Source organism: Chiloscyllium punctatum, chromosome 3, assembly GCF_047496795.1.
Source record: "Chiloscyllium punctatum isolate Juve2018m chromosome 3, sChiPun1.3, whole genome shotgun sequence".
NCBI lineage: Eukaryota > Metazoa > Chordata > Chondrichthyes > Orectolobiformes > Hemiscylliidae > Chiloscyllium > Chiloscyllium punctatum.
Window position 1 is genome coordinate 135,137,501 of NC_092741.1, and position 144,179 is coordinate 135,281,679.

A 144,179-nucleotide genomic window follows, 5' to 3' on the forward strand; every position below is an offset into this window, starting at 1 on the left:
AGAAAACTTCTGACCATTATTATGATTTAAGCTGGTTGACTTTAACAATGCTTCCCTTTCTTGACGTCAATAGCAATAAGCAGTCTGACTCCGACTTTGGTTTGAATGATTTCTATGCACACTCACAACACCTCAACAATACTTTCTGAAAACCTTGAGTAACAGAGCATGAAGAATGTTTAAATCGGGAGCATATTCAGGCAAGACGAAAAGCTGGCTTGGAGAATATCAATCTTAAATTTGAGAGAGATCCACAGCTTCACTGAGAGTCAAGGAAATCGAAGTCTTAAAACTGGAACATTGGCTTGCAATCTGGTTCGTATTATTTTGGAACCGAAGTTGTATTCTGATAGGTTCTAATGCTTCAAATGTTTGACAATATTAATATATGAGCTTGATAGCTTTTATTTAACTTTTATGTGGATATTGTTTGCAGCTAAGTCCAACTACTCATAATTCAACATTCTTTAATTCTAGATATCTTATCTAATCCAACATTTTTGATGTTAAACTCCTGCTTTTGATATTTAATATTATTAGTTGTTTCAATATTTTCGAGCAATGAATAACTTCGAATTACCTGTTAAGACTGTAATGGAGCATATTGAACTGTGAAGGCAATCATTTCATCTATTTTCAAATGTAATTAAACACCATTAAGTGTAAACATCTGCCTTTTGTTAACGATTTCTTGAACTACTGATGTGGTGAAAAGAAAATCAGTCAATATGTCCTTGGTACACTAATTTATTGCTCTATGCTACCTTGTCCCATTACTCACTTGTGAGTGTAATGATTCATTTCTTAGGAGCTTTCGGCATAAGTGTTCTTTGCTTTTCACAAAAGTAATGGTGAATGGACATCAGCTGCTGCAGTGCTTATTTTAACTGATGGGTTTCAGTTGTACTGTGCAAAACGTGAGCAACAAGTATGCTGCAACAAAATAATAAAAGTCATATCAAAGCAGGTCATATTAATTAGACGCTTCTGTCAAACATTTGCTCAGAAATTCTTGACATTGTCAGCTGCTATACGCGCAAGCGAATAAACTTGCAACAGGGCATGTGGGAACTTGTTGAATAGTGGATCTATATATCACTAAGATTTCATGATTTAAAAAGAAAGAGATGAGCAATATGGAAGAAAATAGGATGAATTAGCGTCAATTTTTAAAAACATTTGTTCATGGGAAGAGGAGCATTTATTGCTCATACCTAATTGCCCAAGGGGAGTTAAGAGTCAACTATACTGTTGTGGACCTGGAATCTTTTGTAGGTCATGTCAGGTAAGCACAGCAGATTTATTTCCCCAAAAGTCCTCAGTGAACCAGATAAGCTTTAATGACAATCAACAGTGGTTGCATAATAAAAGCAAAATACTGAGGATGCTGGAAATCTGAAACAAAAATAGAAAATGCTGGAGAGTCTCGGCAGGCAGCATCTATGAAGAAAGAAATAGAGTTAATGTTTAGAGTCCAGCATGAGTCAAGAGTGTGGTGCTGGAAAAGCACAGCAGGTCAGGCAGCATCTAAAGGGCTTATGCCCGGATTGTTCATTCTCCTGCTCCTCGGATGCTGCCTGACCTGCTGTGCTTTTCCAGCACCACACTCTGGATTCTGATCTCCACTTTCCCCTAGTCCAGCATAACCATCTTTTAGGACAAATAGTATTTACATGGTGGCCATTGAACTAGCTTTCTTCTTGTTCCTGAATTTTCAGTTTTTACTAAATTTTCTCTATCTGTCATGGTGGGGTTTAAAACCAAGTCCCCAAAATGTCAACCTGATGCTTTGGATTACTTATCCACTGTTAGTACCACTATATCACCACCTTCCATTGTAATGAAGAACAATAAGATGAGAAAGGAAAGAGAAGAAGGATTTTTTTTAGTTCACTTACATGAGTTGGGTATCGCTGGCTGGCCAGTATTATGGTCCATCCCTAGTTACCCTTGAGAAAGTGGTAGCGAGCTGCCTTCTTGAATCGTTGCTGTTCATGTGCTGTAGGTTAATTCACAATACACTTAGAGAGAGAATTTCAGGGTTTTGACCCAGTGGATCAGCAACATTATATCTCCATGTCAGGGTGGTGAATGGCTTGAAGCTGAACTTGTAGATAGTGGTGTTCTCATGTAGCTGCTCCCCTTATTGTTCTGGATGGAAATAGTTGTGTGTTTGGAAGGTCCTAAGATCTTTGATAAATTTCTGCGGTGCATCTTGTAGATCGTAGTCTCTGTGGTTACTGACTATCGGTGGTAAAGGGAATAGATGTTTGTGGGTATTGGGACAGTTAATCGACTGCTTTGTTCTGGATGGCATCAAGCTTCTTGAGTGTTGTGGAGCTGCACCCAACCAGACAAGTGGGAAGTATTTCATCTCACTCCTGACCTGTGCTTTGTAGCTGGTGGATGGGTTTTGGTGAGTTATGAAGTGAGTTACTCACTGCAGTATTCCTAGACTTTGACCTGCTCTTGTAGTCATATGGCAAGTCAGTTGAGTTTCTGGTCAATGTTGATAGTGGGGGAACTCAGTAATGCCAGCACCATTGAATGTCAAGGAGCTGTGGTTAGGTTGTCTCTTATTCAGGTTATTTCCTGGCTCTGTGTGGTGCAAATGTTACTTGCCAAGTGTCAGCCCAAGCCTGGATATTGTCCAGGTTTTGTTATATTTGAACAGGGGTTGCTTCAGTATCTGAGAAGTTGCAAGTGTTGCTGAGCATTGTGCAATCATGGCTGATATCTGCACTTCAGATGTCAAGATGGATGCAAGATCATTGATGAGGCAGCTGACGATGGTTGGTCTTAGGGCACTACCCTGAAGAGTCCCTGTACAGATGTCCTGGAGCAGAGGTGACTAACCACCAACAAACACAACCATCTTCCTACGTGCCAGGCATGACTCCAACCAGAGGAGCATTTGCCTCCATATCCATTCTTTCTAGTTTTGCTAGTGCTCCTTGATACTGCACTCATACCAAATGTCAAAGGCCAAATTGTGAGAGCGTAAAAGAAAACAACTAGAATAGAAAATTATACAAAAAACTACGTTTTAGGAATCATTAACAGAGAAAAGAAAATAGAACATGGAGATGGACATTCAGCCTTTCAAGCCCACTCTATCATTATCAGCATCATTCCACCACAAACAACAATTTACTGCCTTTCAAAATGATATTCCCTGGTTATGATTGATCTCTTTCAAGGCAAAAATGGTTGAATTGTCAATTGAATCACAAATACAGTAATGTTATGAAAATTATGGGGAAAAGGGGAGAATTATTGTATGTGCAAATTTATAATTTACTGGTTACTTTTGGCAATTCACATGCCCACAAATTGTTTGATGCCTTGAATAGAAATAATGGCAAACTCAGCACTCTTCCACTCTTTTAACAATGAGTCATTAGCGCTACAAAGATTTTTTCGTCATTGTTAGAGTACGGATTGGGCAAGAAATGTTTGAAATAGAAATGTAGTGGGATTTTGTTTGAAAAAAATGTAAAAGTCAATAATTGAATTTAAATTGCAAAATATGGCAATATATCCGAGTAAAATTTTGTATCTAATACTTTAATTGGTCTTTACCTGTTAAAGGAATAGGAATAGAATACAAATAAATTTCAACAAAGTGCAGCACAGTGGCATTGTGGTTATCACAGCTGCCTCACAGCACCAGGGACTTGGGATCAACTCCAGCCTTGGGTGAGTGTGCATGCAGTTTGCACACTCTCTCCATGTATGCATGAGTTTCTGTTGCGTGCTCCGGTTTCCCCCAACAGTCCAAAAATGTGTAGGCTAGATGGATTAGCCATGGCAAATTTTGGATTACAGGGTACTGCTTGGGTCTTGGTGGGATGCTCTTCAGAGGATCAGTGAAATCTCAGTGGGCAGAATGGCCTTTTCCTGCACTGTAGGATATTTGAGTGAATAATAAATTTATGTACAGCCATCAAAAGACCTAAATTTTCATCTAATTTCATTTTTTTTTAATTTGCTCACAGGGTGTGGCAGCAATTATTGTCCATCCCTCACACCCTTGAGAAGGTGATAGTGAGCTGCTTTCTTGAATAGCTACAGTCCATGTGTTGTCATGCTCATGGGTTTGAAAGGTGCTGCCTAAGAATCTTTAGTGAATTTTATGCACCCTGGGTTTACCTACTTAACAGGAAAATAATGGATTATTTTATAACTGATTATGAACAAATTATCTTTAACCAATGACAAAAAGGAAAGAGGAATCACTCAGTTGTACGTAACTTATAACTTATTTATCTAACTTAAACTGAAGCCCTTTTAAACCCTAACTTCACAACCAGGGAGATACCAATGAAGGAAACAAGATAAAGATATTAAGTTAGAAAAAGAAAAATCAAATCAGAGAAACACAGTTTGAAAGCACCAATCTGACCAACAGGAGCTGATAAGGTGTTTTCTTTGGGTTTTTTCCGATTCCCTATTGGTCTATACTATTGACAAAGGGTGCCTATATTCCAAGGAGTAGGATCTCAAGCAGATTGCCTCTCCACCAGTTTTTTGTTTTACAAAAGGAAAGAGCTCCATATTTCTGAGAGGGGATTCCGATCACTTTCAGAAATGCAGAAATGTATAACTATTCAGATAGTTAGGTTTCATTGCAAAATGTTGAAGGAGGGCAAACCGTGCCCTCTTTCTCACAACAGTCGACTGCTGTATACTGATATTTCAAGATCCAGAATCACAGGCAGCCACTTTGGCAGCTACTGTCAAACAATAAGTACATATGGTAATTTGAGGTGATGGTGTCAGGATGGTACAGGTGTAAGGTGCCAGCTAAGTGGTTAAGAAGTATCCAGCTAGATAGTGGGTCAGGTTTTGGGAGTAAGGGGCCAAATGGCAGTGGGACAGGTGGGTAAGAAGCCAAGTGGTTCAGAGTTGGGTGCCAAGTGGGTAAAGTGTTTGGGAGAGTGGCAAAGCAACTAAGAACACAAAGCAATGTTTGGGTAGATTGGGGCGGTGGGGCGGTAGGGAGTGGGTGGAGTTGGGGGAATTAGACAGCTGGGGAGATGGAAGGAATCATGTCTGGCAGGATGAAGGGTAGAAACTGTTTCGAAACCGGCTGGTGCATGTGTTCAGGCTTCTGTACCTTCTCCCCCGGTAGAGATTGTAGAAAAACATTGCCAGGGTGGGATGGATCTTTGAGAATGCTGGCAGCCTTTCCTTGGCATAGGGGATTTGCCCAGAGGAAATTTTAGTTTCCTGGACAATTCCTTTGGAGAGTGATACCATGGAGATTCCACAGAATAAAATGTTTTATGACATCTTGTCTGGAGAATTCAAGGTTCCTGGCTCCAGTCGTAATCCCAGTCCAAATTGAATCCCCTGAGTAGAGCAAAGTCCTCAAAAGTAATACCATTAACACTGTGGGGTGACATGGCAGCTCAATGGTTCGCACTGCTGCCTCACAATGCCAGGGACCTGGGTTCGATTCCAGCATCGGGCCACTGTCTGTGTGGTGTTTGTACATTCTCCCCATCTCTGCATGAGTTTCCTCCCACAGTCCAAAGATGTTCAGGTTCGGTGAATTGGCCATATTAAATTGCCCATAGTGTTTGGGGAAGTATAGATTAGGCGCAGTAGTCAGGGGTAAATGTAGGATAATAAGGGAGGGGAATGGTTCTGACTAGGTTACTCTGCAGGGAGTCCATGTGGATTTGTTAGGCTGAAGGGCCTATTTCCACAGTGTAGAGATTCTATGATGAGATGCTGCATCATCATTTGTCGTCTTGTCAGTACTTTCCACTGAACAGAAAATCACCTCCAGGTGGCTCCCTGTGATGGCCAAGCAGGGCAATTCTCACAACAGTGTATTATTGTGTGGTCATTCCTCAGTCAAAGCAAGCTGCTTTTGCATTCATCCCATTTTCCATGCATTTTCCACTTTATTTAATTGCTCACTGTCATGTCCAAATAATCCTTAACAATTAATCCTTAATGATTTAGTTTGAAGATATCATTTTTAATCATACTACTATAGCCACCTTGACTGTCATCTTAACTCAGTTGGTTGGAAGACTGGTTTACACTATATATCAGCTTAAGTTTAATTTCTGTACCAGCTGAGGTTTCCACAAACATCCCTATCCCTTATTTGAGGCATGGTAACCTTCAGGTTATACATACCATCAGTCATTTCTCTGTAATGCGAGAACTATGATGACTTTCATTTTTCACACACTCAGAGAAATGATTCTTTCTGACATCAAAGACCATACTTACAGTTCGGAGTGCAATCTTTTATCTAGTTATAACTATGGAACAAATTTGTGAAATGGAAACTTCAGGTTTTGCTTCTATGTGCTCTTTTCTCATTGCAGTTGCTTAGTTGATATGACAGAAGCAATTTGTGTACATAATATAATGTTCATGATTGCTAATGGTTATAACATAATGTGCGTTCTTTGATAATGCATAACCTGCTGAAGAAATGCAAATCAATGCCAGATGATGACATTTTTGAAGCAGTGGAGGCAAGGTTATTGTAATTGTCCCTAGCACAGCCTCTCCAATCCAGTGGTTTTACTCTGCCTTCATAGAAAAAAAGAAATAAATTATCTCATCCATTTTTCATTTTGTGTAATTGTTGTGTAGTTCATCTTCAATCTGACATGACAAGGTTTCAATTTTGTTCTGATGTGAGTGACTTGCAGGTGCAACCATAAGTGGTTTGAAATTTCCCCATCCTTCATCCTGCCTTCTACATTACTGTCCCTTTGACCTCAATTAACTTGCACACCTCACCCTATATCCCTTTGTACAATCATTTATGTCCCCACTTTAGCCCAAGAGCCCTAGACGTGGTGAATTCCCATATCCTTGTTGGCCCTGTATCACCCCATGTGGAGCTCAGAAATACACTGGCCAAGAGAACAGTCACCTCACCATCTAGAGCCCCCACCAAACCTTTCTGCATCTCCCAATCCCTGTACTGTTACTGTCAACATTCTCTCAGTGAACAGCTATGGTGAAGCCAACTCCTTGGCTTGATTGACAACAACAAAAACAAAAATTGCTGTGAAAGCTCAGCAGCCCTAGCAGCATTTACAGAAAGCAGAATTAATGCTTTGGGTCCAGTGACCCTTCTTCAAATTTGGTTGACCTGTTTTCTTCAGGATTCCATAGATTGGTCCCAGGTGACCCACCTGGCCATTTCTGACCAAACTCCCATGACTGACCATGGTGCACATCCAGACTGACTTGACAGGACAGTGCACAAGCCAACCTTTGGATTGATGTCTCCTCAGTGAACCAACTAACTCCCCTTCATCCTTGGACAGGTTACACTTGACCTGCAAGACTGACCAATCTCCAGCTGTGAGGGAGGACAAGGTTGTTTGGATTCTGATAGAATACTGTCCCTAACTGACTCTAGCCAACCCCTGGACTAGAATTGAACATGTTCCTTGGCTTACTGAGGTGGCAATCCCTTGAGTGACTGTCAGTGCTTGTAAGCCCATGAAGGACTGTTTCCTTTGCCTTTCAACAATGGCCATTTGCTTGAAACAGATGCAATGTGCTTCTTGGGTAAACTGCAGGCACATACTGCTGGTGTGATGTTGACAGGTCGCATGGCATCATTTCAATGCCACTGACTGTATAGTGTTTCTCATTGTGAGGGGCAACCTGCCTCTTCCTCTATACTAAGAAGGAGTTAATCATTGAGCTGGCAGCCTGTAATGGCACACAAAAGAGCATATATGATCAGAAGGTAATGTGAGCCACACAGAGACTCACAGTCTGTAGGTCAGTACTGGAATCTGTGAGAGTATACTAAGCAAAAGATGTGTCCTAAAGTGACATCTTAAAATGCATAAATCCCCATACCTCATCAAGTATACCCTGGAACTCTATGGGAAACTAGGGAAGTGATTGCTGGGCCACTTGCTGAGGTATTTGGATCATCAATAGACACAGGCAATATGCTAGAAAACTGGAGGTTGGCAAACGTGGTGCCACTATTTAATGATTTTGATGTGAACATAAGGGGTATGGTTAGTCAGTTTGCAGATGACACCAAAATTGGTGGTGCAGTGGATAATGAAGAAGGTTACGTCAGAGTACAACTAGATCTTGATCACATGGGCCATGGGCTGAGGAAGGGCAGATGGAGTTTAATTCACATAAATGTGAGGTGCTGCATTTTAGAAAGGTGAATCAGGGCAGGACTTATTGATTGATTGATTGTCACGTGTACCAAAGTACAGTGAAAAGCTTCATTTATGAGCAGTACAGGCAGATCGGAGTAAGCAAGGATATACAGATCAGAGGTTGTGAAAAGACTTGAACAGAAGCATAAAGGTTACATTGCGTGGGACGTGGCCGAGGTGAGATCAGCATTATTTGGGGCTCTGGAGAGTTCATTCAGTCTAAAAACGACTGGGTAGAAGCTGTTCCTGAACCCACTAATGCGTGTGTTCAAACTTCTGTATTTTCTGCCTGATGGAGGTAGTTGTAGGAGAGCATTACCGGGTGCAATGAGTCTTTGATGATGTTGGCAGCCTTTCTGCACGATGAGCTGTGTAAATGGAGTCCATGGATGGAAGTTTGTCTCACCATTTGGCACACCACCTTCTGTAGTTTTTTTTATGGTCCTGGGCAGAGCAGTTGCCATACCAGTCCATTATATACCCAGACAGTATGCTTTCTGCAGATGTTGGTGAGGGTCATTATGGCCATGCCAAATTTCCTGACCTGTTTGAGGAAGAAGAGGCTTGTTGTGCCTTTTTGACCATCAGATCTACGAGGGAAGTCCAGGACAGATTGGCAGTTTTCATCATTCCTAGGAACTTGACACTCTCCACCCTCTCAATCTCAGTTCCATTGATGTAGATGGGAGCTTGCTCTCTCCTCTCTTCCTGAAGTCAATGATCAGTTCTTTAGTTTTTCTGACATTGAAGAGAGGTTTTTCTCATTGCACCATATCACCAAGCCCTCCATCTCTTTTCTGTATTTTGACTCATTATTGTTAGATATCTGTCCCCGTATGGTGGTGTCGTTAGCAAATTTATAGATGGCATCTGTTTGGAATTTGGCAACACATTGTGGGTGTACAGGGAGTACAGTAGGGGGCTGAGGATGCATCCATGGTCGGTGGGGGGGGGGGTCCAGTTATGAGTGTTATCATGGAGGAGGTGTAATCACCTATATTCACTGATTGCAGTCTGTGGGTCAGAAAGCGGAGGATCCTTTGGGCGGAGCTGAACCCAATGTCATGGAGTTTTTAGATCAGCCTGGAGGGGATAATGGTGTTGAAGGCAGAGCTGTAGTTGATGAGGAGCAGTCTAAGATAGGTATCCTTGTTGTCTAGGTGTTCCAGGGATGAGTACAGGGCTAGGGATATGGTATCTACTCTGTACCTGTTACATCAGGGGATTGTGGCAGGCTGGGAGACCAGAGTTGATGTGGGCCATGACCAGCCTCTCGAAGCACTTCATGATTATTGAGATCAGAGCCACTGGGTGGGAGTCATTAAGGCACATTGTATGTGGTTTCTCATGTAAAAGGATGATGGTGGTCTTCTTGAAGCAGGTGGGGACTTTGCCTTGCAGAAGGGAGAGGTTGAAAATGTCAATGAATACTTCTGCCAGTTGGTCTGCATGCTTGGTTGGGGACACCTTAATGGTAACACTTTATGCACTTAAAAGTGAGCTCCTGGGGAGAGTTGGTGAACAAAGAAACCTTGGAGTGCAGGTTCATAGCTCCCAAGTAGATAAGATAGAAAAGAAGGTATTTGGTATGCTTACCTTTATTGGTCAGTGCATTGAGTATAGGAGTTGGGAGGTCATGTTGCAGCTGTACAGGGCACTATAGGAATATTGCATGCAATTCTGGTCTTCCTACTGTCGGAAGGATGTTGGGGAATGAGAAAGGGTTTAGGAAAGATTTACAAGAATTTGCCAGGGGTAGAGGGTTTGAGCTATAAAGAGAGGCTGATTATCCTGGAGCTATTTTCCCTGGAACATCACAGGCTGAGGGTGACCTTACAGAGGTTTATAAAATCATGAGGGGCATGGATAGGGTAAATAGGCAAGGTATTTTCAACAGGGTGGGAAAGTACAAAACTAAAGAGCACAGGTTTAAGGTGAGAGGGTAAAGATTTAAAAGGGACCTAAGGGACAACCTCTTCACACAGAGGGTGGTGCGTGTATGGAATGAGCTGCCAGGTGAAGTGGTGGAGGCTGGTACAATTGCAACATTTAAAAGGCATTTGGATGGGTATATGAATAGGAAGGGTTTACAGGGATATTGGCCAAGTGCTGGCAAATGGGGCTAGATTTATTTAGGATATCTGGTCAGCATGGACTGAAAGGTTTGTTTCCCTGATGTATGTCTCTGTGACTCTATGACTGTAATGGCAAAGGATAGAGTGTTTAGAAAACAAGCTACGGTCCATAAAATGCATTTTAACAGATGCACGTGATCCATCTCTACAAAGTGATCTGGCAGTAGAGTGTACGACTAAGTGGTCCTGAGTTCCAAAGTGAAATGGTGAAAGGCTGACATAATGTGCAAAGTGGTCTGAGTGCAAATATGATGATGGGGTGAATCTGACGGTTTGCCAATTTGGTTTTGCGTAGATAAAGTGTGGAGAAAGCTGCTAGCCATGGAGAGTGCAGGTATGTTGTTATGAAGAAGCAATCAGATGATTGCAAGGACAAGCATGCAGTTAGGTGCAGCCATCAGGTGACCTGTTGGGAACTTATAATATAGTTTCTCGAGGAAGGAGAGGAAAATTGGAATTGGTATATAAATAAGATGAAATGGGACTTTAATGTGATGCAAATGCATCGAAATAAGACAATCAGTCAATAATGGCTCAGTGCTCACTTACAACTTGATTCAAAATCAGGTCATCTTTTCTTAATAGAGGACAGGACTTTGTTTAATTCTGGTATTTCCCACCTTCCTCATCATTGTTCACGCCAAACTAGGGAGGGGAAAATTCCAAGCACTGGGCTAAATTTCATGGGTCTCCATGGGTCCCACCTCCTGCACCTGCCGTGCCCCCACCATCACCGCTACCACATCACTAAAAGATCGAGAGTTCGTTGGCATGGAAAGCCCACCCAGGTTACAAACTGTTATTGTGCAGCAATAACTGCATTGAGATGAGTTTTCTGACCCTATCTCAGCACATATCCCACCTTCAAGAGCTGCTGGCTGAATACCAAATATCCTAATCAGATGGCAAGAAGATCAAAAATCTCAAAAGCACCACAATGTGGGAAAAACAAGGAAACTGTTCTCTGCATTCTGCTTTATTACCGCCCAAATCAATTTTAATAATTTTAATGGAAGTCTGTTCACCTTTCTATAGTAAAGTTTGGAAGTAATCATTTCAACTTGGAATATGGTATAATCCCCTTAGAGACTGATAACTTTAAAAAAAAAGATTTTTGAATTCCCAGTGACCAACTTAAAGGAATTAAATGACAAGATTTCCATATTTAAGACTTTTACTGTAACAACCAAGCTAACAGTAACATCAGCTTAACATTTTATATTTTAATTAACCATATACAACAAATAATGCATTGCTTATTGATTTTTAATCCATTAAACAACCCTCATTTTATGGTTGTATATGACACTGTAGCTTAAGAGACCAGGTCATTATTCAGGACACATTCCAGAATTATTCTCAGCTCACTATTGCTTGTTCTGATTTGTACAAACACTGGGAATTCCTCTCCAATTCAGCTAGGCAGATTTACCAGCCCCTTAAATCTGTGGATGAGATTCTATGTGTGTTCTTCAAGCTGACCAACAGAGAAAACAGTTTTCCTGTGCTTTCTTGCATGGCTTATTATATTTGTATTATCCACCCACACCCCTTACGTGTTGACTGCCTATGTTTTCCTTTGGGATTTTGTGATGTATTTGAAATGTCATAAAGACACCTCTGTGGCTTTTCTGCAGATATTTCCCCTTCTAAAGTCCAGCTCTATGTAAAATGGATCACATGAGCTTCACATCCAGGCAGAAATTGAAAAGAGTTATCGTCCAAACACCAAATTCCATTCTGTCTTGAAAATAAACAGTCAGTTTAAAGTATTCAAAAACAGAAGTTGCTGGAAAAACTCAGCAGGTATGTCATTATCTTTGAAGAGAAATCAGAATTGACATTTCAGATCCAGTCACCAGACCCAAAATGTTAACTCTGATTTTTCTTTACAAATGGTGCCAGACCTGCAGTATTTTTCCAGCAACTTCTGTTTTCGTTTCTGATGTACAGTATCGATAGTTCTTTCAGTTGAAAGTATATCGAATCTGACATTTCTAACAGATCTTAACTGAGGCTTGAGCCTTTTCTATTCTCAATTGTGACATGCCAATAACTTTATTAATCATCATAGGAGAACATCATTGGAGTTGCAATCCCAGACTTGCTCTACTTGCTCCTTGGATTGCTCTCAATCTGCTTATCTCATCACATTATGCATTTCAAATATTAGTAGGATGTGAAATTTTGTTTTTCTCTGCAGGACTAGCGTTCATCTTATGCTTCAAAATGAGAGTTAAGACTATTCTGTGTATTGCAGTCATGGTCGGTTGTGTAGGTTTGGTCCTCCACTTTAATAAAGAAGGTGAAGAGATTGTCACAGGTAAGTTTTCAAGTTCATTACTCTGTAAAAGTGCAATTTTCATATATATATAAAAAAAATAGGTTTCAATGTGATGGTGTCACTTTATGCACAGATTTAATTTGGCTGTAACCTTTGTTATATCCCCCAGCATTAGTCTCCCCATTCAATGAAAATGGTTCATTTATCTGCCATGTCAGCTTTGATTGATATCTTGAAAGTCTTTATCAAATCACATTTCGAATTTAATGCATTTTTGTTTCATACTTACTTCCAGGACAATTAGGTGACCTCTTGTTTTGTTTTAAAACTCAGTCATTTGATGCTAATGTCTGCCGAAGCTATCATTCATTCCTCATCTCTAGATGCCTTTGAAAAGATGGCCGTGAGCTGTCTTCTTGAACTGCTGTGGCTCATTTGGTCTAGATTGACCTAAAATGCCATTTAGAGAGGAGCTTCCAGGACATTGACCAAGTGACACTGAATAAACAATGATATCTTTCCAAGTAAATTTGATGAGTGGCTTGCAAGGGAACTTGCAGATCCTGGATCTCCCATGTGTATGTTGCCTTTGTCCATCTAGATGGTAATAGTCCTGGTTTGGAAGGTTCTGTCTCAGGAGCCTTGCTGAATTTCTGTAGGGCTCCATGTAGATGGTACCTATTGACACTACTATGCATCACTGGTGTAAGAAGTGAATGGTTATCAATACGGTGCCAATCAAGTGATATGTTTTGTCTGACTGGTGTTAAGCTTCTGGAGGGCTATTGAAAACTGCATTCTTCCAGCAAGTGGTGGCAACTACTCTCACCTCATCTCTGGAATACAACTCTTTTGTCCAGTTTTAAGCTAAGGTTGTAATGAGGTCAGGAGCTGAGTATCCCCAGTGGAAGCCCCACTGAACATTAGTGAGTAGGTTATTGCTCAACATGTCTACTTGATGTCACCTTGCATCATTTTACTCATAATTGATAGAAGATGAATGAATCAGTAAGTGGCAAGTTGGATTTCTCATGCTTTTTGTGTACGGGACATACCTGAGCAATTTCAACATTGTCGGCAGATACCAGAGTTGGAACTGCACTGGTACAGCTTGGTCAGGACAGTGGCAAGATCTGGAGCATATGGCTTGAATGCTATTGCCAGAAAATTGTCAGAGACCATAGCTTTTGCAGATTCCAGTCTCCAAGCATTTCATGAAATCATGTGGAATTAATTGGAGTGTCTGAAGACTGGCATTTGTGATGCTAGGGTCCTCTGAAAGAGGGTGCTGTAGATCATCCAGTCAGCACTCTGGCTGAATATTGCAAACAATGGTTGAGCCTTGACTCTTGCACTGGAGTACTGGGCTCCTTCAGTATTGAGGATGGGAAATTTGTGGAGCAACCTGCTCCAATAACTAACATCTATGACTGGATATGGCAGGACATGAGAATTTGGACCTAATCCGTTGTCTGTGGAATCACTTAGGTTTGTCTATAACTTGATGCCAACAATATTTGGCCTGCAAATAATTTTGTTTTGTATCATCACCGTGTTGGCACTTCATTTTTAGGTATGCCTGCAACCAATGTTGGCATATCCTGCTGCACTCTTCATTCAACCCTTGGCTTGATAATTGAATATGCCAGGCCATGAATTTGCATATTGTATTGGATCACAATTCTCCTGCTGCTGATGGTTCACAGTACCTCATGGAGGCCCAGTTTAATAAGGGCTATGCAGATGTGGCTTCTGAGTGACTGATTAGATTACCTACAGAGTGGAAACAGGCCCTTCGGCCCAACAAGTCCACACTAATCCTCCAAAGAGCAACCCACCAAGACCCATTTACCCCTAACTAACGTACCTAATACTAGGGGCAATTTAGCATTGCCAATTCACCTAACCTGCACATTTTTGGATTGTGGGAGGAAACCAGAGCACCTGGAGGAAACCCACGCGGACACGGGGAGAATGTGCAAACTCCACACAGACAGTCACTGAAGGTGGAAATCGAACCCCGGTCTCTGCCGCTGTGAAGCAGCAGTGCTAACCACTGAGCCACCGTGCCGACCCAGCATAGAGTGATCCAATATGACCGTGCCACTGACATCAGCACAAGGCTCCCTCTGTTCTTGTGACTGGCTGAAGTGTCTGCTCTGTTCTCAAAGAGGCTGCCATCTAAGCACCTTGAGTTCAATACCCACATCTATCAAGTAACTGCTCGTCAACCCTTTAAAAATAATCCTGATGAAGAGTCATACCAGACTTAAAATTCTTTTCCTCTCTGCGCAGGTGCTGCCAGCCCTACTGAATTTCTCCAGCATTCTCGGTGTTTGTTTCAGATCTTCAGCCTCTGTAGCATTTTGCTTTTATTGGTGGAAGTATGAGATTGACACAGCAGCAACATGTCCACTGCCTCGACTGATCACAGCCAATATGCAATTCTAACTGGACTAGCCAGGGTAAAGGCAGGAAGTTCCCAATGATTGGGGAGTGCAGAACCAGAGTGACAGTCTATGAATAAAGAGCAGGCCATTTAGGGGTGAGATGAATAGTTTCTTCACCGAGAGACTGGTGAGTCTCGCTGCCACAGAAAGCAGTTGAGGCTAAACTATTGAATATTTTCAAGAAGGTGTTAGTACAATTCTTTGGAAGGGGATCAAAGGGTATGGGAAGAAACTGGGAACAGGATAGTTAGTTAGATGATCAGCCATGATCATGTAGAATGGCAAAGCAGGGCTGAGGATATACTCCTGCTCTTCATTTCTGTGTTTTTATATTGACATAATGCACAACACATAGACTGAAGATATACCCTATTTGTCCATAAAAGAGGCCTCAGTCAACTGCTCACAATTTTCCTGAATATCTCTCCATATTCCACACCATTCAGAGCCTGGAACTGATAATCAGCATCTGGTGTGAAGTCATTTTGTGGCTTAATGCACTCAGTCGTTCTTGAGACGTTCCTGTGCATGGATCATCTGATTGCCTCACATCTCACACATCCTGTCTGGGATACGCAGAGCTACCTCTAGCCCACCATATAACTCACTCACCTTGCCAGGCCTTGTTAGTAAAGTTGCTTTCATACTTCCATGCTGACCCATATTTTCAGTTTCAGGATGCTTCCAATTAATCTTTGATGAATGATTTTATTGTCTTTCCTATCCTCATTGTGAAGTTAATTTGTCTATCGCTTCCTAAACATTTTCCATTTCATTTTTATATCTACGAATCACTTTGCTTTTGATCAATCCTCTGGCACTTTTCTATTTGATTTTAATAGATTAATAAATACTCTGTTATCTCTTCTATATTTTTTAAAGATACACAAATACAATGATATAATTTACCTCAGCCATAGATTTTGCCCACTTTGTGTTTGTTTTTGTTTTGTACTTTCTGTTTCTATTCATACATGATTTCATATCCTTTTTGATCATTTCTTCTGATGTGATGTCTGACATTCTTGCTATTTTGCTATTATTATCCATGAAGTTCATTGTTTAGGAATCATATACATCCCTTTACAGCTCTAACCCTGTTCCATTTTTTCGCTGGTTGTTTATATGTGTATAGTATTTTATTATTCCTGTTTATATTTCACAATGAATTCATTTTATGGATTATATTTTCCTTTTCCTAGTTTCTTTCTGAACCTAATGCAGACCTTTTTGATTTCCTCTCCTTTGTTGCCAATCATTTCCAGTGTATTTCTTTTTTTCCCTTTCGCTTCACCTTTATCTTAATTGCTTTATTCCTCAATTGTGCATCAATACTGGTTAGTTTGTCTTCGCAATTTAATAAGATATATTGATCATTCTGATAAGACTCTATTGATCACCATTTTAAAAGGTTTCTCCAATATTTCTCTTCCTTTATTTATATAGATGGTAACTTATTCCAGTATGTTTTCTCCAAGTTAATTCATATCACTTCCATTCCATTCCCAATTTATTATTTCAGTCTTTTTCTTACTTACATTCTTCTCAATGTTTCTTTTAAATGTTATTATGTGATTGCTTTTGTCTTGGTGCTCCCCAACATTATTTCTCTTCTCTGTGCTTAGTTCCAACAGAACACCATCTCTTGTTGAATTTTATATCTACTGGATAAGAAAGAATTGTAACAAAAGGCAGACTTGAAAAAAAAATCAATTACCTGTATCCCTTTGGATATCTCTTTGTGTCAATTTATTTGGTGTGAGTACAATCCTTATTTTATAAAATTAGAAGTCACACAACACCAGGTTAAAGCCCAACAGGTTTATTTAAAATCACAGGCTTTTGGAGCACTGCTCCTTCTTCAGCTGATGCACTTCACCTGACGATGAAAGGTGCAGTGCTCCGAAGCTTGTGATTTTAAATAAATCTGTTGGACTATAGACTTATGTCATGTGACTTCTGATTTTGTTCACCCCAGCCCAGCACCAGCACATCAACATCATGGCTACCATTTTATGCCATTTGCTAATTCACATATTTAGTTCCATTCGTACTCACTGCTAACTTACTTTAGCCAATTAAGTCAGTGCTGCCTTGAGTCACACACATATTGTACAATACATGCAGCCATTGTGACTGAATGCGTGTATCAAAAACAACAGTTGCATGAAATCATACTTTACAATATTATGAAAAGCTCTCAATAATTTTGTATACAAATTGCTTTGTCCATTCGTTTTTGTACAGACTCAAATTGGTAAAGTATGAAGAAATGAAAAGTAATGTGTAGGTGTCAGATTGTTTATCTTATATATTGTGATCTCAATCTCCTATTTAAACTTTTAACTTCTTTTTGCTGGTGGTTTCTTTGCAGGAACCTGATTGCATTATTGTCCACATTGACTGCTAAGCAGAAATAAGCAACACATTTCAGTACAAGCAAGTAAAGACGCACTAAACATTTTTATGGCTTTGCTCTCTAAGGATCCACATACACAATTATTTATTATACTTGCATTTAATACACTAACCTTTGCTTACTCCTGTCAATAAAAAGGAAGATTTGCATTTATATAGTTCCTTTCATTACTTCAGTACGTCCCAAAGCACTTTACAACCAATGAAGTGCTTTTGACCTGTGGTCATTGTTGTAACGTTGGAAACACAGAGCTAATTTCTGCAAAAACAATGTCCCATAAACAGCAATATGATAATGAATTTTAGCCATTAGAGTTGACATATCTGTCACCATTACAATACTGGAGTGGCATCATGTATTTTAAGCATCAGAACAAATATTAGCATAATAGCATCATAAAGTATTATGTAGCTTTTGTCCTGTTTCAATCCCAGCACAATGAATATCTTTCTCTAAACTTACATCTGGAATACCATTGATCCTTGTAAATTGATTATCAATTCCCATATTGATCTTTTGAAAATATACATTCAGTTATGAAAGAACTTGTTTTTTTCTGTAGTCATTCACAGGATAAGGGCATTTCTGGCTAGGCAGCATTTATTGCCCATCGCAGTTGTTAAGAGTCAACCCAATGTGGAATAAAAGAAGCTAGTTTCATTAAAAGGCAAGACCTTGAAACATTTGAAATGTCATAATAGTTAACATTCTGCAAATGTCTGAAGACAGAAAGTTTTCTGATGAGGGCTGATTATTTATAACCCACTGCAGAAGTCTATCAAACAGTTCAGTTGTATTAAATTGTTTTTGCAAGTTCAGAAAGGTCCACCATCATCTTCACAAGGCAACTAGGCATGAGCAATCACATTTTAAGAACATAATTTAAAAAACATGTTTTCTGTATTTAAACTGGTGTGCCAATGAAGTTCTGTTTTGATACTCAACTTCAGAAGTTCCAGAATTTGATTTGATTTATTATGCCCCTAAGTACAGTGAAAACTTTTGTTTTGCATGTAGTACAGGCAGATCATAACATTCACAGATCATAAGGTGATTGAACAGGGAGGGATATACAAAGTTATGGCTGCAAAAAAGGTGCACAAAAGCAAGATCAACATTAGATTTAAAAATTAAGATGGTAAAAACAATGACTGCAGATGCTGGAAACCAGATTCAGGTTTCGATTTCGAAGCTACTTGGATGCTGCCTGAACTGCTGTGCTCTTCCAGCACCACTAATCCAGAATATTAAAAATTAAGATGTCCATTCAGAAATCTAATTACAGTGGGGAAGAAGCTGTTTGTATACCTGTTACTACATGAATGAAATTACCTGAACTTAGACTGACCAGCTAGCTCATGTAAAACAGAAGCCTATTCTTTGGTTCCCGGGGAACATTTGCTAATAAACAGCAACATTAAAAAAAGAGGCATCATTACCTCAGTACCTCATTTTGACCAACAAAAGAAGACAAAGGCAGATATAAAAGAAAATAGCACTAAAAGTATCTAATTTCAGTTCTAAACTGGTCCTTGTTCAGAATAGCTACAGGATGGTCAGCAGGGAAAATATTTTTTTTAATTATTGGTGGAATTCCCAAGTTGAGATTGAAACTGATGCAAGAAATGTTGAGAAGAAAAGATAAGAATGAATGAGAACATTTAAATCATGAAATTATGAGCACCTCAGTTACAATCATTCTCATCCTTAAATAATTAGGAAACTGAACAGGTATTGCAGTGCGTAAAGCTTCAACAAGCAGAGTAATTGGTATAATAAATCAATAAATCATACATGTCATTACCATATCGCTTTGTGATATATTACATGATTTGACTGTGTAACTCACCATTTATTTTACATTATGAAGAATATTTAGAAAATCCTGGTGACTCCTTCTTACCTCATGCAATTCAAGAAGGAATAAATATGGTGGACGGTGCAATACATCATACAATGAAAAGGTACGTATATCAAATATCATTAAAAAACTGTTACATTTTAAACATTTAATAAAGAAGTTGGTCTTATTTTCTATCTATTACACCCATGTATTGGGAAATTAGTCTTGATCTCCTGCTGTAATTTTGGCAAAGGGTCAGCAAACCCTGATTCTTAAATTTATTTGACCTTGTGAATCTTGGAGTGGCATTACCAGGTCATAGAGTCATACAGTATAGAAACAGACCCTTCAGTCCAACCAGCCTAAGCTGACCATGTTCCCAAACCAAACTAGTGAACCAAACCTGCTTATGGTTGGCCCAGATTCCTCCAAACCTTTCCTATTCATATATTTATCCAAATGTCTTTTAGAAGTTGTTACTACACCTGCATCCATCACATTCTTTCCACACACAAATCATTCTCTCTGTAAACGAGTTGTCCCTCATGTCCTTTTATAACCTCTCCTTCTCATCTTAAAAGTTTGCCCCCTAGCTTTGAACTGCCCCACTCTAGGTAAAAGATCCTTATCAATCATCTTATTTATGTCCATTATGATTTTGGAAACCACAATAAGGTCACCCTTCAACTTCCTACTTTCCAGTGAAAAAAGATCCCAGCCTTTCTGGACTATTTTTATATCTCCAATCCTTCATTCCTGGCAATATCTTGGTCTTGAACAATTTGAACAATATCTTTCAAAAGGCACGGCTGAAAGGAAAAATGAAAACAGAAGCCCAAAATCTGGAAAATCTTTCAGGATTCTAACATCTGTGAGCTGGCACAATTTGTGCCTTCTCAATCACTCTGCTCACACAGATCTGAGAACTGAAGAGCAGGCCAAAATTTGAAAGCTCTCGACAGTTGAAATACATTGGAGCATCTGGCTGTCACTCCACTGTTCGTTTGGCTTATTCTAGGGAGTCAAAAGGATAAATTGACCTGAGTCTTCACACATCTCCATTTTGATGCATCTTTGCTACACACCGGCAGAATGGTATTAATTGTGATACTCGGACATTTATAAATAAGATCTTTGTGTCCTTAAATTTTATTTATCCATTGTAAATTGCCATATCCACATTTATAGTAGAAATACCTATATGTGTGTGTCATACTATAATTTCATTCACCGCCATTAGATACAAGATAAAGGTTTCCTTAGAACTGAGGATTCATTCACTCAGTTTGTCTTTAAACTTCCTTTAAATTCCAAACCTTTCACAAAAACACAATCAAAACAAGATAATGTTTACTATTTGAAACAATGTTTATATATTATAGGCTGACGTGGAATTCCTTTTCCTTTGTTATTATTTATCAGGGAAATAGATGTCAGTAAACTGCCTTCTTCTACTGAATTGCTGTCCTTTTCCAAGAGGCCAGAACCTGAGAGCAAAAAGATTTCAAGAGCTGCTGAGGTCATGGAAATGTCAGTGTATCTGATCCAAAAGGAAGTGCACCAGAAATATAAGAGATCAACCAATTCCACTGGTAAGTGAATCATATTTGTCCTCAGCATCAGAAAGAATATGTACAGGTACTGGGACTTGAGTCTCCAACCTGGATTCAGGAAAAATTGAGTCATAGAATAGAATTCCTATAATGTGGAAACACTGACCATCTGAAGAGCATCCCATTCCAATAACCCTGCATTTCCAATGGCTAATCTACTTAGCCTGCACATCCCTGGACACAATGGGCAATTTAGCGTGGCCAATCCACCTAACCTGAGATGAAACTGGAGTACCTGGAGGAAACCCACATAGACACAGGGAAAATGTGCAAACTCCACACAGATAATCACCCAAAGGTGAGATTGAACCCAGGTCCTTGATGTTATACATAGCAGTGCTAACCACTGGGCCACTGTGCCACCCCAAACCATTTTCTTATCCAGTGTCATTATCCAAGTGCTCTTCATTGTCATTTGGGATTCACTATGGGCATTCAGCCCCTCATTCCAGTTTTCGTTTGGCCAAGCATGAGCAAAAGAGCTGAATGGAAGGTGGGATTAAAGTATCTGCTCTTGACATCATAGCAGCACTTTGACTGAGTATGGCTTCAAAGAGCCGTAGCAAATTGAATCAATCAGAATCAAAGGAAACTGTCCACTAGTTGGAGACTTATATGAGAAGGTTGTTATAGTTTTGGGAGGCTATTCATCCCACTCTCAAGACATCTCTGTAGGAGTTACTCAGGATGGTGTCTTAGGTCTAACCATCTTCAACTGCTTCATCGATTGGTTCGCCTTTAACTCCTTAGATTAACTAGCTTCGGGCTAAATTAAAAAACAGTAACATAACGGCGATGATCTCCTGATTACAACCTGATCTATGAGCTTTTTTACACACGGTCAACAATGTTAGAGAGATAAATGCATGGTTTAAACACTGATTTGGGAGAAATGGGTTTAAAATCATGGGATATTGGCACCAGTACTAGGGAAGGAAGGAGCTCTTCCAATGGGATGGGCTCCATTTGAATCATACTTGGACCAGAGTCCTGATGAATCGCATACTATGGCTGTAGATAAGCGTTTAAACTAAATAATAGGGAGTGGGTTCACTTGCATGGAAAGTTATAAAATCAAAGGTAAAGGAGAAGGTAGGATTGCAGATTAGTGATGGGGTTGATTGTTACCAGAAAATAGAAAGAAGGGACAGAAAGTATGAATGTCAAATTGTACCAAGGAACTGTAAACATGTGGGAAACTCAAAAATTGAACAAACTTAAAAGCTTTGTACCTTAACGCACAAAGCATTCAGAATAAGGTAGATGAGCTGATAGTACAAATCAAGGTAAATGAATACAATCTCACAGCTATTATGGAAACTAGGTCAAAATTAGGAACTTAATATTCAGGGATATTTCATCTTTCGGAGGGATAGGAAGGATGGAAAAGATGGTGGGCTAGAACTGTTAGTAAGAGGTGAAATACAGAGAGTTGTGAGAGATGGTCTTGGTTCAGATAATGTAGAGTCCATTTTGGTGGAGTTAAAAACTGATAGCCCTGAAAGACTGGGATAAATTTAGATACCAGCAAAGGATGACTATAAGTGGAACTATATGTCTGCTCTTGACATCAAAACAGCATTTTGACTGAGTATGATTCAAAGAGCCATAGCAAAACTGAAATTAATCAGAGTCAGGGGAAACTCTCCACTAGTTGGAGAGTTATATGGAAATATGGTTATAGCTGTTGGAGGCAATTCATCCCACTCTCAAGACATCTCTGCAGGAGTGTCTCAGGATGGTGTCTTAGGTCCAACCATCTTCAACTATTTTATCCATCAGTTTGTCTTTAACCCCTTAGGTTCACTAGCCTCAGGGCTAAATTAAAAAACAGAAACATGAAGGTAATGTTCTCCTGGTTATTACCTGATCCATGAAGTTTTTCCCACAGGATCAACAAAATTAAAGAGACAAAAGTATGGCTCAAACAAAAGTAATAAAGACATAGAAAATTAACTATGATGGCAAACTAGTGAGGAATATAAAAGCTGGCAATACAAGCTCCTTTAGATATAAAAAATGGAAGAGAGAAGACAAAGTTGATACAGGCCCCTTAGAAAACTGCAGTGAAAAGTAACTAAAGACTACTAAAGAATATGTTGATTTGATTTTTGATTTTTTGGTTTTATTCCATCACTAAAGAGTAATATCAGACAAAATAATGGAGGTAAAGGCAAATACGATACTTGGCCCTGATGGCTTGCATCCTAGGATCCTAAAAGAGTAGCTACAGAGAGAGTAAATGCATTGGTTGTCATTTTCCAAACATCGTTTGATTCTGGAAAAATTCTAGAGGATTGGAAAACTGATACTGTCACACCCTTATTCAAAAAGGAAAGGAGGCAAAAAGTGAGTTTTGTCAGTGACACTCATAATCCATGAGATTATATAAAAAGGTGACTTGAAATTATGGAGCAAAGCTTGCTTTTTTCAAGGTTGTTTTTGGAATCCAGGCACCAGTAAGTATGACATTTGTTGCATGATTCTAATTGCTCCAAGATGACTATATTACAATAGAATTCAGGCCAAACTGCAGGACAATTGAGAGTTAACCATATCAATGCTGGAGTCACATGAAGACATGACTGGGTCAGAGCTTTATGGATCTGTTGGGTTTCTTAAAACAACCTGACCCATTGAAGGCCACTTCATCTTTGCATTTCCACATCTTTTAAATTTCATTCAAATTGCTTCGTGAGGTTCAAATGCACATTTCCTGAACTATGAGTCAAGCCTCTGGATCACTAACCAAGGAGCACAGCTGCAGCACTCTCATACCCCTTAATTTGATATTAACTAGGCTGGAAAACACTACAGCCAGAAGTAATTTTCACCCCATCTATACTATCCTGGCTATGTATATACTACACTATATATACTATACTTTCCTGGCTCACATTCGGTGAATATGATAACGTGATGCACCTACTCTATCATCTTGTTTAATAAATCATAGCAAAACATATAGAAATGCTATTAAAGAAACCATTGGAAGAAGTGCTGGCGTATATTAGTACACTACTTATTCTTAATATACCTTCCTCTCCCATAGGATTCTTCTGTGGGATAGTTATTTTCACTGAGGAATTATTTACAAATGTATTTCCCAACAGGTTGACTGCATTGCTGCAGTTGGTTACTTGAGAGTGACGAAATGATTTATCACTTATATTAGGCTGTTTCTGAATCTCATCTCATCTCCATTATCAGTAATAATAATTCTAATGCTGTAATCATGCTGTAGGTATTTTACTGATGGGAAACATCAAGAGGTTTTATCACACAGCATTACGCAAAACTCTGAATGGTCTGTTGCTAATCGTACACTTTATATGATCCTGCAGTTTCTTTGGTAGTATCTAAAACCAATTAGATAGATTATTGCTATCAATAAATCTGATTACCCAAGATTGCAGACATTAATGAATAATACAACCTCCATTCTTAGCAGACAATCAAGTTGACTCAGTGCTGCACAAACTCTTAAACAATACTACCTGGAGCATATTTTTGCTGTAATGAGCGCAGTTTGTAAGGCTTGAATAGAATCACACCAACTGTAATTAGTTATTTGTCCTCATTCTGGTAGGAAAGGCTGACAGATTTATTAGAAGGAGGACACAGCTGAAAGGTTGTTCATTGTTATGGTCGGTATTTCTCAGTATGTTGCTGCTGACCCAAGAAATAAACTAATCCATCATATGTGTTTCACTATCTTTTCATATTGAAAATTTGAAGGAATGGAACGTGAAAAGGTAAACAGAAAAAAATTACATTGTTGATTGTATTGATGGTAACTAATACACTTTTTATAATTTTTAAATGTTTCAGATGATAGATCAGTTTTAAAAACATCTATTATACCTGACTACAATTATAATTAATTTCTTACTTTTACACTCAGTAACATTCTTTAATTGTGTTTTGTGTTATATTGATTGTGTTGTGTCTAATGTGAGTCCATTAGTTAGTAAGAATAATTTGCAAAGAGACCAATGGGGTGCAAAGAGAACAGCCTATGTGCCTGAACAGTAAGGCCCAGTAAGTCCTAACTATTAGAACTTAGGCCTCATTAACACTGATGTAGAGATGTCAGAGTTAGAATGGGTTAAAAATCAAGTGACACCAGGTTATAGTGCAACAAGTTTATTTGAAATTGCAAGCTTTTGGAGCTCAGCTGTCCCTCAAGTGTGGTATGATAGAGAGGTATAAGACACAGTAAAAAACAGTATTACTCTGAAAGCTTGCAATTTTAAATGAATGTCACACTATAACTTGGTGTCGTTTGATTTTTTTGACCTCAATAGCATTGTATTGTGGACAATAAATACTCTGGTTGATAAGAGGCTTATGATGCTGTAATATTGTCCCTACCTCTGGACCAAGAAGATTCAAGTTAAAGTCACACCTGCCTCAGAGATGTGTTTAATATGTCTGAATGGATTGAGTTTAAAAAGTAGTATGAGTTGACAACAGATACTCAAGTATATTCTTAGGTGAGGAAATAATATGTCGAGGGCAGGTTAACAGAATGTGTGATATCAGTAGGGACAATAACAATGGCACTCATTAAGCCAATTGTTTTCAGCTCCATGTTCGGGTTAGTGATTCAGAGGACAACCTCCAGCATGAATGAAGGATATGTTTTTTTCTGATTACAGCCCTGTCTTGGATGTAGGTTTGCTTGCTGAGCTGAAAGGTTCATTTCCAGACGTTTCATTACCTTACTAGGTAACATCTTCAGTGGACCTCATGCAAAGCAATGCTGAGAATTCCTGCTTTCTATTTATATGTTTTGGTTTCTTTGAGTTGGTGATGTCATTTCCTGTGGTGATTTTATTTCCTGTGGTGAAGTCACTTCCTGTTTCTTTTTTTCAGGGCGTGGTAGACGGGGTCTAACTCCATGCGTTTGTTGGTAGTTTCGGTTGGACTGACATGCTTCTAGGAATTCTCATGCATGTCTTTGTTTGGCTTGTCCTAGGAAATGTCTGGAAATGAACCTTTTAGCTCAGTGAGCAAACCTACATCCAAAACCTCAACCTGAGCTACAAATCTCCTCAAAACTTGCTAACAACCCTGTCTGTCCCCTCACTGCCTAATATCACAGAGGGAGGTCTCAAGTAAGCACCCATTATTTGCATATGCAAAAGAATGGTTTGATTCAGACACTGCCCTTGGCTTGAATAGCCCCTTTTAAAATCCATTCATGGGATGAGGGCATTGCTGGCAAGGCTCACATTTCTTGCTCATCCCGAATTCCCCAGTGGGCAGTTTAGAGAAAACTGCAAAGCTGTGGGTTTGGAGTCGCATATAGACCACACCAGGTAAGGATGGTCTAGAGAACATTCGTGAATTAAATGGGTTTGTCAACAATGGATTTACAGTCATCATTAGACTCTTAATTCCGGATTTCCTTCTTATGGAATTCAAATTCCACCACATGCTGTGTCAGGATTCAAACCTAGCCCTCAGAACATTACCTGGGCCACCTCATGCTCCCATAAGGAGGTTGAACAGTTCATCAACTTCACAAACACCTTCCACCTGGATCTAAGATTCATCTGGACCATCTCAGACACTTCCTTCTTTTTCCTGGACCTCTCCATTTCCATCTCCGGTGACTGACTCAAAACAGATATCTACTTCAAACCCACTGACCTCCCACAGCTACCCAAACTACACCTCCTCCCAACTCCTCTCTTGTAAAAACAATATCCTTTATTCCCAATTGCACCACCTCCACTTCATCTGCTCCCAGGAGGACCAATTCCACCATAGAACATCCCAGTTGCCCTCCTTTGTCAAGGACTGCAATTTTCCCTCCCACTTGGTCAACAATTCCCTTAAGTGCATCTCCTCCATTTCCTGCACCTCTGCCCTTGAATCCCACCCCTCTAACCGCGACAAAGATAGAATCCCCCTGGTCACCACCATCCACCTTACTAATCTCCAGATACAACACATTAACCTTTGTCATTTCCACCAACTACAATCAAACCCCACCACCAGAGATATATTTCCTTCTCCACCCCTATCTGCATTCCACCAATCCACCCTTCACACCTGGCACCATCCCTTGCTGCCACAAAAGGTGTAAAACCTGTACTCACACCTCCCCTCTCACCTCCAGCCAAAGCCCTCAAGAATCCTTCCACATCCAGCAGATATTTTCCCGTCCATCCAAACACTTCATCTATTGTGCTTGTTGCTCTTGATGTGGTCTCTTCTACATTGGGGAGACAGGATGCCAAATCGTGGAACATTTCAGGGGACAACTCTGGGACACACACACCAAACAACCCCCATGCCCAGTGACCAACCAGTTCAACTCCCCCTCCCACTCCGCCAGGGATATGCAAGTCCTGGCCCTCCTCCACCACCAAATCCTAGCCACCTGACACCTTGATAAAGAATGCCTCATCTTCCATCTTGGGACCCTCCAATCTCATGGCATCAATGTCAATTTAACCAGTTTTCTTATCTCCCCTCCCCCCACCTCATCAGAGATCCAACCCCCTTGACCTGTCCTACGTATCCATCTTCCTTCCCACCTGTGTACTCCACCCTCCCCCTGACCTATCACCATCACACCCCCTGGCCTCCATCTACCTATCACCTTCCCAGCTACCTTCCCCATCCCAACCCCCACCTTCCTATTTATCTCTCAGCCCCCTTCCTGTCCCCACATTCCTGATGAAGGGCTCATGCCTGAAGGGCTGACACTCCTGCTCTATGGATGCCACCTGACCTGCTGTGCTTTTTTAGCGCCACATGTTTCGACTCTGACTCTCCAGCATCTGCAGTCCTCACTTTCTCCTTTCCACTGGATTAACAGACCAGCAATAATACCACTAGACCACTGATTCCCCTGTACACTGTTTTCTGTCCATAATAATATTGCAGACCACAAACGTCCAGCTCATATCGAAATATGTTTCAGAGATATATTCAAAACTTAAGTGTTTGTTTAGCGCCTGAAAACCACATGGCGCTATCAGTTTTGTGCCCTGTGAATTTCTGGGAAGGCTGTACTTCTGGAGGAACTGGCTCCAGAAAATCTGCTCAAGATCTGACGATGATGGTTGGCACAAACAACAACCCTGAGGAACTCAGAAGACCTGGAGCTGAGATGTGCGATCTCCAATAACCACAACCATCTTCCTTTCTGCCATGTATGACTCCAACCTCATTCCCAATGACTTCAGTTTTGCGAGAGCTCCTTGAAGGCCCACTTAGTCAAACGTGGCCTGATGTGAAACTCTCACCTCATCTCCAGAATTTCACACCTTTGTCCAGTTTTGGACTGCAATGAAGTTCGGAGTTGAGTATCCCTGGCAGAACCCAAACTGTGTGTCAATACTGTGGCAGAACAACTGTTGATGAAACTTTCCATCACGTTTATTTTTACTCATGATAAAAAGTAGTCTGGGGTGGTAATTGAAACAGTTGGATTTGTTCTGCTTTTTGTGTACGGGATGGACCTGGGCAATTTTCTATATTGCTGTGTAGATCCCACTGTTGGAACTGTACTAGAACAGCTTGGCAAGTGAGGAGCAAAACCACCTTCCCACCCTGCCCCCGCCTCCGATCGGGGACAAAGACTCAGGAAGCAGGCAGGATTCAGGCAAATGGAAGACTTTTACTAAGCAACAACTTGTTCCCGCAGGGAGGGGGCCATACATGTTTCCTGAATCTGGCCTCATCGTGAGGACCTAATTACTCTCTTAATCTACGGCTCAGTCAGAAGCGAGATTAATGACACACTCTGACTTTTATAGTGAAATACAGTATTTTTATATATTTTGTGTCACAATAATCACATGCAATGTGGTCACTGTGTCCTTCCCCCTTACCCAAATCTGTGTAACACCTAATCATTGATGGGCATTCCTACAGTCAGCCCCAGGTTCCCATGATCTCATGGTGTTTTAAAGATATAGTAATCTCCAGGCCTTGGGATCTTTCTATGCATCCCACTAATTCACATTTCAAAGTTACTGGTTATACTCCTTCTGGTATGACCCAGACTTGCTTATCTCTAAGGATTGCTTGAATTCTGCTATGCATTGTATTCCATGTGCTATCTCTATCAAATTCAGTTATTTCTCTTATATTTTCCACTGTCTTAATTATGTATATAAAAAATGCAAAAGACAGGGCTTTAACTAACTGCTATAAGATTCATAACGTTACTACCTGTTATAAAGTTTGTTATAAAGTGTAAAGTTATTCCACTCTTTCTATTGTTAGTACTTTGTAACTAATGAGTTGTGAACAACATATTTCATTCAGGGCGTACCAGGCATCTTTTTAGATTTAAGAAAAGTGTATCCTAAGACTAATTAATTTTCACATCTAGGTTTAAATGTTATTTCCCTTAATGTTGCTATTATACTTTGGTTATATGTGTATCTGTATTTATATTGAAATCTATTTCTATGATTATCTGAAGAATCTTTAACTAGAACCTATTTCTTAATATTGTCAATAACTTCAAAGAAACAATTCATTACTGCAAAATAATTTTAGCTGCTGTTTTCACAGCTGCTGAATGAGTTAGGCTGGCTAGTTCATAGGCTGAGATTTACACCCCTTGTTCTAGCTGGTGCTGTTCACTTAGTGGGATAGCAACCTTTCATTAATGAGGATGGAATCAATCACTTGTCTATCCTGAGGCATCCTCCTATCAAATTGTCTCTAATGGTTGTTTGTAGGTCCTCTCGTTCACCTTGGCGTAGTCCTGTTCAAAGATACCATTATGTTTCACTTAAATGCTGGAGCAGACTGTTTAAGCCTATTTATCCCTTGTCAGCCATTTTGTGTCTTCCAAATGGGTTGTGCTTGCAGCTGAGGATGAGGCAAGCTCTGGAGTTCAGGTTTTTAGTACTATTGGTGGAATGGAGTCAGGGCCCGTAGCCTTTGCAGTATTCAGTTCCTCCAAACACTTTGTAATATCATATGGAGTGGGGGGCCTCTGAAAGAGACCAAGATGGATCATCCACTCAACACTTCTGGCTGAAGGTGGATGTGAATGCCTCGGACATAACTTTGTATTGATGGGCAGGGCTCTTCCATCTTTGAGAATGAAGTTTTTTGGGCACCTCCTCCTCTAGTTATTTAATTGTCCACCACTATTTATGCCTGAATGGGATAGGAGGGCAGAGTTTAAATCTAATCTAATTGCTTAGCTCTGTCTGTCACTTACTACTGACACTGCTTGGCATACAGGTTTTGTAGCTTCACCAAGCTGACATCTCATTTTAGGTACACCTGATGTTGCTTCTGGTTTGGTCTCCTCTACTTTTCCTTGAACCAGAATTGACCCCCTGGCTTGACTGCAATAGTAGAGTCAAGGAATATACCAGGTGACAAGACTGCAGTTGGTTTGGAGTATGATTGTGCAACTACTGATGGCCCATAGCACCTCATGAATGCCCAATCTTGAGCTGCTAGGTCTATTCAAAGTCTATCCCATTTAGCATGGTAATGTATCACATATTGGAGGATATTCTCCATGTGAAGTCAGGACTTTGTCTCCACAAGGACTGAGTGGTTGTCACTCCTTACCAGTACCACCATGGATAGATGTATCTGAGGCAGGCAGATTGGTGAGGATGAGATCAAGTATGTTTTTCTCTCTTGTTGATTCCTTCGATACCCACCACAGACCAGTCAAGCAGCAATGTTCTTTAGGACTGGGCCAACTTGTTCAAAGATGCTTCTATACTCTTATTGGAAGACATCAAAATCCTTCGCCTAGAGTACACTTTTTGTGACCCTGAGTGTTTCCTCCAAGTGATGTTGAATAAGAAAAAACACTGATTCATTGGAAGTAATGTATGATTCCAGAAGTATAAATATGTCAAGTTATTGCTTGCCTAATCTATGAGACAGCTCTCCTAACTTTGTCATAATCCCCACATGTTAGTAAATTTGCGGGAGCAACAGGGCTATTTTTGCAATTATCATTTATTGTGACTTAACCAATGTCAGGTGGTTCACCTGGTTTCATTTTGTTTGTACTTTTCTAGTGGTTGATACAACTGAGTGGCTTACTAGGCCATTTCAGAGGCCAGTTAAGACTCAACCACATTGCTGCGGGTTTGGAAACACATGTAAATAGGATTATTACAGCGGTTTTCCGGTCAGATCGGTGTTTATGACAATCAAATCATGATCATCACTAAACTTTTAATTCCAGATTTCTCCTTTATTGAATTCCCCCAGTTGCTGTGGATTACTAGTTCAGTAGTAACATCATTAGGACATTGCCCTGCAAACAAAGTTAATTGATTTTATATTCTCTTAAATTATGCATTTACAACTCCATTTTTATTTCCATTTTGTTTTAGATCTCCTTTCACTTGAAGTATTGAATGCCCTTGCAACCACTTCGGGATGTTTGCCTCACGTACAGCCTCTAACTTGCTCCAACAGTTGCTTCATCCAAAAATATAGATTGATAAATGGAACTTGCAACAACAGGTTTCTGGGCATTTCTTCATTTATTCAAATCATAGCTCTGATTGTTCTGTTTGCACTTTCACTGAGAGATTACAATTCCATTTGGACTTCTCCCTTACAGGTATTTTTCTAGGTGCCTGATTTTTCCAGTTATTTTAGAATGGAAAATATAACATTGACCCCACTCTTGTTCCTTATAATAGCTGAACGATGCAAAACATGCTGATCTTTTTCTTTGCAAGAATAGAAACTGCTGACAATGAAGGACACAAAAGTGTTATCAAAGAATCCCACAAATTAAATAGCTTTATCAAATTATGCTTTTGTTTTCAGTAGTTGGCTGTAGGTGTTTTAATGAGGAAAGAAACTAGGAATTCAGGGAAATAAAGAGGCCTCCAAAAGTGCAAATTGATTCAACTGTAGTGCTTTAGCGCTGTAGCTTTGGCTTGTATGTTTTGAGCTCCTGTAATGCAGTGATTGAAATAACTCCACAGAGGCTGGCATCCTGTCATCCTGTCATCAAGTCACCCTTTATTTACACTTGGAGAGTTCTTGACACTGATCCACTCCCTCAGAGCCAGCTCTCACAGTGAATAGAACTTCTGACACTCCTGTTCTTCTGTCAGCCAGGGCTTCCTGATTGGACCAGATTAACAGCCTCAATCAGGTAATTCATAGTCCATGAAGACTACCTGGCTGACTTCTTTACAATCACTATACTGGTGGTGTCCCTACCTCTGAGCCAAAATACCTGAGTTCAAGTCCGAATCATTTTGACCATGCTGCTTTGTTCAAGCATTGTAGAAGCAGTTTGTAGATGAGCCAGCACTGGGGGTATTGGCAAAGCAAGGTTCCGCCAAAAACAATTTGCTGATTGCTGTGGAATTGTGACCATTCAGGGATGACAAAAGCGATCAGCTTAACAACAAAGCTGATTGGCTCCCTGGCAGCTGAACACCTTGTGGATGTGGACAGTACCAGCAGAGGCTATTGGACTGCTGCAAGACACAGATGATGTGTATTTCCTGCCAGTCAAATGCCTAAATCCCTCACCAGTTGCTGTAAGTATTAGGAGAAAGTGAGGACTGCAGATGCTGGAGATCAGAGCTGAAAAATGTGTTGCTGGAAAAACGCAGCAGGTCAGACAGCATCCAAGGAGTAGGAGAATCGACGTTTTGGGCATAAGCCCTTCTTCAGGAATGAGGAAGGTGTGCCAAGCAGGCTAAGATAAAAGGTAGAAAAGATGGACTTGGGGGAGGGGCGTTAGGAATGCGATAGGTGGAAGGAGGTTAAGGTGAGGGTGATAAGCCAGAGAGGGGGTGGGGGCGGAGAGGTTGGGAAGAAGATGCAGGTCAAGAAGGCGGTCTTCCTGACCTCTCCGCCCCACCCCCTCTCCGGCCTATCACCCTCACATTAACCTCCTTCCACCTATCACATTCCCAAGTCCCTCCTCCCTACCTTTTATCTTAGCCTGCTTGGCACACTGTAAGCAATAGGGTAACTATCAGACTTTGCAGTAAATGTAACATCTGTGCCTCCTACAAAAAAGTACTTGAAGACAAGAAACTCCAGCCCAGCAAATCGGATCATCTCAGTGAAGCTTGTGGATTGAAATGCATCCCGAGTTTTTGTTGCCCTCCACCCAAAATATAATTTGTGTGTGTGTGTGTACGCATGTGGAACACTCATGTGTTTGTATATGTATGCATGGTGGGATTTATAAAGAGTTAGAGTTCTGACTAGTGAGATACATGTTGAGATATCATTTGTTTGTAATAAATGTTAATTGCTGTTAAATTTAGAAATCTGCTCTATGTTCTCTTTTAGCATATGTCTAGCCAACAGGTCACTTGGAGACTTTCATTAATTTTTTTACTTATATGTAAGATGAAAAGCTTTGACAAAATGTGCCTTTCTTTTAAGCAATACTTAATTTTTTTTGGGCAATGGAGAAAAGTCGTGCGGATTTTTTTCTCCAGGTGATATCATGGCCAGAGAATTCTGCTGGGGTTGGAGAGATTGCATTCTCAATCATTATGGGGGAGGCAATGGCCTAGTAGTGTTATCACAAGGGTATTAATCCAGAAATTTAGCTGATATTCTGGGGATCTGGGTTCAAATCCCACCATGGTGGATGGTACAATCTGAATTTTATTTTTAAAAAATCTAGAATCAAGAATTAACTAATAACCATGAAATCATTGTTGATTGCTGGAAAAAAATCCATGTGGCTCACTAATGTCCTTCAGGGAAGTAAATCTGCCATCCTCACCTGGTTTGGTTGACCTGTGACTCCAGATCCACAGTAATGTGGTTAACTCTGAGCTGCCATCTGAAATGGCCTATACTGGATTAGTGGTGCTGGAAGAGCACAGCAGTTCAGGCAGCATCCAACAAGCAGCAAAATCGATGTTTCGGGCAAAAGCCCTTCATCAGGAATAAAGGCAGTGAGTCTGAAGCGTGGAGAGATAAGCTAGAGGAGGGTGGGGGTGGGGAGAAAGTAGCATAGAGTACAATGGGTGAGTGGGGGAGGAGATGAAGGTGATAGGTCAAATGAGGAGAGGGTGGAGTGGATAGGTGGAAAAGAAGATAGGCAGGTCGGACAAGTCCGGACAAGTCAAGGAGACAGTGCTGAGCTGGAAGTGTGAAACTAGGATGAGGTGGGGGAAGGGGAAATGAGGAAGCTGTTGAAGTCCACATTGATGCCCTGGGGTTGAAGTGTTCCGAGGTGGAAGATGAGGCGTTCTTCCTCCAGGCGTCTGGTGGTGAGGGAGCGGTGGTGAAGGAGGCCCAGGACCTCCATGTCCTCGGCAGAGTGGGAGGGGGAGTTGAAATGTTGGGCCACGGGGCGGTTTGGTTGATTGGTGCGGGTGTCTCGGAGATGTTCCCTAAAGCGCTCTGCTAGGAGGTGCCCAGTCTCCCCAATGTAGAGGAGACCACATCGGGAGCAACGGATACAATAAATGATATTAGTGGATGTGCAGGTGAAACTTTGATGGATGTGGAAGGCTCCTTTAGGGCCTTGGATAGAGGTGAGGGAGGAGGCGGTGGCAGGGGAAAGTGCCAGAATGGGAGGGTGGGTCGTAGGGGGGTGTGGACCTGACCAGGTAGTCATGGAGGGAACGGTCTTTGCGGAAGGCGGAAAGGGGTGGGGAGGGAAATATATCCCTGGTGGTGGTGTCTTTTCGGAGGTGGCGGAAATGTCGGCGGATGATTTGGTTGATGCGAAGGTTTGTAGGGTGGAAGGTGAGCACCAGGGGCGTTCTGTCCTTGTCCGGACCAATCAACCAAACCGCCCCGTGGCCCAACATTTCAACTCCCCCTCCCACTCTGCCGAGGACATGGAGGTCCTGGGCCTCCTTCACCGCCGCTCCTTCACCACCAGACGCCCGGAGGAAGAACGCCTCATCTTCTGCCTCGGAACACTTCAACCCCAGGGCATCAATGTGGACTTCAACAGCTTCCTCATTTCCCCTTCCCCCACCTCATCCTAGTTTCAAACTTCCAGCTCAGTAACTGTCTCCTTGACTTGTCCGGACTTGTCCGACCTGCCTATCTTCTTTTCCACCTATCCACTCCATCCTCTCCTCTTTGACCTATCACCTTCATCTCCTCCCCCACTCACCCATTGTACTCTATGCTACTTTCTCCCCACTCCCACCCTCCTCTAGCTTATCTCTTCACGCTTCAGACTCTCTGCCTTTATTCCTGATGAAGGGCTTTTGCCCGAAACTTCGATTTCGCTGCTTGTTGGATGCTGCCTGAACTGCTGTGCTCTTCCAGCACCACTAATCCAGTATTTGGTTTTCAGCATCTGCAGTCATTGTTTTTACCTAACTGAAATGGCCTAACAAGCCACTCATTTCAAGGACAGCTAAGGATAGACAATAAATGCTGGCCACAAGTGAATTTGAGAACAGACTTCCAAATCCGGAACACTCATATCTTACCCCTGACATGGAAGGAAATTTTCAGTTCGACCCAAAAGAAACCCTGCAATGCAGGTGGTCTACATTGCCAAACTGTGGGATTTCTAACCCTTTTGCAGAAGTAATTCCTGTCCCTTGGATTAGCCAGCATCTCCATCACAACCAGCCAATCATTGGTGGACACTGTCGGGAGAACGGGAAGAGGCCCAAAGAGGATCATGGCAATCCTGAGTGGTTTATTTTCAAGATTTCAGTTTCAGGATGATCTTTGAAGCCCAGGAGATTGGGGTGATAGGCAGGCAGTGCAGAAAGAGGTGCGGCATTTTGGAAGATAGGGGATGTGCGAATAATGCAGACAGAGCATTCTCAGAATGAAGTTTTCTTTACTTTGTCCATTTGTTCATGTGGGCCTTTAAAAACTTTAAAACTTCTGCATGACTAGCTTTACCAACCACATTTTGGCATGGTTGGCATATGAATAGTGTCGATTGAACAAGCTCCATTGACTCTTATTTATTGATGAATGGTGGGCAGACTGCTTGTTTTGACACCTGACTACCTTCTGTTTTATGAGGATCAGCTTTGAGGTGGATGGAAAGGTGGTTGGCCTGTTCTGACACTGAAAATACACCCAGGCAGAGCATGTACCATCCAGGTATAAACATATGTTGCAACATTTCCATTCTAAGTGAAAGCACTTAGAAACCAGTTTGATGGCTATAACAAAAAACAACATTTCTAAATAACTGGGAATTCTATCAGAAAAGTTAATTTGATTGCATTTAAAAACTGATTTATGTTCTCAGGTATTAGTCAGCTTTTGTTTTTGCTTTTGTATTCTCTTTTTCAGAAATAATCCCAGATGGGGAAGCTCAAACATTGCTCTTACTCGGTGGCTTCCTCCAGAATATGAGGATGGATACAGCCAACCCAAAGGATGGAATCCTGAATGCTTGTACAGAGGTTTTAAGTTACCCCTTGTAAGTGTCACACTGTCCAACAGATCTTCATTTTGCTCAGAATAGACTGATCAAGCAATAAAAATGTATTCCCTTTATAGGACCATGCTCCTAATTTTCTGAATGGTACCAGTATTGTGAGGTAATACCTAGCATTACCTAAAATGGTGCTTAAATCTGTATTTGCTATGACGTTTTCTCATTAAGGCTGTCCTGAACTGTTCTGACAATACTATTTTGTGCAGAACTTCTAAATAATCAGCACATAAAATATTACCAGTGATAGGCTCTCCTGGAGGTTGCTGACGGACTTGAGTGCTACAACTTGACTTCCAGACTAGAAAAATATAAAGTTGCTTTCCACATTTGTCATTCTTATCATTTCTCAACCCTCCACTCATATTCTGCCAATGGGTGATAAAATCCAGAAACCACAGATGCTGGAAATCTGAAACAAAAACAGAAATTGCTTGAAAAACTCAGGAGCATCTGTGGAGAGAAAGCAGAGTTAACGTTTCAGCTCTATGACCCTTCATCAGAATGCAGTGTTGCTTAAGTTAAAGGATTAAAGTGCTGGTTGTTTTCATTATTTTTTTAAAAAGTGATTACAACTTTATCTTAATCATGCAAAGCTCCATAATCCAAACCATATGAGCATAGATAAACACCATTCAGATCTGCTGGCTCCCCATTGTTCTCACTGGGTACTGATATCAGCCAGTGTTAAAATCTATCATTGATTTTAAATGGATACAAACTCAAACTTTGGCCAGATGTTCATTTCCAACTTACATGTGCAGAGGCGTGAGAAATCCCCACTCTATAAACTGGCCTTTAAAACTGTTTTTCAATTTGAGGTGAGGTCAGAGGTTGGAGGAGTGGGTGTAGAGGCAGACTGTATTGGGGGTCAGACCGAGCAGCTCAGGAAGACTGCGAAGGGTGTTATTTTCAGAGGCAGCAAGGATGGACAGTCTGCATGGGGACTCCAGCACTTTGAATCTAAAGATAAAGTTTAAACAATAAAGCATTACCCCTCTCTGATCTCATCACTTCATTCCCTTCACTGTGCATGCCCCCTAATACCTGTACTTACCCACATCGTTCGGTATTTCTATGTCACTCTACCCGCCCCAGTGCCCCTTCATACTCACAATAAAACACTACACTCAACCCCTCACCTCCTGTGGCTCTGTATTTCCCTTATTCCAACTTAGTATCAACTTCATATTATCATTGCAATCGGACTCATTGTCCTTTGTCACAAACACTGAAATACCTAACAATGCATTTTCTTGACTCCATATCTTTTTGGAAGGTGGCTCCTTGACAATTTTGACAGTTTTTGACAGATTTAGAAGTCATAATCATAATCCCAGTTATCAGTAAAGTGATGGGAGGAACCATTGACCAAAGTATTAAATGGCACTTCCTCATGAATAACCTACTCACTGATGCTCAGTTTGAGTTCTTCCAGAGCCACTAAGCTTCTGATCTCATTACAACCTTGGTCCATATTTGGGTAAAAGACCTGTACTACAGAAGTGAGATGAGAGTGATTGCCCTTGATATCAAGGTTACATTGGACTGCGTGTTGCCATCTAGAAAACTGAGTGAAGCTGGAGTTAATGGGAATCAAAGAGAACCCTCTCTGATTGAAATTATGCCCAGCACAAAGGAAGGTGGTCATTCTTGAAGGTCAGTCACAACAGCTCTAGAACAAGGATGAGTTGTGTCCTTGGCCCAACAATCTTCAGCCTTTTCATTGATGAACTGCCCTCCATCATAAGCTCAGAGGTGGGGCGATCACCACTGATTGCAGAATGTTCAGTACAATTTGCCACTCATCAGATACTGAATATCCATGGTCAAATGCAACAAGACCAGGAAAACAGACTGATACATGCCACCTATTATTCAGGCACAGAAGTCCCAATACTTACCATCTCCAAGAAGAGACAAACTAACCATATCCCCTTCACATTCAAAGGCATTTCCGACATTGAATCTCCCACTACCTTGGGGGTTACTGTTGACCAGAAACTGACATGTAGCAGCAGCCATATAAATACTGTGCCTATATGGGATATCAGAGGCTAAGAAACCTGTGGACTGTAACTCACCACCTAATTCCACTCAAAGGGAGAGGGCAATATATGCATTTGAATACCACTTCCTTCAACTCACTCTCCAACCAACAATGCCTCTAGGCTGTGCAGCCACACAATTGCTTGGAGGTCCTGTTCACATTACTCAATGTACCAACACACTGATTCCCACATTCAGATGGTTCTGCCATGCATGGACCTCAATAAATAAATGAGGGGGTATGTCGTCTCCAAGTCACACATAATCCTGACTTGGAATGATATTGTACAGTCCTTTACAATTGCTGGGCCAAATTCCTGAAACTCTGTTCCCTACAGCACTATGGGTGTACCTACATTTCAAGGATGGCTGCAGTTCAGGAAGGTAGCTCACAGCTACCTTCTCTAATACAACTATGGGTGGGCAACAAGTGCAAACTCAGGTCGGTGATGCCCACATCCTATGAACCAAATTAGAGACTAATGGAGTTATGTATTTGTATCCATAAACAGGTCTGGATTCCACAATCCCCTAAGGGTATATTACCTCTTCAAAGAAATAGCCAGGCCATCTAAAAGAATTGCAGAGAGCTCAGTCCTGCTCTGTCAGTCATAGAGGTATGACTTGAGATTCCTGTGCTCTTTCAGCATTTTTGCCATAATAGCGGCACACATCATTGTTGTTAAAAGCTGGGGGGCTTCACTCTTTCCTCCACAGTGAGACTATAAATTGTGAAAACATAAGTCTTGTCCCATTTGGAAGTGATAATCAGTGCAAGCTGTGTAATCCTAGGTGAAGGCTTTTGAAATTGAGCAAACTAGGCCTTTTGGAATTTAGTGCTGTTTCATAAGATTTGGATTTGAAGGATTATAAAAACAAATCAACTCTGAGTACTATGATAACTGAAGAAGAGTCCAGGTTTCCATATTCAGGTGTTTAAATACTTTTAGCAAAGATTACATTGAAAGAATTGTCAGAAGCAACCTTTGAAAAATGTTGGCGTGTTTGACCTTTCTGTCTAGTGACCATGGTAACCCAGGGTTCAACACAAGAAGTAAAGGGTGAGTTCTGTAGGTCACATCTAAAATAATTCAAACCCTGAAAGAAATAAACCTTTCTGGATTGAATTAAAACTGTTGATATAGGCAGCTGTTCTGCTTTATTAGCTTCTGAACTGTTCTTTATGACTGAACATGCCATGTGCATGACATTTAATTTCTCACAATAAAACAATGGACTTTTATTACATGATATTTTCAGTTTGTCCAGAGGATTGTGAATTATCAACCAGCTTAACTTACAGGACTTCTAACAGTAAGGACGTGGAAACCTAAGATTGTATGGCTTTTCATAATTAAAGCTGAGTTGACATCAACAGTTCATCATCTGTAATCTCATAAATTATTGCAGATCCTGCAGAAAGCCATTGCCCTTATCATTACCATTGCTAATTTCTTGAACCCTTTTAACAACAAGCAAGGATAATTACTTATTATCTGTCTCAGCAGGAAACAAATATTAAAGGAATAACACTTTGAAGGAAGCTTTGTGCAATGGTTGGTTTCCTACTTTATTATTGTTGTCACAGGAAAATCACTACCCTAGATACAGTAAATGCATTTGCACTTCTAAATACTTCATACACAATTTTTATTTTTACCAACTGTGACAGAAAGCTCAATAAATTTTGTTTCTATCTTGCTTTCAAAGGGCACGTTACCAAAACAAAATTAAGCAGCAATCAAATCATTGAATAAGTAGGGTGACCAAACACTCTTGTGATACTATAGTACCCATTCCTCTCTCTGGTGCAGAAGGTCTGGATTCTAACTCCAATTTAAGATGTGCTAAGCACAGAGATGCGTCCATAACATATCCAAGCTGGTTTATTGCTTTTTAAAAGTGGGACCACCATTGGTATTTGTACACAATATGCCTGGCTCTTTCTCGCAATTCTATTATTCCACACAAATACTTTGATTGAAGGTGCTAATGAATAACTTAATGCATCAAGCCATCCCGTGAAGTTGTATGCATCAGCTGATAACTGCTGATTTAGACTGACCAGTTGAGATACACCACCGTCTCTGTGAAGATTTTTTTGCCAAAAGATTTTTCTAAATTACTTTTTTATTTACTTTGAAAACGCTGAAAATCTAAATTTAACCCAGTGGAACTTTATATCATGAGATCATAGAGAGAGCATTATTACAAAACAGACAATCCATCTCTTATTCCACTCTTCCTATCATATTTTTTCTGATCTCAATGTTTTATATCTCATTTTTTGGGATACTGATTATGCTTATCTGAATTGTAAAATGGTGGCAACTCAGAAAGAGCACATCTCACTCATTATTTGTGTGTCAAGAGAGTAAGGCAAGGCTGGATGGTCTTTACTTTAATGTTAGGAGTGCAATAGGTAAAACTGATGACTTAAAGATGTGGATTGATACATGGAAGTGTGATATTGTTGCCATCGCAGAAACATGGTTGAGGGAAGGGCCAGAGTGGCAACTCAATATTCCTGGGTAGATAATCTTTAGGCAAGACAGAGGACGGTGCAAAAAGAGTGGTGGTGTTGCACTATTAATTAAGGAGTCAATTACTGCAATAAGGAGAGATGATATATTGGAAGGGTCTTTAAACTAGACTTTATGGTTGGAACTTAGGAATGTTCATACTACAGGCCCTTGAAACATCAGCTGGAAATTGAGGATCAAATATGTAGACCAGTCCATGGAGGTGTGTAATAGTAATAATTAGGCAATTATGTGAGGGGATTTCGACTTGTCCAATTTAAATTGGGAAAGTCATAGCATTAAGGGTTTGGGAGGGGTGGGGGTCAGGTTTCTTGAAATGTATCCAGGATAGTTTTTTGTATCAATGTGTAAAAGATCCAAAAAAGGATGCCACAGTGCTGGTTCTAGTTCTGGGGAATGGAGCCGGACAAGTGTTCAATGTGGTAATGGAGGAACATTTTAACTTGAGTGACCACAACACAGTATGGTACAAATTTGTTATGGAAAAGGAGAAAGATGGCCTGCAAAAGACAGCTTTGGATTGAGGGAAGGCAAATTTTATTATTTTATTATTTTAAAATAAAACAGAATCCTGTCAAAGTTGACTGGGAACAGCTCCTTGTCTATGATAGAGCAGTGGGGCACATTCAGAAGGAAGCTCGGTAGTGTCCAACATATATCCTTTAGGGGGAAATGTAGCAGCAATCAGTTCAGAGAATCCTGGATATCGAGAGCAATTTAGGACTGGATGAGGAAGAAGAGAAAGGCTTTCACTAAGTCCAAAGGGAGCAATTCATCTGTAGTCCTGGAGGAATATAGGAAGTGCAAGAGAGACCTTAAGAAAGCCATTAGAAAGGGGTGGCACAGTGGCTCAGTGGTTAGCAGTGCTGTCTCACAGCACCAGGGACTCAGGTTCGATTCCAGCCTATTCTCCTGAGTCTGCGTGGGTTTCGTCCAGATGCTCCAAAGATATGCAGATTAGGTGAATTAGCCATGCTAAATCATCCATAGTGTTCAGGGATGTGTAGGATAGGTGCATTAATCAGGGGAAATGTAGAGTTAATGGGCCTGGGTGGGATATTCTTCAGAAGGTCAGTGTGGACATGTTGGGCCAAATGGCCTGTTTCCATACTGAAAGAATTCAATGAAAAGCAAAAATGGAGCATGAAAAAGCATTTGCAAACATGATTAGGTAGTATCCTAAAATATTTTATAAATACATTAAAGGGAAGTGGTTAACCAGAGAAAGAGTAGGCCCCATTAGGGACCAAGGAGGCAATCCATGTGTGAAGCTGCAGAATATTGGAAGGATGTTCTGTTTGGTCTTCACTCCGAATAGGAGAAAATATGTTCAGAATTCAGGAAAAGGGTCCGTGAAAAGCTTGCGCATGGGAAATTGAGAGGTATTGGAGGCTCTGTTGGGCTTAAAAACAGACAAATCCCCTGGCCTGGATGAATCATATCCCAGTTTACTATGGGAGACACAGCAGAAAATTGCAGAGGCTCTGACATAAATTTATATTTCCTCTCTGGCCATGCGGGACCTTCCAGAAGACGCAAGAAAGGTGGTAGAAATGATTCAGAAAATTACAGACTCGAGAGTCTCATGTCAGTGGTTGGGAAACCATTGGAGAAAATTCTGAAGGAGAGAATTAATATCCACTTATGAAAGCTTGGGTTAATTAAAGATAGTCAACATGGCTTTGTCAGAAGGTGGTCATGCTGACAAATTAGTGCGAAGTTTTTGAAAATGTAAGCAAGTATTTAGATGAGGAAAGTTCGATTAAAGTAGTTTGTCTGAAATTTAGTAAAACTTTTGACTTCGTACAACATGGGAGACTGATCGAGGTGGTTAAAGCACATGGAATTCTGGGAACATTGGCAAGATAGATCAGAAACTGACACAAAAGGTAATGGTAGAAGACTGTTTGATTGACAGAAGCCTAGGGTCCGACGGTGTACCACAAGGAGCAGTACTTGGATTGTTTGTGACATACATAAATGTCAGAGACGAAAATATACAGGGCATGTGAAGCAAGTTTGCAGATGACACCAAAATTGGTAGGGTGGGGTTAATATTGGAAAAAATTTGCAGGAAGATATAAATAGGTTGATCAGATTGGCAGAGCAGCGGCAGATGTTATTTAATGCTGACAAGAACAAGATGATGCACTTTGGAAAAAGAAACAAGATGAGGGAATATTTATTGAATGGCACTAAATCAGACGAACCGCAGATCTTGGTGAAGTTGGCAGAGCACTTGAATAAGATAGTTAAGAAGGCTTTCATTAGTAATGATTCAATATGTGGATGTACTTACTAGAGGAGGTGGAAAACTCTTGGGAAATAGGCAGGGCAGGTGATTGAAGTGTCAGTGGGGGAGCACTTTGGGGCCAGCGACCATAATTCTATTAGATTTAAAGTAGTGATGGAAAAGGGTAGACGAGATCTAAAAGTTGAAGTTCTAAATTGGTGAAAGGCCAAATTTGACGATATTAGGCAAGAACTTTCGAAAGCTGATTGAGGGCAAATGTTCGCAGGTAAAGGGACGGCTGGAAAATGGGAAGCCTTCAGAAATGAGATAACGAGAATCCAGAGAATGTATATTCCTGTCAGGGTGAAAGGAAAATCTGGTAGGCATAGCTGCTGGATGACTAAAGAAATTGAGGGTTTGGTTAAGAAAAAGAAGGAAGCATGTGTAAGATATAGACAGGATAGATCGAGTGAATCCTTAGAAGAGTATAAAGGAAGTAGAAGTATACTTAAGAGGGAAATCAGGAGGGCAAAAAGTGGACATGAGATAGCTTTGGCAAAGAGAATTAAGGAGAAACCAAAGGGTTTGAACAAATACATTAAGGACAAAAGAATAAATAAGGAGAGAAAAGGGCCCCTCAAAGATCAGCAAGGCGGCCTTTGTGTGGAGCAGCAGAAAATGGAGGCGATACTAAATGAATATTTTGCATCAGTATTTACTGTGGAAAAGGATATGGAAGATAAAGACTGTAGGGAAATAGATGGTGACATCTTGCAAAATGTCCAGATTACAGAGGAGAAAGTGCTGGATGTCTTGAAATGGGTAAAGGTGGATAAATCCCCAGGACCTGATCAGGTGTACCCGAGAACTTTGTGGGAAGCTAGGGAAGTGATTGCTGGGCCTCTTGCTGAGATATTTAAATAATTGATAATTACAGGTGAGGTGCTAGAAGACTGGAGATTACCTAACGTGGTGCCACTATTTAAGAAAGGTGGTAAGGACAAGCCAGGGAACTATAGACTAGCCAGGGAACTAGTTGGTGGAGGGAATCCTGAGGGACAGGATGTACATGTATTTGGAAAGGCAAGGACTGATTAGGGATAGTCAGCATGGCTTTGTGCGTGGAAATCATGTCTCACAAACTTGATTGAGTTTTTTGAAGAAGGAACAAAGAGGATTGATGAGGGCAGAGCGGTAGATGTGATCTATGTGGACTTCAGTAAGGTGTTCGACAAAGTTCCCCATGGGAGAATGATTAGCAAGGTTAGATCTCATGGAATACAGGGAGAACTAGCCATTTGGATACAGAACTGGCTCAAAGGTAGAAGACAGAGGGTGGTGGTGGAGGGTTGTTTTTCAGACTGGAGGCTGTGACCAGTGGAGTGCCACAAGGATTGGTGCTGGGTCCTCTACGTTTTGTCATTTACATAAATGATTTGGATGCGAGCATAAGAGGTACAGATAGTAAATTTGCAATTACACCAAAATTGGAGGTGTAGTGGACAGCGAAGAGGGTTACTTCAGATTACAACTGGATCTTGACTAGATGGGCCAATGGACTGAGAAATGGCAGATGGAGTTTAATTCAGATAAATGTGAGGTGCTGCATTTTGGGAAAGCAGATCTTAGCAGGACTTATACACTTAATAGTAAGATCCTAGGGAATGTTGCTGAACAAACAGACTTTGGAGTGCAGGTTCCTAGCTTCTTGAAAGTGGAGTTGCACGTGGATAGGATCGTGAAGAAGGCATTTGGTATGCTTTCCTTCATTGGTCAGAGTACTATTTACAGGAGTTGGGAAGTCATGTTGTGGCTGTACAGGACATTGGTTAGGCCACTGTTGGAATATTGCATGCAATTCTGGTCTCCTTCCTATCGGAAAGATGTTGTGAAACTTGAAAGGGTTCAGAAAAGATTTACAAGGATGTTGCCAGTGTTGGAGGATTTGAGCTATAGGGAGAGGCTGAACAGCTTGGGGCTATTTTCCCTGGAGCGTCAGAGACTGAGGGGTGACCTTATAGAGGTTTACAAAATTATGATGGGCATGGATAGTGTAAATAGACAAAGTCTTTTCCCTGAGGTGGGGGAGTCCAGAACTAGAGGGCATAGGTTTAGGGTGAGAGGGGAAAGATATAAAAGAGTCTTAAGGGGCAACCTTTTCACACAGAGGATGGTACGGGTATGGAATGAGTTGCCAGAGGAAGTGGTGGAGACTGGTACAATTGCAACATTTAAGAGGCATTTGGATGGGTATATGAATAGGAAGGGTTTGGAGGGATATAGGCCTGGTGCTGGGAGTTGGGACTAGATTTGTTTGGGATATCTGGTCGGCATGGATGGGTTGGACCTAAGAGTCTGTTTCCATGCTGTACATCTCTATGATTCTATGACATAGAGTATAATGCCAACTTCAATAAGACAGCCTCCGAAATATTTACTTGCTTCCTCAACTGAGTGTTTCCACCATTATAGTTGACAGGGCCCTCAGCCAGGTCCGAACCAAGGGTGGCATGGTGATTCAGTGGTTAGCATTGCTACCTCACAGCGCCAGGGACCTGGGTTTGATTCCTGCCTCAGGTGACTGTCTGTATGGAGTTTGCATGTTCTCCCCATGTCGGCATGGGTTTCCTCCAGGTGTTCCAATTTCCTCCCACATTCCAAAAGACGTACAGATGCCTGTGCTAAATTGCCATAGTGTTAACTGCAATAGTCAGGGGTAATTGGAGGGAAATGAGTCTGGGTGGGTTACTCTTTGGAGGGTTGGTGTGGACTTGTTGGGCTGAAGGGCCTGTTTCCACACTGTAGATGTAAATCTCCTTGTGGTTACTAATCAATCTATTCTTTTTACCTCCCCTTTGGTATTTATCTGTCTATTGAACATTTTTGGATTTCCTTTTATATTACCTGTTAAAATTTTCTCACATAATCTCTTTGCTCTCTGATTTTTATTTTCTTTCACTTCTGTTGCAAACTTTTTATATTCAGCCAGGTTTTCACTTGTACTATCACTCTGACATCTGCTGTGTGCAACCATTTCCTGATGAAGGGCTTTTGCCTGAAACATTGATTTTCCTGCTCCTCGGATGCTGCCTGACCTGCTGTGCTTTTCCAGCACCACACTCTCCACTCTAATCTCCAGCATCTGCAGTCCTCACTTTCACCTGTGTGCAACCATTGTCAGCTTCATCTTACTCTGTTAGTGGATCTTCCACATTCTTAGCTTTTGTCAAGTGAGTTACACATGTTTGTTCTGCCCTGACTTCAAGTGACCTTTCTCATGTGATCCCCTCCTCTTCACCTCTTTAATTTTGCAAGTGGATGCCTTTTTCGCAGAATCACGCGACTGGAGAGGTATAAGTGCTAGGATCTTCTGGTGTTCCCACGGCTGGTGCCTTATTTAAAGCCTAGCTGCACATACCACTTCAGACTCTGTCTGCAAAGAGCTGCTCTTCAAACCAGTGCTTGACTGTTATTGCAGTGGACATGGCCTCGAGTAGAGGAAAGCTGATTATACACTTCACAGACAAAGAACTGGTGGTTTTGATGAACTGTGCACAGGAGAAGAGAGCAGTCCATTTTCCTGCCGGCTAATGTCGCAGGAGGTTAAATCACTAAACCTACCCCCAACCTGGATTACACTCTGGGCTAGTGCTGTGCCTGAGCTGAAGCAGGGCACTCAGTATTATAGGAAATAGGTAAATGGTGCTCTGCACTGTAAAGTGGAAAGGCTTTCCTTCTGCCTGTATCCTCAGTAATCAAACGAGACTCGAGTTCCTCTGTTCACTGACTTGATTCGAGCATATTCACAATTCCACTGATCAGTTATACAGTGTTATAGCTTTACTATACCCTACATTCCAGGGCTGTTACCTTTATCAAGTTACATGATTCTGCATAACATCAGTATGTTACTCTGTCACAATTCATTCTCCCTACATCTGTACATTCTTCTTATTTCATAGAAGGTATTACTCCATTTTTGTGAAATCTTGTAAACATTTTGTGCCAGCTTGTCTTCGCCAGTTCTAGCAGCTCTTTTTCAACTTTCTTGTATTTTTCCCCTTTGTGCCATCATCTTCTCTCTGCTATCATAGGGACACCACTTACTTTAATCCTGTCACTGGACACCTCTCTCACCATGGCCTGTGAACCACCACTCTGATCATTATTTGCATCATGTCCATTCAATGGTTCTCACCCACTTCATCCTCCCAAATGACTAACGTCCATGACCCTTGCCCTTCCAACTCACTCAGTGGAGACACCACTATCTCTCCTGAAGTTGAATTACCAATAGATTTTCTTTCATCCACTTCCATCCCATTCAATGCCTTTCTTTTGTCTCTTTGGAGGAAACATCAGACCAGTTGTTGGACTGATATCTCCACAGCACCCCACGTGTCCCGCCTCTAAACCCAGAACAGAACCATGCAGGACTAACCCTGGCCAAGCCCCTGGCCTGGAATTGAAGGAGCATCTTGACTATCAGTGGTGATTACCCTTTCACTCCACCAAGGGAGACACCCCTTTGACTTTCACACATGGCACATTGCTTGGAGAACATGGTGTGTGTGTGTGCATTTGTGTGTGTGCGTTTGTGCGCAAATAGTTGGCATGAGTGTGACATTGACATAGTATAATGCTGCATAAACATATCCACTCCCTCGACTGTTCACTGCTCTCACTAAAAACTGCCTGAATTGGTTTCTGTAGTTTGACTGCACTCAAACTACCTTTGCTTTAAATGTAACAAATTGCTCACATTGCTTTAGTATAGTTTTGACTGGCAATCCTTGACCCAATTCAACTGTCCAGATCTCTTTTTGCTGCACAGGAATTGGACGTCCATCAATAAATTATTCTTATTCTAAATTGCTCTTTGTCCTTCTCCCAATCCAAACTTTAGGACGCAACAAACATAAAATCTTCTGACTGACACTTCATCCACTTTACCCACCTCATACTCTGGAATCGATCCACCAAAGATTTGTTCCTCATTGCCATGTTAATGGAACAGTGAGGGATCTCCTTCAGGGATTGATAAGTTCTGTGTGGTCGTTCAGTTAAAACAATAAAGTGCATTGGCGGCCATGAAACAAAACATTTGCTTTCTGTATGTGCAGCTTACAAATTCATAACAGCCTTACTACCAGGAAGGTCACAATAATATTTACAAATAGCATATGGAGCCCTTAATTGTGAAGGCCTAGCAAGACAAAACTGGACAATCAAAAGTTTTGGCATTTTTACTGAACTTCTCATAATAATGCTGTTCCTGATTAAACAAGTTGGCACATTGTTGTCTTGCACCAATGGATGTTGAAGCCCATACGGCACATTTATTTAGCAATGCAAAATATTTGTCCATGTGCCAGTGAGCAACTATCCACCTTCAGTGTTCCTGCACATAAATGAGCAACAGTTTACTGATGCAGAATAGTATAAAATGCCATCTGGTATTTTGATCTTCAGCACATGACTAATATAGGCATTGACAACAAAGAAGCTTTAACGCACCATTACAGTTATATGTGTGAATACGGTTCCCTCATACTTATCAAGCTTAAAAATGCCTCCAGATCGATTCTATCCAGTTATGCTGGAGTATTCGTAAGTTGACCAGTTAGGTGTTGTGAAATTGAAGAGAAATTTTATTTTATTTCTTTATGGGATCATTTCTGATGTGGTACATTTGTGTAAAAGATAGTTTCAAATAAGAGAGAGATGTCCCCAACTTCATATGCTGGTGGAAGCAAGGATTTAAGATGTTAACCCCAAGAACTAATGGGTGGGACAGATGAGAATTTAAAAATAATTTAATGTTTAATTGGGATCACAATCCAGTTCCAACGTGCCCATCTTAATGTTCTATTTGGATACCAGCAAAAAATCTATTCAGTCAGTGGTTTAATTTTACATACAGCTAGGTAGTTGTTGATGCAATTAACATCCTTAAGAACTTATTATAATATATTTCTAAATTGCTTTTAACTTTAAATCAAATTTATCGCACGCTGCTCAGGTTTCCCATTGATTAGGTAACAGACCAAGGGAAAAGAGGCAAAACAGATCACTCATTAATGATAGACATTTAAACTTGTAATTGTCTCATCTGAATTTATTGTGACTGGTTCTGTTTCCTGGGGCTAATATTTGACAGTGGATTTCAATGAGTTTAGGAACAGCAGGTGAGGGAACAGATGTGTTTGACAACACAACAGGAGAGAAATACCATCACAACCAATGATGACCTGACATTGTGGGATAAGCATGTGAACTCAATGGAGTTTCACAGGAGAGAGGTGCATAATAGGATGGTGCAGGGACGAGGAACCAAGCAGACAGAGTTTACACACAGATGCTCTGTGTCCTGAATCTCTCCAAAGTGCAGTGCTAAGCTCATTACATTAGGTAATGGCAGATATCTGCAGCCTTCAATTTGAAGATCTGCTCCCAGTTGGAAGCATTACCAGCGGCTGTGAAACTGATAATTCTCCTCAACTACTTTGTCCCAAATCTTACCTGAGTGCTCAGAGAAACATCTCAGGGTCTCCCCCCAGTCAGCTGCACATCAAAACAGTAGGCAGGTAACTGATTATTTGTTTGGTCAGGTTTGGGAATTATGTAAAAATTTCTGCCATGGTGAAATTTCCCATCCAATTGAGCAGACACTTATTTTTGACTGAATTCAGGGTGTGACACACATGACAGTGCAAACAATACCAAGTTTACCAGGCATTTTTAGAAATGAAGGATATTTGTCTTTCAATACAGAACTGATGTCAACTCACGTAGGAGAAAGTGAGGACTGCAAATGCTGGAGATCAGAGTCGAGCATGTGGTGCTGGAAAAGCACAGCAGGTCAGGCAGCATCCGAGGCGCATATGTTGCCTGACCTGCTGTGCTCTTCCAGCACCACACACTCGACTCTGATGTCAACTCACCCAAAGAGGTTAGGCAAGTCTATGTAACAATGGTCAGACATGCATACTGCAACACTCTGACATCCCAGAACTTTACAGCTGGCAGACTTTGGGGCTGGACAAAAGTGAGGACTGCAGATGCTGGAAGTCAGAGTCTAGGTTAGAGTGGTGCTGGAAAAGCACAGCCGGCCAGGCAGCATCTGAGGAGCAGGAAAATCAACGTTTCGGGCAAAAGCCCTTCATCAGGACTGAAGGGCTGTTTGGGGCTGTTTCAGGGTGACAAAAAAAACTCCTCATATAAAAAAATTAGTTTAGCCCATGCTAATGGGTTCCACCTGAAATGGCCTCATAAACTGGCAAGGATTAGTTTAACTTTCAGCCCCAGATAGCAATTCGATATCACAAAGAACAAAGAATATTACAGCACAAGAACGAATCATTTAACCTATTAAGACTGTGCCAACACATGACGCCTTTATAAACTAAAACCCTTTTGCCTCTATGTACTCCATGTCCCTCTACTTCCTGCCTATTCATGTATCTGTCCACATGCCATTTAAATTATGCTGTTGTATCCCCCTCCCCCACCTCCTCTAGCAGCACATTCCAGGCACTTACCACCCTCTATGTAAAAACCTGCCTCTTGCATCTCTTTAAACTTCCCCTCTTTTACCTTAAAACTATATTCCCTAGTATTTGATATCTCCATCTTGGGAAAAATGTTCTGACTATACATTCTATCCATTTCTCCCATAAATTTGTAAGCCTCTATCAGATTGCCCTTCAACCTTCAACATTCAAGTGAAAACAAACTGAGTTTGTATAATCGCTCCTCATAGCTGATAATGTTCAAACTAGGCAACATCCTGGTAAAACTTTTCTGTACTCTCTCCAAAGCCTCTACATCCTTCTGGTAGTGTGGCCACCAGAACTGTACAGAATATTCCAAGTGTGCCTTTGTCAAAGCTCTTTACAGCTGCAAGGTGATTTGCCAATTTTTATACTCTATGCTCTGACCAATGAAGGCAAAGATGCCATATGCCTTCTTTACTACTTATCCACTTGCGTTGTCACTCTCAGGAACTGTGGACCAGTATGCCTAGTTCCCTCTCTGATGTTGATGCTTCTCAGAATTCTGCTATTTACTGTTGCTATTCTGTTGCCCTTCTTAAATGAAGGAACAACATTAGCTATTTACAGTCCTCTGGGGCAGTTCCTGTTACTAAACAGGATAGAAAGGCTTTGTACAAGGTCTCAGCAATTTCCTTCTTCTCGTCCCTCAGTACTCTATGATAGATCCCATTAGGTCCTGGGCATTGCCAAAGTTGAAAATCACACAACACCAAGTTATAGTCCAACAGGTTTAAATGGAAGCACACTAGCATTCGGAGCGATGCTCCTTCATCAGGTGATTGTGGAGGGCTCGATCGTAACACAGAATTTATAGCCAAAATTTGCAGTGTGATGTAACTGCAATTATACATTGAAAAATTGATTGTCTGTTAAGCCTTTCATCTGTTAGAATACATTGATAGTTTCACTTCTTTCATGGTGTTGTGTGATTTTTAACTTTGTACACCCCAGTCCAACACTGGCATCTCCAAATCTGGGCATTGCTGACCTTAAAGTTTTTCAATACACCCAACACCTCTACGTTTTTTTACATTGACATGACCTGGAATATCAACACACCTCTCTAGATTCACTATCCACCATGTCCTTCTCCTTCATAATTTCTGATGCAAAGTAATTATTAAGGACTTCAGCCACATCCTCTAGCTCCATGCATGAATTTCCTCCTTTGTCCTTGCGTTGACCTACCCTTTCCCTACCTACCCTCTTTCTCCTTATATATGTATAAAGTGCCTTGGATTTCCTTCAATCCTGTTTTCCAAGGTAATTTCATGGCCCCTTTTACACCTCCAACACCTTGTTTAAGCTCCTTTCTGTTTTCTTTATGTTCCTTGAGAGTTCTGTCTGTCTTCAGTTTCCTAAGCCTCTACGTTTCTCATAGTTACATTTTTCCTTCTGACTAAGCTTTCAAATTCTCTTGTCATTTGAGGTTCCCAAATCTTGCCATCCTTATCCTTTGCTTCAATAGGAACATGTTGGTCTTTAACTTAATCAACTAGTCTTGGAAAAATTCCCACATATCACATATGGATTTACCCTCAAACAGTCGTACCCAATCTACAGCCCCAAGTTCCTGCCTAATGTTGCGGTAGTTAGCTCTCCCCCAATTTAGTACTTGTGCTCCTCTCCTCCTTATCCATAAGTAACTTAAAACTTACAACTTATGATCACTATTCTCAAAAAGCACCCTTTCGAAATTTTGGTCACTTGGCTGTGATCGTTCCCCAATACCAGGTCTAGATGGCCCCTTCCCTAGTTGGACTATTTACATGCTGCTTCAAGGAACCCTCATGAATGCACCTAACAGATTGTCACCCATTGAAGTCCTTGGTGCTAAGGGAGTCCCAGTCAATATATGGGAAGTTAAAATCACTCGCAACAAGAACCCTATTGTTTTCATTTTTTTTTCCATTATCTGGACACATTTCTGTACCTCTATCACCTGCTACCTTTTGGGAAACCAGCAGTATATCCTCAACAAACCAATTTCACCTTTCCAAATCCTATGTTCCACCCATATGACCTTGCTGGATGAGTCCTCCAAGTGTCTTTCCTTTATTGGTCAGAGTATTGAGTACAGGATGTTGGGAGGTCATGTTGCAGCTGTCCGGGATATTGGTTCGGCCAATTTTGGAATATTGTGTGCAATTCTGGTCTCCTTCCTATCAGGAGGAAATTGTGAAACTTGAAAGAGTTCAGAAAAGATTTACAAGGATGTTGCCAGGGTTGGAGGATTTGAGCTACAGGGAGAGGCTGAACAATCTGGGGTTGTTTTCCCTGAAGCATTGGAGGCTGAGGGGTAATGTTTTCTAAGTTTAGGATAGGATAAATAAACAAAGACCCTGGAGTGGGGAGCCCAGAACGAGAGGGCATAGGTTTATGGTGAGAGGGGAAAGATATAAAAGAGACCTAAGGGGCAACTTTTTCACACAGAGGGTGGTACTTGTATAGAATGAGCTGCCAGAGGAAGTGGTGGGGGCTGTTACAATTACAACATTTAAAAGGCATCTGGATGGGTATATGAAAAGGAAGGGTTTGGAGAGATATAGGCCAGGTGCTGACAGGTAGGACTAGATTGGGTTGGGTTGGGATATCTGGTCAGCATGGACGAGTTAGACTGAAGGGTCTGTTTCTGTGCTGTATATCTCTATGACTCTATGGCTGAATGTCCTTCCTCAGTAAAGTTGTGGTATTCTCCCTAATCAATAACACACTTTCCCTACCTTTTTTGTATCTTTATCTTGCCTGAAACATCCAAATCCTGAAACATTTAGCTGTTGATTCTTTCCCTCTCACAACCAGTTTTTTGTAACAGCTACAATGTCATAATTATCTGTAATAATTCAAGCTTTAAGCTCATCTGCCTTTCCTGTTACACACTTCATATTAAAACAAACATACTTCAGACCGTCAGTCTGTAGTTTCGAGCATAAATGTCTGCTAACACTCGGAATTGTCAGTTGTAACCAATTTTATTTTATTTTTGGATGACCTTTTTAGGTGCAAAATCAAAGAATAGTATTCAGTAAAATAATAAACCCCACTTCCAAACTCAGACTAGCAATAGGCAGCCACTGTGCCCTATATCATTGAAGCAATATTGCATAGTAGGTGAACCATAAAAACCTGATTTATGGTTTAGGAAGACTGCGTGTAAAAGGGGTTTGTCTATCCACCTCAATGATTAGATAGTTAAACACTTTGCTTTGATTAGGTCTGAGCTGTGAAGAACTGGAAGAGCATAGGTTTGATCCCTGGGCTTCAATATGTTTGCTGATCTTAATTAGAATGGGAGTAAAAGCTCTAATGTAGTCTCAACAATTCTGCATGAGATTAGGAGATTCATGCAATATGCAAAGGTCTCTGCTGAAAAATGTGTGTCCATGTTAGATAAGCATAGCATTTATATTTGGTTGTGATAGGCACTCATGTTGTCCAATTCACTTAGTTAAGAAGCCCAATGATAATCATTAAGCAGATTCATAAATGAGAGTTGACCAGGTTGAAATATAATGTGGAGGTGCCAGTGTTGGACTGGGTGGACAAGGTCAGAAGTCACATAACAGCAAGTCATAGTCCAACATGTTTATTTGAAATCACAAGATTCACTTCACCTTATGAAGGAGCAGTGCTCTGAAAGCTTGTGATTTCAAATAAACCTGTTGAACCATAACCTGGTATTGTGTGACTTCAGACCTGATTGAAATATAGCAGTGGAGGCACAAGATCTTTACAAACCTATGGAAGTTCAATGACACAAATGAATAAGAAAACTGGATAATAAAAATTGAGTTTTCTGGACTAAGATAGGTGAGTACTTAACAATATCTCTACTACTGAACAAAAGTGTTAATTGTTTTAGGGGCAGTGAACAGATGCTTCAATTCTTTAATATTCTCTATTCAGTCCTTGCATAGCAGAATCTCAATCAAACAATCAAGCATTCAAGGAATTCTCATAATAAGAAAAGGCCAAGTTGCACTCTGTGGATTTTAATTTTGCTTTATTTGAGCAAGGTTCATTGATTTATAATTCACTTTCATATTGAGTTAAGTTTTCAATGTAATGCAGGAAATAGTCTCTTAAAATAAATCCTTTGTGTACAGTTTAAAATTCTATCAAACATCTTTCTTTATTAATTAATAAGCATGATAGAGTCTAGTTGCAGCAGATTTAATACTTGAAGAAGAAATGCAAGATTTGACTTCAGCCTTTTTTATATTAATATCAATCTTAGAAAATATCCATGTTTCTTTCATTCTGTCAGTGCAATGGCTGGACCTGTTGATGCATTAAAATTGATCTCCACATTCCTACGGCCAAGTTGCACATGTACAATTGTTTGCTCTCTTTTGACACAAAAGTAGAAATGCAACATCATTTGACTCTTCTTCATGGTCATTAACTTCTTTAGTTAACAGTAGCTTGAATGTATCCATAACTTATACATTTTTAGTTACATTCAGTCACTTTTGTTCATTGATTGGGGGAGGGGGATTGAATACGTAGGCAATAATGGTAATGTCATTGGATTAGCAATCTAGAAGCCCAAAGTAGTCATGATTTGGAGATGCCGGTGTTGGACTGGGGTGTACAAAGTTAAAATCAAACAACACCAGGTTATAGTCCAACAGGGTTAATTAGAAGCACACTAGCTTTCGGAGCGCTGCTCCTTCATCAGCTGGTTGATGAAGGAGCGGCACTCCAAAAGCTAATGTGCTTCCAATTAAAACTGTTGGACTATAACCTGGTGTTGTGTGATTTTTAACTTAGAAGCCCAAAGCAATGCTCTAAGGAGACTCGCTCAAATCCCACCACTAGTTTCTGTATTAAACAAATTTGTTTTCTGACAGGTCCGAGATATAACCAACAAAATTCTACGTACATCTGTTCAGACCAATATGACCGAAGACCATCTCTATTCACACATCCTAGTTGAGTGGGGTCAATACATTGACCACGATTTTGCATTCACGCCTCAGAGCATCAGTCTAGCTGCCTTTGTGGGAGGAGTGGACTGTAGGAGTACATGCCAGAATCTCAATCCCTGTTTTCCAATAAAGGTATTTATAAAATTTTAATTATAGATTTTAGATTATAGACAACAGTGGGAAAATATTGAAATGCCAATTTCTTTTCAACATTTTAGAGTTCAAAACAGACCTGGTCTAAGCATATCACAGGACCAAATTCTAATGCTCTCTTTCTGCACCACATATAAACTTGAATAAAGTGTGCAGAATGACATTTACTTTGTATTGTGGAATCATTTCATGTCTTCCCTCTTTCAATGAATGCTGACCTCAATGTTTCTATGCAGTCCAACTTACTGGTATAATTGGAGAGAGGAAGTAATTAATTTATATGATGATGAATGAACATTCATTAAGAAAAACCTCTGTGACTTATTGTCAATGGTATTTCTAGTCGTGTTCCTTAATATGTGATTAACTTTAAGCTGTTCACTTACTATCTATACAAGGAAATGATTTCACCACAATTGGGAGTACTAAATGCAATTTTTGCTGGCTATTATACAAAGGTAAGCAAAAACATGGAGAATAGTCAGCATAGATTCATCAAGATGATTCTAGGTGTAAGAAAGCTATGTGCAAAGAATTCAGCTACTGGAATATTTTAATAATATCAGAGCTGATTCAATTGATGTGGATAACATTACAAAGACTTCTTTTTACTGGAGAAAGGCTACCCTCTGTGTTGGAAATGCAGAGTCAGGCATCACTAAATGTGACTGTCTTCACCACAATAGATATTTATTACAGCAGCAGCACTAATGTTTCAAACATTTGAAGCAGAGGAACATGCAAGCAAATCGAACTCGAGTAAGACAATGTCGTTCCAGCAAAAAGCCAACCCTACCACGAAGGAAAAATAACCTCATTTTCATAGTCATAGAATCATACAGCATGGTCTAACCAGTCTACACCAACCATGCTCCCAAACTAAACTAGTCCCACCTGCTTGTTCTTTGTTCGTAACCCTCCAAATCTTTCCTATTCATGAACTTATCCAAATGTCTTCTAAATGTTGTAACTGTACTGTTTCCACTACTTCCTCTGGCAGTTCATTCCACACACATACCACTCTCTATGCAAAAACGTTGCCCTCATTCCCTTTTTAAATCTTTCTTTTCTCACCTTAAGAATATGGCCCCTTGTTTTGAACTCCCCTAGCCTCGGGAAAAGACACTTGTCATTCATTTATCTATGCCCCTTATAATTTTATAAATCCTGCATTGCAAAATGTTCATGATACTGTCATATTGCTGCTAAGATTAGGCAATTATTGTAGAATATAAAAGATCTAAAAGGTGGTCATTACATATAGATGCACAGTATATGGTGCTCCAACTTTGATTTATTGACTGGAAGCTAAAAGATAGTGTTGACCATTTTAACCTTGCCGCATTTCAATGTTCATCAAACAGGTACATCAAAGTGATCCCCATTTCAAAATTAATGAATGCATCACATTCTATCGCTCCTCACCATCATGTGGAACAGGACATCAGGAAATGCCCTTTGAGACTCTAAACCCTCGACAACAAATCAATGCAGTAACTTCCTTTATTGATGCTTCAACTGTCTACGGGAGCAATGCAGCTCAAGCAACAAAGCTAAGGAATCATTCAAGTGAGGAGGGTCTCCTTCTCACTAATGCAAAATACAAGGATGGCAGCTACGAACTGTTGCCTTTTGTAGATCAGGTTCCATCTCCATGTCTACAAGCGCCTAATGCTACTCACAGTGAAAGAGTAGAATGTTTTCTGGCTGGAGAAGGCCGAGCAAATGAAGTTCTTACTCTTGCTTCAATGCACACGTTATGGATGCGTGAGCATAATCGCTTAGCAAAGGCCCTGCACAGGATGAACTCTCACTGGAATTCAGAAACTCTATACCAGGAGACACGTAAAATTATTGGCGCACTGCATCAGGTTGGTTATTTCATTATTTCTACAGTTTTCAAATGTTGATGTGGAACAGTCCATGCTAAATATTGTCCCCAAGATTATGGGATGGTTAATGTAGGCTTTGGGCAAAATACAAATGAACAGGGCAGAAACTTATCAGCCATGATTGAATGGCAGAGCTTACTTAATGGGCTGAATGGTCTAATTTCTGCTCCTATGTCTTATCATCTTAAATTGGAATGCATCTTGTGATTGTCCATCACCTTCCCATTTAGTCAGAAATGGGGTGTCAGGAGGAAGAGAGCAGAGGCATTGCTGTCTGACATTAGGAAAAGATGTTGGACTGACCAGATGATGTCAAAAACCAGCATGCTATTCGATCTTGCCTCTGGTCCTGAGCAAACTGAATAGCTGTATGAAGTAGTCAGACACTATAATCCTGTAGCAGCAGTGGAGTCCACCAAATGAAGGCCATTTTAATCATAGAATCCCTACAGTGTGGAAACAGGCCCTTCAGCCCAACAAGTCCACACCAACCCTCCGAAGAGTAACCCACCAAGACCAATTCTGCCTACCCTATATTTACCCCTGACTAATGCACCTAACCTGCATGTCCCTGAACACTCTAGCAATTTAGCACAGCCAATCCACCCTAACCTGCCCATCTTTGGACTGTGGGAGGAAACCAGAGCACCCAGAGGAAACCCACGCTGACATGGAGAAAATGTACAAACTCCACACAGACAGTCGCCCAAGGCTGGAATTGAAACCAGTTCCCTGTGAGGCAGCAGTGGTAACCACTGAGCCACCATGTCTCCTAATAATAGCGGCCAATCACAAAGGACAAGGAAAGAGGCTTTCTTATGGAAAATTTTGCCTGTTTCCCATCCTTTCACTCCCACATCCTTCACTCCATATAGACGCCAATAATCTCGCAGGCACCCACACTGAGTTAAAGTAATATTGGTGCAGATGCCTACTTGCGGTATTCTGATTGCCTAAGCTCAAAAATCTCAACAGAGACAAGAAAACCAGTGGACAGCAAGAGGAATAATGGCAGTGGATTGAGAACCTATATTTTCATCCCTGTACTCTGCAACATTGCAATATTCAAATTGGTGGTATAGAGAACATTCCATCTCCCTTCAGCTTTTTGCATGCTCAAATCTTGGGGTGAGGTGCAGGTGCAGGTTTTGCACCTCTTGCAGCAGTAGGGGAAGGTGCCAGGTGTGGAGAGGGTGTTGGTGGAGAGTGTGAACCTAACAAAGGAGTCACGGAGGGAATGGACCCTGCGGAAGGCAGATAGGAATGGGGAGGGAAATATATTTTTGGTAGTGGTGGGGGTCTGATTTTAGTTGGCAGAAATGACGGAGGGAGATATGCTGGGTTTGGAGATTAGTAGGGTGGAAGGTGAAGGCTGGGGGATTCTATTCTCATTGTGGTTGGAGGAATGGAATTCAAGGGCTGTGGTGCGGGAAACGGAGGAGACACAATTGAGGGCATTGTTGATAACAGGGGAGAGGAAATTACAGTGCTGGACATAGGACGACATCTGGGATGTCCTGGAGTGGAATCGCTCATTCTGGAAGTAATATATCACAGAACAGGAATCCAATGTAAGTTAACTGTGAGAGGAGATTATGAATGGTAGGATATTGTCATGGACAGGATTGTCAAGAAATGAACTTATTCATTTGCTACATTGCAGCAAAGAAAGTAATAGTTCAGGGTCCCTGGGATAACGTGTAGACTGCAGTGTTGTAGCATTTTGAAAGATTTTGTAGATATAAGTCTGAATTTCCATTTCCAATTCGGGAGCACAGGAGTTGGGAAAAAAATGACCTTCACCACAAATCTATTCAGTCAGATTTTCATTCTGGGAGTATGGGAATTAATTAGGTTCAGAACCCCCATTCCGAGGACAAGATCAGAGGCCAACCCAAGATCTACCATTCCAGATGAAGGCTGTGAGAAAGGCCTACCTCAGTGATCCAAAACTTGGTCCCAGGTTTAAACAAAAATAAAGCAAAAAGACCACTCACACCTCACATTCCTGTGCCAACCCAGCCCACATCATTCCCTTCAACCCATCCCAATAGCCCCTGGTACTCTATCTGCCGTCTCATCACCCTTTATAACCTCCATGTTACTCTTTATAACTCCAGTGCAAACTCAGCATCAATTCAGTCTCCCATACACCATCATTTTTTTTCTTACACCCTCCACATCATTTCATTGACTGTTCCCCAATGAAAGAGTTCAGGACCCATGCTGAGAAATAATAAAAATATCTAGCATACACTATTTATAACAAAGATATGTACTCATTCATAAAAGTCCATTCAATCCAAATACATAATCCTGTATTTAATAAAAAAAACAAACATCTAATTCAAGTATTAGTCCTTTAGAAAAATAATCATTTGTAGTTCCACTTCAAGTACTTCACAAATATTTGAAGCTGTCAATCAAACTCTGAGCTGACTGGCAAGCTATAATGGAAGGTGTTTAGTGGTAATGTCACTAGTCTAGTAGCCTGGAAACCCAGGCTAATGTTCTAGGAACACAAGTTCAAATTCAACCATAGCAAGTGGTGAAATTTGAATTCAAATCTGGAATTTAAAAAGCTAGATTAATAATAGTTGTGTGACCACTGTTGATTGTTGGAAAGAACAATCCAGTTCATTAATGTCCTTTGGGAAGGAAATATGCCATCCTTCCTGAGTCTGTCCAACATGTGATGCCAGACCCGTAGCAACATGATTGACTATTAACTACCTTGTTGGCACTTGGGGATGGGCATTAAATTCTGGTCGAACCAGTGATGACCACATCCCATGTATAAATTTAAAAGAGGGTTGTGGAATCGGTCATGCAGCGCAAATCACAGCCCTCAGATTTATGTTAACAAAGTGAAATAGTGAGCAGTTTTGTTGTGAACTGCAGCTTGTTTGTTTAAAGTTAAAGAACAGGCAAGTTAAATGCCTTGACAGCTTCAACACTCCATTGAGTTTATGAACTTTATATGCATACTCACGTCTACTTTTGACCATTCCAAAGAGCATTTGAATTATCCCAAAGGACATCTGACCCCTTCCAAAGGTGGCCTTAGTCATATCCAAAAGTGTATTCTGCATCTCCAAAGATGCCTGGCAGCTTTTAAAGTCTGCAATTTGTGACTCCCTGTTGTGAAAGCTGGATCTATTTGAAGGCACCTACACTTCAACATGTTGCCTCTATGAATCATGGATACGCAAACCACAGCTCATCCTATCCACTCCCTTCCTCCCAGTGATGTGGTGAGTTCCAGGTTCATGGGTGAGTCTTCCAGAATCAGTGCCCAGGTATCATTTAGTCTAAGTTCACATTTGTGAAGATTCAGTCCATCATATTCTCTAGCAATAGTTAGGAAGAATAAAACGAGCTGATATGCCTGTAAGGAGAAATTGGAGACATTAATTGTGAATAAAAGCAGCCATTGTGGTCGATAGTTTCCACTTAACCTACTTGAAGATGTATATTGCACACTTCTGGAACAGGTTGGACTTGAGTCAGAACCTCCTGATTTGTAAGTAGGATCACTACTGCTGCACTGATTCCATTCTGGTTTATCTGTGGCTGTATCACCTCTCACTCAGCCAAGGACCTCACACCGGCTGTATGGGAGAAGTAGTTACGTTGTTATAAACATTTCAAGGGAATCAATAAAGTTTTGATTTTCAAATTTGCTGCATCTTATGCATTTACCTGTTCAATATAATGCTTGTTTGTACCCGAGCTCTGATCACATTGAAGTTACATTCTCCCAAAGGCAAGAGATCACGTTGCAGCAGGTAATATATCCCGATGAAGTGGAGCACCGTGACAATGTACAGGTTCTATTTTCTAAGCTTAATTCTTACTGCATTGTTCTAGATTTTCAAAAGATAAAAACTCTGGGACATACAAGATGTAAGGCCCACCCACAAGAATAGTCAGTGATATAGAGAAATAAGAATGATATACCCTTCGCTTTCATTGTATGAGAGATTCACGTTGTCAAGAAATATAATTAGGATTGGGAATTATTGAAACCCTGATGTCCCATTCTGTTCTCAGGTAACACCAGCTGAACCCATTTACAGCTGCCATTAAAGGCCACCTGTTGGAAAGGCATATCCTAAAGCTGCACTGCACCATTTTTTTCGTTTAGCTGTTCCATTGAAAGATAATCAATTTCTTTATCAGTCCATCCCTGACACATATCACATGCAACAAAGCACAGGATATCATAATCGATTCACTGGTCTTTTTTTATTAACCCCAAGGCAACTGCTTGATTCAGCCATCATGTCACCAAACATAACCATAAGCCTAAATAAAAAACCGAAAGAACTGCAGATACTGTAAATCAAAAACAAATACAGAATGTGCTGGAAAAGCTCAGCGGGTCTAGTAGCATCTGTGAAGAGAAATCAGGGTTAACATTTGTGGTCTGGTGAACCTTCCTCATAACCATATGCCTGAAATGCATACCTCAAAATAATTGAGAAGAAGAAGTACCCATATACCATAGCCCACCTCAACTCTTTGAAGAAAGGCTTTCACACAAATTGGCTTTGATTGCAGTGAACCACACACGTAGCTTTAAAGAAAAAATGAAAGAGCTTTCACATTTACAGCTATTTGCTGATCTCAGGAATCCTGAAAGCACATCACAGTTAATGCAATAAAGGACATCACCACTGAAACTGGAGAAATACAGCAGGCATCAACAGATGGAGGCCACAAACAGCAATGAGATGATTGATCAAAGACAGAAAGACTGCAGATCTATGTGCTGCAACAGTATGAAGTTAACTTGACAACTAACACAGCAAAACCCTAATGATAGTTTTCAAGCTGACTATTGCTATTATTAAAAACATTCTGATGAGCCTTCAAAAGCTTTATAATTAACTACTGCTGTGTTGTATTCGAAAGCTCACTGACCATTGATAAGTGCAATATTTGCAATTACATGTCTAGTCATAAAATGTCTTTCCTGGGATAATGCTTTTAACTTGTCTGGTTTAGTAATGATGTATCTGGTTCTATTTTGTGACATTCCTCTGAGAGTTACTCACGGTTGAGATTCACTGTATTTGCTGTAGATTATTACAATGAGAGACTACATTCCAAAAATCCTTGGCTCTCAAGCTTTTGATCAACGACTTGGAAAGTACCATGGATATGATGAAATGCTGAATCCCACATTATCCAATGTGTTCGCAACTGCAGCTTTCCGTTTCGGTCATGCAACTATCAGTCCCAGGATACAAAGATTGGACGAAAATTTCAAGGAGCATCCCAAGTACCCGAGCATAAATCTGCATAACAGCTTCTTCAGTCCTTGGAGAATCATAAAAGAAGGTTATAGTTGTTATGAGGCTTCAAATAATATCACAGCATTCCTACAAGAGGCGAGGAATTAAGTCTGCATTTCCCTTGTGATTGGCAGGTGGTTTAAATCCCTTGTTCAGGGGGCTGCTGGCTAAACCAGCAAAACTACAGACTTCGGATCAAATGATGATTGAAGAACTGACAGAGAAATTATTCACTCTGACAAGTGCTGCAGCAATGGATCTGGCATCGTTAAACCTGCAACGAGGGCGTGACCATGCACTTCCTGGTAAACTGAACCACCTGAAAAGCCATATCTTACAAATATAATTAAGCGTAAAAAAAATTGTAGGTTTTCGGTGTGTGAGCAGTTGCATTGAGTATGATCGTTTTAATGTTTTTCTGTATAAAATATGGATTGAAAAGAATAATTCTTACCTTAAAAGGGTTCATTTGAAGAATAGCTGGGCCTCAATGATTCAGTCAATGTACTCTACCCATCATGCACTACGGAAAGCTTCAAGCCTTCCAGTTCCCAGTAGGAGCTCCTTTAAGCTAATTACTACTGTTTTTTTAGATTAGATTAGATTCCCTACAGTGTGGAAACAGGCCCTTCGGCCCAATTAGTCCACACCGACCCTCCGAAGAGCAACCCACCCAAACCCATTCCCCCTAACTAATGCACTTAACTCTACAGATAATTTAGCATGACCAATTCACCTAACCTGCACATCTTTGGACTGTGGGAGGAAACCGGAGCACCCGTAGGAAACCCACGCAGACACGGGGAGAATGTGCAAACTCCACGCAGACAGTGGCCTGAGGCTGGAATCAAACCCAGATCCCTGGCGCTGTGAAGCAGCAGTGCTAACCACTGAGCCACCGTGCCGCCCTGACTTCATAGTAACTTTTATGTAGTGTAAACGTAAACGTATCCAAAAGTTATGCTTCTGTTTTTAAGTCAACTCAGCAATGGAACTACAACCAATTAGGAACCTAAAATGCATCAGAGGGGATCACTTTCCAACTGGTACCATTCCATTGCAAATGTTCCACGGGTTCTTAATAATTATCTGCTTTATTTTATTTCAACAATTTGGTTGGGTCAAAGCTTCTGACAAAATAAAAGATCTTCAAGGGAAGTTGGTATTGTTGCAATCTTAGTTAAGAGATATGGGACAAGCCAAATATTTTTGCAGGTTTGGTTTGATATAATGTAATTGTTTAAAAAGTATAATGTGAGGAAGAACTAAGGGTAAAAATAAATATGACAGGGTTCCAGGATTGAATTGAAACACCAAACATAATCTCTTACAAACTTGAGCAAAGCAAACAGAAGCAGTGATGACTAAATAGATGCATGGAGCATGCAAGAAAGCTGTGTTTTTGAGTGAAGGCAGGTTTAAAAGTGAGAGATACATCTGCTAAAGGGCATGTTGAGCTTTCTCAGGTGAATAGTTTTTGCATTCTTCTCAGCTTATTTCCTATGCGTGAATATGGACAAAACGGCAAATTTACAGGCAGGCAGAGAGGATTTCAGTCCTTAGCCAGGAACTTTCAGGCTTCAACATCCAGGCGCCACATTTAAAAGACACCTTGGACAGCTCTTCACTCTCTGCAACCTAGGAGTATCACTCAATCTCTACCTAATACCTCCACCCCCCCCGAAACTTTCAAGAGACCAGGCAAAAAGCTGTACAGTGCAATGATCCCTCCCTAGCAGTTCTCCTGAAGAATATTTAGGAGATAAGGGGGGTTCGTTTCCTGAGGGATGGCAGTAAGAGGCCATCCCAGCTGATGACGATAGATGATCAATGTGGCTCTGGAGGTCAATGCCTTTGGGTACTTAAATGCACCATGGGCCCAATGCTGCAAGAGGATGAATGATGTATCACGCTCCATCAGGGTTTGTACTACTGTCTATTCCATGCTTCTCTGAACGTTCATTGGCATTCTAATGATACCATAGCAGAAAACCAAAATTGAATGCCAAGCATCTCAATCAGATGCCTCTTGAGTCTATTACATTATTGTATGGAATCAATGTCAGACCACTGCTTCCACACATTGTTATTAACTGTCACACCTCTGTCATTGCTCACACATGAAACAAAAAAAAGAACTACAATGCTTAGTAGCTCACACCAACATCTGATTTCATATTAAGAGTGCTTGGAATATTTGGGTTTTGAAGGATTGTGGAAAATGAATTTACTTCCATGGTTTATGGAAGTGGGTTATTTAAAAGAGGTAATTGAAAATTCACCATGGCATTAGAGATTCTTTGTTAAACAAGGTTTTCTGTAAATCACATGACTGGTGGTAACTGTTTGCTTAATGTAAAAACATCAGAAGTCACATTACACCAGGTTATAGTCTAACAGGTTTATTTGAACTCACAAGCTTTCAGCGCGCTGCCCCTTCAACAAGTGTAGTGAGATAGAAAAGCACACAGGCATAGAAGGCAGAGAGAGCTATAGGCAGAGAGATCAAAAGATCATCTACATGGTGTGAGTAGAGTGTTGAATAAGAAGTCTCTGCAGGTGATTCATAATACCTCATTTAATCAGACAATAGGTCATCCCTTCGCTTGTTATTCAGCTGTTGACACTTTGCTCATACCGTCGATCACTCTTGGTCACCTGCAGAGACTTCTTATTCAACACTCCACTCACACCATTTGTATAATCTTTTGATCTCTCTACCTATAAATTCTCCCTCACTATACCTGACGAAGTGGCTGCATTCCGAAAGCTTGTGATTTCAAATAAATTTGTTGGACTACAACCTGGCATCATTTGACTTCTGAGCTTGTCCACCCCAGTTCAGCACTGGCACCTCAAGAAACCTTAGATTTGTATTTAAGTTAGCTCACTGAGCTGGAAGGCTTGTTTTCAGACGTTTCATCACCATACTAGGTAACATCATCAGTGAGAGTCTTCAGTGAAGCGCAGGAGTATGTCCCACCTCTCTATTTATAGGTCTTGGTTTCTTAATGTGGGTGATGTCATTTACTGTTCTTTTTCAAGGGAAGGTCGATTGGGATCTAAGTCGATGTGTTTATTGATGGAGATCTGGTTAGAATGCCATGCCTCTAAGAATTCTCATGTGTGTCTTTGTTTCACCTATCCTAGGATGTGTGTTTTTTCCCAGTCAAAGTGGTGTTCTTTGTCTGTATGTGTGGAAATTAGTGATAGTGGGTCATGTATTTTCGTGCCCAGTTGATGTTCAAGTTGATGTGGCAAGTTTCCTGCTAGTTTGACCAATGTAGTGTTTTTTACAGTTCTTGCAGGGTATCTTGCAAATGATGTTAGTTTTGCTGGTGGTATCTAATGGATCCTTTAGGTTCATTAGTTTGTTGTTTAAGTGTGTTGGTAGGTTTGTCGGCTATCATGATGCCAAGGGGTCTGAGTAGTCTGGTAGTCATTTCTGATATGTTTTTGATGTAAGGTAATGTGGCGAGAGTTTTTAGTTGCGTTATGTCTGCTTGTTTGGGTTTGTTTCTGAGGAATCAGCAAGTTGTGTTTATTAGGCACCTGTTTGTCTTGAAAACATTTTATAGGTATTTTCCTTCTGCTGTTTGTAGTTTTTGGGCACTTCAGTTGATGTAGCTCATTGGAATAACGTCTTGATGTAGATGCGTTTGTGGGTGTTGGGATGATTACTTCTGAAGTTAAGTATTTGGTCTATGGATGTTGATTTTCTGTAGACACTGGTTTGAAGCTCCCTGTTAACTGTATGTTCAACTGTTATGTTTCCTCTAACTTGTTCCACTTTGCGATGATAAAGGCATCATCCACATAGTGGACCCAAAGTTTAGGTTAGATAGATGGGAGAACAGCTTGTCCAAGTCTCTGCATTACTGCTTCCACTATGAGCCCTGACATTGGTAATTCCATGGATGGTCTATTGACTTGTTTGTAGGTTTTGTTATTGAGTGTGGGTTAAGTGGGTGGTGAGATACAGATCCACTAGCTTGAGGATGTTGTCTTTACTGATGAAGTTGATGCTGTCTGATGTGTGTGGTCCTGGTTTTCCTAATAGTGATGCATGTGTTTCGTTGGTCAGGTTGATGTTAATTGATGTGAAAAGGGCTGAAATGTCAAAGGAGAGCATTATTTCATCCTCTTCTATCCTGGTGTCATAGAGTCATAGAGATGTACAGCATGGAAATAGACCCTTCAGTCCAACCCATCCATGCTGACCAGATATCCCAACCCAATCTAGTCCCACCTGCCAGCACCCGGCCCACATCCCTCCAAACCCTTCCTATTCATATACCCATCCAAATGCCTCTTAAATGTTGCAATTGTACCAGCCTCCACCACATCCTCTGGCAGCTCATTTCATACACATACCACCCTCTGTGTGGAAAAGTTGGCCCTTAGGTCGCTTTTATATCTTTCCCCTCTCACCCTAAACCTATGCCCTCTAGTTCTGGACTCCCCCACCCCAGGGAAAAGACTTTTCCTATTTATTCTATCCATGCCCCTCATAATTTTGTAAACCTCTATAAGGTCACCCCTCAGCCTCCGACGCTCCAGGGAGAACATCTCCAGCCTGTAGTTCAGATCCTCCAACCCTGGCAACATCCTCATAAATCTTTTCTGAACCCTTTCAAGTTTCACAACATCTTTCCAATAGGAAGGAGACCAGAATTGCACGCAATATTCCAACAGTGGCCTAACCAATGTCCTGTACAGCCACAACATGTCCTCCCAACTACTGTACTTAGTACTCTGACCAATGAAGGAAAGCATACCAAATGCCTTCTTCACTATCCTATCCACGTGCGACTCCACTTTCAAGGAGCTATGAACCTGCACTCCAAGGTCTCTTTGTTCAGCAACACTCCCTAGGACCTTACTATTAAGTGTCTAAGTCCTGCTAAGATTTGGTTTCCCAAAATGCAGCACCTCACATTTATCTGAATTAAACTGCATCTGCCACTTCTCAGACCATTGGCCCATCTGGTCAAGATCCTGTTATAATCTGACTTTGATGACATTCAGGAGTTCTTGGGTGGAGTGAATGGAGTGGCGTGAATCTTCAATTAGGTGTTGTAGTTTCTGGTGGAGTTCCTTGGCTCATCTGTACGTTGGTGTACCAGGTAGAGAGACTATGGGTCTGGGGGGGAGGGGGGCAATTTTGTGTCTATTTGGTAATCCAAAGAAATGTGGTGTGTTGGATCCATCTGGTTTCATATTTTCAAAGTCTGCCCTGTTTAATTCTCTTGATTTTTTAAGTCCTGTTAGAAAGGATAAGATTTTGTTTAGGAGTTATGGGGTCGGGTTTATCGCCACCTGCTGGTAAGTGTCAGTATCTGCAAGCAGAGCATTTGCCGTTATAAGATAGTCTGATTTGTTTAAATTAATGACCATGTATCCTTTGCCCGCAGGAATTACATCATCCACCTTAAGAACTAAGATCTATAAATAGAGAGGCTGGACATACCACCAGTGCTTCACCAGGGACTGTCACTGATGATGCTACCTAGTCATGGAGACGAAACATCTGAAAACAAACCTTTCAGCTCAGTGAGCTAACTTACATACTTCTCATCAACCTGAGCTACAAATTTTCTGAAAAATTGCTAAAACCTGAGATTTATTTTGCCACGTATTCAGTCCAGTACAGTTTTAAGAATGCTGATCCTCCAAAAGACAGTCCCTTATTTAGTCTGCATCTGGCTGCACAGGAGCCAACTTAGGGGCATGGCACCAATCTCAAATACGACTTCCCAGTCCAAATATGGGTGTTACTGACAGTCACACATCAGACACACATAGACATTCCTTTAGCTGGATTTCCACTCTCTTTGCAGAGCTACTTGGCCTTTCTAAATTCCCAAGCATTCCTTTTGTTCTCTTTCCTTAAACATGTACAACAGAGTTTTTTGGTGAAGTTAAAAATCACGCAACAACAGGTTATAGTCCAACAGAGTCAATAAATGTGATGCTGGAAAAGCACAGCTGTTCAGGCTCCCGATGAAGGGCTTTTGCCCAAAACATCGATTCTCCTGCTCCTCAGATCTGCCTGACCGGCTATGCTTTTCCAGCACCACACTTTTTGGCTCTAATCTCCAGCATCTACAGTCCTCACTTTCCCCTATATTCCAACAGTTTATTTGGATGTATTGGTTTTGGCAGCGCTGCTCCTTCATCAGGTCACTAGTGGAGCAGGATCATAAGTGCAAAATCATAGTGCCATGCAATTGATATGATATATTGAACAAACCCAGATTGCTGTTAAGTCTTTCAGCTTTTGGAATGGGTTTGCAGGTTTCAATTCATTAATGTGTAAATCCCAGAACTTCTTTCAAGTCACATTCCTGAGATAATTTAAGGTATTATACCAAAAAAGGTGACACCTTAGCTCAGACAATGTATTAAAGGTATGAGGTTAGAGTCTGTTTATATTCCAATCTTGAGTCAGACTGGTTCTATTTCCAAAGTAGGAATTTATAAAATGTCATGTGACTTGACTGTCTGAATTGTTTTTTGATTAAAGACATCAAACAGGGTGTCATTCTCATCCAAGTGAGATTGCTTCTCATTTATATGTACATTATTAAAACCAAGATGTACCCTCTCCCAAGATGAATTGGGGCTTTCTTGTACCAAAAAGCTTCTAAATTGGATTAAAAGTTGAAGCAAAGCTTGCAAGCACACTTGGGCATAATTAAAGAAGCTAAAATTAAACAACCTCAACTTTGGCTTAAAATTGAAACCAAACTTTCTACATTTTTACAGTTATATATTTTAAACAATTGCAGGGAAATAATGTGGTTGGAAACTTAATTTACATCCCCATTTAACCCCACTTAAACTTGGGGTGTTAGCCATTGCAATATGTTTGCTTGAAGTGCTAACTTCTGTGAAGTTCCTGCCCATTTCCATTTCAAATATATCTGCATGGTGCATTTTGGGTCTCAAAGCACAAACCAGGCAGGAATATCTTCCATATATGCTAACAATTGAATTTTAAGTATAACTATAGCACAAGATGTGACCATTCAGCTATCCATGCATGTACTAACTTTTTGAAAATGCTATTCAAATTTTCCTCTTAAAGCTGCACTATTGCCCTTCATATATTTATCAAATCTGTTTTGTAAGTTATTATTGAATGGCTCCACCACCCTTTCAGGCAGTTCATTCTAGCTCATAGCAATTTCTCGTCACCTTATCTCTAGTTCATTTTCAAACTAACTTAAACGTAGATCATCTGGTTACCAATCCTCTGCCATTGGATACAGATTGTCCTCATTTAGTCTTGTAAATAACCTTTATAATTTTGAACATTTCTATTTAATCTCTTCTTAACCTTTCTACTCAAAGAAGCAGAGCCGTAGATTGCTAAAAATCTCCAGTTAGCAGAAAAGTCACCAATATCATTCTAATAATTTTGTCTGTATCTCCTCAAAGATCTTCCTAAAGTGTGGCACCCAGGATTGGATGCAATATTCCAGTCAAAGGCTGACTCACCATTTATAAAGGCTTAACATAATGTCCATGCCTCTGTCTTTAAGTCTCTGCGCACAAACCATATTTATGCTTTTATAACAGGCCTCTCCAAATATTTGTGCACATACAGCCTGAGCTTTCTATGATCCTGGAGCATCTTTGAAATGGATTCCTTTTTCCATATTACCTCTCCTAAACTCTTCTGTGGAAATATATCACTCCATACATTAAATTGCATCTGCTTTGTATCTGCCTATTTCACTCCTGCATCAAATCTTCCTGAAATCTGTTTGCATTGTTTCTTATTCTCTATCATATTCCTGAAATTTTTGTCATCTGAAAACTTTGAAGTGATGCCTTTACACCCTAACCTAAGACATTATTATGTCAAAAAGATCAACGTCAATAATACCAAACCCTGGGGCACATCCTCTAGTCCCAGATCTCTGTCACTTTGCCAAATATATTGTTTCTACTCCTTTGCTGAATGTTTTGATGTTGGTCCCTGACAATGGTATCAATAACCTGTTAGAGGAGGGTTGGTGCATTGATTGAAATGGATGGCATTACTGAACTTGTGATCAATACAGACACATTAGAGTGACGTTGTGATAAGTTGCTGTTTGACAGCTATGTTTGAAATTCTTTGTTACTTCAATTGAGTTGTTTATTTGCTAATACACCTGCTAAAGTAAAGAAGCAGATAATCACAAACTGATGTGTGATAATGTGTATTTTCTGATGTATTTTCAGAACCAGAGTTTCTTGTTGACTTCATAAGCTAACAGTGAATATATGACTTTTCTTTACTTCTAGGATACAATGACTGGAGGGAATTCTGTGAGCTGGAAAGATTAGAAACTAAAGCCAATTTAAGGAAAGCAATATCTGATTTAGATTTAGTTGAAAAGATAATGGATCTCTATGGGCATCCAAACAATATTGACATCTGGCTTGGTGGCTTAGCAGAAGATTTTCTCCCTGGAGCCAGAATTGGTCCATTATTTGCTTGTTTAATTGGAAAACAAATGAAAACTTTAAGAGAAGGCGATAGGTGAGTTTTATATTGTTTCTTTCCAATCCATCCACATACCTAGACTGTTGGTCACAGCATTCTGCTAAATGTCTAGTTTTATTGCATTAACCAGCTTAATATAGATTAATCAAGAAATTTGGAGCAGAACAGATAGAACTAAAGAAAACCTGTGAGCACTGAAAATGACTAATTTCCTTTTCTGAGCAACTATTACTTTCAAAAGGATACAATGTTCATGTTATTTTTGGAATCTTTATTGTGTATGAATATTGTGATTGTTAGGTTGGCAGTGATGGGTTTCTGGAGCCTGCTATTTTAGGGAAAGGGATTAATAACAGGACTGCAGTAAAGTTAAACTGTTTAAGATTGTTGAGAAAAGGTTCCACAGATAACAAAAAATGCAGCCTGACAGACATTTTAGATCAGATAGTACCTGTACTCCCACATATATACAAAAGATGTAGCAAAGCTGAAGAGAAGAGAATCGGATCCTTTTACATTTTGCAGCTTGTCACACGATAAGGGGGCTTTTTGTAAATGTTTAGAAGCCAATTTAACCTTGGTTACCTCATGGTTAATGGTTTGTGCTTTGATTCCACTTTGGATCTTATTTGGATGCCTCTGCTTAACAATGACCATAGTCTAACTCTGGTAGGTGTCTACAAATATCCTCTTTTTCCATTTTCATTTCTCTCTGCTCTGAATGAAGCCCATGACTGTTGCTGTCACTGCTGCATCATCATAAGCATTGCTATCTCCTTAATCTACATAAGGAATTTCCTGAAGAAGGGCTCATGCCTGAAACATCGATTCCCCTGCTGCTTGGATGCTACCTGACCTGCTGCGCGTTTCCAGCAACACATGTTCAGCTCTGATCTCCAGCATCTGCAGTCCTCACTTTCTCCCATAAGGAATTTCTACGCCAGAAACTCTAGCAGGGTTTTGACAACAGAATTGATATTTCCATGTAAAACATATAATACTGGCATTACTTTATACATGCTGCATCATTATTGAATCTCCCCCATGGTAATAGTGATACACAAGCCCACTGTCCCTACTTTCTTTCTGATACATTGATGACTGTGTTAGCATTGCATTATGCTCTCACCCAGAACTGAGAAAAAATAATCAATTGTGTTTCAAATTTCCAACTTTTGTTCACCTTCACATAGCTTTCATCTGATACCTCCTTTCTTTCACTTCTCTGTCTCCAATTCTGGGGCTAGGCTATCCACCAGATTTCATTACAAACCCATCAACTCCAGCAACTAATTTGACTGCAATTGCTCAAACACCGTTTCCTTTAAAGACTCAATTCCATTCTCCCAATTTCTCCATCTCAATTCCATGTATTCTGATAATGCTATTGCCCACAATAGGACTGCTGCAATGTCTGTCTTTTCCTTAATCATGAATTTCCATCACCTCTCCCTCCACTTCATCTGTTTCTTATCCATTTCCCACAATCTGTCCTCAGAGGAGTACGGTCTGTCATTTTTGACACATTCTGCATAAGGCCATCCTGAACACACATTCCCCTCCCTTGTTAGCATTCCAAAGGACTCTCCCTTCATTACCACTGAGCAAATGCCTCTACCACCACCCCAACACCTCATTCCCTTCTTGTAATATCTTCTCATGCAACCACAGAAGTTGTTATTTTTTGCCACGTCTCTCCTAAATGTCCAAAACCCCAAAAACTGCATCCAGGTAAATCAATGATTTACTTGTACTTTGTTCAAATGTAATTATGGTGGCACGGTGGCTCAGTGGTTAGCACTGCTGCCTCACAGTACCAGGACTCCAGGTTCGATTCCAGCCTCGGTCCACTGTCTGTGTGGAGTTTGCACATTCTCCCTTGTATGTGCGTGGGTTTCCTCCGGGTGGTCCGGTTTCCTCCTGCTGTCCAAAGATGTGCAAGCCAGATGAATTGACCATTCTAAATTGCCCATAGTGTTAGGAGCATTAGTCAGAGGGGAAATGGGTCTGGGTGGGTTACTCTTCGGAGCGTCAGTATGGACTGGTTGGGCCAGTAGGGAATCTAACCTATTCACTGCACATAACATCACCTCCTTTACATGGGCAGCATGGTGGCTCAGTGGTTCACACTGCTACCTCACCGCGCCAGGATCCTGCATTTGATTCCAGCCTTGGGTGACGGCCTTAGTGCACTTTGCACATTCTCCCCGTGTCTCTGTGAGTTTCCTTCGGGTGCTCGTTTATTCCCACAGTCCAAAGATGTGCAGGTTAGGTAAATTGGCCATGCTAAATTACCCATAGAGTTCAAACACGTGTTGGTTCAGTGCATTAGTCAGGGGTAAATACAGGATAATGGGGTCTGGGTGGGTTGCTCTTCGGATCCAAATTTTCCCATCCAACAAAGTTAGTTACAACCCTTTCTAAAAGTGAAAGATTTCTTGCCATCTCCTCATAAGGTGGCATGGTGGCTCCGTGGCTAGTGCTGCTGCCTCCAAGCATCAGGGACCTAGGTTTGATTCTAGCCTTGGGTGACTGTCTGTGTGGAGTTTGCACATTCTCTTCTTGTCTGCGTGGGTTTCCTCTGGGTGCTCTGGTTTCCTCCCACATTTCAAAGCTGTGCAGTTAAGTGAATTCCTGATGAAGGGCTTTTGCCCAAAATATTGATTTTCCTGGTCCTCGGATGCTGCCTGACCTGCTGTGCTTTTCCAGCACCACTCTCATCTAAACTCTGGTTTCCAGTATCTGCAGTTCTCACTTTTGTCTGAGGTGAATTGGCCTGGCTAAATTGCCTATAGTGTTCAGGGATGTGTAGGTTAGGTGCTTATGTCATGGGTAATTGTAGAGTAAGAGGGTAATGGAATGGATCTGGGTGGGATACTCTTCAGAGGTTTAGTGTGGACTTGTTGGGCCAAAGGGCCTACTTCCGCATTTTAGGGAACCTGTGACTCTATTCACTGAGCAAGCTAAAAGCAAACTGAGTGAGCACTTTACAAAATAATGCCACTCAGTCTGCAAGCATGAGTCCATCTTCCAGTTATTCACCATCTTGCTTCTGTGCTGTCAGTTCTGTCTCAGCCTGTAGCAATGTTCCAGTGGAGAAACAGCATCTTCGGATGAGGCACTTTGCAACCACCTGGAATCAACATCAAGTTCAACACCTTCAAACCATGAACTCTGTCCTCTGTTTTAATTTATTTTGCCAAGTACTTGCCTGCTTCTTGTTTTCGTAATTTTTGCTTTTAGACAAATTTGGCCTTTATTCTGCCATTAACATTTACACTTGCACATGTACTTTGTTTCTTTACTACAGCTATTAACACTGCTTTGCCTTTTCATCCATGACATTATTTTTTATTTAATATCTCACATCCTCAAACATATCCTCAAATTTCCTTTTTGACCACATCACCTTCAACAGCCCCCTCCCCACTGCCACCACTTCTGTTCCTTTCTCAAGAGCATAAGACCTATCACATGTCTCTCTTTCTTCACTTTTAAAAAGTAGTTTTGGACCTGAAGCATTAACTTTGTTTCTATCTCCACAGATGTGGATAGGCTTTCTGTTTTATTTGGTATCATTATTATTAGTGATAAATCAATTTATCAATATATTAATAAATTTCATGATACCAATGGCGAGTGTTTGAATTGAGCCAAAGTGAATGTGTAACCCATTTAATTGAAGGGACAGTTTTCCTTCATTCATTTAAGAACATGTCCCAACTCACCGACCACAAAGACAGACATTTAAATGTTCCAGTTTGATCAGTGTGGTCTGAAAATAGCTTTCATTGACCTCATTTACAAGCTGTTGCCATAGTTATTAGCCCAAAGCAAATTATTGTAAGTACTGTGAAAGTGCTACACTAAGAACAATAACCAACAACAGGAAAAGTTAACTCAGTAATCATACAAGGTCAAAGGAAAGTCATTTCATTCATGTGTGAGGTGATAGAGAACGAATGAAGAAAACATTCATTGCAATAAAGCAAAGTGAGGAGTTGAAATTAAATCAAGTTCACGAATTGTAGAATGCTGCATCATATCTGTTGTAATCGTTACACAAACAACAAATGCTTAACAGTATATGTCAGTATCCAAAAGAAAAGGAAAGAACTTGCATTTATATGGCAGCCTGAAACTTTCAAGCATTGAGGCAAATATTTTCCATAAATAACATTGCTGCCCATCTCCACAACGATGCTCCAATTCAAGCTATCAAATAAATGCTCAATGTGGCAATGCAGCAAGTTTTATAGCTGCTTACTAAAAAGAAAATTTTTTTAAAAAGTATTTGTTTCAAGTGACTGAGAGGTGTTAAAAGAAAAGAGATGATTCTCCCTTGCTGATAATGATGCCACTGGAGGGGAATTACAGATAAGTCATATTCAAACAGATGCAAATACCTATGTAATGGTAAAAATGTTGCAGAGCTAGAGAGCAATGAATAAGTAAAGATTTGAATCATAGTTTGTAAATTGAAAGAGACAGTGTAAATTATTGGAGATTGGGCATAGAATAAATTGGACGTAACATCGGTCTAAATATGGGTGGGTTCATTTTGGATCAGTTTGAAATCAGAGAGAGAGGATGATGAGAGGCCAGGAAGCACATTGGAGAAGTCAACTCCACAGATGACTGAAGTGTGGATTAAGATTTCCTTGGTGATTGGGACTAAAATAGGAACAGAGATGGGCAACATTGCAGAGATGAGAGTAGTTTTGTTGATGGAAAGGACATAAGTCCTGAATTTCAATTCTGGATCTTAGGCCTGCTTATAAATTACCTCTGGCTGATGATTTAAAGTCTCTTGATGAATGATATTTGGTCAAAAATGATGCAATGGCTGAACTAGCAGAGGCCCTCCACAGTATGAGATTATTTATTAGATCAGATAGAATACATATCATTGAAGACTTCTCAGCGATAGTAGCTGGTTCTTTCACTGCAATATTCCTATGTATTTCTCTTAGCTCGTTAGCCATACTTTAAAATTGAGATATTTAACATAATAAAGTTATATCAAAGAAAATTAATATTAAAATTGGATTTAGTGAAAACTATTGAGTGGTACAGGGCATCAGAACAGGGCACATTAACAAAATTTATAATGGTTTTAGCTTTAAAGTGATTGCATATTCAAAAAAGTCAATGAGTCAAAAAAATTAAAGATACAAATAATATACTTAAAAGAAGAATTAGTGACCAGAAAAAGTATTCAAGAAGGAACACATTTAACGTGCTAACATCTCAGAATGATCAAGAAATGGAGTTTTTTGAAGAAGTAACAAAGAAGATTGATGAGGGCAGAGTGGTTGACGTGATCTATACAGACTTTAGGCAGGCGCTCGACAAGGTTCCCCATTGGAGACTGGTTAGCAAGGTTAGATCTCATGGGATACAGGGAGATCCAGCCATTTAGATACAGAACTGGCTCAAAGGTAGAAGCCAGAGAGTGGTGGTGGAGAGTTGTTTTTCAGACTGGAGGCTTATGACCAGTGGAGTGCTAGGTCCACTACTTTTCATCATTTATATAAATGATTTGGATGTGAGCATAAGAGGTATAGTTTAGTAAGTTTACAGATGACACCAAAATTGGAGGTGTAGTAGCCAGCGAAGAATGATACCTCAGGTTACAATGGGAGTTTGGTCATATGGGCCAATGGGCTGAGAAGTGGCAGATAGAGTTTAATTTAGATAAATGTTAGGTGCTGCATTTTGGGAAAGCAAATCTTAGCAGGACTTATACACTTAATGGTAAGGTCCTAGGGAATGTTGCTGAACAAAGAGCCATTGGAGTGCAGGTTCATAGCTCCTTGAAAGTGGAGTCTTAGGTAGATAGGATAGTGCAGAAGGTGTTTGGTATGCTTTCCTTTATTGGTCAGAGTACTGAGTACAGAAGTTGGGAAGTCATGTTGCGGCTCCACAGGACATTGGTTAGGCCACTTTTGGAACATTTCATGCAATTCTGGTCTCCTTCCTATTGGAAGGATGTTGTGAAGCTTGAAAGGGTTCAGAAAAGATTTACTGGGATGTTGCTAGGGTTGGAGGATTTGAGCTGTAAGGAGAGGTTGAATAGGCTGGGGCGTTTTTCTCTTAAACGTTGGAGGCTATGAGATGATCCTATAAAATCATGAGGGGCATGGATAGGATAAATAGACAAAGTCATTTCCCTGGGATGGGTGAGTCCAGAACTAGAGAACATAGGTTTACTGTGAGAGGAAAAAGATATAAAAGAGACCTAAGGGGCAATTTTTTTCACGCAGAGGGCGGGGCATGTATGGAATGAGGTGCCAGAGGACGTGGTGGAGGCTAGCACGATTGCAACATTTCAACTGCTTCCGAATGGATATAAATATCAATAGGTTGCTTGAGAAATGGACAGTTCTGGGCATTCATTCTGCGCTCTCGCATTATTTTCTTTCTGGGTACTGCTATCTCATAACTATGAATAAAACAATTGCAGTGTAACTTCCACTATTAATTAGCCAATAGAAACATCATTTTTAATTCGCTCACAGGATCTGGGCATTGCTGCTTGCCTCATAATCATTGCGCACACATAATTGCCCTGAGGACTGTTAAGAGTCAACTGCATTGCTCCGGGTCTGGAGTCGCAGGTGGGCCAGATCAAATAAATACCGTAGTTTCCTTCCTTAAAGCATATTGTCAATCAATTTCCCCAAAACACAGCACCAGTTTCACGATTACCATTAGATTCTTAATGCCAGATTTTTATTCAGCTCATATGTAGCAGGATTTGAACTCAGGTCCCTATATTAAAAGGCTGGCAGTAATATCACTCGGCTGTCACCTCCCCATTAATGTGAACAGGCAAGAAGCTGTGTCTAATGGCTATAAGTGTCCTGTTCCTTGAGCAACATTTGACCTTTGAGTACAGAATAACCTTTTGCCTCTGGAGCCACTGCCTGCCTTCTCATGCATAGAACACCAAACATAGAAAAATACAGCACAGAACAGGCCCTTTGGCCCACAATGTTGTGCCGAGGTTTAATCCTAATGTAAAATATAATAACTTAACCTACGCACCCCTCAAACGCATCCTCCAAACAAAGTCATTTTGCAAAATGAGCATGTGCATAATGCCTCAGGGTTTGAAAACCTTGAGTGGATTGCACTGCGATATTCCGCCTCAGCATTCTCAATCTTTATTTTGAGGCTCTCAGTGAGGTTTGCAGCCCATAACCCTGGCCTTCGATGGAGTGACCACGCACTGGGAAAGGTTCCCCAATCAGGACTCTCTCTCGTTTTGTTTTTGGAGCTTGAACCTTTGACAGTGACTTCAGAAACCAGACATCAAAGCATCTGCACAACAATTGGTGTGAACCAGCACTAAACCACGGAGGAAGCTCAGATTGGCTGCATGTTCGTGCAGCCACACGGTTTAAAGGGAACATTGTCCCACAGATTATTCCTCACTCTTAAGCCTCTGGACGAATAGGGATGAATTTCTCCCTGACTTTGTTCAGATGCAGCAAGGTTAAGTTGAAATGAATGATTTTGAATTAATTAATTATTTAATACTTTTTTTTATTGTCACATGCATTTTGCAATGAAATGCAATAAAATAAATGAAAAGCTTCCCTTTGTTGCCTTAATCTGGTGTCATTTTAAGAGGTTAGTAAGAAGACAAAATAAGAAGACGTAGCTTTAAAAGAAGACCTGTCTACGATGGAGTTCTGAGCCGCCCTCCCCAGACCCAACGAATGTTGAAGTTGCCAATCCTCAGGCACCACCTTTCGCTGCTGCATCGACTCACCTTCACCACTGCCTACACCGGGCCCAACAATGTTAGAGTCTGTTGCCACAATCGATGTTGCCCTGTTGCCCTCCTGCCACCAAATTGCCAGCGGCGGACTCAACCAATGATGAAGTCACCAATCTTCAGGCACCATCTTTCGCCACTGAGCCTACCTCACAAATGTCATCTCAGAGCTCTCTCTAACCTACTTTGGGCTTGCTCTCCCCTACACTGGGCTGACTCCACCTCACGCTAAGTTTGCTCTTCTCTGTGCTGGACTCAGTCTCTCTTGCCCTAGGCTCAGTCTCCTCTGCACTGGGCTCACTCTCCCTTGTGCTGGGCTCGCTTTCCCTCACACTAGGCTTGCTCTGCCCTGTGCTGGGCTCACTCCCCTTCCCCTATGGGTATCTCCTTCGTCAATGCCATCCCAACTGCCACTGCCATCATTGATTGTCAGCAGGAACCGACTTTGTTGCAGCCACTGCTGCACATGCCCGGGAGACCGCGTCCGCTCTCACCCAACTAAAGATGTCGAGAAAAGCTATTAAAGAGAAAAAAAAGTAAAAGGATATTGGCATGATATTGTCTGTCATAACCGTAGTCAAAATTATTGCCGTGTAGTTTCAATTATTAATTAGCCCAGAGAGATATTCCTTTTTAGTAACAGCAGGCAATGAACTGTGTCTAGGGTCAATGAGTGCCCTTTTCCTTCAGCAACATTTGATCTGTGAGTGCGAACCATCTTGTTGTACCTTCCTTCCTGACCCAAAAGAAGGTAATCTTCCATGCTTTTTGAATTCACAAAAAAATTGAGTTTATTAATTAATGAATATATGAAGAATTAGTAATGCAATATGCATACACAGAGATTGGACATGAGATGAATCTAGCAGAATGTTAGTTTTTTAAAAAAAGGACCATAGAGGTGAAATAGTTGAACCTCGCAGCCATTATGTTGGAGGTTACCAGGAGCTTTGACATTAATAGTTTAACAGTCAATTTCACGATGCTTAATTTGCTGGATCAGTTGAGATTCTGTCGTTCTGATTCTTTACAGCTGTGATTGAATTCCAGCATCAAGACCGATTTTGCTTTTCAGTTTCCTTTTTTGACCAGTTTGCAGTACTCTAAGTGAAAGTGCCTTTACCTGCAATAACCAGGGGATAGTTCTTAGACTATGACCTTCATGGTATGTTAACACTGGAACACAAATGTACGCACAAGAATGCTTAGTCCTACTAATCCTCACCAGTTAAATCTGTTTTTTTAACCCCTGTCCTTGTGTTGTCTTCAAAGGAAAAATCAAATAAGTATTTCTCCAGTTTGGGACAGAATCCAAGAGAGTGGCTTGTTTGTTGAATAAGGGGATTGTCAACCCCTCACTAACTTTGCAGTCACAAGAGCTCTCAGTCCAGTCTGTTTCAACTTGTTTCTTCTCCTTACCCCCATCCTACCCCCACTTTGAAGTACTGTTATTCTAAGTTCCTTCTGCATTGCAGTTGGGTGAAATTTCCTGTTTGTCTCTTTCTAGACATTCATCTTAATTAACGTGCACAGCCATTTTTAGCTATATCAGCCCTCTTTTAAAAAAAAAACATTTTTGGAATTACAAGATAAAAATATCCACAATACTTTCAGCTTCTGACTCGTAATCATGACAATAATCTTTCATTTTTTTATTCCTTTTCCCTTGAAATAGTGATTCCATAGACTGTCATAAAATTAAGATTTCATTAAAGCATTTGAGGATGTTGGGGTCACTGGCAAAATCAATATCGGCCTTGAGAAGATTGTAATGAGCTGTCAGCTTGAACCACAGCAGTACAACAGGTGTGATTAGACCCACAGGGATCTTACTGGGGGAGATTCAGCATTTCAACTCACTGACAGTGAAGGAACAGTCACGTTGTTCCTGGTCAGGGTACATGGTGTGTGACTTGGAAGGCAGTTTGCAAACGGTGGTCTTCCTATACATCTGCCGCCATTTTTCTAACCGATGATGGAGGCAAGATTAGAATGATGCCAGAAAAGCACAGCAGGTCAGGCAGCATCCGAGGAGCAGGAAAGTCAATGTTTCGGGCAAAAGCCCTTCATCAGGAATGATTATAGAGGTACAGGTTTGGAAGTTGCTGTTGAAGGTGCCTCAGTGAGTTGTTACAACGTATATATTATAGATGGTACACATTGTGTTAGTTATGGAGACAGCAAATTTTGCCAACTGTAAACATAGAGGGTTTATTCTGTGCTTTGTTCTGCAGTTTTACTTGTAGAGCATTTGCACATTCCCTTTTATTCAGAGCAAGATAGAACTTGAACTTCTGATCTATGTGACCATATGAGTTCTATGTAATGACTTGTACTTTGTGTAATCTAGTCAGATCATAAAGAAGAAAGGATCTCTCATGTTGCTAAGTGTTTACTGTGAGAAAGTAAATGCATTTATTGATGTGAACAAGCTATGCATCTTTGATGAGTATATTAAAACTGGCACCACAAATTAGAGCAACTCTCAGATATTTCCTCCAATAGATTGGAAGGATTGAACTGTGTTAATGCAGTTGTTACCTTCGTAACTGCTAACAATCAAGATTGTCTTGGGGCTGGTGACCAAATCTGACTACAGAAATGCACCCAGATCTGTGACTGCCTCCTGTGAAGATCCTGCATTTAGAAATGGGTATATTAATATGTGACTAACTTCAATTCCATAACTCTGTTTCTTGTTCTATTTATTTTGTCTTGGGTTGAGAGAACTACTGACAATAGTGATGTCTGCACAGTCCTTGTGGTGATAAAGTTCTGTTGACTCCTTGAGAATACCCTCCATTGTGTTGTGTGGGTCTATCAATGTGTTAAATGTGACAGACTTTGAACAAGATCTAGCAACTCAAGACTGGGCATTCATAAGGTGCTGTGAACCATTAGCAGCTGCAGAATTGTACTCAGCACAATCTGGAAACACATGGCCCAGCATAAGCCCCATTGTAACATTACTATAAAGGCAGGGAATCAACCTTGGTTCAATGAAAAGTGGAGGAAGAGCAGCACCAGGTATATATAAAAATGAAGTATCAATCTGGTGTAGCTACAAAACAGGACTAATGGCATTTAAAACAGTGTAAGCAGCAAGTGATAGACAGGGCTAAGCAAATTTCATACCCAAGGGATCAGCCTAAGCTCTGCAGTCCTACCAGTTGAGGAGAATTGGGTCAAGGACCCAGTTGAATGATAGTGACTAATTAAACAATTCGTTGGAGGAGGCTCCACAAATACCCCGTCCACCAAAATGTGGGAGCCCAACACATTAGGACTAAATTTTAAGGCTGAAGCATTCACAGCAATCTATAACCAGAAATGCTGAGTGAATGATCCATCTCAGCCTACTGCAGAAATCCACAACATCACAGATGGTTAGGCAGAGGACATACTTCCACATGTCTCCAACATCGCTGCAAGCATGCATGGTGCATCTAGAATAGCCGTTAATATCTCTAGCATTGACTTTTAACTACTGTCCCAGTCTCAACCTTCTGTTCTTGTGCACTTGTGACAGTGTGACCACAGAGGAAGTGACCTCTTCTAAGGAGTCACCATTGTCATTGTATAACTTGGTTCACCTGCTGCAGGACAGATAAATGTCATGTGGATGATAAAAGATACGATTGAGTAATTCTAATGTAAGAATATTTGAACTTAGCATTATGCACATTATTGTATTTCAATCACAGTTGTCCTGCAGTCAATGTGAATGAGTGGTATCTGGTGGCTGTCCAATATTTCATTCTACCACATGTTATCAAGCAAGTGGGCAATCCACTTAGTTTTGGTGACTCCTTTTCTTCTGTTGTTAGCTTGAGATTTTTGGACAACTGAATCATGTTGTCTGCCTTTCCATCATGTCTTATGGCCTCCTTTGAAGAGGGACAGATCAAACCTGTACAGGAGAGCCAGAACAAATGGTGAACAGCTGTTGGTAGTGACAATGCGAGACAGGTATGACATTACAGAATGATGAGGATGAATGTCAGTGGTGGATGGATCAATTGTGATGTGAAAAACACTGTGGAAAAGACTGATGTATTTACCTGCAATTTAGTGAGGACTGTGCGGGCTAATGTGCTGGGCTAGATCTGGGAAGGTAGTGTGGACAATTTTGGATGACATACTCACATCAGACTCTCACCCTCCTACCCTGCTGAGGTCATTGAACAGTTTCCTACATCGTATCCAACAGCATGGCACAATTTAATGCTCGCAAGTTGTATCATTAATAAATCATTCGTAAAATCAAAGAACAGAATACCTACAATGTGGAAGCTGGCCATTCAGCCCATCAAGACTACACAAACCCTCTGAAGACTATCTACCCCTACCCTATCACCCTGCATTTCCCATAGCCTGCACACCCCTGGATACCATAGGAAAGTTTAGCATGGTCAATCCACCGAACCTGCACATCTTTGGACTGAGTGTACCAACAGGGAACCCATGCAGACACAGGAAGAATGTCCAAACTCCACACAGTCACCCAAGAATGGAATCAAACGTAGGTCGCTAGTGCTGTGAGGCAGCAGTGAGGAGAAAGTGAGCACTGCAGGTGCTGGACATTAGGGTCGAGACTGTGGTGCTGGAAAAGCACAGCAAATCAGGCAGCATTCGAGGAGCAAAAGAATCAACATTTCAGGCATAAACCCTTCATCAGGAATGTGCGGCGGTGGTGCTTACCAGTGAGCCACCATGCCCCCCCTCCACCTGCCACCACCCCCCCCCCCCCCCCCCCCCCCCCACCCCAATGCTTGAAGATGCTATTTGAACCTAGGGATAAATAACAACATAAGAAATAGGAGGATGAGTAGGCCATTCAGCTCTTCAAGCCTGTTCGGGCATCCTACAAGATCATGATTGATCAGCCCCAGGCCTCAGTTCCTCTTTTGTGCTAACCACTCATCACCCTCAACTCCCTAATATTTCAAAAGCTGTCTACCTCCTCTTTAAATCGTGATCTCACATTCACAACTCTCTGGGAAAGAGAATTTCAGACATTTGCTCACCTCTGGGAGAAAATATTCCTTAACATCTGAGTTTTCATTGAGTATTCCTTATTCTCCAATTATGCCCCTGAGTCCAAGACTACCCCATCAGTGGAAACATCTTCTTAATAATTGAATTCCAAGGAATAATTTTTGTGACATCCCACCAGTTGTCTGTATCCAACTTGAAAATGATCCATTAATGACCTGTCTTCTCTGTGTCAACAATCCTCAATTCATGCTAATATTTCACCCCCCATTATGTGGACGTGATTCTTCAATAATCACTTTTGTAACAACTTATCAAATCTAAGTATGCTGCTGTTTGCCCTTTCTCAGCTCCACTCGTTATATCATGAAAGAATTCCAACAACTCTACCAAGCATGATTTCCTTTTCATAAAACCATGCTGCCTCTGTTTGATTGTGTTAAGCCTTTCTGAATGTCCAGCTATTACTTCCATAATAATAGACTCTAGTGCATTCACATCTGGGTATCACTCTTGGATAATCGGACTAATAGAGTTTTTACAATTCCCATATTACTTATGTATGTGGAATTATCAGGAGCTGAACATGTCCAGTGTTAACCTGCTCAAATGATCATACAGTAAGAACAGCCACCAAAGTTTGTCAGGGCCTTTTTATTTATATTAGCATTTTAGTTTAAATCATGGTTTTCACATTGCACTCAACAAGGGAAGACAGTGGAGAAGACAATGTTGGCACAGAACAGCTCAAGCAGGTTTTTTTTTAAATCATGAATTTATGTAACCATATAAAACAGGTATGGGAGCTCACTAGTTTACTTTGCATCATCCCTAATTTTTGCTTCCATTGACTTCAAGTCAAATCAACCCCTTAGAGATCAAGGGGAGTCACATCCCCACAAGCAATGTTTACAGCACCCCTGTTAGAGACACATCCTTCCTCTGGGATGTGAGATGTTGTGGGACAGCCCTGAGAGTTAATGCCATTAATGACAGCAAGCGGATTCCAATGCAGGCGATTTTGAGCTTCTTCTGGTCAAAATTTGTCTTTTGAGATTGAAATGAGGTCTAGGAGTTCACACTAATTTAGTTGTTTACATTAGATTAGACTATTTTCTTCACTTAGAATAATGACTGCTGTTACTTAATGAACCGACACCTTGGAATATATGAGTAAGGTGATAAAAACAACTATTTATTGATAAAAGTAGAAGTCCAACTACACAGAAATGTAAGTGTCAGAGATTACAAGTAGTGAAATCGCTCCTTGCTTTGCCCATTTCTCCATCACCAGCTGAGGAAAGAGGCACAATTTTTCACAGGCATTTCCCATTCCCCAAGTAAATTTGTCAGGTTGGCTTGGGCAATATTTAAGTGTTCCAAATGTTTCTTTAAAATGTTAAATTATTGCATGTGCTAATGAAAGGCACAGCATTTTTTTCCCTCTCCAAAATTAGTCAAGCATTGTTCATGCTCTAACTCGTTTTTCTGACTCTACACCAGCCTTACCAGTGATGCTAAAAGGAGCAACTACAATCTTCTGAAAACGGGGGTTAAATAGGGCCAGTGGGTCTGACAGTGATTGGCATTTTAGAAAAGAACCACATTTCAGAGAAAGAATCTCTAACTGTAATTAAGACTGGTATTTTGGCAATACTCTTGAAAGACATTAAAGGGGAAAATAGAGGCTGCAGCATAAATATACAACAGAATGAAAGGTGGTGGTGGGGGGGGGGGGGGGGGGGGGTGTCTTCAGGACTGCCCCAATGCAGAACCAGAAAAAGAATTCCTCATTGCTGTTATGTTTTAGTGGTTTCGAATAAACTAGTGGTTAAATAATCAGGAAGGCAAAACAAAAGGATTAAGATAATTATCAGAAATTAGGAGTTTATTCTGAAGTACCAGAAAGTTAACATCCAGTGTAATCACATGGATGGATATGTATGGAATATGTCCTAGCATTTATTTGGTTGAAATGAGGTTAGCTGCTTGGGGTTTTGAAGTGCAACTAATTTTCACAGATATTAGAGTGAACGCTCCGTAGCTGGCAATGTAATTGTGAAAGTGTGTTTATCTTTTTTGGCCACATATTCATAAGAGTGTGGATCAATTGACATAAAAGTTAGGTTTCTGTAGAAGCTCTGGCGAGATATTTTAGAAAGAGGTATTACTGAAAATGTTGAATGAGGCCAGCAACGCTGAAGGGGAATCGATGGTTATGGGGAAAGGGCAGGAAAGTGGAAATGAGGAATCAGCAGTGATCCTGTTGAACACGAGAAGCAGGGTCAAGAGTCCAAGCAGCCTATTCCTGTTCTTATGGTCCTATGATCATAATATGGAAACCTTGGAAAATAAATAAAATGTTTATAACTTGAAAAGACATGATATTTTTGGTGAGTTCCATTATATGATAAGGGTTCAACAAATTGTTTATTGTGTCAAAGAAAGTAAACTTAAAAGTCTCTTCATGATGAAAGTTTATGATTTCTTATGGAGTGGTCCAGCAGTCATCCTGTTTTTTTTTAAGATTAAAGTACAAGTTGAAAGGAGCTTTTATTAAATATTAATTTAAATGTACAGTATAGGCCTGTAAATCAACAATCCTGTTTAGAAAGCTTTACTCCTTTCTTCATGCTAGGTCATCACTAAAAAATTAGATCCCATTAAATGCCTGTCAGAACTCTTGCTATCTATTTTTACTTTTCTAGTTAGCTTTCTCTCATTTTCTAATTTCTTTTTCCTGAGTAACCTTCTAGTCATGGTCTGGCATTTTTTACTTTCTGACCAACCCTCTGAATTGCCAGTATATCCTTTTTGCTTAAGCTGATGTTTTCATGAACTGTGCTGGTGGTCCTCTCCTGGATCTTTTTTTTTTGTAAGAGGAATACGTTTGCAGATTGTTCTGTTATACCGTGTTTCGTCAGTGAGAATTCGCTATAATGTAATTGACAAATTTGGGACACTGTTTCTAAAATGCTACCTGCAACACGATTACATCCTCAACACTTTTAAGCGCTGTTTCTAAAGTCCAATTTTTCTATAATGCAGGGTTGCTCAAGAATGCAACCATCACGTTATAGAAGAACTACTTATATTCTGAGCATTCTGAATTATCTCCTTTAGTGCCAGCCACTACTTTTCTGTTGATTTGAGTATTAGTCCATTTCAGCTGGCTTAAATTTCATGCTCATATAGCTGCAGCATTTCCATTTAAAATAGTAATCTTAGACTCAATCTTCTCTCTTTCAATAAATGCAAAGTGCATCATATTGTAATTACTGCTGCCTTGAGGTGGCTTTACCCTGAGGTTATTAATTCATTCTGTCTCATTACACAATATCAAATCTAATATAACTTGTTCTCTGGTTGATTCCACACTGTAAGAAACTATCTCAAAAGCATTCTGAATACTCTTCATCCAGGCTATTGTCACCAATTGAATTTTTCCAGTCTACATGTAGATTAAAGTTATGTGATTATTGCTATGACTTTGGAACCAGTATAGAATATTTCCACCTCATCCATTTAGGGGTGTGATAGGCCAATCCTACATGTGATTCCTCTTCCCTACTATTCCTCATCTCCACCCAAATTGATGCTGCCTCTTGATCACCAGCACCAAGGTCACCTCTGGTTCAATCAAAACAGAAAATTCTGCATGAAACTCCACAGGTCTGGCAGCATCTGTGGAGAGAAGAACAGAGTTAATGCTTAGAGTCTGAGAAAGCTGTTCTTCAAAACTGATTGTCACCTTTAATTATTATACCGATGCCTTGTTTGATGAAGAGTGCCATACCACCACTTTTCCCCCTTTATTATTCATTTTAAGATGCTGTGTACCCCTCAATATTCAGAACCCAATTCTTGTGGTCCTGCAGCTTTGCCTCTGCAATGGCTATCAGATTATAGTTGCTTACTTAAAAGATGTGTTGTTAATGAATTTACTTGTTATGAACATTACGTGCATTCAGATTTAGAGCCATATGTTTTGTCTTTTTGAAATTTTTGTGACATCTAGACTTGACTGTTGATATTTTCTCTCTACAGATGGTACCAGGCCTGCTGAGCTTCCCCAGTACTTGCTGTTTTTGTTTCAGTTGTCCAGCATCGTCAGTTCTTTGGGTTTATATAAGAATGTGCCTTAAAAATATTTAATAATCCTGCTTCTGTGCTTCTGAGACAAGGAATTCAAATAGCACACAACTCTCTGAGGGAAATGTCTCCTGATCTCTATCCTGAAAGGGCAATCCACAATTTTTAAACAATGTGCAATTATTAGACATTGTAGATTTGTATTCTAAGGGCTTGCAGTCTATCACGATTACTATATAACTGCTGCTTCAATAATCAGTTCTGCAAACTGTCCCTCAATAAGATAGTATCAAGCACAATTAATGGCAGGCATGTATGTGCACATGGTGGATCACAATTTGGTTCTGGAATAGCATACCTAATACCCAAAAGATGGCTGCAAGTAAGTCCAATTCCTTAGTGCAGTTAAGGGATCATTTTTAAAATTTTCCTGTATATGGTAGCAGAAGATGAACTATGCACTCTGTTCTACAGTTCTGTTTTACACTCAGTAACTTGCAGTTTTTAGGTGTTTCAAATCACCCCTAGATCTCTGGTTCTGACACTGGACTAATTTGGGGAATGGGAAATGAAGAAGGCAGTAGACAGGTGTTTCAGGGCAAAATAATCTTTGTGTTTATTTAAATACAAAAAGATAAGCATAATACAAGAAATAAAGCTAAATGCAATAAACAGTGAAGTTGACACAATCAATTAGACAGAGGTGAGTAATTAAATACACTATTAAATAAAACACAGATTAAGTACTAATAGGACCTAAATGAGAGCTTTACTTACAGGATCTTTAATCAGGCTTCCTACCCTTGGGGTCCCAATGCACAGTCACCTCTGCCTTCCCTTCCCCGCTAGCTAGGTCAGATACTTTGCGGTCTCGGGAGTTTCAACTCACCACTGGGGAAGACACAGTTTTAAAGTGCACCCTGAGGTTCTTGTTGTTGGTTCTCATGGTTTGGAATAGGCCTGTGTTTGGAAGCTCTTGGTTGGCTTCTCCCCTCTCGATGTCCTTTATTGCAATGATGCTCTTGGTTTAGCTTCCAGAGTATCTCAGTTTGGCCTGGGTGATCCTTGTTTCCAAAGCTGCTTGTTGGGGCTGGAAACCTGTGGGAAAACTGTTTCTGCAGAAACATGTTGACAAAGCTTCTCCTCCCAGGTCAGATCAGGGCTAGCAGTTATACAGATCATATGACCCATTATCTCTTCTCAAATCTGTGTTGCCAATGTGTTACTGGTGCTCTCTTTGAAGTCAATTGGCTTCCGGATAGTTAAGAGTTTGTGTAAATGTGTTTTGATTGAAGTTTAATGTCCGGTATCTGTGTAGGCCCCATACTGTCCAGGATGGATAGCACGAAGTGTAAAACTTAGTCCAGAGTCTTTGTTTTGGTTGATGGCTCTCTTAGAGTGGAGGTATGAATTGGAATTCCAGGCTGAACAATTGTCCCAGACTGAAATCATTTTGTATGTATTTGTTGCAGTCTGAGTTCAGGTTTTTGTCCAGTGTTTTAGATGCTAGAAAAGTCCAATGCCTTGTCCAGTATGTTAGATAATAGGGATTTTGGCTCAATCCTACACTGGTTCCATCACAGTTCTGTTAACATTGTCAGGCACACTGCCCACAACAGTAATATTGCCCCCCACCATCTCTCCAACCCCTCAAACATAACTTCCATTATCGAACTCCTAAGAACATGTACAAAGGCTAGTACCAACCTTCATATTGTTTGAACTTACTCTTAGCCCAATCAACAAGGAATATCAAGACTGTTATCTCACAAGCTTCAGAATCACAAGGCTTGAGGACTAATTTCAGGCACTTGGGTCTGCCTTTACTACCTTTTTATCATCGAGCTGAAACACTAAACACTTTTTCCTTCATAATTTGCCTCAAGCAACAAAACAATCTATTTCTTATTCCGGTGAAGTTACTGAAGAGTCACTCCTTGCAATCTTCATGTGATTCCAGGACAATTAAGCAGAATCTCATGTTAAAATGTGATGTCACTTAAAAATCAGTTCTGTGAAGTTCTTTTGGATCTGTGAGGCATGTATAACACCATATAAATGCAAATGTGTTCTATTCCTTAGCCACAAGAAACAATATAATTACAGATTCATTGTATCTTTGTTCAGCCAATTAAGGAACACTGTTAAGGTCTCTGAGAATGATACACAGTTGTTCCTCAGTCATCCTAGTTTTCACTCCCACTGCTTTATTTGCAACTACTTTCCATGTATTAATTATTCATTGTACAACGACTATCTCATAATTATACCTTTACAGGTATTGGACTTGTCATCTGCTGAAGTCTTGTTCCAGGTCATGAGCATTTCCTTTTCCTCACATTTTAATTTATCTTGTCTCTTCTGATATTTCAGCATTGTTCGTCGGTGAGGCTTTGTAGACTTGGAATTTTAACAAAGTGCATAATCTTTTTAAATATTTGATTCTTACTGTCAGTTGCCTCCAGAGTTCACCTTCACCCTACTGATTTACCAATAATGTCACCAATCTTGTGTGTCGGTGCACGTCAATGTTTCATATTTCTTCATAAATCATTATGTATCTTTCTACAAGGTGGTTACACTGTTAATGCAGCTTACATAACCAGAAGTGCTGCTCAGAACCTGTCTTAATGATCACAGTATATATTATATATATGTGTGTAAGCTATAGGCATGTAGAAATATGTTTGTGTTGCCTGGAAATGTTGCATATGTATGTTATATGTTTGTGTGTGCATGTATAGATGTTTGTGTATGCATTTATATGCCTACATTTACATGTAAGTAAATATGATAAATAGCATACTGTCTTGCATATTATGAAAGAAATAGAAGATGAGAAGTTTTGAAACTAATCTCAGGATTCAGATGGTGGCCAAGTGTTCAGTATTGGTGCTTGTGATTTTTGTTATGATTTGAAATCCTGTGACATTAAAACAAAGGTTGCACTTACTCCTATGTAATGCGAATAACATAACGAAACCTGCTCTCTGCTCCTTAGATTTTGGTGGGAAAATCCAGGTGTCTTTACATCAGCTCAAAGATACGAACTTGCCCAACATTCACTGTCCCGAGTCATTTGTGACAACACCGCAATCACAGAGGTGCCCCTGGATGCCTTCCAGTTAGAGCAGTACCCACAAGGTTTCATGCAGTGTGATCAAGTTCCTGGATTGAACCTTCAGGCATGGCACGATAGTCCTCAACAAGGTACATATATTGCCCCACCTTGCGATTATTGGCAATGAGATTGACTGCTGTGCTTCCATAACCTTTACCATGACTGGAAAAATTCTAGCTGACTATTTGTTGGAAAATAAATTGTGAGTGCATTGAGGCAATGCATTAACGTATCTATAATTTTATGGTCAAAGAAGTGTGCAGCATCTTTCAAATCTTGCATTTTAAGCATAAATTTATCAAAAACTCCCATCACCAGACTTTACATATAATTCTGCATTTGTCACCACTCTTCCATCAATCTTGGACTTTTAACGTTTTTTTCTGAGGTTTTCATGTATTTCTGTTGTCAAAAATACTAATTTGAAATGTCTGCTGAAAGAAATTTATGCAGAAGTGAAGGAATTATTGCACTACAAAGGTCAAACTTTACCTATTAAATCAAGGAGAGACACTTCGAAAATAACGAGTGAACATCATGTGAGAAGATTTTGTACAAATTGCTCAATAAATTTGTTTGCTAGTCACGATATCTCCAATTTCTATGTTTTTAGTCATATCCTGTGGACCTCCACCACCAATAGAAGATGGAGCATTTGTACAGTGCACTAATTCTGGAGTATCAATTGTTTCATATATTTGTCATCATGGCTTTCACTTGTTTGGACCAGAGGAGTTGATCTGCACTGTCAATAGATGGAGCAGTGATTCACCAGTCTGCAAAGGTAAGTATTGAAATTATTCAATCACGTGGAACAGTCAATGGGGGCATAATTCATGCTAATGTTATATGTTTATTATAATCAACATTCTGTATTAGGTACATTTTATTTGGAAAGTTACAGGTTCTTGCTTATTGCTATTTCCAAGCCTGCTTTTATTACTCAAAACTGATATGAATTTCATTTTGAATAACTTACGATACATTTGGACAGGTTAAGAGAGTGGGCAACGAAATGGCAGATGATATGCAACATGGGAAAGTATGAGCTCATGCACTTTGGTCGGAAGAATTGAGATATGGACTACTTTCTAAATGGGGAGAAATTTCAGAAATCAGAAGTGCAAAGGGACTTGGGAGGCCTAGTCCAGGTTGCTGTTAAGGTAAATTTGCAGGTTAAGTCAGTAGTTAGGAGGGCAAATATAATATTGTCATTCATCTCGAAAGGACTAGAATATAAAAGCAGGGATGTACATCTGAGGCTTTATAAGGCTCTGGTCAGACCACATTTAGAGTATTGTGAACAATTTTGGGCCCCATACCTCAGGAAAGATGTATTGGCCCTGGAGCAGGTGCAGAATAAGTTCATGAGAATGATCCAGGATTGAAAGACTTAACATATGAGTTGGAGGATTCTGGGACTATACTCAATGGAGTTTAGAAGGATGAGGGGGGATCTGACTGAAACTTACAGAATACTGAACAGCCTATACAGAGTGGACATTGGGAAGATGTTTCCATTGACAGGAAAGACGAGGACCCGAGGATGCAACCTTAGAGTAAAGGGAAGATTTTTTAGAACGGAGGTAAGGAGAAACTTTTTTAGCCAGTAAGTGCTAAAACTGTGGAATTATCGCCACGTAAGAATATGGAGTCCAGGTCATTGAGTGTATTTAAAACAGAGATAGATAATGTCTTGATTGCTAAGGGGATCAAGGGAGAAAACAGGAAAACGGTTGAAAACCTATCAGCTGTGATTATATAGTGGAGCAGACTTGATGGGCCAAATGGCCTAATTTCTGTTCCAATGTCTTATGGTCTTATTTTATTGATCTATGCCCTGTTAGAGCAGACAAAAGACCTCATTAATGCCATTCAAGAAAACAAAAAATTGCAGTGGAAATGATTGAGTCATGGACTACCACAACAATTGGCCTGTCCGAGTACTTGATCCATTTTCCACAGTTCATATTTATCTTCTTAAAATATGCAATTTTCTGACAAAAGACAGAAACAAGCAATACTTTACTGATAGTGCATGAAGATAGTTAATGGCATGAAACCTTCTGAGCTGGGCTTCATGGTCTCCTGCATCCTTAACTATGATGGAGTCCATGCAGCTGAGGTAAGAGAGACCAAACAAGTAACCTCCGGGAAATATGAAGAGTAGAAACTCACTCATAGTCTGCCTTTCAGGTTTCCACCATTGCAAATGCAGAGGACTGGATTTCAAAGTCCAGATCACAATCAACTCACAAGAATTAAATCAGTGAGTTTATTTAATCAGGGTGGCCAGAATGAGGGTGGCCTGAAGTTTCACCCTTTTGTAAGTGCAGGAGTGAGTGTGGAACCTAGAACCCACCTGCCCCAGGGAAAGATTCAACAGACTGTATTGTGGCTTCATTGAGAATCTGCCAGAATTTATGGAGGGGAAGTGGACATTAGCAGCATGGAGGCACCAACCATGATTGATGTTGGAAGAGTTCAACAGCTAAGTGAAATAGATTTCAATAAAAACAGTGAGCGCTCAATGTGTCTGGCAGCTTCAGTGCAAAGGGAAACAGATGTAATGTTCCAAGCCCCCAGTATAACCCTTCTGTGGAAATGGTTTTATCTGCTTTTGAGTATGGCATGAGGTGCACCTATGTTCAACAACATGAGTTATGTCTGTACTGTGGTGCTATTCCTGCACCAATGAGCTGAATCTTATCAGAAGTGGATCGAGTGTCATTTTCATTGAGATTCTTCAATATGTTCTCTCTGTGAAGTCTAGTGACTTTCTTTGTGCGTTCATTCCAAACTGGCCTCATTAACTATCCACCACATCTCAGGGTCCCCTTCCTGTCTGCTGCTTGATCAATTCTCTTACTCATCAAGCTGGATGCATGCGCTACTACTGGGGTACCCTGCAATCCCCTCCGAGTGTCATCTTGCCATGCAGCCAGTCAAGTGTCGACAGTCTGGATTTGCCATCACTCAGCAGCAACAAACCAGTGCTGCTCATGGTGCAGAGACAACACAGCTGACACTTGCTTACACATACAACTGCATATTTCTATCTCAATCGCTATTTAAGTACCAGGTCACAATGTCTTAATGTCCATAGCTACATCCCTTCTTACAAACTTTACTAATCACTTGTTCTTTCCCCAGTGCTCATGGTCGTATTCAAACATCGTTCGATGTGGGACCATCATATGCAAAAAGGCTTCAAATCATTTCAAAACACTCACCTATAATAGCAAACATCAAACGCAAACAGAAATCACACAAACAGAAACTGTATTTGCTTCTTGTAACAGAAACAAGCACCAAACAATTTTACTTTGTTTGGGCCTGGTCCACCAATATGATGCACATTCTCCTCCTCCTCCCTGTATCCCACCCCACCCAAACCCATCTCAAACAATGCCTGAATGGTAGTGATTTCCTGTAACCCACCCTCTCACAATATCCCTCAGCCTCCACCACCAGACTATCAGCTTCAAAATCTATATGTTGAACTTCTTCCCTTTTCTATGCTTGTTCCCTCTGCATTCCAAGTCGCGGTCTCCAGTTCCCAGTATTGAGTCCCCACACCTCCCTACCACAACAACGTTCCTCATATCTCCCACAACTGATACCCAAGATTACCATGGCCCAGGCCCTTTACCAATTTAGATGGACAGACCAAACTGAAGACTGACCAGACAGTTGACTGATATCTGTATATCATGTTGATTGGCTATCTGCGTTTTCCCAGATTGTTTGCACATGACTAATGGCAGTCCCACTGCCTTGGACTGCAATGGTACAGACCCCCCTGAACCTTACTACCACAATGTCTGACTGTTCCCAAGCCCCTAGACTGATTGTGGATGCTTTCCTGATTGATTGGACTGTCTTGTTTTGACTGAGGACTATTACCCTTTGAGACATGGCTACTTAGTTGATGCACCATGTAAGTGTAAACTGTTGACACATCGTGCAGGTGTGTGCTTGACATTTCCACCCTCTTGACTAATGACTACTGACAGGCATGACAAGATACCTGGCTTTGTGTCTGCACTAAATGGCAAAACAAGACAGAAGCACTGTGAACATTCAAAGTGAGGCTCAGATGGCAAAATCCTAAATGGCAAAGCAAGACAGGGCAGGAATGCTGTCAGCATCCAGGTCAGGGCAAGGTACTGAATTAGTACTAAGGCAGCAAGCAAGCAGCCCTGAGACACACCCTGGTCTCATCAGCGAGCTGCCTGACTGTCTGCATGTAAAGTGTCCTTGCAGAAGCACTCCAATGAAAGGTGCCAACGTACTTTCCAGTGCAGAATTGAAGTGCAGAATATATGTCAGCAGATCAGATTGATTATGCATAGATGCTGACAGGTGTCAGATGCCCACATCCATGATTGTGAGGTGCTTGCAGTCGCTGCCCATTGAGCATACCTTGAGATGTTGGTGCCAGTTGTCAAAGGTGGAGGTTGGTAGGAACAAGCAGCAATCTGGAGTCGCCAAGTACCTGCCTGTCTGTCATACCAAGGTTTCTATTCAGCAGGTGAGAGGAGGGGAGAGTACATAATAATGAGGCATCACATCTTCTCCAGTAACATATCACTCTTGCCATGAATTTTGAAGTAATGCAGATGAAGGCAGGTGCATAAACTTTACTGAGAGTAGATGGAAGAGATGTAATCCCTCTGTCATGGCCGAGTGGGTAAAAGTAGAATGAAGTGAGGTATATAAAGTAGGAGAATTCAGGTTCAGGCTTAAGTTCCTTTCAAATCAACTGTTCTGACTACCAATTTTGAGCATAAAGCTCACATGATGTCCTAAACGGATATTTTTTTAAATTCATACATGTGAAGTAGGTGTTGCTATCTGGGCCAGCAGTTGTGAAAATGGTGTCTTCATGAATCTCTGCAGTCCATTTGCTGTAGGTAGTCATGTAATGCTATGATGGAGGGAGTTCCAAGATTTTGACCCCACAGCACTGAGGAAAAGGTGATGTATTTCCAAGTCAGGATGGTGAGTGGCTTGAAGGGGAACATACAGGTTATGGTATTCCCATTAATCTGCTGGCCTTGATCTTCTAGATGATAAGTGACATGTAAATGGGTGGCATGATGGCTCAGTGGTTAGCACTGCTGCCTCACAGTACCAGGGACCCGTGTTCGGCCCCTGCTTCGTGCGACTGTCTGTGTGGAGTTTGCACATTCTCCCCGTGTCTGTGTGGGTTTTCTACGGGTATTCCAGTTTCTTCCCACAATCCAAAGATGTGCAGGTCAGGTGAATTGACCATGCTAAATTGCCCGTAGTGTTAGGTGCGTTAGGCAGGGGTAAAGTTAGGGGAAGGGAAGGGGCCTGGGGTGCGTTACTTTTCAGAGGATTGGTGTGGACTTGTTGGGCTAAAGGGCCTGTTTTCATACAGTAGGGAATCTAATCTAAAAAAAACTATGGCTGAGTTTTACAAGTCTTCAGCATGGATTGTTGAATAGATGATGATTGCAAGAGAATGTTAGGTATTTGAGGTGGTGACAAAGACAGGATGGCTCTGTATATAATCAGAAGTCACACAATACCAGGTTACAGTACAACGCATTTGTTTGAAATCTTAATATTACCTGGAATCATGTGACTTCTGACTTTGTCCACCCCAGTCCAACACCAGTACTTCCACATCCCCTGCATACTGTCATTTCATCTTAAATGAACAAGGACCAAGATGAGGGAGCAAGGTGGAGATCTGGGGACATTGGTTTAATTCCCATCAAGGCAGTTAATGGAATTTAAACTCAATTAACAAACTCTTCACTTGAAAGGTAAGTTCAGTCAGGGTGGCCAACCATTGATGTGATAGAAGCCCATCTGGTTCAGTAATACCCTCTCGGGAAGGAAAATCTGCCATCTTTAGCTACCCTGGTCGACATGTGACTCCAGATCAATGACAAATGACTGAACCACCATCTGAAATGGCCTGCAAAATCAATCAGTCCAAGGGAAATTATGAACAGGTAACAAATACTTACCTTATCAGTGATGCTGACATCCCATGTAAAAAAATGTAGGAAGTCTTAATGACATCATTGAAGAATCTGCAGCCTAGCTAGTCCCTATTCTTTTCACTAATGATGGAAGCAGAGTAACAGAAAATAGCAGTGAGGGCTCAGATAAAGCAGATCTGAACATTGAGCTTTATTGTGATATTTAAGGTATGTTTCCTTATTGTAGATATTAATGAATGTGAAGATGTTACAAGGCCTGCTTGTCACAGCTCTGCAACCTGTGTGAACACCGTAGGAAGTTACATGTGTATCTGCTCTGATCCTTACGTAATTTCAGAAGATGGACACGGCTGCATTGATAATAAACTACAGAAATAACTCTCTGTACGAATGTCATTGAAAGAAAAACACACCGTTCAGATTTTCCTATCAATAAAAAGACTGCAACTATGTCATGAGTGAGGGTTGACTCAAGTGGAATTGGGAATGTTATTGAGAATGAAGTTATGAAATAAATTCACTTTTTCACTGAAGCAAAACAACTGACAACTAAATGGCTTAGCAAAGATATATCGAGTGGTATCAGGGTAAGGAGGGGTCATTCAAAATTTACACGGTATTCTGCCCGTAACAGGTAAGTAACAAGTGCAAACTGTGAAGAAATCAAACACACTATGTAGTATCAGATTATTAAGTCATGATTTCAATTATTTTTCTCTCCCAATAAATATATAGAAAATTAAAGGGTTAAAAAAATATATTGGGCCCAAAGTAGTAGTGAGAACCTGGAATCTAATAATCTGAGTTAGTAACCAATTATTTTGCAGTTCACATTGTCTAAGAAGGGAACAGCAGTTTATCAAAGTTAAATTTCCACAGTGGCAGGAGCAAACTAGATAATGTGTGAATAACAATGTTTACCTCATCCAGTGAGGTGCTTTTTGAATAGTACTGGATTCAGCATGCACACTAAAGAATCTTTATGATGGTGCGAGACCAAACTGATAAAATGGTAACTGAGATTGTTTTGATATTTGCATACTTCAGAAGAACATATGTGAACAAAATACCTCATAGAACTTCATTTTTAAATAAATCAAGGGCCATACTTTAAATATACAGAATTGCAAATCTAACATAAAAACAATGGTACAAATATTCAGCAGATCTGACAGCACCTGTGTAAAGATAAAAGAATTAGTATCTTGCAGTCACCAAATTGAAACGTTGGACTCAATTTTAGATTTCTGACCTGCTCTGTGAAATCTGCAATGTGTCAATCATCTGAACATTTAAGCAACACATTGACCAGAGCTTCTTTCTTTAACCCATCCACTGGATTCAGGATTTCTTTTACACTGAGAAGGTAGGATGAAAGCCCACAGGTTCTTTTATTCACGGACATTGCTGGCCCACATTTATTACCTCTCCCCAAATGCCTTAAGGAGGGAACTTTCAGCTGCTTTCTTGAATCTCTGAAGTTGATGGCGGTTAGGAGCAGGGCTGTTAGGAAGGGAGTTCCTGTTTTTTGTCACAGTGATAGTAAGGGAACAGTGGTATAGTTCCAAATCAGTGTGGTATGTAGTTTGGAGGAGTTCTTGCAAGTGGTAATGTACCTATGTATCTGCTGTCATTGTCCGTCTAGGTGTAGAGTTTGCAGGTTTGGAAGGTGCTTTCAAAGGAGTATTGGTGAGTTATTGTGGTGCATCTTGTAGGTGCCATATACTGATGCCACTGTTTATCAGGGGTGAAGGGACTGAACATTGAAGTTGGTGGATGGGTACTATTCAAGTGGATTAAATTATCATAGAAGTTTTTTGAGTGCTGTTAGAGTTACATTTATCTAGACAGGTGAAGACTTTTCCATTGCATTCCTGACTTGTGCTTTGCAGATGATCTACAAGATTTCTTGAGTTGATTAGATTAGATGATTAGATGACTTACAGTGTGGAAACAGGCCCTTCGGCCCAACAAGTCCACACCGCACCCGCCGAAGCGCAACCCACCCATACCCCTACATCTATACCTTACCTAACACTACGGGCAATTTAGCATGGCCAATTCACCTGACCTGCACATCTTTGGAGTGTGGGAGGAAACCGGAGCACCCGGAGGAAACCCACGCAGACACGGGGAGAACGTGCAAACTCCACAGAGAGAGTCGCCTGAGGCGGGAACTGAACCCGGATCTCTGGCGCTGTGAGGCACCGTGCCACCGTGTAGTTGCTTCTACAGAATTCCTAATTTCTAATATCCTCTTATAACCACAGTTTTTATATGGCTAGTTTAGTTCAGTTTCTGATCAATAGTAACTTCCATCACATTGAAAGTGGAGGGTTCAGTGATGGTAATGACATTGAATGCCCCTTGATGGAAATGATCATTGTCTGGCACTTATGTAGCGCAAATGCTACTTACCTCTAATCAACTCAAGCTTGAATGTTGTCCAGATCTTGTTGATTATGGACACAGATTCCTTTAGTATCTGAGGAGTCATAAATGGTGTTGAACATTGTGCAATCATCAGTATACATGCTCAATTCTAATCTTAGGATGTAAGGAAGGAAGGCCATTGATAACGTAGTTGAAGAATGCTTGGGTCTAGGATGTCAGTCTAGTTCAGCTCCAAGATTTGGAAAAATCCAACAAAGCTCCAAAAGAATTATGTTGATGAACGTTCAAGTACCAGTGGATGCAAATCAAGACAGAACATGAGGGACAATGTTTTCAACCAAGGACTAACAGATTTATTATGATAATTATCCAAATGCTTGAAGGTAAGCAGGAAGGTGTAGTTGAAGCTACAATCAGATCAGCCATAACATTATTGAATGCCAGGGGATCCAAATTATCTCCTCCTGCTGCTAATTTGTTTGTCTATATGAAATAGAGTTGGAAGCTTGCCTGCTGGCATTGTGAACCGTGGAACATAGACACCTCCTCTGCTGTTTTCCAATATCTAGCAACAGTTAATAAGGACTCCTCTGGCAGCATATTAGAAACTAAGTCGCAAAGTATGGTGCTGGAAAAGCACAGTGGGTCAAGTAGCATCTGAGGAGCAGGAGAGTCGATGTTTCAGACATAAGCCCTTCATCAGGAATGTTGGGGGCGGGGGTGCAGGGATGGGGGTTGAGAGAAAAATAGGAGAGGGGTAGAGCTGGTGGGGGGGAGGTTGTTGGAAGGTGATAGGTAGATGCAGGTGGGGGGTGATGATGGGTGGAGCGGATAGGTGGGAAAGTAGATGAGCAGGTGGGACAATTCAAGGGTGGGGGCGGCCGAGTTGAAGGGTTGGATCTTGGATGAGGTGGGGGGAGCGGATGTGAGGAAACTGATGAAATCAATGTTGATGCCATGTGGTTGGAGGGTCCCAAAGTGGAAGACAAGGCATTCTTCCTCCAGGTGTCGGGGGGCTAAGATTTGAAAGCGGAGGCGGCCCAGGACTTTTTTTTTTAGGTTAGATTAGAATCCCTACTGTGTGTAAACAGGCCCTTCGGCCCAACAAGTCCACACTGACCCTCGGAAGGTTACTCCGAAGAGTAACCCACCCAGACCCATTTCCCTCTGACTAATGCACCTAATACTATGGGCAATTTAGCATGGCCAATTCACCTGACCTGCACATCTTTAGACTGTGGGAGGAAACTGGAGCACCCAGAGGAAACCCACACAGACACGGGGAGAACGTGCAAACTCCACACAGACAGTGGCCTGAGGCTGGAATTGAACCTGGGTCCCTGGTGCTGTGAGGCAGCAGTGCTAACCACTGAGCCACTGTGTTGCATGTCCTTGGCAGAGTGGGAGGGGAGATTGAAGTTGTCGGCCAGAGGGCAGTGAGGTTGTTTTGGGTATGTGTCCCAGAGATGTTCTCTGAAGCATTCCGCGAGTTAGAGTCCTGTCTTCCCAATGTAGAGGAGTCTACATCGAGAGCAACAGATACAGCAGATGAGGTGTTTGAGCATGCAGGAAAATACCTGCCTGATGTGGAAGGATCCTTTGGGGCCTTGGAAGGAGGTGAGGGGGGAAGTGTGGGTGCAGGTTTTACACCTCTTGCAGCAGCAAGGGAAGGTGCCAGGAGTGGGGGGTGGGGGGGCGGGAGCGCATGGAGCTAATGGGAGGAGTCACAGAGGGAATGGTCTCTGAGGAATGCTGATAGGGGTGGGGAGGGAAATATATCTCTGGTGGTGGGGTCTGATTGTAGATGGCGGAAATGGTGGAGGATGATGTATTGTATCCTAAGATTGGTGGGGTGGAAGGTGAGGACCAGGGTGTTCTATCCTTGTTGTGGATGGAGGGTTGGAGTTCAAGGGCAGAGGTGCAGGAAGTAGAGGAAATGCACTGGAGGGCATTGTTGACCAAATGGGAGGAGATATTGTGGTCCTTGAAATAGGATGCCATCTGGGATGTTCAAGGACCGCAATTTCCCCTCCCACTTCCCGCACCTCCGTCCTTGAACCCCACCCCTCCCACCTCAACAAAGATAGAACCCCTGGTCCTCACCTTCCACCCCACCAATCTCCAGATACAAGGAATCACCTTCTGCCATTTCCACCACCTACAATGCGACCACACCACCAGAGATATATTTCCCTCCCGACCCCTTTCAGCATTCTGCAGAGACTATTCTCTCCACAACTTCCTCATTAGGTCCACAACCCCACCGACCCACCCTCCACACCTGGCACCTTCCCCTGCCACCACAAAAGGTGTAAAACCTGCACTGATACCACAACCCCCTCCCCTCACCTCCATCCAAGGCCCCAAAGAATCCTTCCACGTCTGGCAGAGATTTTCCTGTACATCCAAACACCTCATCTGCTGCGTCCATTGGTCTTGATGTAGTCTCCTCTGCAATGGGGAGACAGGACACCAACTTGCGGAACATTTCAGAAAACATCTCAGGGACATACACATCAATCAATCCCTCTGCCCTGTGGCCAAACACTTCAACTTCCCTCCCACTCCGTCAAAGACATTTAAATCCTGAGCCTCCTCCACCGCCAAATCCTAACCACCCAATGCCTGGTGGAAGAACACCTCATTTTCTACCTCGGGACCTTCCATCTTCACAGTATCAATGTCAATTTCACCAGTTTCTTCACCTCCCTTCCCCACCTCATCCTAGATCCAATCCTCCAACCCGGCACTGCCCTCTTGAACTGTCCTCCCTGTCCAAATTCCTTCCCACCTACCCGCTCCACCCTCTGCTCTGACCTATCACAATCACTCCCCCCACCTGCAGCTACCTGCTGCATTCCCAGCTACCTCTCCCCCAGCCCCACCCCTCCTATTTATCTCTCAACCCCCTTCCCCACGGTCCCTCACCCCGCATTCTTGATGAAGAACTTATGCTCAAAATGTTGACTTTCCTGCTCCTCAGATGCTGCCTGACCTGCTGTGCTTTTCCAGCAGCACACTTCTCGACTCTGATCTCCAGCATCTGCAGTCCTTACTTTCTCCCAAGATTAAAAAATTATGAGGGGCATGGATAGGGTAAATAGGCAAAGTCTTTTCCCTGGGGTGGGGAGTCCAGAACGAGACGGCATAGGTTTAGGGTGAGAGGGGAAAGATATAAAAGAGACCTACGGGGCAACTTTTTCACACAGAGGGTGGTACGGGTATGGAATGAGCTGCCAGAGGAAGTGGTGGAGGCTGGTACAATTGCAACATTTAAGAGGCATTTGGATGGGTATATGAATAGGAAGGGTTTGGAGGGATGTGGGCCGGGTGCTGACAGGTGGGACGAGGTTGGGTTGGGATATCTGGTCGGCAAGGATGGGTTGGACTGAAGGATTTGTTTCCATGCTGTACATCTCTATGATTCTACATCAGAAAGTCAAGCCCACTGTTATCATAAAAATAATTAAGTCGAAAGTATAAGTTGGTTCAATGGACATTGAATGTGTTTAGAAAGAAAAAGAATTGATGTATATGATGCAGCGATGAATAGATGGGATTGAAAGATTCTATGTTTCTACGAAAGCATTTTTTGCAACCTAAATCTATTCACCACGTCATTGTTCAAAACAGTCAGAATCTCAGTCTACGTCCATTTTGCAAATATATTGCAATTTGTTTCATATTAACTGACAGTGATATATAGAAAATGCAAAATTAAATCTGTATCAATTTGTCATGTTTGCTTGCAGTTTATAAAATTCTGTTTAATTTCAAATAATAGTATTGATTTGATTATAATTAATATTTCATAAGCCATGTAAGTTGAAACAATACCAAGGAAATTTTTGATTGATGTGCATTTCGATACAAATTAATGTTTCCTTTAATTTCAATGTACAAGCATTGAACCAATTTATATTTTTAGATTACTGTACTGATCATGGGGAGCAATTAATATTTAAGGTTTATTTTGATTTAATTATGAATGCATGATACATAAGGGTGAAGGTGAAATGACTCTTGGATGTGCACGAAAAGGAAATTAAATTGTACTCTACTTTCAGTGAACTAGTGGTTCAGTGTCACTTTATTCAGTGTGCATTCTTTGAGATCAGTTCAACTCTCGGTAAAAAGAATATCAAGCAGCCTATCAGAAGGCACCTACATCAGTGCCACTGATCCACTTATTAAGTTGCTAACCATGAGTTCAATGGAATAGTTGCTTTTTTGTTTCAGATCTGTGTTATTTTAACGCTAGCTGTAGCCCACTTATTTCAAATGGATTAATGGTATCATTAAAATAAAGCTGATTGGAAGATCTAGACCATTAACTTCAGACTCCAAATGTTTGGTAAGTCTACTTTGTTGTTTGTAAGGGGCAGTTTTTCTTTTCTTCAGTATTATGAAGTTCTGGTTTGCAAGCATTAATTTGTTGATTTTAGGTGGTTCAAATTGCCCCCCAGATCCCTGGTTCAAGACACTCGACTTATTTAGAAAGGTGAAATGAAGAAAGCAGTAGGCAGGTGTTTCAGGGCAAAAGAATCTCTGCATTTATCTAAATAAAGAAAAAAGGTAGGCATAATAAAACTACAGGTAAAAGATCTAAACCCTAGACTCTACACATCATAGGGCCTCCCTCCCATCCACCTCCTCTAACCTTACTAAGAGTCTGTAAACTCACTAAGTTTTCAGGTTTTCTCATTTTTTATTTCTTCTCTTCCTTGTTTAGTCCTGTGTGGGCTTTCAGATTAGTGGGGTATGGATGTTAGGGCAGTTATATGTTTCTCCTGCAGAATGTGGCAGGTGAGACACACAACACATGTCTCTGCCGACCACATCTGTGGGATGTGCATCCAACTCCAGCTCCTTGAAAACTGAGATGGGAACTGGAGCTGGCGCTGGTTGAACTGTGGATCATCCAGGAGGCTGAGAGAGAAATTGAGAGGATGTACAGGGAGGTGGTCACTCCTCAGAAACAGGATAAGGACAGCTGGGTTACAGTCAGGAGGAGGAAAGGGAAACAACAGATACAGCAGGCCATTCCACTCAGCAATGAGCATACCATTTTGGCTACTGTGGTGGGGATGGCCTACCAGGGGAAAGTCATAGCTGTCAGGTCGCTGGCACTGAGCCTGGCACTGTGGCTTAGAAAGGAAGCGGGAGAATAGAAAAGCGCTAGTGGTAGGAGACTCAATAGTTAGACGGATTGACAGGAGATTCTGTGGTCAGGAACAGGACTCCTGGAAGGTAAGTTGCCTCCTCGATGCCAGGGTCCAGGATGTTGCTGATCGGGTTTACAGGATTCTGAAGGGGGAGGGTGAGCAGCCAGAAGTTGTGGTACATATTGGCACCAATGATAGAGCCAGGAAAGGGATTGAGGATCTGAAAAGTGACTACAAAGAGCTCGGCTGGAAGCTGAAGAGCAGGATGAGTAGAGTAATGATCTCGGGCTTGCTGCTGGTGCCATGAGATAATGAGGTGAGGAACAGTCAGCAAGTGCAGCTTAACACGTGGCTGCGAGGCTGGTGCAAGAGGGAGAGCTTCAGATACCTAGACCATTGGGATGCCTTCTGGGGAAGGTGGGACCTGTATATGAAGGAAGGGTTGCACCTGAACTGGAGGGGTACAAATGTCCTGGGTAGGAGATTTGTTCGTGTGGTTCAGGAGGGTTTAAACTAATTTGGCAAGGGGCTGTGAACCAAAGCTATATATCTGAGATGGGGGGGTGGGAGGGGGGGTCATTGTAGACGGGGTAGTGATAGGATGTAGTGAATCTATCGGGAAGGTATTTCACGTGCTGAAACAAAGAGATCAGTTAAAGTGTGTCTGCTTTAACGCAAGGAGTGTCAGAAATAAGAGTGATGAACTTAGAGCATGGATCAGTACATGGGACTATGATGTTGTGGCTATAACAGAGACATGGGTTTCACAGGAGCAGGGATGGTTGCTAGATGTTCCAGGGTTTAGAATGTTTAAAAAGAACAGAGAGGGTGGAAAAAGAGGAGAGGGTGTAGCATTGCTAATCAGTGAGTGCATCACAGCTACAGAAACAAAGGTTGTTGAGGAAAGTTTGTCTACTGAGTCAGTATGGATGGAAGTCAGGAACAGCAAGGGAGCAGCCACCTTACTGGAGGTTTTCTACAGGCCCCCTGATAGCAGTAGGGAGATTGAAGAACTCATAGGCCAGCAGATTTTGGAAAAATGCAGATGTAACAGGGTTGTTGTTATGGGTGACTTCAACTTTTCCAATGTTGACTGGAACTTCCTTAGTGCAGATTGTTTGGTTGGAGCCATTTTTGTCAGGTATGTTCAAGAGGGCTTCCTTACTCAGTACATAGACAGACCAATGAGGGGAGAGGCCATTTTGGATTTGGTGCTCGGCAACAAACCAGGACAGGTGCCAGATCTCGCAGTGGGAGAACACTTTGGTGACAGTGATCACAACTGCCTCACATCTGCCATAGCCTTGAAGAGGGAAAGGAGCAGTTACCAAGGGAATATTTTTAACTGGGGAAAAGGAAATTATGACGCTAGCGGACAGGATTTGGGAAGTACAGATTGAGAGCAATTGTTCCACAGAAAGGGCACAACAGACTGTTTAAGGAACAGTTGTTGTGAGTGATGCACAAATTTGTTCCTCTGAGACAGGCAAGAAGGGGTAAGATTAAGGAACCTTGGATGATGAGAACAGAGGAGCTTCTCACCAAAATGAAGAAGGCAGCTTACGTAAGGTGGTGGAAGCAAGGGTCTAGCACAGCTTTAAAGGATTACAAGCTTACTAGAAAAGAGCTCAGAAATGGACGGAGGAGAGCCAAGAGAGGGCACAAAAAAGGCTTGGCGGGAAGGATTACGGAAAACCCAAAGGCATTTTACTCATACGTGAGGAATAAGAGAATGAGCAGGAAGAAGATAGGTCCGGTCAAGGATTGCATCAGGAACTTATGTGTGGAGTCTGAGCAGATAGGGGAAGCCCTAAATGAGTTTTTTGCTTTGGTTTTCACTAAGGAAATGGACCTTGTTGTGAATGAGAACTTTGAGGAGCTGGGATACAGGCTTGAACAGATCAAGATTGATGAAGTTGATGTGTTGGAAATCTTGGCAAACATAAAGATTGATAAGTCTCCAGGGCCAGACCAGATTTATCCTACGTTGCTCCGGGAAGTGAGAAAAGAAGTTGCTAAGACTTTGGCAAAGATCTTTGCTTCCTTGCTGTCTATGGGAGTCATACCAAAGGATTAGAAGGAGGCGAATATTGTTCCTCTTTTCACAAAGGGGAATAGGGAAATCCCTGGAAATTACAGATCAGTCAGTCTTACATCTGTGGTCAGCAAGGTTTTGGAAAGAATTCTGAGGGATAGGATTTATGACTATTTGGAAAAGCAAAGCGTGATTAAAGGCAATCAGCATGGCATTGTGACGGGCAGGTCGTGTCTCACAAATCTTATTGAGTTCTTTGAGGATATGACGAGACCGGTCGACAAAAGTCAAGCAGTGGATGTGGTGTATGTGGACTTCAGCAAGGCTTTTGATAAGGTTCCCCAAAGTAGACTCATTCATAAAGTCATAAGGTATGGGCTACAGGAAGATTTGGCTATCTGGATTCAGAATTGGTTGGCTGACAGAAGGCAGAGAGTGATTATAGATGGAAAGTGTTCAGCCTGGAGGTCAGTGTTGAGTAGTGTCTAGCAGGGCTCTGTTCTTGGGCCTCTGCTCTTTGTAGTTTTTATAAATGAGTTGGATGAGGAGATTGAGGGGTGGGTTCATAAATTAGCCAATGACACAAAGGTTGGAGGTGCCATTGATAGTATAGGGGGGCTGTTACAGGCTACAGCACAAGATAGACAGCTTGCAGAGCTGGGATGAGAAATGGCAGATGCAGTTCAACCTGGATAAATGTGAGATGATGCATTTTGGAAGGTCGAACTCGAATGCTGAATATAGGATTAAAGACAGGATTCTTGGCAGTGTGGAGATGATTTTGGTATTCAAATTCATAGATCCCTCAAAGTTGCCACCCAAGTTGTTAGGGTTATTAAGAAATCATATGGTGTTTTGGCTTTCATTAATGGGAGGATCGAGTTTAAGAGCCATGAGGTTTTGCTACAAGTCCCTGGTGAGACGACACTTGGAGTATTGTGTCCAGTTCTGGTCGCCCTATTATAGGAAAGAAACAGAGGCTTTTGAGAGGGTGCAAAGAAGGTTTACCAGGATGCTGCCTGGACTGGAGGACTTGCCTTACGAAAAGATATTGACTAACCTCGGACTTTTCTCTTTGGAGAAAAGAAGTAAGAGAGGTGTTCTGCTCGAGGTATACAAAGTAATGAGAGGCATAGAAAGAGTCAATAGCCTGAGACTTTTCCCCAGGGCAGGATTGACTAGCACGAGGGGTCATACTTTTAAGATATTAGGAGGAAAGTATGGAGGAGACATCAGAAGTAGGTTCTTTACGCAGAGTTGTGAATGTGTGGAATGCATAGCCAGCTGTGATGGTGGAAGCAGAGTCATTAGGGACATTTAAGTGACTGCTGGACATGCACATGGATAGCAGTGAATTGAGGGGTGTATAGGTTAGGTTATTTAATTTTAGATTAGGAATAATCCTCGGCACAACATCGTGGGCTGAAGGGCCTGTTCTGTGCTGTACTCTTCTATATTCTATGTTCTAAAAGCACTAAACACGTAAATTTACACAATCAGATATACAGAGGACAGTAATACTATTAAATAGACTATTAGTTTGATTAAACAGTATTAGAACCATTTGGATGGGTATATGAATAGGAAGGGTTTGGAGGGATACGGGCCAGGTGCTGGCAGGTGGGATTAGATTGGGTTGGGATATCTGGTCGGCATTGACGGGTTGTACCGAAGGGCCTGTTTCTATGCTGTACATCTCTCTGACTCTAACTCTGACAACAATTTTCATTATCGAATCTTTATATTCTTGTATACTGTCACCCTTGCCATCCCCTCCCTGCTAGATAGGTTGAAATTTTGGCGTCTTGGAAGTTTCAGCTCACCACTGAAGAAAATGTGGTTTTAAAGTGCACCCAGTTGCTGAGGTTCTTGCTGTCAGTTCTCTTAATTCGGAACAGGCCCGTGTCTGATTGCTCATGTTCAGAAAGCTCTTGTTGGCTTCCCCGCCTCAGATGTCTTTTCTTCCCACGATGCCCTTGGTTTGGTCTCCTGGTTTTTGGTTCTCCATTTGGTCTCTGAAGTTCTCGGTTCCGAAGCTGCTTATTAAGGGCTGGAAGCCTGTGGGGAAGCTGTTTCTCCAAAAGCTTGTTGTTGATAAAGGCCACCCACAGATGAGATCACAGCTGGCAGTTATACAGACAGGGTGCCCAGTTATCTCCCGTCAAATTCACACGGAAACACACGGATGATGCCTAGAATGGTAGGCCTAACGTATGATGAATGGCTGAGGATCCTGGGATTGTATGCATTAGAGTTTAGAAAGTTGAGAGGAGATCTAATAGAAACTTTTAAGTTTCTATGGCTTATGAAAGGGTGGACACTGGGATGTTGTTTCTGTTAGGTGGGGAGACTAGGACCCAAGGGCACAGCCTTAGAGTTAGAGGGAGTTAATTTAGAATGGAAATGAGGAGACATTTCTTCAGCCAGAAAGTGGTGGGCCTGTGGAATTCATTGCCACAGAGTGCAGTGGAGGCCAGGACGTTAAATATCTTCAAGGCAGAGATTGATCAATTCTTGACCTTGCAAGGAATTAAGGGCTACGGGAAGAATGAGGGTAAGTGGAGTTGAAATGCCCATCAGCCATGATTAAATGGTGGACTGGACTTGATGGGCTGAATGGCCTTACTTCCACTCCTATATCTTATGGTTTTATGTGTTTTGGTCTAAATCTGTGTCATCTATTGTGTTTCTGGTGTTTCCTTCTGAAGTCGATAGGTTTCCTGATAGTTAAGTGGATGTGTGAATGGATTTTGATTGAAATTGAATGCCTAATGTCTCTATGAATGGACTTCCATTGAAGTTAAATGTTCGATATATCTGTAAGCTCCATACTGTCTAGCCCAAAGTGTAAAGGATAGTGAATTAGTTTTGGTCGAGTGTGTTATGTTTGGTTCAGTCCCAGACAGAAATCATTCTGGCATTGTTGTGTGTCTGCTGCAGCCTGAGCCCAGAATTTTTGCCCAGCATTTTAGATATTGGACAAGTTCAGGGTCTTACCCAGCATTTTAGACAATGGAGATTTTTGCTCAATCCTACCGTGTTCAGGGACAAATCACCGCCCCAGGCAGAACCAGAACGATGTAAATCAAAGAAGAAAGATTTGAATTAAAGAACAATAAATCAGGGGGATGTTGGCACATGAGAGGACTCTTCCTCCTCTGTTGATTCTTGGTTGTGAATGTTCTGTAGTGTCAAGTGCATACTCATGAAAATTATAAACATTTTTCCTATTTTGCTCTGTGAAGGTGAAATCATAATGCATGCTTCAACAGAAATAACACTTATAGATGTACACAGGAAATATGACTACATTTATAAAAGAGAAAAGCCACAAATCCTGGAAATCAAAAGTTAAAAACAGAAAATGCTGCAAATGCTTATGATATTTTGGTTTCCTTTATACTGTCTGTCATATTAAAGGGAAAAAAAATCCAGCATTCATATTATGACTCAGCTTCGTAACCAATGTGTTACTTTTGAGATATAGCCATAGTTGTGTTGACAAGTGTTGCAGCTAAATGTACAATCAAACAAACATGATAGAGGTCTTGGGTGAGAAACAACTCATTAACGTATCATGAAAAGTGTGGCAGATATGCTGGAAGAAAATGAAAATAGATATATATTTATATGAATAAAAATATAGGACTGCGAGGAAGTAAGAAAAGAGAACAAAAATTCAAGTCCTGTGAATTATCTGTTGAGTAGAGTTATGGAATCAAGAGGCAATATAATCATTGCTGAGCAAAAAATCGAGGTGCATAGTAAGAACAGAAAGGTTAGGCCAGTAGGTTCAGAAATGACAGTTAAATATTGTGGGTTATCCAACTTTTGGGACGGGCAGTGAATGAAGAAAGTGAGGAGAGGTGATGGTGTTATTGAGAAACAATACCATTGATTTAAAGGATGGAGATCTTAATAGAGAAGCATTCTAAATAGAGCTCACAATTTCCACAGAGATCAAGATTTATTTAAAAAATTAAATTTCCAAAGACTAACTGTAAAGGATCACATGTCTAGACTTTAACTTTTAAAACATCTATTGTAACAAATAAAGTGAAAGTAATATTGATTCATTGTCAATGTATACAGATGTGAACATCTCAGCAAGTGTCTTGACTTGGAACCCTCCTGGTCCTATAATAACCAGGGCAGCACAGTGGCACAGCAGTTAGCACTATTGCCTCACAGTGCCAGAGACCCGGGTTCAATTCCCGCCTCAGGTGACTGACTGTGTGGCATTTGCGCATTCTCCCCGTGTCTGTGTGGGTTTCCTCCGGGTGCTCTGGTTTCCTCCCACAATCCAAAAAATGTGCAGGTTAGGCCATGCTAAGTTGCCCGTAGTGTTAGGTGAAGGGGTAAATGTAGGGGAATGGGTCTGGGTGGGTTACGCTTCGGTGGGTCAATGTGGACTTGTTGGGCCGAAGGGCCTGTTTCCACACTGTAAGTAATCTAATCTAACAAACTCTTCTGGGCTTCTTGCTGGGCAGATTTCAGAGCAAGTCACAAGATCTGTTCATTTCTTTGTTTTACCTCAACTTAAAACAAAACAATTTTCATATTGTTAAAAAGTAACATTACTGGTATATTTTACAGGCTTCAATGCAGTGCATCAAAAATTGTATATTGCAATGTATAGATGAAGTAAAGAGAATTATTAGAAAAGTCTTATTGCTGAAAAGAACTAAAATATTATGAGATGGCAAAGATATTGTGGGTTATTGCGATCTCGATATTTTAACAAGAGAACAAATAATATGTAAGGAGGTTCTGGGTAATGAAAGAAAAAACAGGTTGTGGTCCAAAAGGTGAAGGAAACTTTGGTAAACATTGATCCCAATACAAGTGGATTCAGTGATAGAATAAAGAAAAAAATCAGAGAAAGTCAAATGATACTCAAATCAAAAGTAGAAAATTATAGAACTAATAAAGAAAGGTAAATTGGTAATAAAACTATGTAGCAGCAATGCAAAATATCAAAACACATGATAGAATGAGTACAAGTTAAGCACACCAGTCATCAAAAAAACGTGTATGCAAAGCTCGGGTTGAATAGAGAAATCAGTTCAAATTTGAAATTATAATAAAGACTTTTAGCACTTACAAAACAGATAACACAAAAGGAAATGTATTAAAAACCACAGTGGCTGAATGGTTAACACTACTGTCTCTGAGCACCAAGGACTTAGGTTCAACTCCAGCTTCAGGTGATTGCCTGTGTGGAATTTGCATGTTATCCTCGCGTTATTGTGGGTTTCCTCCAGGTACTCCGGTTTTGTCCCACAGTCCAAAAAAATGCAAGTTAGGTAGACTGGCCATGGGAAATACAGAGTTATAAGTTTCAGAGTGGAATGCTCTTCGGTGGGTCGATGTGGACTCAATGAGCCCAATGGCCAACACTAAAGATTCTATGACCCTAAAAGCTCTAAAGAATGGAGAATGACTCAAAACGAATGACGGAAAGTGAGCAAATGTTGGAAGGCTCTCAAGAGGCATAATTGCAGTAACAGGTCAGTCACAGCAATTGGATGGCTGTTCAGATGTGGGAGTGGTAACTCCATAAAGAAAGGAAATGGAAAAGATACTAAATACTTTCAGCTTTCACAGGCAAGTTCACAAATTATCGAATCAACACTTAAAGTCAGGAATGCATCAAGAAAAAGGACACAAGTTACCATCAGGAAAAATAGAACAGAAAACCAAAGCTACTTTGAATAAAGTCAGAAGTCATATAACACCAGACTATAGTCCACCAGGTTTATTTGAAATCACAAACTTTTAGAACATTGCTCCTTCATCAGGTGAAGTGACAAAGGAGCAACACTCCAAAAGCTTGTGATTTCAAATAAACCTGGTGGACTATAACCTAGCATTGTGTGACTTCTGACTTTGTTCAGACCAGTCCAAAACTGACACCTCCATGCGTGGTTACTTTTAGTCAACAAGATAAATTTAAATTCACAAGAAAGAAGACTGGTATTCCTAAAACCACAATAAAGAAACCAGAAGCTGGTTTGAAAACGGAGAAAGTGAGGACTGCAGATGCTGGAGATCAGGGTCTAGAGTGTGGTGCTGGAAAAGCACAGCAGGTCAGGCAACATCTGAGGAGCAGGAGAATTGGCGTTTTGGGCATAAGCCTTCCCTCATGTCCGAAACGTCGATTCTCCTGCTAATCGGATGCTACGTGACCTGTTGTGTTTTTCCAGCACCACGCTCTCGATGATGAATTGGAAAGCTAAAATAAATGGACCAATATACTTCTCCTACTCAAACATATATCTACTTATTACAAACAGAATAAGACAGAACTAAAACTATTGTCCCTTTACTGCCTGTCAGTGTGATTTTATTCAGAAAATATGTGTGTATTGTAACCTCTGTGCTGTATGGACAATTTGAATAGATGGCAACAAGCCTTTTGCAGGTTTGAAAATACAGCATTATGTTTTCATGCATTTCACCAGCAATACTAGTGCTACACCATTCATATTCACACACAGGCGTTCACAAACAAGGAAAATATAGCTAGAAAAAAGTGCACTCTTCCAAATTACAAAGAATGGTACATAATTTGTATGTTTGATTAGTTTTGAAAGAAAGTGCTCATTGCAAGCCCATTGAAGAAGATACCATTACTCCTAAAGTGCAATCCAGTTGGATTCAATTGCTGGACGCATGTCAGAATTGTTGCAGGATTCCCTCCAAGAGCAGTTTGTCAGAACATCATGAAGTCAGTTACTTGTAGTCCTGACACCAGGAGGTCAGGTTTTCTGTAAAGGTAAAGTCACCATTGTCCTACTAGACCATTGGGCTGCTGTCTCATTAGAAACAGATATCCGGTGGTACTTTACCTGAGAGTCACTAAATCTCAAGCAAGGGGAGGCAGTTGAGAGGGACAGTTCTTCATAATAACCTCAGTTGGTGCAGAAATTGGACCCATGATATTGGCAACACTCCGTGCCATTAGCCAGTAGTACAGTCCCCTTTTGTTGTTGTTACTTTGAATAGTTCAGCAAACAACTCTTAAATCCCTTTTTAAACCGGTTGCCTTACCATACTGTCCTTCCATAGCAATACCCCAATAAGGTATCGGGTGTGTTAATTAGCCACAACTTGGGACATCGTGTTGCAGACATCCACTAAGAAGATTTGAGAGAAACAATGTCTTGCTTCAAACTCAACTGTTCAGGCTATATCTGCCCTTTTGAGGCTGTGTGACAGGTTTAATTTGGAACCTGCAGATCAAGACTTAGGGAAGCCCTTGGAAGCCACCTTTCCCAGCCCTACAGTGTCAATGTTAAAAGAAGGTTAATTCTGGAAGATCAGCATTTATTTTCAAATGGATATTCATACTTAACCGCCATTTGTAAAGAAAAAAACATATGTTTGATATGGATTTTTAAAAAAAACTTGGCACATTATGACATTTAAGATACAATGTTCAATTTAAGGCTGTGTGGTTATATCATTGGTTGAAAGACAAAATATAACTGGTAAGATTAGAAAGGATTTCTCAGCCTAGAATGCTAATGAAAAACTGCAGGTGAAAACAGGTTGGTCAGACTTCAACGATGTGTTAACAAGATCGCAGATGACTTGAACTTTGATGGAATGGAACTTTTTCTACTGCTGAATTCAGCTGTGTTACAATGTGGTTCTGTCATATAATGTGTGCACAGACCATAACACCCTAAACCATAGCTGGGGGAAGCCATCTTCATCAGAAGTGTAATTTTGACTCAAAACATTGTCTGTTTCTGCTACCACACATGCTGCTGAACCTGCAGAGTTTCTCCAACACTTTCTGTTTCTATTCCAGGTTTCCAGCATCTGCAGTATTTCAATATCTTCAGTCTACATGGTACATGGTCAAGGTTGCTTATGACCAGTTATGTGCACCTCACACTATGCAGGCATTTCACAAACACAATGCTATGATTGCTAACTGCACTGTGTAAGTGCCTGATTAAAACGATTGCCCTCACATCACTCACAAGGAGAGCTTAGACGGAGAGAAAAAAATTGACTGACTCTGTTAATGTTGATTGTAGCCATTTACATCAATGATTCACATCAGCATGGAAGGTAATGCAGATGGAGCTAGGCACAATGAGTCTCAGGAAGAAAGTGAGGACTGCAAATGCTGGAGATCACAGTTGAGAGTGTGATGCTGGAAGAGCACAGCAGGTCAAGTGGCATCCGAGGAGCAGGACAATCGACGTTTCGGGCATAAGCCTTTCAGCAGGAAAGAACTGATGAAGGGCTTTTGCCCAAAACATCAATCCTCCTGCTCGTCGGATGATGTCTGACCTGCTGTGCTTTTCCAGCACCACTCTAATCTTGACTCTGATCTCCAGCAACTGCAGTACTCACTTTCGCCACTTTGCAGGAGCCGGTCAGTCTGGGGGAATCATTAGTAATTGGCCATGGGTTGGTTGTGGTAGCAATCCATGTGATGACAAGGCCTGGTGTGTGGGGTTGGGTAAAGATATTGGAGAGGATGCTCAAGCTCTAAAATTAATGACCTCAATATTAAGTCCTGAAGACTGCAGGATTTCCAAGTAGAACATGAGATGTTGTTCTTCTAGCATGTGCTGAGCTTCGCTGGAGCACTGTAGCAAGCCTGAGACAGAGATGCTGGCCAGGGAACAGGGTGGTACATTGAACTGACAGGTAAGTGGAAGTTCAGGATCTTTTTCACAGACAGAACTGAAGTGTTCTGTGAAGCTGTTATTCAGTGTAGGTTTTGTCTCCCCCGGTGTCGAACAGACCACGTTGTGGGCATTCCCATTGTCACCTACTAATGGTCTCTCTTTGCACCTATTGGTTCTCCCAGGCTAACTTTACCTACTCCTTTGTCTGCCAAACTGTTGTTCTCTTTCCTCGGGCTCCATCCCCACCTATTGTTAATTCCTACCCCATTCCCATCACCCTATCTTCAGTATGTACTTAATTTACTTATACCACCCTTTTCCGAGCTCCAAACAGTGCTGAAGGTGGTTTACTGGACCCGAAACATGAACTCTACTTTCTCTCCGCAGAGATGCTGCCAGACCTTGTTTGTCCAGCAATTTCTGGTTTTGATTCTGATTTCCAGCATCCGTAGTTCTTTCAGGTTTTTTTTTGTGGTAAAATAGAGAACTCCACAAACCACAGGGCAGTAAAAGTACCCACCTTTCAAGAGTTTCTGTAGTTTCAATACCTGAAACTGTTAAGTGCCAAAACCATTTAAGTTTCAGTAAACAAATATTGCAAAATGACATCAGACAGCAGAGCTGTGAATCAAGCAGTTGTTTTATCTCTGTAGTTATTATTATTATGTTAACATTATGGCACAGATTGCAGCACACAGGGGCTAACACCTTCAACACATTATCTGGGCTGACACTAATTGTTAAAGTTAACTTGAGAATGAAACTATTTTTTTAAAAAGGTTTGTGATTTACATATGAAAGAAGTGAAACTATCATGGTCATTCTAACAGATGAGAGATTTAACAAACAATCAAGATTTTTTTCGATGTATAATTTCAGTTACATCACACTATAAACTTTTGCTATAAATTCTGTCTTACAATTGTATACTCCACAACCACCTGATGAAGGAGCAGTGCTCTGAAAGCTAGTGCTTCCAATTAAACCTGTTGGACTATAACCTGCTGTTGTGTGATTTTTAACTTTGTACACCCCAGTACAACACCGGCATCTCCAAATCATATCTCTGTAATAGTTGCCTGGGATTTCAACAAAGTCTCATTTTGTATTCCTGACTGAGTCAGCCCAACTTGGTAAAGATTTGACTCATGGTCTCCTCCTTCTGCAATTGGCTATTAGGTTAAAAAAAAACAAAAAAAAAATGGTGATAGATTGGAAGGCAGGAGAAATAGAATGGCTAGATGTATGCTAATCTGAGAGAGAAAATAAGATGATTATGGGACAAGCAAAACTATGTGTCTGAAGAGGAGGAGTTGTAAATGTGAAAAGCAGAATGCCATTCAGAACAAAATGTGGCACAGGTTCAGGGCTGAAACAGATTAACTCAGTGGTGAATACAAAAAGCTGAAAAGTTTCCAGTCAAAAGAAAATGTTTTGTTCCTTAAGCTTTTGTTGTGTTCCAATGAAATAGTGTGGGAGGCCAGTGACAAAGAAATCAGAGTGTGCGTGGAGCAGGGATTTAAATTGAAAGGCAACTAGACTTAATGGAGGTGTTCATGAAAGCAGAACAAGTTAATTCGATCAGAGAGAAATTATGGATAAAGTAAAGCCCAGGGCTTGGGCTGCTGAAAGGGTGATTGAGAGTCCCACATTACATCTGCTCCCCTCCATCTAGAAGGAAATCTGGAAACAAATGTAAGTTTTCCTTTTCTTAAATCATCATTTTTGGACATCTTCGAAACCTGGATCCCAGATGCCAGCAAATAGACTTGGTGACAAAGCTATTCTTTATCCTCTGTTCAAATCTCAAGTAAAACTGGCAATCAGACTCCAATGATGGGATTGCATCCTGATCCGAATATCTTAAGGAGTGACCTGGCCAGCAGTTGAGTGGATTGGGATAGGAACAGAGCGGAGATCACTGCCCCCAATTTTATTTAATTACTTCCAATACCATTTATTTGGGGGTCAGTTAGCCCAGCTGGCTAGATGACTACAAAGCTGAGAGAATAGGTTCAATCCCTGTCCTGGCTGTGGTAGCTCATGGAGGCCTGTCTGCTCACCTTACTTCACTTCTGGAGTGCAGAGACAATTCTCTCACTCTCTGTCTCTCTTTCTCTCCCACTCGCACATGAAGAAAGATGCACATGGACATTTGTAGACTGTGGCTCTCAACAATACCATTCCCAAAGCCCTGTGGAGTTGAAGTCAAACATTATAATTAATCACATTTATAAATTCAGGTCTTGCCTTAGAGTTCCTCTCAGGTGCAGTAACACTGGTCATTCCTATAAGCTGTCTGAATTTCTTCAGTCGGAGATGTTCTGCTCCATTGTATTATTATCATTGAACAGTTGACAAACACTACTTACACCGGAACGTAAGATTTACATTTCTTACATGGATCCCAAAATCCTTCCTCAGTCTGATTTTAAGACAGACCATGTAAACATTTGGTAGGACGTGGTTTGCCATGAAATTTGATGTATCTTCCACTGCAAAAGCACATTCGAAGCAGCACTTAGACTTGAGCTTATCTAAGTTCATTAGTTTAGTCATCTTCTCGAAGTGAAGCAAAACTATTACACTATTGAGTGTTCTCATGTCAATGGGTTGACTGGTACCTTAAACAAAATAACTTCTGACCACCCAATGAGATTGTACAATTTGGCTTTGTATCTTTTTGTTTTAGAAAGCAAATCTAATTTTGCTACATCTGTTGGACCAGGCTGATCACCTGTATCATTACCTCTGTATCATTACAGTGCATTCAGGCAGAAAGGAAGTCTTTTCAACTTAAACACCACATTCTGAGACCTTTCAGCACATCAAGTGTGAAACATTTGGTGTTTATTCATGATTTATATTCTACAGGGAAAGAATAAGAAATGTTCTCTCAATATCTTTCTGATTATGTAATCTTGCAATGCTTTTTTATTTACCTCAAATGAAAGTAAAATATTACAAGTGGTTCTTGCATCAATCATTTTCTGCACAAGTATGGTTTAAAAAAATCTGGAAAGTAACAAGCAAACAAGAAGAAAGATTTGTACTTTTTCCTTTTGGTATGAGTTGGAAGAAAAGCTGGACTTTGAGATTTGTATTTATAAAACAGTTATTCCTGGGGCATTGTGTAAATATAACGTGCCTGACATTTTGACATTATCCAATTCACTTCTACTTCTTTAAGAATGGAAGACTCCTAAAGCTGAATGGTTTGCATTATTTTAGATTGTTGTCTTCTATTGCTTCATTCTACTGAGGCTTATAAACCAAAAACAATTATACGGACATTATTCCCCAGTATAAGCAATTACTCAACACCACCCTCCTTCTTATGAAGTTTGAAATGTTGGTACACTAACGAAATAAGAGAAAGTGAGGACTGCAAATGCTGGATCTCAGAGTCGAGAGTGTGGACAGATGGACATCAAAATGGTGTGTGAAAAGATTAAGTATGAATTGGCTGGCCAGAAGTTGCCAAGAGAAAAGAGACATGGAGGTTACAGGGGGTGAGTGGGGCATGGTTACCAAGCTGAGTCTCAGACTCATTGTTGAGAGTGTGGTGATGGAAAAGCACAGAAGGTCAGGCAACATCCAAGGAGCAGGAGAATCAACGTTTCAGCATAAGTTCTTCATCAGGAAAGAACTGATGAAGGCCCTGTGCTTGAAACATCGATTCTCCTGCTCCTTGGATGCTGCCTAACCTGCTGTGCCTTTCCAGCACCACACCCTCAAATTAATGAAATATTTTGTCTAATAATTATGAGGAAAGGACAAGGTATTGAACACTTAGAGATAACAGGGCTTTAACCCCTCCATGGAAGAAATGGTACTAGCCATAAATGTGGCACCCAATGCTGACCATGTAGCCATGTCATGGGGTTGAACAGATCAATGATGAGAGGATCCTCATTCCTAATTTTCTTTTTGAAACCAAACTTAACATTACCCCACACTTACTTCTGATTTACAAGCTGCAGATGATGTAGACTTGTAGCTCCAACCTTGCCCTACCCACCTCCCTCTTTTCTGCATTGCAAACATGCCCTTGTCTCTCTCTCTCTGTTTAGTTATCCCTGAGGTGCAAACTGGCCAGGCCACAGGATAATGGCAACAATGTAGTGATGGTGGAGACAAAGCATTATTACTTGATTTCATACTCACAGCCACTGGTTGCAATGCCAACACTTTATCTCAGTGTTAAACTAAAGCCAGTACTTGGATGTAATGAGACACGGAAAACATGTGCTGTCAACAGGGCACAGACCAGTGCAAGTCCTCAGATGAAAATGGCAGCACTGGCATTTTACCAGAAATACATTACTGATATAGAGGTCATGATCTGTCTGGTCTGCATACTTCCAATGGGCGATAAATAGACATGCATCAATGCATATACCAATATGGCATCCAATGTAATTCACCCCACAAATCGTAGTTTGAAGAATTAAGAACATGCATGTTCCCCCAAAAAGGACAGTAACAACTTCAATTTCTTCCCTGCCTGTTAACCTTTCAAATACACACATGCAACATTTCAAAACTCATGGGACAGAAGGACTCCTCTATTTTCAATCTTGGTCAAGCTTTCTCCATAACACTGAAGAGGAATACTTTGTCAGAAGATGGTGAAAATGAGCTGATGGGATGTTGAATTGGAACTTTCTTTTTTATTAAAGCACCTCTTATAATTCAACTAAGAATCAAACAAAGATACAGTGAGGTTAAATGAAAGCATGCATGGGGACAAGCAAAGCAGCCCATAAAATAGACAATTGTCAGTGATTGCAGTGACACTTCAACCAAGTACTGAACCAATTCCAGAGGAACAAGCAGAAGCAGATTGAAAATGTATAATGTGCCCATCGATAACAGTGAAGCCTCTAATGTCATTTTGAACTACAGCTGTAGCTTCTGGCATCTCATTTCCTTGTATCCAATAGAAGTAGCAGAAGTAAATCAGGGACAAGTGGGCAATGAACCATTAAAACACTCATCATAAATTCAATTAGTTTACAAAGGATATCAAAGCATTTCACATCATAATAGTGGAGTTGAGAGGAGGTGGAGTACTTTCACCATCCTGCCTAGTGGGGAAAATACAATGTGGTCTTTAAACAGTGTTCTGTCTTCACCCATTGGTAACCTATTGTCCAACGTTTTCATTATCAACCAGAATGTTGGTGGTGAGTGACGTCCTAAATTTAACTCATATCAAATGTCCCATTATGTCACCGGGATCTCGATTGGAGTCGAAATCAGGTCTGAGCAATGACATTGCTGTGGAGTTCCTTTGTTGTAGTCATGCAATCTCCTAGAGACTGAAGGAGTGCACTTCTGCATGAAAGCAGTCTGCTTAGAGACTGTACACGTTTCAAATAATTCTTTACTGATATATCATCAAAGATATATAAACCGACCGACTCCCACAGCTACCTAGACTACACCTCCTCCCACCCCGCCCCCTGTAAAACCGCCATCCCATATTCCCAATTCCTTCGTCTCTGCCGCATCTGCTCCCAGGAGGACCAGTTCCAAAACCGTACAACCCAGATGGCCTCCTTCTTCAAAGACTATAATCTCCCCCCAGACGTGGTCGACGATGCCCTCCACCACATCTCCTCCACTTTCCGCTCCTCCGCCCTTGAGCCCCGCCCCTCCAACCCCCACCAGGACAGAACCCCACTGGTCCTCACCTACCACCCCACCAAACTCCATATACAGCGTTTCATCCGCCGTCATTTCCGCCACCTCTAAACGGACCCCACCACCAGGGATATATTTCCTTCCCCTCCCCTATCAGCGTTCCGAAAAGACCACTCCCTCCGTGACTCCCTCGTCAGGTCTACACCCCCCACCAACCCAACCTCCACTCCCGGCACCTTCCACCCTACCCCCACTCCAGCCTATCACCCTCACCTTGACCTCCTTCCACCTATCGCATTTCCAACGCCCCTCCCCCAAGTCCCTCCTCCCTACCTTTTATCTTAGCCTGCTGGACACACTTTCCTCATTCCTGAAGAAGGGCTTATGCCCAAAAGGGGTTGATTCTCCTCTTCCTTGGATGCTGCCTGACCTGCTGTGCTTTTCCAGCAACACATTTTTCAGCTCTGATCTCCAGCATCTGCAGTCCTCACTTTCTCCTAGAGGACTGCTCAAAGCCAATCGAGTAAACAGCTTGTGAGGCTTTGGGTTTCTTTTTAAAGTTGGTACAATAGAAGCAGCGTGAATGGTTGAGGTCAAGCTGACACAGAACCAAAAGTTTTAGTTTTAACCTTTTGCAGTTATTGAAACTGGATGTGGAAACTCTTATTTCGCTCTCTATTACAGCTAAAAGCTGGGGTTCTCTTCCTGCTGCCAGAAGTACATGTTATACAATCTATTTTACTGAATTTGCTTTTGCCAAGAGTGTGTTTACAGGATATTGCTATATTGGAACAGTTAATAAATTGTAGCTAATATGTCTATTTGTTTGTTAGGTATTTCAATAGTTACAGTTAAGCCAATTCTTTTATTTTGCCTTGATTTTAACTCTAATAAAAATATGAAGTATGTTCTGTTTAATGTCAAGTAGTTTTACCAATCAAATTGTATCTGGAACACCACATCATAGGGTCCAGTCTATTTTCTTACGATGTTTTGAGGGGGTTTCATCTGGTCCATAACAACATCATCATGTAATCACGGCATTGGCATTACATAGCTTCTAATTTACACGCTAAATAGTTACACTTTTATTCTACATCTCTCCTCAAATCTATTTCTCTGTTTATGCATTCCCCTACCTTCCCCACTAAGACTAAGACGCTTGCTTCCATAATGAGTTCAAATCAACACTCCAGCCCTTGTTGCTTAATTCCTTGATTTCCCCAGGGAAACTTCTATCTTCAAAAATGACCTTGAACTTCAAGTTCGCTGCCATTTCAACACACCACTATATTCCCGCCACAACATTACTGTCTAGGTCCTGCCGCAGTGCTCCAGCGAGGCTCAGTGCAAACTGGAAGAGCAGCATATCATCTTCCAGTTGGGGACCCTGATGCCTTCAAGTCTCAGTATTGAGTTCAATCATTTTAGGGCCTGAACACCTTCTTTCATGTCCTTTACCCAACCCCGCACCGTAGACCCTGTCATGACATGGGCTGCTTTCAGCACAGCCAACCCATTTTCACCTACTCATTGTCCCCCCTTATCAGCTCTTCTCCTTCCCTGTCTTATTATCAATCATCCTTTGTCTACTTAACTGTGTTTTTGTTACTTTTCCTCTGGGCTCCATCTCCACCTCTCCATCTACTTCTCCCCCCCCCCCCCCCCCCCCACTCCCAATCATTAGCATAAGTGTCAACTATTTCTGACTACTAGAATTTCTGAAGATGTTAGCTTTTCTCCCTCACCACAAATGCTGCCAGACTACGGAGTCTCTCCAGCAATTTCTGTTTATTTCAGATTTCCAGCATCAGCAGTGTTTTGTCTTATATTAACATAAGGATATGAATAGGCCACTCGGGCCATCGAGCCTGCTCCACCATTTAATAGGATCATGGTGGATCCATATTCCTGCAGATAATCTTTCATCCCTTTGGTAATCAAGAATCATCCACATCTGCTGCAAAAATATTTAAAGGTTCTGTCACCACTGCTTTTTGTAGAAGAGAATTCCAAAGACTTTCAACCATCTCAGGAAAAAAAACAAAGTTATCAATTCATTTCTCATAACTCAAATCCCTTTAAGATGGGGAAATGAAACAACTTAAACACAATTACTAGAAAGAGCCTCACGTCATTAAAGTTGATTTCAGTCATGTCTGGAGGAAACAAAACTGTGGATAGTTTGAGATAGGTAAGAAGTAAGTTTAGCAAATGTATGAAGAGCAGTGAATACCTGTATGAACAAGGGCAAGCTTTTCATTCATTCATAGAATCTGGGTGTCACTGACCTGGCATTTCTTGCCCACCCACAACTGCACAGAGGGCAGTTAAAAGATACCCACTTTGCAGTGTGTCAGATGTAGGCCAACCAAGTAAGGGCAACAGATTTAGGACATGTAGGACATGAGCGAACCGGATTGGTTTTAAACACAATTGATAGGGTTTATATGGTCACCATTAGGATAGCTTTTTAATTCCATTATATAATTCAAATTTCACCATTGGTCAAGGTGGAATGTCGGCAGAGCTCTAGCCTAGTATTTTGAATTACTAATCTAGTGACATTGTTACTGCAGGTAATTGTCTGTGTGGAGTTTGCATATTCTCCCCATGTCTGCGTGGGTTTCCTTCGGGTGCTCCGGTTTCCTCCCACAGTCCAAAAATGTGCAGGTTAGGTGAATTGGCTGTGCTAAATTGCCTGTAGTGTTACGTGAAGGGGTAAATGTAGCAGAATGGGTCTGGGTGGGTTGCTCTTCGGAGGGTCGGTGTGGACTTGTTGGGCCGAAGGGCCTGTTTCCACACTGTAAGTAATCTAAAGTATTTGATTTGAGGTACTAATTATTGCATAATAGTGGCCAGAGTCACTCATTCAGCATTCAGTGCAATGGGAATATTGTGTCCAATTCTGGTCACCCTCCTGTAGGAAGGATGCTGTGAAACTTGAAAGGGTTCAGAAAAGATTCACAAGAATGTCACTAGGATTAGAGGACTTGAGCTATATACAGAGGCTGAATGGGATGGGGGTGTTATCCCTAGAGACTTGGAGGCTGAGGAGTGACGTTATAGAGGCTTATGAAATCATGAGGGGCATAGATAGGACAAATAGACAAGTTCTTTTCCCTGGGGTTGGGAAGTCCAGAACTAGAAGGCATAGGTTTAGGGTGAGAGGGGAAAGATTTAAAAAGGAACCCAAGGGGCAACTTTTTCACGCAGAGGGTGGTGCGTGTATGGAATGAGCTGCCAGATGAAGTGGTGGAGGCTAGTACAATTACAGCCTTTAAAAGACATCTGGATGGGTATCTGAATAGAAAGAGTTTAGAGGGATATGGGCCAAGTGCTGGCAAGTGGGACTAGATTAGGTTGGGATATCTAGTCGGCATCGATGAGTTGGACTGAAGTGTCTGTTTCCGTGCTGTACACCTCTATGATTATAACTCTATTACTATGTCTGTTAGTCTGCAGACTAGCAGACTTAAATTGGCTTGACATTATTTAAAATATGCAAGCACCATCCATGGCCAAAGTGGAGAAAAATAGGAATTGTTTTCTCCATTTTTGATATACAAACAGTGAAATAATTGCTCTTAAGTACTTCCAATGAAACAGTGCATGAATTTCTTATTTTCATTTTTATTTGACTCAGAATTGGTCTGGTAGGTTTTGCTAGTATTTTTTCCAGGAAGTAATTCGCTCCCAAGGTAGTACATTTAGAAAAAATTGTTGAGGACCTGATTGCTGGATATCCAATTCTTTAGTGCTGCCACATGATTTGTGGGGTTTTCCGAATCATCATTTAATATTCCTGACATGGCAGCCCTGAGAAAATATGATGGCAAATTTGGAAACTTCATTGGGATATTTAAATCAGACTCAGGAATAGTACTGTTGACAGCTTAATATTAACCTAAGAGTTGGCAGCAGTGAGAGAGACGCAGGAACTTGTGGTTCAGGAAACTGTTGCATTTCACAACACTCCTTATGAATCAAGAAAACCAAGAATATTTCTGCCACCTCTAAATGAAACTCCCATTTTGCCCTTAGGTCATTATGAAATGCCCATATGTGGGGAAAGATCTGCCACCCTCCCTACACACAGCGTGGCCACAGAGAACACAGAAAATCAAGCCTGTCCAAACCATACAAGAAACACCCAGAATGCCTCAGCATTGACCAAATAGGCTGACAAGGGAAACAAGACATGACCACCGTCACTCGCAGACCAGAGAATACACTTCCCAAGTCAAATTGTCAATAAGCTTCCCAGACCCGACAAACACAGCAGTCCCAAAGCCCTAAGGGCAGTCTCATACCCCAGTGATAGCAAAGCCACAGGAAGGACAGGTCAGACGGAGATGCACCAGAATACATCACTCACAGGAGAGCAATAATGGAAACACCTTGCTGCAAAGAAAAGGGACATCCTTTCCTACTCTCTAAGAGAGCTGGACTTTCCTGATCCCATTAAGAATTGATTGATGCTGCCAGATACTTCATTGTATTTACATTCAGGATATTAATCTGATAACTGCTTTGCAATTATCATTATTGTAACTTGATTACTTGATTATCAAGACCATTCTATTTCCACTATTTTTAATTAGCATCGTTGTACAGTATTCCTGTAAAAATGGCTTGATTCTCAGCTCAGGGAAGAGAGTTTCAACTACCTGGACAGACTGTGCTGTTTCAGCTTAGTCAATTTCTCTTTCGCGATATAGCGGTGTTAATAAATGGTTTGTTAACTTCAATTCGATCGGTGTTTTGTGATCTCTGGTTTATTGGGTCAATTTCTCCGACAGTTTGGCATAATTCCGGCAGGCCCTCACCTCCACAGGGATGCGAATGTCGGTCTAAAGGTAGCCCAAATCGGACCTGCCGGCTAGCCCTGTTCCAGTGGGTCAGACCTAGTGCGAAAGGCCGGACGACTGAGGGGTTGTCGCCACCATTCTAATCCAACTACTGCAGCAATTCGGCACTGAGCAACCATGGACTTGGCCTGAGAAGGTGCGCGGATAAGCTCCGAAATTGGTCAAGTAACTTTCAACTAATTCGGCAGATGCGTGATCCAACTTGAGCCAGGGCTTGTGCCAGCCAGGGGAAAGACAGATGGGCAGTGGAAGCCTGGCAAGGTAGAAAGAGGGATCGCTGGTTAAATTTTTCCCTAAGAGATCGAAGGACATTTTTAGGGGCCCCATCTATTTAATGTTTTCTGCCTTGTAGTTTCCGAGTGCTTGTTTTGGGTTTGTTTGAAAGTGTGTTTATCCAGCGGCTTCACGGTTTGTTTGTACTGCGGTCCACGCTTACTTGTTCAATTACCCTTTTATTGCTCGGTCTGTCAACCGCTTGCTGCTGGTGTGTTTCTGTGAGCGCTCTCTCTCTCTGTCATTCCCTAAAATGCGAAGTGCAGCACTGAGCGCTCAGCCCGGGACGTCCAGTCCGCCTTGGGGGCACGGAAATCCACCCTCGGCCAGCTGTGGGAGCTGGGCGACAACGGCCCAGGGTCGAAGATGAACAGGTTGATGTTGAAGAGGCATGGTAAATACGTGAACTTCAAGGCAAAGGTTGGAAGGAGATGCTCTTGTTCACCCACAGACACCATGGTTAAAAAAAGACCGGGAATAGTCATTACATTATCCCCTTCACTGGAGACCCTTATACACTTGGTCCCAAGGAGATTGGCCACATGGCCTTTAAATTGGAGAAAATAGACCACGACCATTCTGGGAGGGCACAGGGATTCCTCCTGGGACACTGTTTACATGCCACGGTGGCTGGCAAAGTTTCGGGACGTAGCCAAGCAGCATCAGCCCCCTAAGTCGAAAGAGCACCGCAATAGCCCTTGACGGCAGAGACGCCCACTACTCCGGACACAGCCCCGCCGCCCACAAAGCCCCGCAGTCCCCTGAGATTACCCCCGACCGGCTCCAGAGCCGGGCCCGCTGCTCAATGAAGTAGCTGCATTTGTCACCGCGCAGCCCGCAGGGGAGCCCACGGCCAAACACGGCAGTCCCAACCACTACCGCCGCCCAACACAACCGATCACCCCCCGGACCCCCCCACGCAGCGCGGCTGCTGCCCTAAGAAACCAGAGCACCGGCTGCCAGTTTCCCCGCATCATGATTGGTTCCACCTCCCCCCCCCCCCCCCCCCCGCCCTCGATAAGCCCTGGACCCACACAGAGGCCCGGGGCCACGCCACAAGATGATCTTCCAGCATCAGTGTAGGCACAGCACAGTGATGCCCGCCCCACCGCACACAGCCACACTCAAACAGAGCGAGCCATCTTGCCATCGATAAGGCAATACCCACTGTTGCCAGCAGCAGTAGAAGGAGTGAAGCCGTGAAGAGTATGAGGTCTTCCCTCCTACAACAGGGTGTCCTAGTTCCTACAACAGATCCCTGTAATACACCCATCCTACCCATCCCAAAGTCGCTATTTATAGGGGGTGTCCTGGGCAGTGTGTCAGTGGTTCTGGGGGAGGAGCTGGGGGGGTTCCCAGGGAGTGTGTCTGTATTTATGGGGGGCGTGGGGGGGAGTTCTGGGGAGTGTGTTGTTATTTACAGGGGGATAGCACGGGGCTGTGACTGTAATTGACCTCTGCTTAGCCTTTTTCTCTATTACATTGTCCCCTGAAACCCAGTACCATTTTGCTTTCACATACAGCAGCTGCCACTACACATGGACCAGCCTTCCCCGGGGTTACACAGAGAGCCCCACAGTCTATACCACTGCAGTACACCGCACTCTGTCCACCCTACACCTGCCAGGCCACAGCATCCTCCTCCAATGCGCCTCCACCTCCCTGAATCATGTATGGAGGACACTGTAGCATTGCTCCGCTGTCATGCAGAAGATGGACACAGGGTTTGCAACCCTGCCAATACAAAGTGCAGTACTTGGGATACGCATGGCCTCAGGGCACTGTCCAGAGAAGAAGTTGCAGCCATTACTCAGCTTCCTCCCGCCAGCCACAAGAACTCAGCTGCAGACTTTCCTGGGGATGGTGAATTACTGCAGGCACTGGATCACCGTGCCGTTGACCAGCCCCTACGGGAGGCATCTTCACCTAAGAGCCAGCTACAATGCACTGGATGCCAAAGATGGAATAGACATTCACCGACTTAAAACAGCAACTAGTCTCTGCTCCTGCCCTGGGGGTCCCAGACTACACTCAGCCCTTCTACCTCTATGTTAATGAATCCAAGCGGTTTGCATCCGGCATCTTAACACAGCTCCATGGGGATCGCCGCCGCCCTGTACACTTACCGCCTGTTGTAAGGGGAATGCCGGCATGTTTGAGAGCTGTGGCACCGGCCATGGTAACAGTAGAGAAGGCCACCGCCATTGTGCTGGATCACCCATGCACTGTTTTGGTTCCCCATTCGGTCTCCCTGCTGCTCAACTCTGCAGCTACCCAACATTTCACTGCCACCCGGAGAACTGGCTATGAGGTCACTTTACTGTCCAAAGTGAACCTGTCCCTACAATGTGCCCCTGCCCTGAACCTCGCCACCCTGCTCCCACTCACTCAGAAAGCCATTGCGGACGACCACGACTGTTTAGACCTCGTACAGCAGGTCATTACCCTGACCTCTCCGAAATACTTCTAGACAACCCTGACCTCAGATTCTTCACAGATGGATCCTCCTTCAGGCCCTTGAACTACCGCACACTGGCAGGGTATGCCATATGTACCCCTTTCCCAATCCTGGACTCAGCTGCGCTACCAGATGGCACAGGCTGCAGAGCTGTTTGCGCTCACTAGGGCTTGCATTATTGTCTTTGGAGTCATTTCCAACTTTGGCACATTCTGGAAACAGAGAGGGTTCATCACTTCAGCAACACTGCAACACGCAACGCTAATCTCTAGCCTCCTGTTAGCAGTCCTTTTACCCTCTGCCCTAGCGATTATAAAATGTGCTGCCTATACCTCTGCCACCAACACTGTCACTCTCAGGAATACCTCAGCTGACACAGCAGCCTGGGAAGCCGCACTGCACCCCACCACTCACACCCTGCATGCCCCCAGAATAGTGAGGACCCGAGGATTCCCTGACCCCATGGGGGCAGTGCGAGCTGCCCAAAAGGCTGCTCCACTGCAAGAAAAGAACAGTTGGGCCCCGCACTGGGGCCACACAGTCACCTTCCCTACAGTTGCTTGGACACCCCAATGGCCACATCATGTGCCCAAGAGACCACCCACACACACTGGCCTTAGCAGCCCACGGTGTTGGCCACACGGGCAAGAGGGGTATGTTACATGCCGTCCCGCAATCCTGGTATGCACCGGGATTCATTACCTGGGCTGTGTTGTCACAGTGCCTCATCTGCCTGCAGAGCAATGCAGGAAAGCCTGTTGCCAAGTATAACCACTTACCAATTCCTGAGGGGCCTTTCGGCCGTTTACAGATTGACTTTGCGCACATGCCCCAAAAACAGGGTTACAAACATATGCTTGTCATCATGTTCTCTAAATGGGTGGAAGCATTCACCAAAAAAAAGGATGATGTACGGACAGTGATAAAACATTCTCCTAGAGATGTAATCCCCAGATTCGGGGACCTCGGTAACATAGAGACAGACAGGGGCACTCACTTCACTGCTCGGCTCACAACTGGTATTAACGAGGCACTACGAGAACCTTGACAACACCACATACCCTATCAATCCCAGACATCAGGCATGGTCGAACAGATGAATGGCACCCTTAAAACCATACTGACCAGGATCACCCAAGACACAGGATTGACCAGGCCAAACGCCTTGCCACTAGTTCTTTACACTATACACAGCCAGGCGAACCACACGACTGGTCTCACCCCTTTTGAGGTGCTCATGGACTGACCTACGCCCACTGCTACCAGGCCCCAAAGGTCTCCACGGACACAGCCCTCCGCCTGACATTATGTACAAGCCCTCAGCAGAAGCATTAATGTAAAGCATGACCAGATCAGTGCCACACTGCCCACACCCCAAGCAGTGCCAATTCATCCGTTCTGACCCAGTGACTACACCATGATTAAATCACTAGAAAGGGACTCTCCCTCCCCTTGGTGGAAAGGCCCGTACCTGTTCCTGCTGACAACCTGGACAAGCTGTGAAACTGGAAAGATGGCCCAAATGTATGCATGCCACCCGGTGCAAGAGAGCTCCACCTCCAACGAACAGGGACCAGACCAGGCCGCTCGGAAAACCGAAGTCAGATCCAGCTGCTCGCTGCAGCCATCACCATCATCACCTTTGACCTGACCTGTCTGACCATCACACTGTGGCTTGCTGGTAAACAGGGACAAGGGGCGAGACAATTAATGATCCTCTGTGACTTGTGGACTGACACTTTCCTGAGATTGGCCAATGGGTATGCTCAGCGGTTTAACCAGACCCACTGCTGGTCTGGACTAGGGTCCCCGTCCACTCTCACAGGGGTATTACCTTACCTTCTATTCCCTTCAACATGTCCGCCATGGCGGGGTGGTGGCTGGAACCAGATAGGTCCCATGAGGTGACCACACTCAAAATACCACCTGCAATGACCAACTAGGGGGACAATAACCCAGCCCGCTGGAGATCTGTGGGATACCACGCGGTCAGATTTAAAGGATGGTTCTACCCGGCCTACAACCTCTCGCATGAACCCTTAGCCCTGACCATTGCTGACACCAAACAGGGATCCATCCATTTATAGAGCACACAGCCATCCTGATGGGAGGCCAGCTGGAACCAGTGCACTGACTCCCTGCTCCTCACTCCTGCAGCATGCTGGTCTGCAGCATAAGGCAGCATATTAAATCTACAGGTCCTCAACAGGGTCACCCAGAATACCACCTTCCTCACTTTCTGGACAGGGACCCAGACCCACCATCTCTGGACCTACACCGGCACCTAATTTATCTGTGTCCACAAAGCCTGTGTCCTGGCTGCCATTGTCCTGGGCTAGGAGCTGCTTTGTCGGGTACACGGTACCAGTCATCTAACATTTCAAGTCCTCCTCCTTCCCAAAGCCTATGGCCTGCAGCAAATGAGGTCTCGCTGCTCTTGATGCAGCTCTCCACCTAATGGCAGCCCCCCCCACCCCCACTCAATACAACCCTGCAGTTGCACAATGAAGCCCACAAACCCACCACAACACGAGAGGAGGTGGCGAATTCCAGTGCTGAAGCACTCACCCAGCTGAATGCAGAGGCTGTAGCCAATTGCACTGTGGCCCTGCAAGCCAGGATGGCCTTAGACTACCTGCTCACTGCAAAAGGGGGCACATGTGCCCTCATTGGTGCTGTCTGCTGCACCTACATTCCTGAGCCCAATGAAACCATCACGGACCTGGCCCGACATATCTGACAGGCAGCTTCTGTCCTGCATTATCAGAACATCCTCTGGGACCTATAGGATTGGGCAGCCTCCCAGCTGGGCTTATGGAGCACGGCCCTGCTACAGGGACTGATAGCCTTCATCGCTATCATTGCCGGGATTCTGGCACTGGTCATGGCCATCCGACTGTGCTCTTCATGCCTGTGTACAATACTACTGCCCTCTGCCCCCCTGTTCCCCACTGGGGGAGCATCCCTGTCCCTGAGACAACCTCTGCTGAGTCAGACTCAGACACCGAGAGCTACCTGTTTGATGCCGATACGCCCCCATCCAACAATCTTCCCGGATCCGGCTACATTGCCCCATTCTCATCCCTCCCTTAAAGAAAAGAGGGAATTGTGGGGAAAGATCTGCCACCCTGCCTACCCACAGCATGGCCACACAGATCAAAGAAAATCAAGCCTGTCCAAACCATACAAGAAACACCCAGAATGCCTCAGCATTGACCAAATAGGCTGACAAGGGAAACCAGACATGACCACCGTCACTCGCAGACCAGACAATACACTTACCAAGACAAACTGACAATAAGCTTCCCAGACCCGATAAGCACAACAGTCCCAAAGCCCTAAGGGCAGTCTCACACCCCAGTGATACCAAAGCCACACGAAGGACAGGTCAGACAGAGATGCACCAGAATACCTCACTCACAGGAGAGCAACAATGGAAACACCTTACTGCAAAGAAAAGGGACATCCTTTCCTATTCTCAAAGAAAGCTGGACTCTCCTGATCCCATTAAGAATTGATTGATGCTGCCAGATACTTCATTGTATTTACATTCAGGATATTCTTCTGATAACTGCTTTGCGATTATCATCATTGTAACTTGATTACTTGATTATCAAGACCATTGTATTTCCACTATTTTTAATTAGCATCATTGTACAGTATTCCTATAAAAACTGGCTTGATTCTCAGCTCAAGGAAGAGAGTTTCAGCTACCTGGACAGACTTCAGGCAGCACCCAAGGAGCAGCGAAATCGACGTTTCGGGCAAAAGCCCTTCATCAGGAATAAAGGCAGAGAGCCTGAAGCGTGGAGAGATAAGCTAGAGGAGGGTGGGGGTGGGTAGAAAGTAGCATTGAGTACAATAGGTGAGTGGGGGAGGGGATGAAGGTGATAGGTCAGGGAGGAATGGATAGGTGGAAAAGGAGATAGGCAGGTAGGACAAGTCCGGACAAGTCATGGGGACAGTGCTGAGCTGGAAGTTTGGAACTAGGGTGAGGTGGGGGAAGGAGAAATGAGGAAACTGTTGAAGTCCACATTGATGCCCTGGGGTTGAAGTGTTCTGAGGCGGAAGATGAGGCGTTCTTCCTCCGGGTGTCTGGTGGTGAGGGAGCGGCGGTGAAGGAGGCCCAGGACCTCCATGTCCTCGGCAGAGTGGGAGGGGGAGTTGAAATGTTGAGCCACGGGGGGATTGTAGTTGATTGGTGCGGGTGTCCCGGAGATGTTCCCTAAAGCGCTCTGCTAGCAGGCGCCCAGACTCCCCAATGTAGAGGAGACCGCATCGGGAGCAACAGATACAATAAATGATATTAGTGGATGTAAAAGTAAAACTTTGGATGTGGAAGGCTCCTTTAGGGCCTTGGATAGAGGTAAGGGAGGAGGTATGGGCGCAGGTTTTACAGTTCCTGCAGTGGCAGGGGAAGGTGCCAGGACGGTATGGTGGGATGTAGGGGGGCGTGGACCTGACTAGGTAGTCACGGAGGGAACAATCTTTGCGGAAGGCGGAAAGGGCTGGAGAGGCAAATATATCCCTGGTGGTGGGGTATTTTTGGAGGTGGCAGAAATGTCGGCAGATGATTTGGTTTATGCAAAGGTTGGTAGGGTGGAAGGTGAGCACCAGGGGCGTTCTGTCCTTGTTATGGTTGGAGGGGTGGGGTCTGAGGGCGGAGGTGCAGGATGTGGACGAGATACGTTGGAGGGCATCTTTAACCACGTGGGAAGGGAAATTGCAGTCTCTAAAGAAGGAGGCCATCTGGTGTGTTCTGTGGTGGAACTGGTCCTCCTGGGAGCAGGTGCGGCAGAGGCGGAGGAATTGGGAATATAGGATGGCATTTTTGCAAGAGATAGGGTGGGAAGAGGTGTAATCCAGGTAGCTGTGGGAGTCGGTGGGTTTGTAAAAAATGTCAGTGTCAAGTCGGTTGTCGTTAATGGAGTTGGAGAGGTCCAGGAAGGGGAGTGAGGTGTCAGAGATGGTCCGGTTAAATTTAAGGTCAGGGTGGAATGTGTGCTTTTGCCTGAAATGTCGATTTTGCTGCTCCTTGGATGCTGCCTGAACTGCTGTGCTCTTCCAGCACCACTCATCCAGAATCTGGTTTCCAGCATCTGCAGTCATTGTTTTTACCTGGACAGACTGTCTGTGCTGTTTCAGCGGAGTCAATTTCTCTTCTGCGATATCGCTTTGTTAATAAACGCTTTGTTAATTTCATTTCAACCTGTGTTTTGTGATCTCTGCTTTGTTGGGCTAATTTCTCTGATACCATATTACGAATGGAGAGTGTCAAGCTCCTGGGAGTGGTCATCCCCAATAAGCTTTCTTGGACTCTTCATGTGGACGCACAGGTTACAAAGGCCCAATATTGACTCTTCTTCCTCAAGCAGCTGAAACAATTTGGTATGATGGCGAATACCCTTGCCAACTTTTATAGGTATGCCATTGAGAGCATTCTGTCTGGATGTATCACTACCTGGTATGGTAACTGTACCATTCAAGATCAGAGACGGTTACAGAGAATGGTGAACTTGGCCTGGACAATCACAAAGGCCAACCTCCCATCTATAGAATCTATCTACCAGGCTCCCTGTCAAGGAAAGGCCACCAGCATTTTCAAAGATACATCCCACCCTGGCAATGTTTTTATACAACCTCTACCATAGGGGAGAAGGTACAAGAGCCTGAACACATGCACCAGCCGGTTTCACTGGATGTCTTGAAATGCATAAAGGTAGATAAACCCCCAGGAACTAATCAGGTGTACCCCACAAATCTGTGGGAAGCTAAAGAAGTGATTGCTAAACCATTTGCTGAGATATTTGTATCATCAATAGTCACAGGTGAGGTGCCAGAAGACTGGAGGTTGGCAAATGTGGTACTAATATTTAAGAAAGGTGGTCAGGAAAAGCCAGGGAACTATAAACCAGTGAGCCCAACATCAGTGGTGGGAAAGTTGATAGAGAGAATCCTGAGGGACAGGATTTACATGCATTTGGAAAGGCAAAGACTGATTAGCAAAAGTCAACATGTCTGTGCATAGAAAATCATGTCTCACAAACTTGATTGAGTTATTTGAAGAAGTAACAAAGAGTATTGATGAGGGCAGAGCAGAGGACGTGGTCTATATAAACTTCAGTAAGGCATTCGACAAAGTTCCTCATGGGAGACTGGTTAGCAAGGTTAGATCTCATGGAATACAGAGAGAACTAGTCATTTGGATACGGAATTGGCTCAAAGGTAGAAGACAGAGGGTAGTGGTGAAGGGTTGTTTTTCAGACTGGAGGCCTGTGACCAGTGGAGTGCCACAAGGTTCGGTGCTGGCTCCACTACCTTTCGTCATTTGTATAAATGATTTGGATGTGAACGTAGGAGGTATAGTTAGTAAGTTTGCAAATGACACCAAAATTGGAGGTGTAGTGGACAGGTTGCCTCAGAGTATAGTGGGATCTTGACCAGATGAACCAATGGGCTGAGAACTGGCAGATGGAGCTTAATTTAGATAAATGTGAGGTGCTGCATTTTGGGAAAGCAAATCTTGACAGACCTTATATGCTTAATGGTAAGGTCTTAGGGAGTGTTGCTGAACAAAGAGACCTTGGAGCGCAGGTTCATAGCTCCTTGAAAATAGAGTCGCAGGTAGGTAGGATAGTGAAGAAGGCATTTGGTATGCTTTCCTTTATTGGTCAGAGCACTGATTATAGGAGTTGGAAGGTTATTTAGTGGCTGTACAGGACGTTGGTTAGACCACGTTTGGAATATTGCATGCAATTCTGGTCTCCTTCCTGTCAGATGGATGTTGTGAAACTTGAAAGGGTTCAGACAAGATTTACAAGGATGCTGACAGGGTTGGAGGATTTGAGCTATAGGGAGAGGCTGAATAGCTGGAGCTGTTTTCCTTGGACCATCAGAGGCTGAGGGGTCACGTGATAGAGGTTTATGAAATCATATGGGGCATGAGCAGGATAAATAGACAAAGTCATTTCCCTGGGATGGAGGAGTCCAGAACTAGAGGGCATAGGTTTAGGGTGAGAGGGGGAAGCAACTTTTTCATGTAGAGATGGTACATATATGGAATGAGTTGCCAGAGGAAGTGTTGGAGGCTGGTACAATTGCAACATTTAAAAGGCATCTGGAGGGGTATATGAATAGGAAAGGTTTGGAGAGATATGGGTTGGGTACTGGCAATAGATTAGGTTAGGATATCTGGTCAGCATGGATGAGTTGGACTGAAGGGTCTGCATCTCTATGACTCTTTGACTTATTTCTATTTGAATTTTCTGTTCCCGCTCAGTGACAGCCTTGACCTTAGCACCAGAGAAGCTTGGACTTTGAAATAAACTTGTTGGAGAATAACCCAGGGTTGTGTGATTTTTAATACTTCCTGCAGACAGTTTTCAGGGACATTTGTCTTGTTGATGTCCTACATCTCACAGGAAGAGCATATCACTCTACTAACTGTTATTACTATTCCCTCGAGTAACTACTGTATTAAAAAAAAGGAACGAACTTACCTTGTCATACCTTAATGTTACTCACTCTCTTCAGCAAAGCCTGACACTCACCAAAGCCCACACTTGGTGATGACAATGGCTGCACTTCGACTTCACAGCCCCACTTCAAAATGGCCACTCCCAAAATGGCCCTATAGTTGGATGCTCTTCCTCCTGTTGAATTAAGTTGATTGGAATTTATTGTCACGTGTACCGAGGCACAGTGAAAAGCTTTGTCTTGCGAGGAATACAGGCAGATCACAGAGTTAAGTAGCAGAGATAAGTAAATTATAGGTAAACAGTGGCAGAAACAAAAACATGGGTACTTGTGTCATCAGCGAACTTGTAAATGGCATTAGTCTGGTATTTGGGGACACAGTCATGGGTATACACCGACTACAATAGGAGGCTGAGTACACACCCCGGGGAGGGCTCCAGTGTTGAGTGTTAGTGAGGATGAAATATTGTCCGCAATCTTCACTGATTGTGGCCTGTGGGTCAGGAAACTGAGGATCCAGTTGTAGAGAGTGGGGCTTAGTCCAAGGTCACTAAGTTGAGGAATCAGTCGATGGGATAATAGTGTTGAAGGTTGAACTGTAGTCAATGAGTAGGATTCTTACGTGGCTGTTCTTAGTGTCAAGATGTTCTCGGGAGAAGTGAAGGGCAGGTGATATGGCACCTGATATGGATGTGTTTGTCCGATAGGCAAATTGGAGTGGGTCAAAAGTAGTGAGGAGGCTGGAGTTGATTCATGCCATGACCAGCCTTTCAAAGCACTTCATGACCACCGAAGTTAGGGTCACTGGGCAGAAGTGATTGAGACATGCTGCATGAGCCTTCTTAGGCACAGGAATGATGTTGGCCCTCTTGAGGTAGGCAGGGACAGTGGCCTGCTGCAGGGAGAGGTTGAAGATCAAGTGACCTCTGCCAGTTAATCTGCACATGCTCTGAGTGCCCGGCTTGGTACTCCATCTGGTTCCATCGCTTTCCTTGGATTCACAGGAAGAAAAACTGATCTGACCTCTGATGCAGTGACTGTTGGGATAGGTTCGTCAGGACTTGCTGGAATAGGTGTTACCTCTCTGCCGAAATGCTGCTCAAAGCGAGCATAGAAGGCATTGAGACGATCTGGGAGGGATGTGTCATCGTCTGCTATCTTGCACTGTCTCATTTTAGAACCTGTGATGTCATTCAGTCCTTGCCATAGTTGCCTGGTGTCTGATTGGGTCTCTAGTCTGGACCAGCATTGCTCCTTGGCTATCTTAATGGCTCTGTGAAGGCTATACTTAGATACCTTATATTTGAGTGGGTCTCCTGATCTGAAAGCCTCACGCCTGGTTTTTAGCAGGTTCTGTATGTCCTGCTTCATCCAGGGTTTCCTCTTGGGGAATACCCGGATTGACTTCCTTGGTATGCAGTCCTCCACACACTTGCTGATAAAGTCTGTGATGGTGGTGGCGTACTCGTCCAAGGTATCTGCAGACTGTTTGAACATGGTCCAATCAGCTGATTCCAGACAGCACCAGAGTTGATCCTCTGCCTCCGACCAGCGCTGGACCTGTATCTGCGAGGGGGGTCTCCTTCTTGAGCTTTTGCCGATAAGCCGGGAAAAGAAACACGGCACTGTGGTCGGAGTTCTCAAAATGAGGGCAGTGGTGGAGCTGTAGGCATCTTTGACAGTGGTGTAGCAGTTTTCTAAAATATTCAGACCCTTGGTGGGGCAGGTAATGTTCTGGTGGTACTTAGGACACACCTTCCTTAGATTGGCTTGATTGAAGTCACCAGTTACAATAAACAAGGTGCTCCATCTCTAGGGTGTTAGTGGTGGATTACAGCACATACAGAGTTCCCTCAATCTTTGCTTGTGGCGGTTTGTACAAAGCAGTTAGTATAGCAGCGGTAAATTCCCGTGGTAGACAGAAGGGACAGCATTTGATGGTGAGGAATTCAAGGTTTGGGGAGCAATGGCTGCCCAGGGTTGCGAAGTCCTTGCACCACAAGCTATTGATGAAAAAGAAAACCCCTCCACCCTTTATCTTACCTGCGGACATTGTGCGGTCCATACAATGGATAGAAAAACCATCAGCCTGAAGTGCACAGTTGGGAACAGATGGGTTGACCCAGTTTTTTGTGAAGCAGAGTGTGCAGCAGTCCCACAGTTCATGCTGGAAACTGAGCCGTGATTTGAGTTCGTCTATCTTGTTGAGCATTGACCCTCTGCGATCCCCTTCCCGGTTGTTGTGAATCAGTCAATTACTCCCAGAATCCTCCTCTTTTATGGATTTTTCCATTTTGTTAATGGAAACAGATCATCACCTAACTATTAGTGAAATTATTGATGAACTACTAATCAAAATACTGACTTGAGAATTTGCAAGAGTAAATATATCACACTGAGGGAAACATTTTAATGATTTCATGCTTGAGGATTTAATGAATAAGTTCACATAATGTTCCCTTCTTTAAGAAATGGAAGTTCCTCTAGTTGTAAGGACCAATGAGCATATGCATGGTCAAGTTTCTGGCAGTAGTCAACTGTATAGAAAGAATTTTAGTAGTCACCTTGTGTAGCAACGTGGGAGATCATTCATGGAGCAAAGCACTTGAAATCCTTTTAGTTCCTCACACTGGTGGCACATTATCTGTTTTGTGGATCCATACCTCAGCAGGCAGCATACATCAGAATCTAATCAATAAACATATCCAATTTAGGCAGATCCTCAGGGGCTTAACCTTTACATGGGTTAACCATGGTGGTGCATGAACTGCCAATAATCCATCATCACTTAGCAACTGGTGATCCTTGTGCATTGAATAAAATCAATTGCACAGATCATTTGAATGGCTCATTAACAACATAAATAACCTGGAAAGAACTGGATGCTCACCGGCAGGAGATCTGATTGCTATTTGCTTTCATAAGCTCCCATTGCCCTAAAAATATAACTGCCAGGGTTGGAGGGTTTGAGCCATATGGAGAGGCTGAACAGGCTGGGCTGTTTTCCCTGGAGCATCGGAGGCTGAGGGGTGACCTCATAGAGGTTTATAAAATCCTGAGGGGCATGGATAGGGTAAATAGACAAAGTCTTTTCCCTGGGGTGGGGGAGTACAGAACTAGAGGGCATAGTTTTAGGGTGAGAGGGGAAAGATATAAAAGATACCTAAGTGGCAGCTTTGTCACACAGAGGGTGGTGCATATATGGAACAAGCTGCCAGAGGAAGTGGTGGAGTCTGGTACAACTGCAATATTTAAAAGGCATCTGGATGGGCATATGAATAGGACAGGCTTGGAGGGATTTGGGCCGGGTGCTGGCAAATGGGACTAGATTAGGTTGGGATATCTGGTCGGCATGAACTAGGGTCTGAAGGGTCTGTTTCCATGTTGTACATCTCTATGACTCTATAACTCTGATAAAACTGGGAATCTATGGACACTCTGAAGCAAGCAGAATGTATTAAATTCTGAAATCAAGTCAAAAAAACACCTGCACAAAAATGATTGAGAAACTTAAATATGATAAAAGTTACAATGTCAACTTTCCTTTTCATTTTGTTGAGATAAGACCTTTAAATTACACCTTTTTTTTCTCTGTGTTATTTAGATGAAATGTACAAACCCACTGTTAGAATACAGACCTTCCTCTTTCAGGAACCTCCATCAGAAATTAATACTAATTGATAAGTAGGGGAAACTTTCCTGATTACAGACTGGGATCCCATCACCAAGTCATCACTTATATGCACATGGAGAGGCCTTAACACTGATCCAGCTCCCTCAGAGCCAGCTCTCAGAGTGAACAGGATGTCTGACATTCCTGTTTTTTTATCCTTTTCAGGATGTCTGACGCTCCTGTTCTTATTTTTTAACCCCCACACTACAGCCTAACTGCGGTGGTGCCTATTTTTCCCCAGCACCCATGTTGTGTGTGAGCAGGTGTGAGACACAGTGAGAGACACAAGATGCATGAATCTTTATTCAATTTCCACCACCAGGGAGAAAGGAAACACGCGAGTGGCCAGTGACAAGCAGTGCCCTTTACATCAAATACTGTGTGATCAAACGGTGAAGGGGAGGGCAGGGTTTAAATCAAAATAGAGTTGGACAAGGAAATAAGTTACTCCACTCCCTGTGGCGCCCACCTCTCCCTGAACAACTTCAGGATGTTGGTGGATACCACATGCTCCTTTTCCAGAGACACCCGGGCCTTAACGTAACCCTGGAAGAGGGGCAGGCATTCGGCCCCCTCCACAGTCACTGCCTCGACCTGTTTATGACCAGTTTGGCCAGGCCCAGGAGCAGACCCATGAGGAGGTCTTCAGTCCTGCCCTCCCCCCTCCGTACCGGGTGCCCAAAGATCAGGAGCGTGGGACTGAAGTGCAACCAAAAGCAGAGGAGGAGGTTTTTGAGATAATCAAAAAGGGAGTGCAAATGCCCACACCCAATATACACGTGGTCCACGGACTCCACAGCACCACACAACAAGCAGTTGGGCTGGGAGTCCGTGAACCACCACGATCTGCGGTTGCAGGGGACTGCTGCGAGCAGCACCCTCCACCCCAGATCCCCGAGAGAAAGGGGGAGGACTCCCGCATAGAGAGCCCTCCACTGGGGATCTCCACCGCCCGGTGGCAAATGTGCACGCCAAGGAGTATCCAGGCGGTGGATGAGGGAGAAGAGGTGGACGGTGCGCAGCAGCAGTCTATATTCGGCCCGCCTTTTTACGCCCTTAAAAGGGACAAAACTAAAATTCCGGAGGTGGCTCAGGTTGTGGGGCACAGGCTCCCGCGGAAAGTACGGGACCTCGGGTCCAATGTGAAATTCCGTCCAGGTGACATTCCTGTTTATTTTTTTTTTTCTTTCTTTTTATTTTTTTTTTCACGAATCTTTATTCAATTTCCACCACCAGGAAGATAGGAAAAACACCCGAGTGGCCAGTGACAAGCACTGCCCTTCAAACCACAGGGCAATGCTGTGTGAGCAAAACAGTGAAGGGGAGGGTAGGGACTAAATCAAAATAGAGTTGGAGGGAGAAATGATGCACTCCACTCCCTGCGGCGCCCACCTCTCCCTGAACGACTCCAGGGTGTTGGTGGACACCGCGTACTCCTCATCCAAGGACACCCGGGCTCTAACGTAACCCCGGAAGAGGGGCAGGCAGTCGGCCCTAACGACCCCCTCCACGGCCCGCTGCCTGGACCTGTTGATGGCCAGTTTGGCCAGGCCCAGGAGCAGACCCACGAGGAGGTCTTCAGACCTGCCCTCCCTCCTCCGTACCGGGTGGCCGAAGATCAGGAGCGTTGGACTGAAGTGCAGCCAGAACCAGAGGAGAAGGTTTTTGAGAAAATCAAAAAGGGAGTGCAAACGCCCACACCCAATATAGACATGGTTCACGGACTCCACAGCGCCACAGAACAAGCAGTTGGGCTGGGAGTCCGTGAACCACCGCAACCTGCGGTTGCAGGGGACTGCTGCGTGCAGCACCCTCCATCCCAGATCCCCGAGAGAAAGGGGGAGGACTCCCGCGTAGAGAGCCCTCCACTGGGGATCCCCACCGCCCGGTGGCAAATGGGCACGCCAAGGCGTGTCCGGACGGTGGATGAGGGAGAAGAGGTGGACGGTGTGCAGCAGCAGTCGATACAGGGCCTTCCTTTTAATATCCTTAAAAGAAACAAAATTAAAATTCCGGAGGCGGCTCAGGTTGTGGGGCACAGGCTCCCGCGGGAAGTATAGGACCTAGGGTCCAATGTGAAATTCCGTCCGGGTGACATTCCTGTTTACTTTGTCAGCAAAGGCTCACTCATTGGACCTGATTAACAGCCCCAATCAGGGAACTCATATTCTATGACGTCCACCCGGCTGCCCTCATTACAATTACAATATTGTCACTGGGTGGTTTTACTTGGACCAATTTTGGAAATTGTTGAGTTGTTCAGTTCATGCGAACAGCCCCTCAGCACCAAATGCAATCTCAAATCAGTATTACTTAATTTTTTGCAGGCGATTAGGGAAAAAACTTCAAATTTGAAATCAAACTGAAACTAGGGTAAAATCCTACCAGACCATTGGGGTGCTATCTCACTAGAGAGAGATAGCTAGTGTCAGTTTAACTTGAGAGTCACCATTACTCAGGCACAGAAGAGTTTGAGAAGGAGGGACCCTTCTTGTTAACCTCAGTCAGTGCAGCAATTGAACCCACGCTTTTGGCATTAACACTGCATAGCAAACCAACCATTCAATTAAACTGAACTAACCAATCGTAGTCCCTCTGTCAGCCTTTCGTAAGAGAAAAAGAAAGGCATTTGCTTGTTATCAGGCAGTGGGCGGCCAGGGAATAACTGAGAAATCAGTCCCACTGGATTGCCAAATGTATTTTGGTTTTGCATTCTCTTCTCATTGGGGCCAAGGACTGGTACATACAGCTCATAATTCCCTTTGCCTACTCTAAAGGGAGTTATTAGTATGCTGAATGTTGAATCCCCATTTTGTCCAAGGAATATGACAGGAGGAATGGATTTCAACTAAACAAGAGAGATCTTTGAAAGGAACAACAGGTTATAAAACTGTGATTCCAGCCTTTTGAAGTCTGTTTTTTATACTTAGCTTCCTTAAACTGTAACCATGCTTTTCTCTCCCCCCCCTTCATTTGCATCAGAAGGTGCATTGTCAAGGTCCCATACATTTCAGGAGATTAAATGGACCAAGTTGGATTACTTATTCCATTTCTTAATGGGATAACAACTAGTATCAAAATGTTACTGCATAAATAATTAACGTATCCATTATAAATCCATCTACGATATTTTAACAGAGCATTAACAGACTGAGACAAAACATGTTAATGACTGCATTAAAATGGTAGAGGGTAGAATTTGGGAACAGACTAATTAAGAACTGGCATAATAACACTGCCAACAGTAGCTTCAATCCATATACCTATAAATCTTTAATCTGTAACAAATTGTCTCACAGAATCTTCGGGGAAAATATCGCAGTGTAAACCCTGCATGGGCTCAAGGCCAGAAGGCAGGTAGAGAAGAAGGTTTACCTGAAAAAGGTTTCCTCCCTGCCTGCCATACCAAAAAACACCTGGCTACACCCTAGAAATGTAGTTATTTTAAGAACTCTACTGATACCAATCAGCCCACATTGCATCCACTTTTTCCCTGTGCCTGTGTGATTAAGGACTTTTTTTTAACCCATCAGCTGTCTCTGGTATATCCTATCCATTCCTGGTCTGCTCCTTCTATATTCCAAGTCCTCACCACACGTGTTCCATATCTGGTCATTGAGAGACCCAGTCTATCTAGTACCACAATCACCCTTTGCAAAATTGTAATGAAAGGAATTATATAACGTAATTGCACGTAGATAGTTTGCTGTCTGGAAAATCATATACAGCAAAGTGTAACCTGTAGGCAGACCTTACTGACTTCTACTTGAGTTGGATCCATTCCTGGACCTTGGCATTCTAAATAGAATGAATTCCACAAATCTGCTTCAGCTTTTCAATAAATGTTCTATATTGTAATAATCAGAATTCTTCAGTCATTCATTCTGATGTCACAGTCAGTGCAAGTACATGTGCAGGACATGTGTTGTTTGCACTTGCAAAATAAGTCCTTTTCAAACTGGATTAAAAAAGCAATTAACTCCAAGTAACCCAGGTTGACGTTGCAGAGATGGTCAGTATGTTATTTATGCCCATCATAACTTGCAGCTTCTGAAGACTTGTGCTGGACCTAAATTCGCACTAAAAT

At 42.0% G+C, this 144,179-nt stretch overlaps 1 protein-coding gene across 1 annotated transcript; it reads left to right on the top strand.

Moving 5' to 3' along the window:
- Positions 1–219: 219 nt before the first annotated feature.
- Positions 220–97,822, top strand: tpo (thyroid peroxidase). The gene is made up of 14 exons (XM_072549119.1): positions 220–315; positions 12,519–12,638; positions 19,339–19,432; positions 20,734–20,903; positions 31,277–31,409; positions 36,168–36,297; positions 55,547–55,756; positions 57,142–57,648; positions 62,757–63,015; positions 63,104–63,274; positions 71,268–71,505; positions 91,344–91,552; positions 92,077–92,247; positions 97,671–97,822. Exons 2-14 carry the CDS (start codon positions 12,545–12,547, stop codon positions 97,820–97,822), a joined length of 2,538 nt encoding a protein of 845 aa, XP_072405220.1. The 5' UTR covers positions 220–315; positions 12,519–12,544.
- The last annotated feature ends 46,357 nt before the right edge of the window (positions 97,823–144,179 follow it).

Excerpts from the sequence above, each read along its gene's own strand:
- tpo (XM_072549119.1), top strand. The coding sequence starts at position 12,545 with ATGAGAGTTAAGACTATTCTGTGTATTGCAGTCATGGTCGGTTGTGTA. Across the intron at positions 12,639-19,338 it reads AGGTGAAGAGATTGTCACAG|AATATTTAGAAAATCCTGGT; the intron begins GTAAGTTTTCAA and ends TACATTATGAAG. Across the intron at positions 55,757-57,141 it reads ATCCCTGTTTTCCAATAAAG|GTACATCAAAGTGATCCCCA; the intron begins GTATTTATAAAA and ends TTCATCAAACAG.